The 140,386-nt window shown below is 43.0% G+C and overlaps 4 protein-coding genes and 1 non-coding gene across 13 annotated transcripts; 2 read left to right on the top strand and 3 right to left on the bottom strand.

Moving 5' to 3' along the window:
• Nucleotides 1-999: 999 nt before the first annotated feature.
• Nucleotides 1,000-21,284, bottom strand: WDR4 (WD repeat domain 4). 3 transcript variants are annotated; one of them, XM_005501723.3, is made up of 11 exons: nucleotides 21,193-21,284; nucleotides 19,212-19,274; nucleotides 18,402-18,548; nucleotides 16,667-16,823; nucleotides 15,982-16,094; nucleotides 15,576-15,636; nucleotides 14,148-14,246; nucleotides 7,359-7,423; nucleotides 5,020-5,203; nucleotides 4,090-4,159; nucleotides 1,000-1,535 (listed from the first exon to the last, which is right to left on the bottom strand). In XM_005501723.3, exons 1-11 carry the CDS (start codon nucleotides 21,267-21,269, stop codon nucleotides 1,357-1,359), a joined length of 1,215 nt encoding a protein of 404 aa, XP_005501780.2. In that variant the 5' UTR covers nucleotides 21,270-21,284; the 3' UTR covers nucleotides 1,000-1,356. The 3 variants fall into 3 exon arrangements, with proteins under 3 accessions (XP_005501780.2, XP_064925159.1, XP_064925171.1); XM_065069087.1 differs by lacking the exon at nucleotides 21,193-21,284 and adding an exon at nucleotides 19,899-20,100; XM_065069099.1 differs by lacking the exons at nucleotides 15,576-15,636; nucleotides 15,982-16,094; nucleotides 21,193-21,284 and adding an exon at nucleotides 19,899-20,100.
• On the top strand, nucleotides 21,222-30,267 carry NDUFV3 (NADH:ubiquinone oxidoreductase subunit V3). Of its 3 annotated transcripts, XM_065069065.1 has the most exons (4): nucleotides 21,222-21,350; nucleotides 21,636-21,732; nucleotides 25,101-26,057; nucleotides 30,002-30,267. In XM_065069065.1, the coding sequence occupies exons 1-4, from the start codon at nucleotides 21,303-21,305 to the stop codon at nucleotides 30,166-30,168; spliced, it is 1,269 nt and encodes a 422-aa protein (XP_064925137.1). In that variant the 5' UTR covers nucleotides 21,222-21,302; the 3' UTR covers nucleotides 30,169-30,267. The 3 variants fall into 3 exon arrangements, with proteins under 3 accessions (XP_064925137.1, XP_064925151.1, XP_064925141.1); XM_065069079.1 differs by lacking the exon at nucleotides 25,101-26,057; XM_065069069.1 differs by lacking the exons at nucleotides 21,222-21,350; nucleotides 21,636-21,732 and adding an exon at nucleotides 21,802-21,822.
• Nucleotides 30,268-47,531: 17,264 nt separating this feature from the next.
• PKNOX1 (PBX/knotted 1 homeobox 1) lies at nucleotides 47,532-94,040 on the top strand. Of its 5 annotated transcripts, none has more exons than XM_065069046.1 (12): nucleotides 47,532-47,683; nucleotides 59,517-59,600; nucleotides 64,262-64,364; nucleotides 67,022-67,149; nucleotides 67,908-68,079; nucleotides 79,314-79,484; nucleotides 80,922-81,021; nucleotides 82,079-82,176; nucleotides 84,567-84,695; nucleotides 85,711-85,787; nucleotides 87,002-87,174; nucleotides 88,141-94,040. In XM_065069046.1, the coding sequence occupies exons 3-12, from the start codon at nucleotides 64,314-64,316 to the stop codon at nucleotides 88,350-88,352; spliced, it is 1,311 nt and encodes a 436-aa protein (XP_064925118.1). In that variant the 5' UTR covers nucleotides 47,532-47,683; nucleotides 59,517-59,600; nucleotides 64,262-64,313; the 3' UTR covers nucleotides 88,353-94,040. The 5 variants fall into 5 exon arrangements, with proteins under 5 accessions (XP_064925118.1, XP_064925133.1, XP_064925125.1 ...); XM_065069053.1 differs by lacking the exon at nucleotides 47,532-47,683 and adding an exon at nucleotides 48,141-56,564; XM_021286497.2 differs by lacking the exon at nucleotides 47,532-47,683 and adding an exon at nucleotides 48,144-48,825.
• A 6,504-nt stretch (nucleotides 94,041-100,544) lies between these two features.
• LOC110358288 (uncharacterized) lies at nucleotides 100,545-104,137 on the bottom strand. Its single transcript, XR_010473743.1, has 2 exons — nucleotides 103,805-104,137; nucleotides 100,545-102,026 (listed from the first exon to the last, which is right to left on the bottom strand). It is a non-coding gene; the product is annotated as an uncharacterized LOC110358288 (transcript).
• A 3,814-nt stretch (nucleotides 104,138-107,951) lies between these two features.
• On the bottom strand, nucleotides 107,952-121,701 carry LOC102086099 (cystathionine beta-synthase). The gene is given in 12 exon segments (XM_021286500.2): nucleotides 107,952-108,269; nucleotides 110,815-110,899; nucleotides 111,647-111,755; nucleotides 112,308-112,442; nucleotides 113,699-113,770; nucleotides 114,616-114,721; nucleotides 116,345-116,429; nucleotides 117,472-117,597; nucleotides 118,689-118,780; nucleotides 120,063-120,132; nucleotides 121,431-121,586; nucleotides 121,588-121,701. Coding segments are annotated over 12 exon segments (1,230 nt in total). The 5' UTR covers nucleotides 121,687-121,701; the 3' UTR covers nucleotides 107,952-108,174.
• Between the last annotated feature and the right edge of the window lie 18,685 nt (nucleotides 121,702-140,386).

The raw sequence follows: 140,386 nt of genomic DNA on the forward strand, positions 1-140,386 counted from the left end.
CACTTCACGATTTTTGTCCAAAGAGACCTTTGCCTAGGCAGAAGTTTCTTTATGTAAATCACCAAAAGAAATCAGACCCTGGAGGTGATGGACTGGCCCTGTGCTAACACGTGCAGTGCTCTGTCCTTAAGGAGGCACTTCCAGACAAAAGGAATCTGAAAATCCATGTAACATCCTACAGCACAAGACTCATGGCCTCTGGGACACACAATAAGGACAAGACTGCAATTTTGAACAGACATAATCAACAAGTTCTGCTTCATTGCTGAATATCTGACATCCTCAAAACAAGCTACATCTCAATGTCTTACACCTTAGTGTAACCAAAACTTGAGTGCAAGCTTTAAGTGTCCAGATACTCCAGAGAGGACAGCTATAGAGAGAGACCGAGAGAGCTGTTCATGGTTCATAGGCTAATTCTGAATACTTTTGATGGATCGTACAGATTTCTATGCTCGGTTTTATGAAATACATTAAATTCATATAGACACAATGCTATCTGGTAGATGAATGCACGTCTTCTGCCTCATGACGAAGCAACAAGTGATCCCATAAGGCTCTTACTGACAACTTTTTAAAAAAGATCTATTTCTTGGCCAATTGCAACATGAAAGAATTATTGTTGAAATAAGCACAATGCACCCCAAGTTTTGCTCATAGGCCTCTCAAATCATTCTCACAGACACACAGAAGGATCTTCCAAGAACTCAAAATTGACTGACACATTTAACTTTTACTTTCCAGTGTATAAAAATCTATTTTGCACTTCTTCCTATAGAGATATGCCACGAGTAGGAAGCAATGGACTGGAAGCTAGGCAGGATCCCTACCATAGGAACTGAAGGTAAAGGCTAAAAACAGAGATGGTGAAGTCTCAGCTAAAACCTTTCATATACAGCAAGAATTTTGCTACATTCCCTTTCCCATAGCCAGGTGTACTCAGTTACATTAACTGACAGGCCTTTTGAAGAGTTAAAAACAAACCAAAAGAAACAAAAAAAAGAAATAACATCAACTTTAATCAGTACACTTCCACCTGAAGAACAAAGCCTGAACACAGTAGGCAAAAGAGAAAAACCTGTTTCAAGGGAAATACCATCTCCAATATTCATATATCATGCATTAGAGATTACTAGGACTGAACTGCTAACAGTTGTATGCTGCTAGAAGCGTCGGCATATTGTAAATACATTATCTGCTGCAAGCGGGATACTGTCCATATCAGGCTACCCAAAAAGTTGAACGTGAATAAAAGTTTAGACCACTCTTTTTCCACAGTTTATTTTATATTTAAAACCAGTCCGCAGTTGGATCAGTTCCTTTCAGCAAGGCAAAAGTTACAAGCTAACAACAGGGTCATAGCGATGGTTCTTCACACTTCATCTTTTTTGTTTGTCCATTCGAAGCACGCTGAAGTTCCTTCCTTTTCTTTTTCTGCTGTTGTAACTTTTCCTCTTGCTTCTCTAGGTAGGTGGCTGCCTTATCAAATGAAGCCTTGTAGAGACTGCTGTAGTGGCTCTCTGTGCCAACAAAACCTGCAATTGGGCAAAGCATTAACACAACACAAGATTTAATTCCCTCAGCGGTCTCACCAGCTACTTCCTGTACTGTAATTCTAGACAGTGGCATTTCAACTCATTTACTGTGGTCCTACCCACTTTATTAAATATCAGCATTTGTATTGTGTAAGCCTGATTTTTGTTCATAAGGATCTGTCCTGCATCTACACAGCCAAGCATAGCCTCCATTTTTAGGCTAAAAAATTCGCACCTGACATTGAATCAAAGAGAGCACACAGTTCTCTTCACATGTTGGACAGTTGCAGATTTCAAGGCTTCTCTTTTTAACGTGACTGCTGTTGTCCCTTACTTGTTAGACGTGCCATTGGGGGAGTTCCCCAAGACCTAAGCACTGCAAGGCATGTATGCTACCTAACCCTTCTTAGCCGACTTGTGTCCTAGAGTATTAACTTAAAAGGAGCACAAAGAAGTAGATTTCAAACAGTGATGTCCTACAGCGCATACACATTTCTAAATATTTCCCCTGATAGTTCTGTTACACCTTCTGCGAATTCAGCGTAATATTCATCACACCATCTCCAAGACTGTAAGCATAGACAAGTTCAACAGGGAACAAACTACTATCCAAAAAACTGCAATCAGATGGTTTCTGTAGAGAATACAGAACGAGACTAGCTGGCCAGGTTCTTGTTTCTAAAAATTGTTGAGAGTGGTACCTGACAAGCCAGTCACCTCTTTGTATTCCTACTTTTTACCACTTGCAAAAATTCTTGATCTCAAAGAGCAAATGCAAGGAAATCTGGTATTTGCTAGGGTTTAGTCCTGAAGCCAGTGTGCTATTCCACAATACTGTACATACAGTATCCCCTTGTTTCTTGGTAGACAAAAAAAGCAACTTACCCTTGCTGGTACTCTGCAAAGAGCACGCTTCCAGGGCCTTGCACTCACAAACCAACCAATTTATTTGGCCCTGGTGAAAAGTGTGTGCTGTCAGTTTGAGGATCCGTGCTACTCTCCACTTGATCAGTCTGCACTAAATCTGGTTCTGTCTTTTGCTGGGATCAATTATAACAAAATATCTAACTGTTCCAACATGTACTTTGAGGTTGACCTTCGCATCTTAAATGCTACAGAATCAGCGGTCGGTAGAAAGAAGTTTGTAAAAGGACAATATGCAGGCATTAAGACTGGGTTTAAACAATAAAACTATTACCTTTTTAAAAAGAAGTAACTACCTTCTCAAGCACTAATTATGCACTGGAATAAGTGCTCACCAAGTGAGCCTCCCCTTACTAATTAACAATAATAGACCCTGTCATCCAAGCAATCCTTCTTTCCCAGCTGCAGATGCAGCCGGCTACCACGTACCACAGTAATTTGCTAACACTGGCTAATTATGCTCAGAACCTCTTCCCCTGCCTGCTCTTTTTACTTCTTTGTTGCTCATTTTCACTCAGACCTCACACTTCTAATCATCTGCCAGGCTGTAACTATCAAGTTTGCAAAATCTATATGCAAACACTGTCTTTTCCAAAAGAGTACCTGCCTTCCTCTTAGACTCCAAAGACTGTGCCAACTTAATGACAACTTAGCAACTAACTTAATGACGACGACAACGACCAACTTAATAACAGCCACACCAAAACCACCCTATGCTAGATATCAAGGAGACTTTACGTTAGACTGCACATTCCTGCAACTCTTCCATCTTTAACATTATGATCACCAAGAACTGACCAAAAGGCCGGTGGGGACTGCAACAGCTTTTTTAGGTAAAGTTTGCAGTCTCCCAGCAATGTACAGGAGAGAAATTTCAATTAATTAACTCTCAATGCATGAAACATCCACTAGCACATGTCACAACCCTTCTCTACCCTGCAGCCACCACTGCTGTAACTTCAGCTTCTAAATGAATTTGGGTGATGTTTAAATACAAAATATGCTGGAAACATGGGGTGCTTCTGAACTAGTAAACCATGTATGCTTTTTCTGCCAGAGACTGGGGGTAGGGCAGAAATCAAGAACAAAATGAACCAACTCTGACACCAATCAATTTCATCTGTGATACCATCCAGAGTCACACCCTCCAGCCACAGCGAGCTCCACATCATCTGCCTTGCCAAGGTGGACCCGCATGGCCCATCTTTACAGCGAAGCTGCTCCTCCCATGGCTATTCTATACCTACTATCTTCACTGTACTTTTGATAAAGTGTCACACCCAGGTAAGAGACAAGATGACAAACAACACTATTCAATATCACAGCAGCAAGACAGGCTCCAGCAGATCTGTCATAGGGTGATATATATAAATATCCCTCTGATAAGGTGTCTATGTAAATCAGTTATAATGCTATAAATTCAGATTTAAATACCTACATTATTTTGTGATAACAGTAACACAATCACAATCTACATTAACTTCCATACCAGATGGAGCGATGGAACTGAGAAAACAGAAAGATTAAGTGACTTCAACAGCCAGCTAAACTGAACTCTAATCGTGCTTCTAAATCTTATACTTTAGCTGTAAAACCAGCATTTTCTGGGCCTTTAGGCCAAATTTCTCACCTTCAAACACTGTCCAGTTGTCTTGAAGATATTTTGACATCTTCTGTAATCCTTTGTCATCAGTTACTTCCTGGGAAAACAAGGAACACTGCATGATATTCTGGGAATAAACAAGCTCATGTTTCACAGCACGCTGAAAAATGCAGCATCTCTCAGACAACTACAGTGAAAGGAAAGTGTAAGCCCTCCATGATCTCTCTTAGGCTCCTTTTTTCCAGGGCAGCTACAGAAACCTGGCCTGAGATCATATGTTCTGCTGGGGAAGCCTTGCAGCTTGAGGGAACAGAAAATGGATTCCCACTTACTAATATGTGAGGAAAAGAAATATTAAAAGAACATGCAAGGGTCAAAGAACATCCTTGGAACTTTCACTTAAAACCATTTCACAACTATACCATAATTAGCTGGGGATTTACAAGGATAACAAGCGGATATTGTTTAATAGGCTGTTACAGAGAACTTGATAGCACATCCCTCAAACTTAACTCCCTGTTTGCTCCCAGAATGCCTTGTCCCCCAAAGGATCCCTCAGAGGCAGGCACAGGGAAGGCTGCGTAGAAAGCATTCCTGAGCAAACCACAAAGGGATTTTGTTGTTATGTGGGTTTTTAAAACAATCAAGTGTAGCACACAGAAAGCATGGGCAATGGTTTAAAAAGTACTGAGCGTAACAGCTGACAACTGCTCTGCTTCATCCTGCTATGCCAGATGTTAGCTTTACCAGAGAATAAATTGATATTCATAACAAGCTCTCAGCAGCTTTGCATTGATATGCAGGTGAGAAGTAGAATGAGATGTGTGTCAGTGAATTTTTCCCAAGACATAGAAAAGTGTGCCATTTCGCTTTCATGGAACGTAGTTTACTCCATTTTTGTTACAGCCTCAAGACAACACAAAACATTCATCCTGTTAACACAACAAAAGTATCTACCTTCCACTGTTCATCACATGGTCTGTACAATTGAAGAGGAGCTTCCTTATCTTCCTGCAAAATCCACAGATCTCCCGTTTCCTCAAATGCAATGTCCCAAACTTTGTGTTTTGAAGAGATTTGCTGTCTGTAAACTAGCTGCTGGGCAATGGCATCAAGCTGAAAGATGCAGACTGTGGAAATACTTTTGAGAGGAAAAACTTAATTACCATTATTACCAAATCCACCTACAGCCATCACTTGTACAGTGAACTACAACCACCCACTCTAGTTCCAAAAAGAGCCAAAGCAAAGTCATTAGGAATTGCAAAAAATATTCTAGCACTTCAAGTGCAGTTTGCTTACGTGATCTGAGACAGAAGCTGCAAATACCTAATACATCAAATGGCTTTTCAAGTGTTTTATCAAAGCAAAAAGCAGTCAGTGTTGCCTTTTCTCCAAAAGAAAAGTTAATAAAGGGAATTTAATAAAGATTACTAAGGATTTATATCAGGAGTGTTGCATCATGGCACACTGGCCTACAGGCCTTCACTTGAAGGAATAAATAGCTGAGCACCAGTCAAAATAAAACAGGAATTACATGCCAGGGAAGGGAGGAGGGAATGAGAAGGACAGGAAACCTTGAGACAACTGAAGAACAGGACTCTGGCACTGCACTCAGCTCCACCTCTCCCTCAGCACTCACTCCTCTAATGGCCACAGCCTCTACATGCAGAGCTTCCTAACTTCCCTTGGACAAGTCCCCAGTGTGCCAGGCAGGACATCTTGGCTCCTTCCCAAGCAGTCTACCAGCTCCACATGACGGCCCTGTTTAGAAAAACCGGGCTGTGAAGTGGGAAATAAAAGCCTGATATGGAACACAATGCAGCCCCTGGGCTAAGTGACACTGACACAGCCCTCATCTGACATGGCTTCCCCTTCCAGGACCAGTGTGGATGCCCATGCAAAAGGTGTGATGGGGAGCAGTTAAGGTTCCTCAGTCTGGTGAAGGGCAAGTCCACTGAGTGGACAGATTGACAATTTCATTGTATAGGCAGCTCTGGCAACCTCTCCCTTTCCTGTTGGCAAGCTCTTGTCAGGAAGAACAGCTCCTCTGGCAGGCTTAAGATTATACGGAAAGAGAGGGGAAAAGGGCTTGTCCATCCCTGCAAGACTTGTAAGGTTCCTCAGTGCTTAGGCCCTTCAGCTCCCAGGCACCCTCTCCTTAGGCAAACACATACATTTGAAGCCAAAAGTCAATGTAGCCTCTCCGCAGTTTTAAACAGAACCCATTTATGGGAGCAGAATACGGTAACAGAGGTTTGGCTGCTCCATCGTCACTGCACCCTGAACAAAATGGGGTCCAAAACACATGGGTCAGACACAGCAATTTAGGGAAACATCCTGAGCACTGTGCAGGGCTCTCATGCACCCTAGCCTCACATTTCCTCCCATGGGGTAGAGACATCACAAAGACTGCAAAATTTAACTAAGCCAGGTAACCCTTGCACTCACCTCTGCACTTAGACCAAGTACAACAAAGACTCAAAGTCTCCCTGTGAGGCCACAGGATTGCCTGGGATGCTCGGAGATCCACCCTACCAAGCAGAATTGTAGAACAGTTTGGGTTGGAAGGGACCTTCAAAGCTCATCTAGTCCAACCCCCTGCCATGAGCAGGGACATGATCTAGTAAACGGACTAGAGTTGGACCAAGGGTTGGACTCGATGATCTCTGAGGTCTCTTCCAACCCAGTCGATTCTGTGATTCTGTGATTCTGTGACATCTTCAACTAGATCAGGTTGCTCAGAGCCCCGTCCAGCCTGGCCTGGAATGTCTCCAGGATGGGGCATCTACCACCTCTCTGGGCAACCTGGGCCAGTGTTTCACAACCCGCATTGTAAAAAATTTCTTCCTCGTGTCTGGCCTGAATCTGCCCTCCTTTAGTTTAAAACCATTACCCCTTGTCTTCTCACAACAGGCCCTGCTAAAAAGTCTGTCCACATCAGTCTCATAGGCCCCTTTTAAGTACTGAAAAGCCAAGATAAGGTCTCCCTGGAACCTTCTTTTCTCCAGGCTGAACAACCCCAACTCTCTCAGCCTGTCCTCACAGCAGAGCTGTTCCAGCCCTCTGATCATCTTGGTGGCCCCCTCTGGCCACTCTCCAACAGGACCACATCTTTCTGTACTAAGGGCTCCAGAGCTGGACACAGGATGCCAGGTGGGGTCTCACCAGAGCAGGGCAGAGGGGCAGAATCAAGTACTGCAGGCTCAGGGAATGTTAGGTCAGCCAACAGCAAAAGATGTTCTTGCCTTTGCAGAAGCTGTGATGATTTTAGTCATTATTCCATTTATTCTTACCTATCACATAGAACGGCAACATAACCACCTTGACAGCAGTACGTTATTCTTGACACAGGGTATTTCTATTAGGAAAAGAAAAAGAAACATCCTTGTACATTAAGACCATTTATGGGCAGAAAATTCACATTCCATTTCATGTCCTAGCCTTTAAATTTTTGCAGATGTCTTAATTTACAGCAAGTTAAGCAACATAGCTACCTTTAAACTGCAGTCGAGTATATTTTTGTACCAGTGTTTGCTATTTTATGAAGTTTTCCACACTTCTCCAGTCACAGTCATCCAGAGATCAAATGAAAAGGTTTCAGTGTACTATTCTTAATAGACAAGCTGACAACAGGTGAAGGAGAAGAACACCACCTTCAAACATTCTCTCCTGCAATGTTAATGGCAAACATATCAACATTAAGCCTGCTCTGCCAGGATATCACACTAGCACCTTAGAGATTATAAACACAAGCCATTAGCTGCTATGTGTGTTAAAAAAACAAACAAAAAAAGAAGATAGTGAAGCATGGCTAACATCCTTGCTGCACTGTCTATTTTCAACCTGTGTCTGAGTGAAGTCACATAGCTTAACAGCAAATGTGTTCTGAAGAACACAGCAAGACTGCCTGAGGCCATTTTCCTCATTAAAAACAAAGCAAAACAAAAACACCCCACACCACACTCCTAATTTAGAAGATATATAGTTTTATCTGGAAGAGAATCAGAGAAATGCCTTTGCTGCACAAACCACGGTACTTGAAATATGTAACAACTGATTTGAGGCTCCTTGAGCGGGAAGTAAGAACTTGGGAGGAGCAGAGAAACCGCAAGAAGATGCCCCAGAGCACTTTTTCAAAAGTATCTGTTATATAATGCAAAAGACAAAACTGCAAAGGCAAAAGCCTGGTTCTCAAGTATATTTTATAAGTAGCGATAACACCAGCACCTTCCTAACAGAGAAGCAGTGAGTTATTCCCTACAGGGAAGGGAAAATACATCTTCTTGACACTCTGCTGGCCGAATTCAGATGCATCCTGAAGTCCTCTTTCCAGCCTTCAACTCTTTCCCTAACATGACACTGGTCACTAGACAGAACCTTTGGTTACCCAGGTTAAGCTGAATTTGGGAGTAACCACAAGATTTTTACCCTTTGAGCTACCTGCTGATGTATAGGTGTTGTCAGGGTGCTTGTTTTGGAATTTTGTAATCAATGTAGGAAAGCAAAACAAGCTGTACGGCTTCCAAACAATCAAGTCAGCAAGTTTAACACCAGAAGCTATTTTGCCAACAGTACATGATACAACTACTAAAAAATAAACCAACTGCGAGGAAGTTGATTAATGGTATAAATATAGCTGAAAACCAGGGTTACACAGTGCATCTCCAGCACATGAGGGAAAAAAAACCCATCGTGCGATACAGTCTCATGGGGGGGAAGCAAGAACAACGGCATGCACGTACCTCTCACTTACATACTGAATTGCCTGTTTGGACAGAAGAGGAGCACTTTATAGAAAACATTAACAAAAAGATGATATATTTCAGAGCTCTTGGGAGCAGATGGGACTAATGTTGCTACTCTGCACAAATACTAAGTTGTTACTCCACATTTAGCATCGGGACCCAGGACTGCTGTTGAACACGGACACAAAAAATACTTACAGTTCCAAATACCAAGTAGTATGAGTGTGCTGAATCAGAAAGGTTCTCTGTAGCTAATACGTCTAAATGTAGTTATTGCACTATGGAGCCATTTACACCACAGTGTTAGAATAGAACTGACAGCTCCTATTGTAAACCACCAGTGGGTTCTTTAGACATCTAAGGGAACAAGCCTATACATATACACACATATATATATATGTGTATATAAACAACTGCGATACTTATTTCTAATAACAAAGCTCTGCCTGTCTCATGACAAACATGCAGGGCAAGAACAGTGATGGGAAGTGCCCACCTACACAGCTGAGTGCTCTGTCAGAGAGACAAAGGGTTCTGTGAACTTGAACTATGCAGCAGCTCTCCCCAGCGCTCACTGCGGGGAGGGAGAAGGAGGCTTTTTTCATTTGAACCAAGTGTTATGCGCAGCTGGGCAGAGACAAGAAAATGCAACTTCTTTGCAAGCTCGTTCCTTTCCATGTGTGGGTAGGTGAATGCAAGCCAGGTGAGTGCAAGCCCCAGAGTAGTATCTTGTTCAAGGACAAGGCTATGAAATCAGTTAACTTAAAGAGCTACAAGAGCAGTCTGTAATAAACAGATGTTCACTTGATACTCTCTGAACTTATTCAGCATTTATATGACACTGTTATCAGCCTGCCAACGCCTTAAAATTAACTTTTGATGTCATCTGTGAGAAGAGGTGACCCTATAAAAAATTAATGTACTGGAGCACCGGGGTAGAGTTGTGCAATTCATGTTCTGGACTTTAAACAAGCTTCTTCTGTCAAGAGGATCGGATGAGGTGAAAGCTCCAAAGCAGGAAAAATATTTGTATAGCACTACAAAATTAGAGAATTACTCCCATTCTGGTGGGAAAACGAGCTGAGGATCTGCAACCAAACAGCTGAAACCAATCCTACACTGCTCAGAAACACTCCTACATCCCCCAAACAGACACATATTCGTCATCTGCCAAGCAAAATAAGGCCACATTTATGTGTGCACATGACCCACCATTACTGATGATTCCATTATCATTGTGCTTCAAGTTGCATTTCAAGCTTCAGCGCATTCACAGTGGTTATCAATGGTAAAAATGAAATAGAACACGAAAGAAAAAGCACTTATACCTCCACCTGATCTTTGGCTGCCAGAGTCACTTGCAGACAGTGCGCTAGTTACAACCTATAAAGCACTGACTCAAGAGACTGTTCTCTTAAATTCAGACTATAAATATCACACTAGATTGTGAAGATGATCTTTGATACACCTGCATACACAGCACAACTAAATATTACCGCCAGACACCATCTCTGGCATTTCTAGCACTACGATGCCAGCAAAACACACGTCTCCTTTCCCCTTTGATCCTGCTGGCCACCAAGACAGTAATTGTTCTGAAAAAAGTACATATTGACAGCTGTGTAGCAATACAGCACAAAGGTGGCAATGCACTGCATTAAGGTTTAATTCTGTCATTTATCTGTCTGTAATCACTAGGACACTGCCTGATCACTGTTCAAGTATGTGCAAGTTCTGGAAGAAACCAAGTCTTCTGTGCCCCTCAAGCATCGTGCAAATTTAGTGTCACTGAAGACAGATTTTAAAATGCCTGTAATGTGGGCAGAAAGCAGAATTGCACAGATTCAAGGAACGGGCCAGCTTGAGGTTTCCAAGATCACCACTAGGAGAAACACATGGCAGTGGACAGAAGTTCCTACTTGAAGCAACAAGTTTTTTTCCTCTAACATTTATTAGTTTATCCAGTGCTACATCCAAGGTTTATTATATAGTTTAAGATTATTTTTTAATAAACTTGTTTGTAAGCAATGGAGTTAGGATTCAGTGTGGAATCAAGCACTGTTAATTTACATGCAAGCTATCTTACTAAATGCTAAGCCGGTCTGAGCAACAAGTAGCATTTTTAATTTTAATAAGATTCCCCACTTCACAGCTGGTTGCTTACTAGTCTTTAATGATCCAATAAAGCCAGAAGGCAAAGTATTTTAAAATAAAACCATTCTTCCCTCCAAAATAAACGCCTTGCAACATTACTGCAGACATGGATTCGACGGCTATCAAACTATGTTGTTTCAACAAAACACTCTCATTTTCTGTTTTTGAACACAAAGATAAAACAGTTTCACTGTGAAAATCCCAGAGCCACTTATTTCCTGAAGGCTATATCTGCTGAAGTAATTCTGTAGGTTTGCCTCAATCTTAATTCTCCCTTCCTCACTCAAATCCTGCTGCCCCCAGACTGTAAGAGGATACCAACTAGATGGGCTTGTTGCCTAATATGATACATTTGGTTTTTCACTTGTGGAAAAAGAAAACAAAACAAAAACAAACCGCAACAAAAAAAAACAGTAATAGCTACTGCAAAGATTTTGAGCACTAAACTCAAGCTGAAATGAACCTTCTGAATGTGTATGAGAAGTCTCCGGCACAGGTGTTTTTTAAAGTACACATAAAAGTTCAGAAGGAGGTTAAATTGCCAATACAGATACTACCCTGAATTCCTGCTAACAGGAACTCTAGGACAAAACCAAGATGTCTAGTATCTCAGCTTTGAATGCTCTGATGCAAGTGGTTGCCTTCCTGGGCTTACGTACAGACAGAAAGTTGCATGTTATTACTCCAACACAAAGAACAACTTGCTGATGTCTTCTGTACAGAAAAAAACCTTGAGTTGTCACGTCTGTCCCTAGGAGCTTGGTCCTTCCATGGGTTGTGCTCCAGTTCAGTAGCTGGGAATCTCACTAACAAGATCAGGCCAGGCCTACACGGACAGCAAAGAATCTCAGAGATCCCCAGGAATGGCTCCTGACTGCACAACACACTTCAACTAACCAAAACCACAACAAAACACAACGGAGGAAAGACAGAACTTTTCAATTCAATTTCAGCCTGAATACAAATTCCGCAGTGGATTTGCCTCAAGAGCTGTGCACGGCTACAGGCTTCCCAGTCACCTAACACCTGGGAGACAGCTGTGGTCTTCAGAGAGAGATGAGTTTTTAGATATTCACACAAAAACCACACTCAGCATGGTGGGTGGTAAAATGGACAACTCCTTAATGACCCAACAGATTAGAAGCTCGCTAATCTGCACAGCAGGAACAAGAATGAGTGCTGTTTCACTGCTAACGGGTCATATGCCAATTCACTTGACAAGGAGAATAAAACCAGAGATCAAGTACCACCAGAACCACTGCTCACATCGGATCAGCATCCCAAATCGCAGTAGCACCCCAAACATGTACGTAAGACACCACTGATGTGGCTTCAAGTTCAGGAGAGCTCCTAGGGTATCCAGTTTTCACATACAACTCCTACATCTTAATTTTGGACACTGTCCAGCTTCAGAACAACCCAAAGTAACAAGCCCAGTGTTTTGACTCCCCAGGGCAGTACTGTTGCAGGTGATTGGTTACAGATCATAGAACTACAGAACACCAGGTTGGAAGGGACCATAAGGATCATCTGGTCCAACCTTTCTTGGCAAAAGCACAGTCTAGACAAGATGGCCCAGCATCCTGTCCAGCTGAATCTTAAAAGTATCCAATGTTGGGAATCCACAACTTCCCTGGGCAGATTATTCCAATGGCTGATTGTTTTAATCATAGAAAATTTCCCTCTTGTGTCCAACTGGAATTTCCCCAGGAACAACTTGTACCCATTAGCCCTCATATTTTCCATGTGACTCCTTGTAAACGGGGAGTCTTCTTTGTAGCCACCCTCTGAATACTGGAACACTAGCATCCTAGTCATTTGTGAAGTGCTTATTAGATAAGATTGTGACACACTGGCACATTGGAACATAACAAGAGGCTGAAAAGCCACTTGGTGCCCGCACATGGACACGCCTTGGAAAAGATCAGAACACTCTTGTGACATTGACAAATGTAAAGAAATAGCTTTAATATGACGTTTTCCACAAAACACTGAAGCAGCAGTAAAGACAAAAGTTTAGACTGGGAAGTTGCACATCAAACTGTCTCAACCTCATGCTCCAGGAAACAAAACTGAATGGAGACTTATCTAATAATAAGTCTGAACCTCAGCTTTGCTGGGAGGGAAAAGGCAGCAAGAATAAATCTGGGGTCCTTTGGGAACTTGTTGGGAAAGCTTCACTTGCAAAGATAAATCATTCGAGAATTCAAGGTCACAGAAATTAGCACAGTGAGCCTGAAACTTCCAGAGGGGCAACAGGGTAAACTCAATAACCTGAAATTCGGATTGTGCAGGAATGCTTTGTGGCTTTCCTATGCTACCTGAGCTGCTACAGCCAAAACAGAACACTGATGGCAATGAAGAGGAGGAAGTTATCCTGCTCTTCTCACCTCACACTTTATGAAATTAAAAGCTGTCAGGATCTGCAAGACAAGAGATGGCATCACCAGGAAGAAACACCAGAAGATGCAGACAGCTCGCTTAGCTTCTCTAAAAGCCTACGTGCCCTACGGCTGCCCAGCTTGTCACCCACCCTGCAGGGCTAGGGTTGGGTGCAGGAGCCTGTCTCCAAGCTCCCTCACAGGACCAATTCATACCAAGAATCTCCTAATACTGGCAAAGATTAAGATGTTAGAGAGCACAAGCAACAGCGCAGCATTAACTCTGAGGAACAGAGAATCAACCTTGTGGTGCTCCCTTCTCACCACATTACGGTACTCATGGCTACAGTCTGGGGCACAGGAGATCACCTGCATGTTACAAAGCTTCTTTTTGCTCAGATAAATTGCAACTTTAACACTTGAAATTTTAAGTTTTTTAAAAATGGGTAATTTTTTAGATCTTTCCAGTGTTATGAGATGTTTTCTGGCTAAAAGACAAAGGCACCTGCGTTTTTGGAAAAAATTCAAGTGAAGGCTTTGTCCAGCATGCTGAACTTCTATTCAGGAAGAATCACAAAGAGCTTCTTTTGGTCACTGGCACTTTCTAGAACTGCACACGGGAATGGATTCCACAGACTTTCTTCCCTTCCCAAAATCCCAAAGTATTGTAACAGTTCTCAGGTCTCACATAACTTCCAAACCTGCTGAGATAAGGGAAGCACCCCTAACAAAATGCAAACAACATGTTTTGGAGTCACAAAGGTCAGAGGGATAGCAAAAGCACTAACATATATTGATGTACCTGGTCAGTTTTGGTAGTCTCTGGCCCACAGATACTGCTCAGATGACAGCAGTGCACTTCTTCTCCACTTTTGTACTCCCAAAGCCTCAGAGTCGAGTCCTGGACAGATGGAAGCAGAAACAAGTGCTATTACTAACAGCACCTCAGGCAAAGAGAGACGACTCATGGCCGTCAGCTAAATCCAATTTCCCTGAGGAGCTTCTCGCAGAAGTTGCTAAATAGTCACTTAGTTGAGACCTCAAATTGCAGATAAAGCATTAACATATTTTTCTCCTCCATCCTAAATTATTAAATCATGCTAATTTTAATTCTCCTTTTGAAGTGGAAATTTGGTAGTTGGAGAAGTGCATTTCAAGTCTGTCTCAAACAGCAGAGTAATCCATGTGCTCAGCATTTTAATGGCAATTCTTTCAGGTTGCCTTTCTCCGCCCCCACTCTTGTTATCACCCAAATTGTCTTTTGATTTAGTAATCTCCCGGAGAGAAGCTAAACACCTCTCTGAAAAACAGAGTCATCAAAGAGCATTTGCTAAAAATTAAATACAGCCACACACAGCACTAATGCTAGAATTGCTTAAAGAGGAACAAGAGACAAGAGCCTTGGGGAAGCAAGAGCATCAGCTGAAACCAAATGCTAAGAATTACTACAATTTTCACATCTTCACAGAAAACATTATTTGTTTCCTATGCGGCTTTGGTAGTCCGGGAAACAAAGAATATTTTTTAGGCCTTTCTTTAGGCTGACTCCATCTAGTCACTCTGTACAGGTCTGGCAGAATCCCATTAACTTAAGAAAAGGTCTGGGGGGAGGGAAAGGAGGGAACACTCCTTCAGTCCTCATCTAAGCACTGAGCAGCATTGCACTGCAATCTCTATACAACATGCACTGGATGTATTATGAGGACATACAGACAAGGATGTAATTCATAACAAGTCTCACAGGGGAAAAGCAAGTGGGAAGGTGAATAAGGATCAGTTTTCTCATCTTAAAAGCTCTAAAAAAAAAAATCTGTGAACCTAAGGCTGTTAATTCTCAAGACACTCATTATTATGGCAGGCTGACGTAATATCCATTTGCTTCAAAGTTGTTTAAATAGTCCAATGATTAAAGTTTGTGCTCCAAAGCAAGAGTTAACGATGAAGAACACCTGAGGTCTTTGCAATTTCTCCATTCCAAAGATCTTAATAAGAAGCTAGTCTTGCTATAGACACAGTAAATGGCTTGTACTATCTAGCAATAGAATGGCTTAACACTGAACAGGAAGCTGAGAAACGGGGGAAAGAAGAGAGAGAGGGGGTATGTTGAAAACCATGAGAGTTTATTTGAAGTATCCCAAGGAATTTAGGGGAAACACATGGAAAAAAGTGGTTTTAAATCCTAAATTTTCAAGAAAAAGATATATTTTTTTAAAGAAATTGCAATACATACCCCAGAAGCTGACAACAGCAGATCAGGATAGTTGGGTACTACAAGTATTTTGCTCACAAACCTAATGGGAAAGTAGTGAAAAGTTAAACTCTCTTGCATGAGACTCTGGTCTTTCAACACACAAATAGAAAACACCGATTTCAAATAGAACCTTATAATGAACAAAGAGATTCTCCACATCAAGCTAATTACAAGGCTCTGAGCAACCTGATCTAGTTGAAAACGTCCCTGATCATTGCAGAGGGGTTGGACTAGATGGGCTTTAAATGTCCCTTCCAACCCAAAGTATTCTATGATTCTAACACAGACGTAGCTGTTGTTTAACGTGATTTGAGGAGATGATAATTTATCCAATGAGGCACAGTGAAGAACTGCACACAGTAACTTGTGCACACAACAAACTTACTCTTCGTGTCCCAGACAGTAGGATACAATACAATAAGGAGCCTTTGCCAAGCTGACTCTGATCTTCTCATCTCTGTCTGCAGTTAGGATATACCGGTCATCAGGACTCAGTGCCTGTTGGTAAAGGGAGCGTTTTAATGCCCAGTAGTTTAATGCTTGTTTTTATGCAATTCTCCCTAACCAGGGGAAAATAAGATGAGCAGTAACCTTTTTCTCCTGACTCTGAATGGCAGGTACAAACATTAAACCACACTTTTCCACCAACAATGGAAGCGTTTAAGTCTTTATGACAGCAACTTTCTCGCTAAGACAAGCAACACTGACTACTGAGTCCAGTGAAAGCCGCTGAGCTTCAACAGTACAGGCTGACTGCATCTTACAAAGAAAGAAACTTATCACATTGAAGAGCTCAACTGACATGACAGAGTGGATGAATTCCCGTATACATTCTATCACCAAGTCTTCTGTGACTGTAACATTAAGACTTTTTGAACACACACGCTCCCAGAATAGATAATCCTGTGGTAAGCTTGCTTCCTTACCAAACTCTGCGGACACAAACCCAATAAGAAGAATTTAAGACCACATACTCCATTTATATAAAAAAAGACCTCCCAAATCGGTGACAAGAGCAACAACGCAAGACTCAAACACAAGCAGGAACGTAGGTTTGCACACTAACTTACCACATCCAAGAGCAGAGACAAGTGACCCAGCTCAAGTTTTCCATCAGCTTGGGGTTCTGTTATTGAGTAAGAATAGAGATCACCAGACTTGTCTGCAACCAGAATCTTATCATCTGCAGCTGTAATAATCAAGGAAGTACATCTCCTGTTCACAGACCTGAAAGAAAAATGGCAGAGTCTGAACAGCTCTGGATGGCAGCTTCACTAAGTCTGGGTTCAGACCCAGTTAAACCAATGAAGAGAAAAGCTCTCAGATGCAACATTCTTGAAATGGCAGCAATGAGAATAATGTTAAGGGAAGGTATGAGGCTGAAATAGCACTTTTGAGACCTATTCAATGACTGAACTATGTAATAGCAAACACCTGGGGGCTGGGAGAAAAAAAAAGGAGAGACCTTTAAGGCTGCATTTTGCTTAGGTACTTTCTCAACTGAGCATCTTGCCTAGGTAAGAATATATTGTACTTCAAGTAAGAAGACAGAAATTCCAAGATGTTTTAGTGACTGTTTAAGGGAACACCATAACAATGGGAAAACGAACACAATGAAGGCTCAGGCAGCACAGTTTCAAAACAGGTTACCTTGGCAACACAAGAGTCTTGCTCCAAGTTCATTGTACTGATTTTGATCTTAAATACAAAGATTCAAAAGTTTCCCTTGTCTGAAATGAGCTGACTACAAAATCCAGCACCAAGTGAAACCTTTTATACAGCTTGCCACAAAACGCCAATGCAAGATATATAGCTCAACTTTGGCATTCTTTTTTTCATTCACTCTGCCTGTATTCCGAGTTTCATAATAGGAAGTAGTGATGTTCCCCCCAAAAAACAGCTGCGGTCCTGGTTAATCTTTTAGCAGAAAATTGAAATAACAAACAATTATCCAATGCCATATCAGGGGCAAGACACACAGGGCAGGGCAGCAGGGAAGACAGAATGCAGAATGAGCAGAATTTGCCATTTCTCATTTTGCTGGTGGTTACTTACTACAACATCACTTAAGCCACCAAAGGTCCATCATGTACCCTACACACATAGCCAAGCTGACAGAGATTCCTCTTCCTTTTGCAATCAGGGCCTCACATTTGTCTGAGAGCAACAGAAGCACAGATGTCACACACTCAGGTACTTCCTCAGAACTCCCTGATGGTCCCCTTTTTCATAGACAATTGTCACAAGCAGCAGCAGCAAACTTGTAACCGGAGGACCTCTGGTGGACAGCTACAGACTGTTTTCTCAAGAGGACTGTACGACACAAGGGAAACAGCTGGTAGTATCTCTACAGATATGCTTTTAAGAGAGTCCACAAACTCCCCCAAACATCACCTCCTCCAAATCAACAGAAATAGACAGTGCACTCACTAAACTGCTCAGTATCATTCTTAAAGGCCCAACCTTACATGTTCACTAAGAGTTGGATAAAGTTTTAGTTTTTAAAGATGCAAATGTTGTATTTTGGAATAAGAAACGAGATTACTCCTTTCCTTGGCCAATAATATAAACACCTGCATTCCCATTCTTGGTGTGGGGCACACCACGCACCACTTCTTGACAAATATCTTTGAATTCCCTTGAACACTAAGTTTGTTTGAGCAAGTAAAAGGTTAAATTAAAAAAAAAAAAAAAAAAGCAGCAGCCTAGTGATAACAAATAGCAACATCCCAAGTACTACTGTTTTATAACTCTAATCAGCCGTAACTCTAGAACAAAGTCACATGCACCATCCTGCTTCCTTACCTGACACTAACACATTCCCAGGAAGGCGTCGTACGGAACAGAATCAGACGTTTGCTGTCATCTGTCAAGGCAAAATAGTCTCCTGATGGGGACAGGGCAAAAGCTAGGATGTCATCACTTCCTTTATCTGTCTGTTTTCCATCCTGCCTAATAGAGAGAAGGAGAACAACAAAGTACAACACTGAACGTGTTATTTGTGCTTAAAATGTTGAGCCAACTTGAACATTAGTGCAAAGAAAAAGGAAAATAATGTAAGGTCTACACATGTATCAAAACCTGCTTAAAAAAAAAAAAAAAAAAAGCTAGGGTATGTGCTCGCAGATCTTGATACAAATTTAGAGGAAAACGGTTACATTTGCTCCAGGTAAAACAATACCCAGTGACCGAACTAAGAAAAAGACTTTTTCAGGTTTTGAAATCTCATGGCATACAGAATAGACCTGAAGGAGAAGTTATGTAAGTGGTTTGTGTTTAGTTTGCTTTTTTTTTCCTAACTGTCTTAGATGGACTAATAAAAAAATGCAACATTTTTCCGTAAATGTCTTGACTGAGAAGAGCCATACAGAATAATTGATTATGCTACGGATGTTTTTCTAAAATAGAAAAAGGCATACAGACTCCCCTCTGGGATGAAACAGAAACAAAAGAATACATACATATAAAGACATCAAGATTAGCAAAAGCAACCTGACCATCACTTGACCAAAGAGTCATCCCATGACTTTCTTTTATTATTTTCACTGCCACATAAGCTCAGGAGAAGATGCACCATCTAGGAAAAGAGCAGATCGCCTAAGCAGATTTTCTCACCCTTTATTTCCTAAGGTCTTCTTTTCCGCATTGATGCAATCGTACACGAAGAGACTATCATCACTGCAAGTATAAAAACAACACATTAAAGCCCCGGAACTAGAACAGCCATGAGCTTAACTATGAAGAGTGACAACTCTTTTGTAACATGCCATTGTTTTGCAGTTATTTGTGCAACAGACCCCCATCTCAAGGAACCACCAGTGCAAAATGGGCTCCCAAAGTGCTACAGATGTGGTAGAAGCTTAAAACCTTGAACTGTGAACACATTAAAAAATAATAAAAATCTGTTGACAAAGTAATGATGACATTTCACTTCTGTCAGAATTAACATATTTGTCACTGGCATTTACAATGCTGTTCACATACCAGCGATGTGCACTTCGTACTGCATAATCGTGCCACAAAACAGTTGAGGCTAAAAAGCTTTAAAGTGACATTCAGTAACGGGTAAACGCACACACGGAGCCGCTAAAGGCCTGCGCTGGGCCACGCAGAGCCCCCCCCGCCCCCGAAAGGCAGGCACGGGCAGAGCCTCCCGCAAGCCCCCACCACCGCCCCCGGCTGCCCGGCAGGAGGCCCAGGGGACCTGCGGTGACCTCCCACCCCGGTACAGCCCCCGGCAGCGGGGCGGCCTCTGCCGCTCGGATGTGCGGCGCCGCCAGCCGGGCCGCACCCCGCACTGACCCGAGCTCCCTGTACCGCGCCGCCAGGAACCGGCTGCCGCCGCCGGCGGCCATCAGCGCCCCACGGAGCGCCAGCGCCGGCCGGGGACCGGGGCTGCGGCCCCCGCTGCCCCCGCCACCCTCCATGCGTCAACGGCGCCACGTGCGCGCCACGACCGGCGCAGGGTATAGACGTCAGCTCCAGGAAACAATGACGTAGAGCCCGTAGCACGCCTGCGCAGCGGGCCTGGGGAGGCCGTGGGGGCGACCTGTCAGAGGGTCACTTTGGTTGGAAGAGATCCTGAAGGTCGTGAAGTCCAACCGTTAACAAACACCGGCACTAAAACATGTCCCTAAGAACCTCTTCTACGTGTCTTTTAAACACCTCCAGGGATGGTGACTCCACCACTTCCCTGGGCAGCCTGTTCCAATGCCTAACGAGCCTTCCCATGAAGAAATTTCTCCCTTATGAGGAAAGGCTGAGGGAACTGGGTCTCTTTAGCTTGGAGGAGACTGAGGGGTGACCTCATTAATGTTTACAGATATATAAAGGGTGAGTGTCACGAGAATGGAGACAGGCTCTTCTCAGTGACAACCAGTGATAGGACAAGGGGTAACGGGTACAAAATGGAACACAGGAGTTTCCACTTGAATGGGAGAGGAAACTTCTTCTCAGTGAGGGTGCCAGAGCACTGGAACAGGCTGCCCGGGGAGGTTGTGGAGTCTCCTACTCTGGAGACATTCAAAACCCGCCTGGACACATTCCTGTGTAGCCTCATCCAGGTGTTCCTGCTCTGGCAGGGGGATTGGACTGGATGATCTTTTGAGGACCCTTCTAATCTCTAACATTCTGTGATTCTGTAATGTCCGATCTAAACCTTCTCTGGTACAACGTGAGGCCATTTCCTCTTGTCCTACCACTTGTTACCTGGGAGAAGCGACCAACACCCTCCATGCTACAACCTACTCTCAGGTAGTTGTAGACAGCCACAAGGTCTCCCCTCAGCCTCCTTTTCTCCAGGCTAAACAGCCCCAGTTCCTTCAACCGCTCCTCATCAGACTTGTGCTCCAGACCCCTCACCAGCTTCATTGCCTCCTCTGAACTCTCTCCAGCACCTCAATGTCTCTCCTGTAGTGAGGGGCTCAAAACTGAACACAGAATTCTAGGTGCAGCCTCCCCAGTGCTCAGTACAGGGTGACGATCACTGCCCTTGTCCTGCTGGCCACACTATTCCTGACACAAGCCAGGATGCTGTTGGCCCCCTCGGCCACCTGGGCACACTGCTGGCTCACAGGAGTGCCCGAAACACACACACCTGCCCCGGCTTCCTGAAAGGGGCGGAGCCTTGCTGCTTAAGCCCCACCCACCGGGAGGTCCCGGAGCCGCCCCCATCTCCGCGCGGCACCGCCTCGGGCTCACGTCAAGATGGCGGCTTCCACGGTGCTCGGCTGCGGCCGGGCGGCCACCCGCAAGGTAAGGGGCTGGCAGGAGCTCCTCTGGGCCGCACGTTTCCCCCGCGCGGTTGCTCGGCTCCTCCCGAGGGCACCGGTCACCTCCTTTTCCCCCGGGCCCGTTGCGCAGGTGCCCGCCGCCTCGCCTTAGGCGAGGCGGCGGGCACCTGCGCAACGGGCCCGGGGGTGGAAGTGCGCATGCGTCTTGTGCTCCGTAGGGGGATGGGAGGCGGGCATGGATTCCCCTCGGGGTTCCCTGTGTCACTTGTCCCGTTCTGTTCACTTTTTATTACACGGTGCCTTGCAGGTGTTGCGGCTGGAGGCCCGGGGGCTGCGAGGGGCGGCTCCGTCGGCCGCGCTCTGCACCAGACCCGTGGGCTCCGGGGCGGCCCCGCCGGCAAAGAGTAAGACGTTTGTTTCGTCGTGGGGTGTAAATAAACGTTAACGGGTGTTTCAGACAGGACGGCCCCCTTTTCTGGTGCTCAGGCGTTAAGGTAGCTAAGCATCCTCCCCTACAGCCTCTGGAGGTTTCTGTGCCCTGTGGTGATGCCCAGACCGTAAACGTTTATCTGCCTGTTGGACTAGGGAGAGCCCATCTGCAGTTAAGGTCTCTCCCGTTGTCTTTAAGTAGGCAAGAAGACCTTATTCATGCTCAAGGCCACATCTCTGAACAGCTGGTATGCAAGCCAAGAAAGTGGAAGGTCATCATGTAGACAGAGATTTCTGTTCAAACCTACTGTGTAGTAAGAAAAAAAAAAAAAACTAAAATCTGGTAGGAATGGGTCTTTGTAGTTTATATTCGTAGGCCATGCTATAGGGTTGATGCTTCTTTCCTTTTTACCTTCACCTGAGTATTAGCTGGTGTGATGCTTGACCAGGCTTAAGGAGAGCTATCATTACATTTGTCTCAAGCAGCTTTGCAAGTTGCCTGAAATTTGATGTAAATTAATGTAGCAAGTTACTTTTTTAATGAGGTGCAAAATCTGGTTTTGAACTTCAGATGTTCCCCCTTACCTTTTGAAATGTTTGGATTATGAGGGTCAAAAAGCATCCCATTTTGTAGAAAGAAAGACTTGCAAGATCCAAATATCTACTCCACACAACAGTGTTGAGAAGCTACAAAAAAACTACCACAGCCCTGCTGTGTTAAATTTAGTTATAATGCTCTGTAGGTTTGCAAACAAGGTGGTACATGGACCTGGATTTAGATTGTGCAGTGCATCTGACATTTGGAAGTGTTTGAACCAATTCTGGCCCTGACCAAAGTCAAAACATGAATACAGGGGATATTTTGTGCAAAATGCTGTTTGTAAAAAGGGCCTTACTCGTTCACTGAGTAGGATTCCCATCCCAGATTAGAGATACAGATGCTTAAGCAGCAAAGCTCCATGGGACCATATGTAGGAGCGATCAGACTTGTTGACGGCTGTGGAAAAGATCACTGAAAGAGTAGTTCTGGCTTCTAATGTTAGCTTCTTAAATGCCAAGACAATTAAAAGCTTGTTGTTCCTTTAAGAAAGCCTTTTCTGCAAGCTTGATTGAACAACAAATCACTTTTAATTATTTTTTATGCATTATTTTAAGTGTGTTTGAGGTATACTTCAGCATCATTTTCTGGATTCATTGTCCTGCAGCTCTGATTTCAGAAGGTGTCTGGAGACTTATTAGGCCACCTCTTTCAGCCAGCTGCTTCCCCTGTAAATGGTTAAGGTTAGGTAAGATATATAGGATGCAGCTGTCTTTTTCAGATTTTAGCTGGAACAGGGTGTGCAAATTTTCTTTGCTTTGATAAAAAGGTCATTTTACCTATGAAGTCAATGATGGAGAATAGACATGTAATTTCTGCATGCTCCCTTTTGGAGCACAGACATGTTTTAAACATGTTCCAATAATGGTACTGATGTTACAAGCATCAGTAAGAATGCATCTGGCAATAATATTCTTGTTACTGATTTGGATGTGTTGTTTTTGGCAAAATGATGCAAATACAGATTAAGTGGTACAAAGTTTGAAGTACCGTAATTAAAGTGTTTGTACTACTTGTATTAGGCTTTATGATTAAAAGCTGAAACACATACCTTTTCATATATTCAAATATTACTGTTTAAAGTATTTTTCCAGTAACACCTACTGTAAATGGTCAAGTTGGATGTTACCTGCCTTCTTGGTTTCTTATGATGTCCTAGCATTAATACTTCTTCAACATGAGCTCAGCTTTCACTTGTCTGTAATCCCTTTGGTCATTCTTGTGTTAGTTTGACCTTCCTGTACACTTTTTCAAAGAACTTTTCAACCCTGAGTGAGGTTTCCTCACAGGTTAGTTTCTACAGGCTGCTGTTTGGCTGTGTCAGTCTGTGCAGGGAGTCAGGCTTCTTTCAAAGGTGGCTGCTCATCCTTCTGCTTCCCCCTGCTCTCCCTCCCCACGCTGCACCTTCTGGCAGAGAGAAGTATGTGTCAGAAATTGTTCAAAAGTATTATCTGTATACTGAACTGATATTTTTTTCATTTGTACTTATGTTAAAAATTCTGATTTTTTTTTTTCTTAAATAATTTGCTTTTTATGTATCTACCTCTTCTGTGATGTTTTCATTTGGACATCACTAAAGACTTACTTCTATTCATAACTAATTATAGTAACTCCTTGGATCATACAAAGTATTAGCATAAAATATTATCAAGGGGGAAAACTGCATCTAATTTATGTTCTTGTAAAGTAGATCTAGGATTCCAAACTGTGCAGATAAATCTGCACAGTAGAGTGGAAATGTGTTGAATTACACTGATGGTTGGAGGTAGTGCAACTCATAATGGAGTTGGCTTTGCTGTAGCAAATTTCAGTGGGAATGTATCATCTTAATGTGCTTCCAGTCCTCCTTGTCCTCCTGTTTTCTGTAACCACAACAGCATTCACTGTTGATCAGCTTCTTGAAGATATCATTGGCACAAGCATCCAAGGGGTATTTGGTGCTTTCTGAAACAACCTGAAGGTTGCGGCTTTCTCTTCGCTCCTTGCTGAAGAATTTAGCTTAATGAAAGTATCCATGGGGGGAGAAGAAATAAAGGCAGGCTAACATGAAGCATTAGGAGATCTTCTAACACTTTTTTTGCAAAGAGGTCTCAAACCAAAAATAGGAAGTGGAGACAGTGAAGACCGGAGGAGATAAGATAATGTTAAACTGTGTTAGACAGTTCAGTTGGTAGGTCACATGGGCACATACTTTTCATGTATGGCCTGAGGTATCTCTTACTCTGCTACTTTGTCTCTTAGGAGTCCTCCCTCTCTGCTGCTTTAGAGATAACTAATCCAAGAGGCTGGCTATTGCTATGTCTGTTTACTGTGTCTTCTGCTTCTCTGGCTTGTTCATAGACAAATATTATCTTTGTTGCAGTATATTTGAAGAGCTCAGCTAACAAGCTATCTTAATGTTCATCTGAGATAGGAAGATGTCTGTAAACCATTTTCAGTGTTGCAGAATTCAAGCGCAGAGAAAAACAACTTTTGCAAGGAGTCTGGCCATGCAAGGAGCAAAAGGCATTATCTCATGAGTTTCAGGATCGCAGCAGCAAAAACTGTTAAGTGCTAATTAGAACTGCAGTTTCTTAAAATGTCTTAAAACTTTCTGTTTCACAATGCCTGTATTTACTATAATAACTTCTTTCAGTTTGCTTTTTGTACCATGTTATCTCAGTAAGTTAGATTTTATGACTAAGATCACTAACTAACAGCAGTGTTGGATATAATGATGATAATCCTCTTTATGCCATTTCCTAGATGTAGTGGAACCACAGGGAAGCACCAAGCTGCTAGCCATCAAGGCACCAGCTGAATTTCCTAAAATGTTGTCCTCTAGCTCTCTCTTAGTATCTGCAAACAAAGGTGAAAGCATATCTAGTCCTAACCTCAAGGAAGCTTCAATACCTTCTGCTGAAGACATGAGGATGTTCATGTCAAGAAAAACTGTGGTTGCATTTCCTCAGCGAGTAGTTGTTTCTTCTGTCGAGGAGGAAAATCTCACTACAGCTGCAACAGAAGGAGGCCTGAGGAAAGAGTTAGTTGAGGAAGAAACTTCATCTTCTTCTAGCTCAGATTCTAGCTCAGATTCTGAGGAAGAAAATGATGATTCAGAAGTTGCCATTAAAACCAAAGTTGAGTTTCCTAGGCGAGATTCCATCTTTTCTGAAAACATAGCAGTAAAGGCATCTATGGTAGCAAAAGAGAACTTGTCCCAGAAATCCCACAAAGAATATGTAACTAAGAAGAAGCCGCGTAAAACGGAAACTGATGTGTCTCCTACCAAGCAGGTCACATTTTCTAAAACAGCAGTCAGCCATGAAATGTCAAAATCCGAAGCAAGAGACCCCAAAGTAAAATCGACACCAAAAAAGGCAAGTCAGCAGAAGCTGGTCTTAGAACCAGACATGGTTGAAAGCCAAGACCTGAGCAGTGTCGCTCATAAATCTGATTATTTGGATAAAACGTCCATTGGAACCCAAGTAGCAGCTATTCAGCTGAAAGCTTCATCAGTGATTCAGAAAGACAAAAAACAAAAACTTGTATCCAGAGGAGGAGAAAAAAAGGTGAAGAAGGCACAGGAATCAGGAGAAGTAACTGCTCATAAACTAGAAGAAGAGACTTCTTCAAGCACGATGTTGGTGATGGGCACAACAGCAAAGGAGGAGACCGTTCAGGAAGCAGGAGTCCAGACTGGAGAAAGAAGCACAATAGAGGGTACAACTTTAAATTGTTTGAACTGTATTGATTCATCTGGGCTAGGGTTTAACTTTTTTTAAAGGGTTTTGAAATCTTTTCTGTTCAAGATTCTCTGATGTTTATACTGAAGCTGACTGTGTAGCAGTCACTTTCTGGAACATAAATTCTTGTTCCTTACTTAATTTTTATAAGCGCTCGGTAACGCTCAGTTTCCAGTTATGCTGTGAAAGGAATCAGAAACAGGTATTGATTCTGAGATTGGTAGGCTGCGAGTCATGTTGAAATAGCACAGAGTTGATCTTATAACCCAGTTTTTATACTGAGTTGGGGAGGAAACAGTGATATGTTTTAGGAAAATCGCATTGTGCTTCGTATAATCATCTCTCTAGCTACACTTCCATATCTAATGTACTCTTATTTACTGCTAGTCCTGTTAACTTCCCTACTGATCTCATTCTGTATATTTCAGTAGCAAATGCCCCCCTGTCCTCATCTGTGGTAGCTTACCATTCTTGCCTTTCAACTTAGGCAGCATACCATCCTTAAGGCCCCACTTCTGGTTGCTGCTTTGAATTCAAGAACTTGCCTGTTTGGAAGTAAAAGCAGCATAATTGTAAAGCTGCTTGGATATCATCCTTCAGGCGATATCCTTGCAGGAAAGGCCCTGGGGGTCCAGGTGAACAGCAAGTTGAACATGAACCAGTAATGTGCCCCTGTGGCAAAGACCACCAGTGGTATCCTGGGCTACACTAGGAGTGTTGCGAGCAGGCTGAGGGAGATGTTCCTTCCCTGATGAGATGCATCTGGAGTGCTGTGTTCAGTTCTGGACTCCCCAGTACAAGAGAGACATGGAGCTACTGGAGAGGGTTGAGTAAAGGGCCACAAAGATGATGAAGGGACTGGAGTATCTTTCCTGTGAGGAGAGTCTAAGAGAGCTGGGACTTTTCAGTCCAGAGAAGAGAAGGCTTCGAGGAATATCAGTGTATGTAAATACCTGAAGGGAGAGTTCCAAAACAACAGAGATAAGACTCTTTCCAGTGGTACCCAGTGACAGAACAGGAGGCAGTGGGTACAAACTGAAGCGCAGATTTTTTCCTGAACATCGAGAAACACTTTACTGTGAGATTGATGGAGATTTGACACAGGTTGCCTGGAGAGGTGGTGGAGTCTCCAGCCATGGAAACACTCAGAAGCTGTGTGGACGCGATCGTGGGAAGCCTCCTGTAGTTGACACTGCTTGAGTATTTGGGGTTCAACCAGATGACCTCCAGAGGTGTCTTCTAACCTCAACCATTCTGTGATTCTGTGAAGTGTCTAAGCAGGTTGAGTGACACATAATTGCTTTTGTACATTGGTTTCCAGGATACAGTACTGCCTTCTGTTTTAAGGGGTTAGTTGGATCATAATTTGATCTGCTTTAGGAGTTGGTGGCTAAGGTTACCTTCTTACCTGACTGCAACTGAAATGCTAAAATGCAGCACTGTTTGTAAGTGACATTTTCATTTGCTTGTTCCTCCTTAACAGTCATCAGCAGAAGCTTGCTTTAGGAAAAAAAAAAAAAGGCTATCTGTATTTATTGATAGATGATGCTTTTCTCTCCGTTCACCCACAGTGGAGCTCTAGATGCCTAGGTATTATTTTTTTTCCACACTGAAGATCATAGGAAGACTCAAAAATTAGTTCAGTTAACTTCAAGTATGAGAGGGATGAGTTGGTCTTAAATTGTGCTGATTCAAGGTAATTTTATGATTATGACACACTGAAGGTCTACGAAGTAGCCTCCTCTACTCAGGATAAAGTTAAGCTCACGACACAAACTTTTCCTGCAGATCTGTATTGATGGGGCAATAATACAACTGTGCCTCAGACCCATCACCATCATAACCGCACCAGCAAACCCCTTGTGGGTAGGACCTGGCTTAGCTGAAAATGGCACTTCTGCTGTTGAGCTTCTCTGATTCTGGGAAGGTGGTTAAGGTTATGACAGCGGGAAAGCTGCTGTTGGGTGTGTACTAGAGGACTCTGCTGCAGTGGCTGTAAGGTGGGGTGGGGGTTAGTACAGGCAAGTTCACACCCTTTTACTGCTGGTATAATGTCTTTGTGTGCCGGGGGTAGCAGAGTCAAGCCTGGCTGCACCATGTTCAAGGGCATCACTGGTATGTCCAGGTGCATTTTGTTCTCTCTTTCTTTTGAGGCCTTGTTTGAGAGCAGCTACTGCTTTTCCATGTTTAATGTTCATAGTTAATGATACCTTCTGTAACCTGTATTTCTGTCTTGTTCCTGTGTTCTGTTGCTCATCTGCAAACTGCAGCAGGTGCACTGAAGATGTAAAAGCGATTTTTCCCATTACAAACCTGGATGTTAAGGTGATGTCATCTGCTTTGTGGAGAAGGCATGCTAAGCAGTCAGCAAAACCTGCAGACTATAACTGCTAAGTAAATAGCAAAATAGTAGCACAGTAACTCAGAAATATACCTCTGATTTATTTCGGAAGAACATCCTGTGAAATGCTTGTTCTTTAAGAGAGAAAGCATAGGTGAAGGCTGAAGTATGGGGAGGATGAACTTGGGGATAATTTTTTTTCCTTTGAGAAGCCAAGTACAGTGTATTTAGGCAGGAAAAATGAGATTCCATCTGCTTTTCTTCCTGAGCATCTGACTCTTAATTCAGAACAACTGTCTCTTGCAGGTTGAATGTACACTTGCCTACGCTTGCCTGTTCTTGGGGCTATTTGCAGCAAAGACCGCATCATCTGGCTTTCCTATCTGTAGTGTTATTTCCTGCACCCTGTCTCAGTGGGAACTGAGCAGTAGGCACAGGCATATTTCCTTTCATAGGCTGTGTGTCTTGTTTTGCTGAAACCATGGCTTAATGCATTGTGCTTTATAAGCAAGTCTTGCTAAACGTTATGGATACATGCTCTTGAACTGATAACATTACATTGCAGTAATTATGTCATAATAAGGGGAAATTCTGGTGTTCAGTTGCTTGAGTTCTTGTATTTTTATTGTAGGCGGTTGTATTACAAAAAGAAGCTTAATACAATCTAACCTAAACCACTACATACGCATTTATATGATAAAGCTTTTCACTAGATTATGCTTATATCTGTCTTATTATTAAAACTCTGGGTATATGATAATAAATTAATATTGGGAGTAAAGTTTTTATTTCTTGCAATTTCCCTGGTTGTAAAATCAGCCTGTAGCAGGAGCCTTTTATGTAAATGGTACTGCCTGAATTTGCATAATATTCTAAAAGTGTACGAATTAATGTTGGCTTTAATGTGGAGTAGGGAGTTCTGAATAATTTTATTAGGTTATTCTTTTAGTAAGAAGAGCTGATACAAAGTTTAGATTATATTTAGAAGAAAGGAAAATTACATCAAGGCTCTTGATATATTACTGTTGAGTATAACCACATTTGAAATTAAACTGTGGACAACTCAATAATTCCATCAGTTCTCCCCATGGAAAAAAAATATCAATTTGTAAAGTAGTTCTAATAGCTGTATATCATGGTCTGACAGGAAGATATATCATCTGTACTGCTTCTTTGCCTCCTGGCTTGCTAAGAATGTCACCTACTGTTCTGGCTGCAGTGGAAACCAAGGCAATTGTAAAAAAGACAGGAATATGTCTTCAAAATACAAATGAAATGTTCTGCCCTATCCACCCCCAGAATTAGGTGGTAGTTTGGATTTTAAAACCTGTGATACATTAGATGACTTGTACTGATTCCTGTTCCCCTACTGCATACTAATGTGCTGCTTTAGGACCAGACAAGGTACCAGCAGAACTTAGTAAACCTAACCTTGTATTATAGCTGCTTTTTTTTTTTTTAATTAATTAATGTTGGCTGGATGAGGGATCTAGCAGTATATGAAGGCTGACTCAGTAATTAAGAATATTGCCCTCTGGTGTGGCATCCTTATAGTCACTAGTTACTGTTTGTTTTCACAGAGACTCCAGCAGCTGCTGAGCCTGGTCCAGAAGAATTCGATAATTCTACCTACAAGAATCTTCAGCATCACGAATATAACACTTATACCTTTGCTGATTCTGTTGTGGGTCTTTCAAAATTCAGGCAGCCTCAGCCATCCTCTGGAAGACCATCACCAAGGCACTGAAAGAACCACATTTAAAAGAAATGCCCAAGCAGAAAGATAAATTGTTCTATTTTAGCAGTGTATTATAAATCAGATAATAAATAAATGCATGATAACTTATGTTTGTGCTTTTGAACACTTCTTATTCTTGGAGTCCCTTACTTCTTGACCTTTATGAAGGAGATGCAAAATAATCAGGATTGAGTTAAAATAGCTTTTCTGCTTCTCAGTATATATTATTTGGTGATAGTGTAAAAAAGTGTCTCCAAAATTTGAAACTGAGCATTCTTTCAGTACCATGTCAAAGAATATAATGGCCCTTGTGCATGTGCCTGTTCCATGTGTGGCATGATTTTAATAGGTATTGTTACCATTGTAATGCGGCAGACTGTTCTCCTTGCACACAAACATGTTCCCAGCTCTGAAGAGGTTACATATACTCTGGATTTGAAGTTAAAATCATTGGCTGGAAACAGCCTAAGAAGTATTTGTCTCCTGTGGAAAGAGTGTATGTTTTGTGTTAGTAGAGGAATGTAAGTTTATGTTAATGTGTTTGAAACATCTCAAAATCTCTGCTGTTGTAAAGGGAGAACATACAACTTTATTTAACTTTCTGTTGGGGGTTCTAGCATCCAGGTTCTGCAGTAATTGAAATAACTTTAAATGTAAGAGAATCTCAGTGGGCAGTTCCTAATGAACTATCATACATTGATTTAACTCTTGAGAAAGAACATATTTCTATGGGTAGAATCACTTGCATGTAATTTTTAAACATGATGAAAATAGCATTATGGTAAAATCAGCTCCTGGTACTAATTGTTCAGTGGGACTATGTTTCAGTTCCCACTTTTTTTTTTTTCCCTCCACAGTAAAAGTAAAGATTGCTGTCCAGCTTCAATCTTGCTCTTCAAAAAATGTGAGAAATGAGGCATTTCTCAATATATGTTATCAGCAGTCACAGTTGGTCTCAGTAAATTCTGTATTTCCATCCTATTAGTAACAGTCTTCTGCCCTCTGGGAAAACTGCCTTGATGATCACCAGCTGTTGTGGGTTTAGTTCCATTTTGGCTTTTTGTTCATTTTGGGGTTTTTGGAGTTAATTGGTCTTTGAGCAGTTGTACTTGCACTAGCTCCAGCATTTTCCATCACCTGTCTGTATTCTTTCAAGCAACAGAATATGCAAGATCAAAGGGAAAACAGAGCTGGCTTTAGGAGTCTATCTGGGTATTGGACGCAAATCCCTGGGTGCAATTAGCAGAACAGATATTTTATACTCTAACTTGGCAAAAATGTGGTAGGAAGGATCAAGAGGCCTACATCAATCTGCTGTGTAGAATTTTAAGTCAGAGACCTCTGGCAAGCAATTTTATTATCCTGTAAAAACTAAAAAGCATATTACTGACTCTAACTATGAAATTTAAAAATCAGCAAATGTATAAATCCACATGCTTAGGAATAAAAAGCAGAAAGTCACTTTGAGACACCAGTGGTACCACGTACACTGGACTTGTAAAAGGGAAATAAATTTGCTGTTAACATTAAAAACATGAAAGAATGAGGAAAAGGGTCTTCCTTTATTAAGAGCCCACTGGAGGGCCCCAGTAAAGCTGCTGCGTTTTGTTATTAACTGAGACTCCTTGTAGTAATCTGAACCCTGTAGCATAGGTCTGCATTGATGCTGAACTGTGTTTGTCACCATTTGTCTTGTGATTACGGAAGGAGGCTGCAAATTGTCACATAGAATCTAAACGGTAAAAGTTAGAGGTAGTCCATTATGTATGTTCTAAATCTGCCCACAGTAGCTGTGGCTGTTAGCTGTTTGGAGTTAAGACTTGTTAACGTAGTACCCATTTTATTTCTAAGGAGGGTTGGTGTTGTAAACACTGAGTTAATCAGGGAAGGAGGAGTGGGTTGAAACAAGCGTGTCTTGCTTTCAGTCTACTCCTACACTCTCCGTAGCTGCATTTCAAACGAAGGAGATCCTAATCTATGTTTGGGCTAGGTGTTTTGCTACCCTTGTTTCACTATTACAGCAAAAAATTAATGGTGAATGCTCTTCTTATCTGTATAATCCTGTCTCAGTGTCTTCCGGTGATCTTTGCACCTCTAAAATCAAGCTGGAAGTGAAATAACTTTGTAATTCTTCTGGTACGTATGGTATATGTCTCACATTTGCTCTGTGCAGTGAACCAGCCTGCTCCGGGAAGGGCGGATAATGCGAGGAAGGGCACCAAGACTTTTTCCCACTGTTTGGTTTTCCTGGACTTCAGTGAAAAAGTATTCATTTTTTTTTGTACTTGGCTATTATCAGATGTTATTGTGTTTGAGTCATATGCTAGCATTTAAATTTCAAGCAGGATGTGATACAATATGCTCAAATTTTGTAATGTTAGTATCTTTGTCTTGCTGTCCTAGGCACTCGTCAGATACACTCAGGGACCTTGTTTTAAAGAAGGTATTAACATAATTCCTGGAAAACCTCAAATGGGAAGGAAATTAAGTCTCAGCTTAGTTTTTGTGAAAACCAGCTCTTCAGAACCAGCACTTCAGAAGTGAGGTTTTCAATGTGTAAATAGGGTGTTATTGTGGGAGTGCATGAAAATCTGGAAAGTGGATTCACTAATTCTCATTAAAAAGATGAAGCAACTACTTTCAAAGGGAGTGGTTTTCAAACTTCAGGTCCTTTGTTTGTTTGTTTGTTTGTTTGTTTTTCTTGGTGTAGCAAACTGCTAATAAAATCACTTTTCATAATTTCCTTCCACTTAGATCCTTCAGAAGGGACTTACTAGCCCAGAATGTTCTGGACAGCAGTTGAAAACTCACTTATCCAAGGTCCAGCAGTAGTAATGCAAACAGAGTTTCTGGTGATCACATTAGTTATTACAATGTCAAGTTTTTTTTGGTCCTCCTGGTGCTTCCTCTGGCATCTAGTCATGACAAGCACTGCAATCTATACAGCTGTCTTCAAGATTTATTTTAAATTTGGGAAATGAGACTTTTAACTGGGTGAACTTACAGATCTTCCACAGTATATCCCCAACTTCCAACAATCAAAACACATTCAATGCATCTCACTTTGGTTTCTTGTAAACTCATAAGCCATAAAAATCTGCCCTTCATCTTTTCTCCCACCACAAGAGATGCCACCACCTAAGCTACTTGTACAATTATGCAGAGTCTGCTCTTAACATGATGAAAAAATTATAAGTTTTAAGACTGTCTTGAGGTGATGTGCTGTTTTTCCTTCAGCTGCTCGCAGTAATGAGAACATGAGGTGAGAACAGTCACCAGGCTGTCCAAGTCTGCTGAAGATCCATAGAAGAGTAGGACTTGTCAGCTTTATGCTGATCAGAATCCCACAGCTCATAATGTGCTTTGGTGAGATTTTGCGACTGTGGCATCTGGGAGGAAGAGCAGAAGAAGCTGGTGAGAGCAGCTGCTTGTCTGTTCGAAAGAGTTTTAATTCCTGGTGGATCCAATCGATGACTACTGTGCAGCGAGTGAGCAAGTAGAAAGCATGCTCACAGTATCCTGTAGCAGCATAACATTAAAATTATGCAAACTTGAGGTTGGAAGGGAAGTCCTGAGGTGATGAGTCTTCTGCTCTGTAGCAGATGCAATGAGATCAGGATCCTGGACCTTGTCCAGTTGAGTTTTGAGTATCTTCGAGGATGGAGATCCTACAGTCTTTCTGGTCACCTTCTCCAGCATTTGAACACCCTAATGATTTATAAAACAAACAACCCAGCTAGCAAAACCTTTACCTGTTAGATATCTAATTGGAATTTTTGGGTTTCTGACACTGATCCTTACTATGTGCCTCTGACAAGCTTGGCTTTGCCTTTTCTATACCCTAAAGAGGCAGTTGAAGGTAGTAATAAGGTCTCCTTTCTTTTCGTCTTCAGACCAGATAATCTCTTTTCCTTCAGGCTCATCTTGTGCAACACACTCCAGGACCATTTGCATCTTCAGTGGGTCCATGTGGGCACATCCTACTCTGCTCTGTAGCAACACATGTTGCTTAAGTGGTCCCTGACTGCCCTCCTCCCCATAGCGTATGCTTCAAGGTATAACATGCTAGAAGGGACTTAATTTGCCTGATATTTAGTGTGGGCTCTTGCATAGTGAATAGGAAGGGACCTGGGAGACTCCTGTTCCTCAAGATGCTACACGGTGACAGTAGTGCCGGGCAGGTTCAGGTCCCTATTGCATCCTGCTGCAAAACCAAAAAAAATCTTGACATCGTTCTTGGCCGAAGTACTTGCTATATCTGCCTATGATTTACAGCCATCCTATGCTATTCTGTATTATATGCTGTTGTTTGCATGGTGACTTATACAAAAGAGCCAACACAATAAGGGTAATATAGGCACTTTAGTACAGGTCCTTTGAACGTCTGAGTGATTGACTTTACAAGCATGGTGTTCTTGTATTGTGGCTTTGTTTGTTTATTTCTTTTCATTTTATCCTTTGAGGAAAACTCCTCTGAATTCTGGATGATTTTAATTAAACTTGTAGGACTCTAAAATATTCTGTCAAGTTTCCAGATGATCCTTATCCTCTCATGTGGTTCTATTTCATGGAAGTATAAATACTTATTTAACTTTTCTATGCTTTTGGTGCTTACATATTATCCTTAGTGTTCATCTCAGGATGATACCATGCCCAGTATCATCTGCATATATTTTTGAGCTCACTTTTTTTTTTGGCATATACACATCCAGTTACATTTGAAAATTCATGCCCACCTCTGAAAGTCTTATGAACTGTGGCAGCTTTGGGATAAAAAGGACTGTGTTCATTCATAGTTAGGGACATAAGTTTAAGCATGTGTATTTATGATACTAAAGTAACCCACAAACTTTAAGTCAGTGTATGGAGCCAGTAGGTCGGCTCTCAAACTTTATTTTGGTCTCTTCTGCACTCTCAACAAACTTTTAAATGCAAAATATATCAACAGGAACATGGTTCTGTAAATCTGTAGTATCATCAGAGAATACAGCCTATATGCATGTTAATTTCTAGTATTCACAGAACCCATGTCATGTGTCTTAGTTAAAATTAATGCCTAAAAGTCTTGGCAGTAGTCATCTTTGTTACTCCAGTCTGACATGTGGTTCAAATGGCAGTACTTCTTTCCAAATCTGAGTGTTTTATCAAGTCTGGATAGATAGTTCTTAATGCAGTTAATATCCAGTAATGTAAAAAATGAGCTAATTAAGATTACTTGTTATTTCTTTGTTGTTGTTGATTGAGCTTTTGATTCTTTTTCTGTTTCTATCTTACCTCTCCTCCTGGTTATGAGATGTTCTTGGTATCCCATTTGGCTGTTTTCACAGTGGAGATACACTCGGTTTCTAAAATCTGTGACAGCATCTGTCTAGCACTGGAGAAGGAACATGCGAGAGACACAACACACCTTGTGTTGTGTGCTAGTGTCTTGTATCAAAGAAATGGACAATAGTTACTTCTCCCTGGAGGCTTGGACGTGAAAGAACCCCCCCTTCATGCTTTCATTTCTCATTTTCATTCACTACTTTTTTATTAAAAAAAAAAAGCATCTCCTATGCTTAATTTGGTTTAAAATCGTGCCAGACTAGGTCATGGTAAATTGTATTGATGTTTCCCAAACTCTCCTGGGGTATCCCTACAAGTGAGCTATATTCTATTGTTTGAGGACTGGGAGAAATGTGAGGGGAGCTGGAAAGAAATTCAGAATATAGAAAACAAAGGGATAATGTAGGAACTGAGAGCAAGGATGTTCCCTATGACTCGGATGTTGGACTGGCTCTGGATCATTTGTGAGACCCCTGGCTGCCTGCGTAACCACTGGCAAGTTGTGTAATTTCTTGGGTTCTCATCCTCACTTTATAGATGAGGAGTTAATGGTCCCAACTTTCTCTATGTACGTCACATCTATTTAGCAAGCAATTCAGAATAAAAAATAGTGAAAAATGGGAAAGAGTTTAGAAACTCTGAGCTAGCTGAGGTTCTCCCAAGGGACTCAATGCTTATTAAAAGCATGACAAAAATACACTTCAGATAGTCTGCGCAGAAATGCCAGCAATTTTGAAATTGCATTCAGCAATGGCAAGGCTGTTGAGATACAAAAAAAGCTTTACAACTGTTCCAAATACTTACTAGTGGAAGACTGTTAACAGACGAGAAAAAATGGGGAGGTGTCCAAAACCAGCAATCCACCCTGGTGAGAAATCCAGCTGCTGGGAAGTGGAATGGTGCTGGAATTCATACCAGGTTGTTGTCTCTGGACACCAGTCAATGGACTCCATCTTTTATATCACCCTCCCATTAGCCATAAGGATTCAGTGTTTTTCAACTCCTTTTCTTGTGGCGGCTGGATATGGAAAAGGAGCTTTTTCTCTCAAGTCCTTGCTGAAGAACAATTTCAAATCTGTTGTCCAGGAGAGGAACATGGAAACTCTGCCCAGTTCTGCCTCCTGAAGGTCACCGTTTTCAGACAAAAATCAACCCGTCTACCCTTCCTCCAGCTACTTAGCTCCTGCTCTACCTTTGTTTACTGCTGGGCCATGAGCTGTTTGTCTTCATAGTCCTCTTTCTCTCTGAATAACTTTAGGATTTACCTCTAGAATCAGTGAGCGCCTTCTTCTGCACAATCTTGGGAAACCAGCATGTTTGAAAATGTCGAGAAAGACACGCCATTCCCTCCCTCCACCCCCGCAAATTTGAGATGACTATAAAAAAAGAAAACCAAAGAAAGAAATAATTGGGAGTTCTTTTCTTTGATGTTGGTTGTACTTTTATGATTGTGTTTTTTGAGATTTTCCACATAGCCTCGAGGAATGGGGAAGCTATTTTTTTGGACGTTAAGATTTCAGGTAACAACTACAAGATTCCAGCTGCTCGGGCCTCGGGCTTCGTGATCCTCACCGATTTATATGTGCTAACGTTAAGAGATTTGGCAGCACTTCAAGCAAGTGAGAGAAAACAACGTGTTTATTCCAAGCTTTGCTCCTGCCCTTTGACTCGAGAGCGGCTGTGCGACTGGCCTGGCTGCTCAGCCCCGCTCTGCCGGAGCATGGGAACAGCGGGAGCAGCAGCAAGGATGCAGCTGGCTGGCTGCTGACTTTGGAAGACATCATTGCGTCACGTCACGCTTGGTAAGTTATCTTTGCCATCACAAGAAGCAGGATTTCCCCCCCTCCTGTTATTTTTTCTTTTTTTTTTTTTAAAGCTGGAGGTAGGTGCTTCACAAATTGACCACGGGGATTCCGCCGTGTTGAGTAAAACATCCCATTCGTCAGTGGCAAGGTGGTTTTCAGCCCTAGAATGTGCTGGTTTTCTGACCCTTAAAAGAAAGACCTCTGCTGGACGCCTTTCGAATCCGCTTTAAATTAACTGTTTGTAACCTTAATAGAATTTTCATTTTCATTTTTAATATGTAGACTGTTTGAATGGAAATATTAAAGCCAGCGCAAGCAATAAAGATGGATTGCCAGTAAAATAAACAGTTTGGCCTCTGACTGCACAGAGGAAGCAGACCAAGTCAAGAAAACATTTCCTAAAAGTCACTTCTCTAACTGTAGGACTATTCTGATAGATGCTTCTTATTTGAAACCTACACTATTTCGTAGTTTACTAATCCACTGAGTGTGGAAGTGCTAGTTAATTGACATTTTGCTTCCAAAGCGATACTGATATGACGGGCACTAAGCTGATACATGAAATACAGATTAAAAGTGAATGGGAAGCAACAGAGATGTATTTCTGAAAATCTAAAAAGAGATTGCAAATTATAGATAATGAACAAACATGAAATAGTATTCACATGCGCATAGGGTTGCTAGTAAAATTCTGGCTGTGGGTGAATCACACAGAAAAATTATGATGGATTTTTGTCACGCCAGACTTTCGCCTTGTCTCTTTAAAACTCTTATGGTGAAACTCATAGGGAGGTATGTCTTGCCTAGTTCTCATTTACTGTTGTAAAAGTATACATATGTAAAATACTCATTGGTAGGGAATCACATATGGGACTCTACCCTTGAAGTCACTAAGCTGGTGAGTGTATTTTACACCTATTTACGTTGAGCGGGCTCAGCAACTTGCATGAGGAATATAATGTCCTGAAGGGCTGACTTCATAATTTGTGGCTGTGTATATATTTCCTTCATGAAACCACATTTATGTTTCTTTATTTTCATTATTATTTTAAAGGTTTTTAACTACTCACAACTCCCGTTTCTTTTTCCATAAGCCCTGCTACCCCATCTTCGGTATTCTGATTTTTTAGATTTCAAATCTGGGTTATGGTATTGAGGATCAGTTTGCCAGCTGGGGACATCTGGATGGGTTTGAGATCTGTGCATATCAGGATCAAATCTCTTAACTATCTGTTTTGAATCCATGTTTTCATTCTTCCTCTGCATTTATTTCTCTTTGTTTTGTACCCTATTTCTATGATTGTACACAGTCTTTTGCAATTATATAAAAATGGTTTCCTTATGCATGGTATGAACTTTTATAGCTTTACATTCACTTTCTTTCTTTTTTTCCATCATCCCATTTTGTGTTTAAATAGGTAGAATAGGTTAGGTAATATGTACACAGGGACTGCTCCACCATGGACTGGAGCTCTCAGTATCTCTGTTAACACATGCCATAGCCAAAGAAGTTTACAGCATGCAGAGGGAAAAGGTTATTGTTGGTGTAACTGAATAAGTATTAGGGTTAATATATAATGTATAGGTCTATGTAATGGATAGTTTTTATTCATCATAAAATGTTCAAATGACTTGCAGATGTATGACTGCTGCAGCTGTTGCAGACCTTGTAATGGCATTAGGCTCTGACTCAGAAAGGAGCTCGTTTGCCAAGAGATTCTGGCAGTGGCTACGGCTGTGATATTCCCATTGAAAAAGGTCTTGTCAGCAGTGGAGGTGGTGATACAAAACTGAACTGGAGTATGAGAAAGGGGCAAGGCTGGGTCTAGGTATGGCAGGGAAATGGGGGTTCTGAAAGCTTTCCTTTTTTCATGTTTAACTATATCAATAGCGTCCTATCACTACGTGATCTACCAGGAGAGCAGCTGGAATTTAGAGTCACCACAGATTCTGGCTACATGCAGCTTATGTTATACTAATTGGAGAAAAAACACGAAACACCAAACCTTTGATAATGTAAAATTCTGCTCCCAGCTTCTAGAAAGAAAAATCAAACTACAGTCCCTACAAGCAGATAGAACTGAATCTCACTGTGCAAATGCAGTCTGTCACAAAAACTGTGCAGCATGAGAGCTCAGCTACTTGCTGCCTATGGAGACTGTGCAGGCAGGGGATATGCATGCTTAGCAGCCAAAGGAATGCCATCACCCTATGGATGCATACAGTACTCTGAAACAGTACCAAGGAATTAAAAAAAAAAAATCCCCTGCACATTTTGTGATTGTTTTCCTAGGTCTGATTGAAGTAAAGAAAATAATGAAGATTGACATCTGAAATAGGCACATATTTTATATGTGGGATGTCATACCACAATAAACATGCTGGGTTTTATACAACTTTTTGATTCCTGTGTGACTGGAAATGAAGAAGCATGATCATTTTTAGAGCAGAATTGGAGAAGGCAGTGCAAAACAAAAGTACAGTTTTGACAAGGTTCAGTGGTAACAGAAAGTAGGACTGAGGGAAGCAAACCCTGGAGACAGCTGAACTGTAAATATCTGAAATGGTGAAGGATCATTTTAAGAGTCACCTCTCAACAAAGAGCAGATTTTGTCGCTGCCTTTTCTGATGCTTTAAACTATTTATGGAGTGTATGAGTTAGTTATGAAATGGACCGCTACGCTGACTCTTGCTTTCTATGAACAGTTACCAAGCCATAAGCATTATTGTTTCTGGCACTTTTTGAAAAGCCTCTGGTGATTCCAGTGTGTTCTCTCTGACCCTGTTCAATGCCATATTTATAAAAGTAAAGCTAGCAAAATATACTGATTATTAGAAAAGAGATGCAATCTATATGAACTTCATTTATCAGATTCAAGAAACAAAAATTCTAACTCTTACTGATGTGACTTATGCCTTACATGAGTAAAAGAGAAGGAGTTCTAATAGCTCCCTTCTCCGAGGCTCAAAATTCCATGGATAAGGGAAAAAAGCCAGCCAGAATGATTGTATTGGCTGGTGGTTGGGGCTGTGAGCTGGGACCTAGGTCTCCCGTCTCCCTGGTAAGTGTGCTGCTCACTAGACCATGGTTACTCTTTTAGTCTGGACACTTCTTAGTCAGCAGTCTGCTGGAGGACTTTACCAAGGTCCCATCAGTGTCAAGCAGTGTGTGACAGCAGTGAGCTGTTGGGCACACCACGCACTTCACCCTGCCTCGGGCTCTGCTTCAAATCCTTCCTAAGAGCACGATGTGAAGTATGGAGCTTTCCGATGGATGCAGGATGTGACTTGGTTTGGACATGGGGTGTGAGAGCAATCAGGGTATGGTATAGGGCAGATTTTATTTCTGGTCTGGTTCTGGATTAGATGTGCTTAAATAATCCTACAGAGCATTGTTCCATCATTGTCTGTGCTGGTCAATATATACTGTATGTGATAAGGAAGAACTTCAGTAATGGATGGGTGCAGTTCCTGTCCCAGGAAGCCCTATAGCAATAGTATGAGGCATGTGATCTGGAGATCTGTGGGATTTCATGAATCCTTTCTATGGGAGGAGGCTTAAGTGTCTCCCTAGAAATCTGCACCTACTCTGGGATATAAACAGGATGGTGCAAACCAAAAAGAGCTGGAAAGCCACTGCCTGGCAGCTTCCAGGTTAGATGGTCCACGGGGGAGGTGGGTCTGTATCCTCAGGCACTGCAGAGCTTTGGGAGCGTGCCTCTCGGAGTGTGCCAGTGTGGCACAATGCATCTCTGTGCTGCAGATCCCCAACCCAGGCCTGAATGGGCCAGTCTTTCTCAGAGGAAGGAGCAGACCTTGGCAGGGATACAAGCTTGGATCCCAGAAGCAGTATTGCCTTGTTAGCATAGCGTTCAGTCTCAGGCTAATTTGCCTTTCTTCTCAGCCCACCAGCTAACTGGGGCACAGCATGAGGTTGATATTACTTCTACTGCTTCCAGATCCAAAGCTATTTCATGCAGAGCCAGTATAGGGATCTCTGTACCTTATTGCTCTGCAAGCTGTTGACATTTCCTTTCTTTCCTACAATGTTTTCTCATCAATAAATCTTAGGAAAAAAATGGCCAGAATGTTTCCTGTATCTCCTCTAAACTATCAGCCCCAGGAGCTCCCAAGATACACCAGAGGAAGGCTGACCCAAGTTGTTTTCGTGTTTCTTACACTCTTTCACTAAGCACTTGCTACTGGCCGTTGTTGGACTCAAGGCAGTTTGACCCACAGGTACATGTGGAAGAAGAGACTGCCCTGCATTTAAGGACCAGGTGCCAGCTGTGTCCATCCAGGCTGTCATGTGTGCACGTGTTAGCCTTGTACTCAGATGACAAGAGCTCTCCAAGTTGAGGAAGAGCCTGAAATGGGAATGCTGCCCCAAACATCAACCATCAGCTGATCCCAAGCCTGGAACAGACGCCTGACTGCTCCAGAGGGGAAGGGCTTCAGCTAGGTGTGGTGGTAGGAATGTGTCACATCTCTAGTGAGAGGGTGGATGTGCACCTGGAGGATATGGTCTAAGCACTGCAGTGTGGACCATCAGAGATGGGCTTGTCTGCTTTCAGCCCAGGGGTAAGTGTGCATGGTAGTTTCCACAAATCCTGACTTGGCGGAGACGAGAAGGGGAATATTTGTGGAATGCTTCTGCCCTGAGCTTTTCCTATTTGCTTTTAGCTCAGTGCAGATGTTTGTGTGGAGCTCAGCTTTTCTTATGCTTTGTGCAAGGAGCTCAGGTGCCTGGCTAGACAGTTGCATTAGGCAGCAAAGCACCTAATCCTCACTGAAGGCCACCTAATCCCCTCAGCTTAATGGCCTTCTACTCCTTCAGATACTTCCTTCTTTATTTTTTCTCTACTTGCTCAGCAGTGGAATTCTTTCCTCTTCCACTTGCAAAGCAGTGTTGGAAGCAGGCTGGCTAGCTGGCCACTCTTGTTCCCTGTTACCAACACCTCCTGGTCTTCTAGGCTCCATAAACCCATAAAAGCAGCTGGAAGTAAATGAGTAATGGAGAGGAAAGACAGGTCTCTGTGGACTGAAGAAAGCGCTCTGTAGACCAGTGTTTGAGAACCTCTCATTAATGCCTCCTGGTTATTTTTTCTGCATTTCACTTCACCAAATCCAAATCCCGCTGAAGCCGGTGGGAATTGTTCCACTGACTTCTGTGAGAGTTGGATCTAGCCCCTGGTCTGGAACGTAAAACTAGTCTCACTGGTTTTCTTTTATTTCGGTTGGTTTCACTTTCTGCTTCTCAGCTCACGGAATGTGAATGCATTCATAGTCCTCCATGGTGGGATTCATACAAAATATTCTCTTTTTATGTTTCTTATAAAATAAAAATCAAGATGTGTATTAGCAATTCCACCTCTGTCCTTCAGACTATGGTTTTCTGTCCCTCTGCCCTGTTTTTTGCCCCCTTCCTTCCACAATGAGGTAAAGGAAAATGCCTTTTTAAGTATAACACATTTTTGAAGAAATTTTGCAGTCAAACAACAAGATACTCTCAACTTTTGGCGTCATTGAAGGCAGCCAGTTTGCCCTCAGAAGGTAATCTGTTTATAGTATCTCAAGTGGAAAAAAGATAAGTTGGATTGTGAAAGATGTTTGTTCCATCACCGTGGAACTCCTCGTGCAGTTCCCAGGGCAAGGCATCGCACGTGGGAAGGTGACACAGTGGATTTTTACATCACAGCTCAGTCTCAGCTGTACTTTTACGATAAGCTCTTTTTCCTAAAATAGCAGTTTGTTCAAATTAACATCTCTAATAGCAGAAAGCGAGCAATGTAGAGTGTGGTACTGCAGAACATACAGAAAGGAACATTATCTTATAGAGCTTTGGGGTTTTATCCTCCAGATTGCCTAAAATTCCTTCCAAATAACGTGTTAAGATATTGGTAATGCAGTGACTCAACCATATGTACAGATGGAGTGAGTAGTATGCAGCCAGTGATTCAGCTAATGTACAGCTCTGGAAATTAAAATTTGATTTAACAAGGCAAGAAACATTGAATAAGATATTTATAATTTTTTCCTTTTTTGAAGGAGGCTTTAAGTACATTGTTTTTTCTACTGAACAGGGAGGCTGGAAAAACATAGGACAATAATAGCTCATCAGAAGGATGGCATCTTGATCCTCCCACAGCAACTCCTTGCAGTAGTACTGCACTGCAGTGCCAGCTCTTGGTCTGAGCCCAAGTCCTGCTGTGGGACATGAGCCCTTAATTTCTCCAGGGGGAGTGTTCCCAGCTGAGTTACACAGATCTCCACAATCTAGTTCAAGCAAAGCTTGACATTTATTTAGACTGAGTTAACTCATTAATTTCAGCTTTAAAATCTTAAAAGCCATATCCACTATAAAATAAGTCACACGTTTTTCCCAGGCTCCTCTTATACCACATAAAGTTGTGGCTGCAGATGCGAATGTGCTGTGCCTGCAAACAAGGCGCACAGAGGCTGCATTTTGGAATGCTCTCCAAACAGCCAGGGGACATCTAAGTCATTGACGCGTCTTATTACATACTCTTTTTCCCTTGGAGTGATGAAAGAAACTGGTTTGCTGCAGAGGCCTCCTGTTGTTAAGAGATCAGGACTTAAAGACTCACCTGATTTTTATGGGAATCTGGGGAAACCCTGCTCTGTTTAGATTATTCCTGTCTTATTGCTACAATTTCAGCCTTTATGCAATAATTTATGAGTACAGATTATTGCCACCTGCATGGAAGCCCATCCCTTCACCTCTGTGTAAATGTTTCCTTTGAAAGCTTAATTATGAAAGAGTTGCTGAATACACATCAAGAGCAATGACATGAGAAGTCTGCTTTCCCTGGAGAGGTTAGATGCATATGAATGTTATATTATGCACACACTTGTAATATTTAGAACTTGGAAATTACTAAACCATGTCAAAGTAAGCCTACTTTGTCTAGCAACTGTATGTAGGATGCCTTTTTGCCCTCTAATACATTTATGCAATCCTATTATAATTAAATTGCAACTGAAAGCGTGTTTTGGATAATAGGTTTGGGAAAGTGCTTTTCTCATTTGGTACGACAGGATCTTCATAGCTTAGTATTTGCAAATATTTGCTCCAACTGTGAGGAATGTTCTTCTATATCCGGGACTGTTCTGAGTAACCGAGTAAGGTCCTGACCCTACAAACATATCTGTGCAGGCTTTAAGCAACAAGCTGTACTTAATGAGCATATTAAATATGTACAATGTGAAAAAGTAAGAGAAGTTTGAGGTACTGTGTATTCTGTTATATGCAGTTACCAGCCTAAATATTACAGAACCTCATTTTTACATACTTGTAACTTGGGATTACAAAATATTAAAATAGCATTTCATTTACCCTGCCACTTTTGCTTTTTTAGGAAAAAAAGCAGCTATGTCACCATTGCTTTAAGTGAGTACACCCATACCAGCGGAAGTATGTAGCATAAAACTACATCAGTTGTGTAATAATCCTTATGGAGAATTTCCTTATTATTGCTGTCTTCTGTCCTATGTCCTGTGTATAGGACTCTTGTCCTTTTGCAGAACTGATGAGGGACAACACAGTTTGTTCGGACAATTAGAAACAAAGAAAGAAAAGGGTACCTATCCTTCCCCCTCAGCCCTTTTTTTTTCTTTGCCTTTGTATCACTCAGCTTAGTTATAATGCTTCATTCTTTTCCCCTGCTGCTCTTCTCCTCCCAGCTCCTTCTATTTTCCAAATGTTGCAGGCTTCTTTCAAAAGAATTGTAATTTTTAGTGCTTTTCATAAATCTTCATCTCCAGCAGTCATTTCAGTTGTGATACTTTAAAAATTAAGCTTAGCTTTCAAGCCTATGAAGGCTGTATCAGAGAAATGAAGATAAAATGAAAAGCAGAGACGTCTTGACAGGGCTTGGGAACAGTGCACTCAGTGACTTTAGAGATGGGCAGCTGGAAGGCACAAGTTAGATCAAGGGTGATTTTTAGTTTACTTTCTTAGGGGAACCAGGTTTATATGTTCATGTTATGTAGGTACAGGTATATTTGGGCATATACCCATGTCGTTTAATAACATTTGAGCCTGGCAACTTACACCAGAGAGGACTGAAGCTGTAACTTTCATGAAACTAAGTTGTGGAGCAGGGAAGATGTATCATGTACTCCCTGCGTGATGGAAAGTCTGCAGCAGGATCTTTTACGCAACAGCATCCACTGACTAAAGAGAGACCTTGTGTACACCACAACTTTGGAAGAGATTTCAGTTAAAGTTTGCACCTTAGACCCTAAAGTTAAACCACGAGGAACAAGGCTTTCTTAATTCTGGTGCTTGGGGAGTCACAGGCTTTAAGATCACAGGAGTCAGAATATTTATTGATATCATGAGAAGCACAGGAGGTTTAGGAGGGTAAAGGATGGAGTAACCTTTATTACAAAGGAGACCAAGAGAATTGCTGGGGTGAGGGGAACAGAGCCGTTGAGAAATTCCTACATCCATCATGTGTGAGGGGGAAGCTGGGGAAGAGACAGTGGCAGGAGGGAAGGGGAAGGGGAACAGGAAGGGAGGAGGAGAAAGGAAAATTCAGGTTGATAAACACATTGGGCAAGAAGTCTAGAAACGTTTTGAAGATCACTGGGAGAAGAGATTAAATGGAAACCAAATTAGTTTGAATTTAATCTGTACTTTCTCAGAATCAGTGAACTCCTATCCAAAGAAGCACAGGCAAGTCAGAAGGAGAACAAAGGGTTTGCAAGGAGAATAAAATTTGAAGAAGAGGCAGGTCTGGGCATGGAAACCAGTTAATTTTAAGCACTGTTTAGGGAATGTGTCACTAATGAATGTGTCAGGAATAATGAGAGATGAAACTTGTGGTAGAAGAACCCAGCCTGGCCACAGGAACTCTATTAGAGCTGTTGTTACACAGTGCAAAAGCAAAAATAGAGAAGAGGCTTTTGTAAGATGAACTAAGACTTGCATTGTTAAAAAATCTTGTTTATATAAGTCATTCACGTTAACTTTGAGACCTGATTCACACATTGGAGCACTCTGGATTAGCACAATTCCTTTTCTTTCCCACTCCCTCTGCTAGGTGTACAAGTTCTTTCTCTGTTCACAAGCCAGACATCCACATAGGTCTGACTGTACACGGGAAAATGGCTCAAAAAAGGCTCCAGGAGGTCTAGCGAGAAGATGAAATGATGGTTTTGTTAGTGGACAAACAGTGGCAAGTGTGCACAGGGTGACCAGATTCCTGAAGACCAAGAGCAACCGTGCTGGCTGAGCAGGGTCTTGACACAGCAGTTATGAGGGGAGGACTGAAAGCAGATCTGGCTTCCAGGAACATTTAAGTAGCAGTTTCTATTGCCTGACTACTAGCCAGATCTTCTTCAAGTGGCTTGGCCCACAAGAGTGTTATAAAAAACAAACTAGGCGGCTTGCTACTGTGAAATCAACAGGAAGAGTGGCATGGACCTTGAAAAAAATGTAGAGAATTCCCAGTTTAACGGGGTACAGGATAATCAAGTAGATTCTCAGCTGCTGTTCTGGAGAGGGACTGCAAAACCTGAAACTAAACCTGCGTTGGTTTTGAGCTAAGCTTCCTGAGCTGAGATTTGCTCTGCATGTAGCAACTTTTCCCACCTTTGCCCTCAAAGAGAGAGGCAGAGGTTGCTAGGGTGATCTTTCAGATGTCTTAAGAATGAGGAGCAATGTGGAGATGACAGGTGACCCGAGTGACCCAGCTGAAAGGTGTACATTCCAACCCAGAGAATCTGCAAAGCAGAAAATACGAAAATATCCCAACAGCAAAACTGATAAGCCGCAAGACGCACATCTGTCAGAAAACACATTTCCCCCGATTCTCCTGCTCCTTAAGTAAGAACATTTTAAGGGAAATGGGGGATGTTTAACAGTGGCAGCTGTGGCGGCCCCAGGGAGAGTAGTGGGCCAGGACTGGTTGCCCCCACCTCATGGCTGCCGCCCTCTCCCGTCGTGGCGAAGCCACTTGGTATCTCCCTCCTCCTCCCCCCCCCGCCCCCCGAGGAGGTGGTTTCACCTCCCCCCTCCCCTCCGACCCGCGGGAGGGGCGTGGCCGGGCCCGCCCGGACTTCCCCGCCCCCTTCATCCATATTCATGAGCGCAAGCGGGGAGGTGACTGGGCAGGGAGGTGGCGGGCGGTCGCCCCGCCCCGCCGCCACAGCGGCGGGGCGGGGCGACCGCCCGCCACCTCCCTGCCCTGGCCCGTGCCCCGCCCCCTTCAGTGAATATTGATGAGGCGTGATGCGCGGCGTGGTGTCGTCTCGGGCGGCGCGGCCGGCGATTGGCCGGGTGCGTGTGTGCGCGGTGACGCGTGTCGCGGCGGTGCGGGTCCCGATTGCTGCAGCCGCTTGTCAGTGTGACGAAGATTGGCACCCAGGTAAGCGCTGTCACTCAAACCCGCTCCCAGCCAGCCAGCCAGCCATCCATCACGGCGCGCCCGCCGCCGCCGCCGCCGGCCGGGCCCAGGCGCACCACCAGACCGGGGGGGGTGGTTGGGGAAGGGAATTGGGGGGGCGAGCCCGGCAACGCGGCACAGCGGGAAGGGGGCACCCGCACTCCGCAACTGGCCCAGAGGGGGGTTAGGGGCGGTGGCGGGCAGGCGCGGGGAGGGGAGCGGGGGGAGGAGGGGGGGAGCGAGGAAAATTCTGGAACGGTCGCCGTGTAACCGTTGTCTCTTGTGGGCGCGCGCCAGCGGGGGCGCGCAGGCGCCGCGCGCGCGCGGGGAGGGGAGACCGGGCGAGAGGGAGCGCGGGCCGCTTGCTCGGCGCCGCGCGGAGGGGACGCGGGGCCGGGGGGAGGGGGGAGAAGGGCGGCGGGAGGTGGCGGGGGGGGGGAGGCGACGCGATACTTAAAGGGCCAGCGCCGTGTTGGCAGCCGTTCCTTAGAGGAGGGGGGGGTGGGCAGAGGCTTTCCGGGGTCCTCGCACCCGCCTCCTCTCGCTGCCGTGACAGGCGAGGCCTCGGCGACCCGGTCCAACCCAGCTTGGGGAGTCCTCGCCTATGGCGGGGATCAAACCAGCACGGCAGCTGCCTTCCCCTCCGCACCTGCCCCTGCCCGGCCGGGTGCGGCCCGGGGAGGGGGGCGGCCAAGGGGGCCGCCCGCGGCGGTTGGCCGCTGCAGGCGCGCGTAGCCCCCGTGCCGGCGCCGTGGGGTGCCGGCGGGGGTGGGGTGGTATTCCCCTGGCCCTGGTGCGGCTCCGGTGGCAATGCGGTCTCGGTAGAACCCGGCCCCGGGAGAGCGGGGGCTGGCGCGTCTTCGGCTGTGCTTCTCTCCCCCCGACGCCTCCCCTCTTATTCATAGAAAGCAGATTCTGTTCGTGGCTGGCACTTGGGGCAGTGTGCGCGGTTCTGGCGTGAGATGGTTTCTTCCTCTTCTTTTTTTTTTTGGTGTGACCTCATTGTCTCTTGTCTCGGTTACGAGTAGAGGCTTCTTGACACCTAGATGGAGGCTTCCTGAGTGTTTACACAGCCGCAATTAGGAGCTTGAAACTTGACGTTGCCCAGAGGCCCTGCTTATGATGTGTGTAAACAATAATAAATCAAGTGCTGGTTTTATCCTGAAATATTGCCTCAATTAGCCACATGTCCCGAGTCTCCGCGGAGTAGTCGTTAGCTTTCCCTCATTCCCACAACACCAGCTGTATGGCCCAGAGTTCATCAGTTGCAAATATAAGTAGTTAACACATCTATGTGATACTTCACTCTATAGATTATTGTGCTTTAAAACAAAAATCTTAAATATTGTCCGTTGTCCTAAATGGGAACGTATAATTTTAGAGGCATGGTCTCAGTACTAATATTTTTTTAATCTGCTGCTGCAGTTTGTGAGCCCTTTTTGTCAGTTTTGTCTAAGTAAAAGATTAGTATGGTTTTTAGAAGGAGAGGAGACTCTAGGTCTAGTACAATACGCTTATAAGCGGGTTTTTTTAATGCCATGCAGTGAATTTTATTTTATTTTTAATCACATGCAGTGAAGAGCTGTCCAAACAAGATTCTGTTTTGTCCTTGGCCCTATCTGGAATATGATGTGCGCATTCTATATAAACAGATCACAGAATTAGGGAGCAGGGACAATGTGTTCTTGTCTGTGGATGTTGGAAAATACTTGAGCGAGCATCCTATGGAGGCTAGCAGGAGGATGTAGATAATTTTCAGTGTATGCTAAATGTCTCATCTAATTGCTTTTTTAAAAAGCTAAAAAATTTTTAGTCTTTACAAAAATATGCACATACAGTTACTTCATAATACTACTCCTGATTTTATTCTGGAGCGTGCACTGCACAAAGTTTCACCAGTGTAGGTTGTTTGACTAGGGGAATTGTAACAATTACAGTTTAATAAATTTATGCACCTCGCTGTTCTCCGTACTGTGAATATGCTTACAGGTTGTTCCCTTTCCTTTGTGGCTTATAAACTGTTTACAGTCTGCTCATGCTATGGGATTATATCCCTTTAGTTATGTATGTGTAGTTAAAGTAATATAGGTTCTGCAGCTGGGTAAGTGCTGAAGTCTTGAGTCCTGGTTAGTCCCTGTTAGCTGCATGTACAAATTTAATGGATTATGCTGAACTGGGGAACAAATAGTTGTGATTGTAGCAGAAATCCATCTATGTATTTCCAGAGTTAGTCACTGCTAGAATATCAAGCAACAGCAAATGCATTTTGAGTGCATTTTCTGAATGGTTCTGTGAAATAAAATTGCAGAATTATCCTTTTCTTAGTCTGTGTGTAGCCATATATAATCATGACATTAAAGTCTGCAAAAACTCATCAGGAGAAATCCCTAAACATTTCACATGTGTTCAGTTTGAAGAAACAGTTTTATACTTCTTGGTATGTCATTGCTTTTAATCTGTCCAAAATAAGTAATTCAGCTGTTTTTTTAATGTATGTTCTATTTTTAGTTTATTAAGTGTATTGCGTATTTTCCCTGTTGACTGTTACTGCTTTACATATTTTCTTGTAATCTTATTATTAAAGTATCCACAAGAAAACTTCAGTGTAGGTTCCACTATGTTTTTTTAACATAAGTTTCAGCTCAGTGGTGAAAGGCATAGTGTCATTTACTTTATTTGCAGGGCAAAGATAGGCTTTTATTTTGTATTTGGAAATTTCACTTTGTCATATAAAAAGTTAATCTAATGTTAAGTAATTTACAGCCTTGACTTCTGCTTGATCTAGATACAATTTTAAAAATTGGGATTATCTTTTGAAGATTAAAAATAAAGTTTAAAACTAAGTCCTTGCAGTCTTCATAGAATCATAGAACAGTTTGGGTTGGAAGGGACCTTCAAAGCTCATCTAGTCCAACCCCCCTGCCATGAGCAGGAACATCTTCAACTAGATCAGGTTGCTCAGAGCCCCGACCAGCCTGGCCTGGAATGTCTCCAGGGATGGGGCATCTACCACCTCTCTGGGCAACCTGGGCCCGTGTTTCACCACCCTCATTGTAAAAAATTTCTTCTTCATGTCTAGCCTGAATCTCCCCTCCTTTAGTTTAAAATCATCATCCTTTGTCCTATTGCAACAGGCCCTGCTAAAAAGTCTGCCCCCATCTTTCTCATAGGCCCCTTTTAAGTACTGAAAGGCCACAATAAGGTCTTCCTGGATCCTTCCCTTCTCCAGGCTGAACAGCCGCCACTCAGCCTGTCCTCACAGCAGAGCTGTCCATGTTTTACCTGTACCTGATGCTCCAGAGCTGGAGGCAGGATTCCAGGCGGAGTCTCACCAGAGCAGAGCAGAGGGGCAGAATCACCTCCCTCAACCTGCTGGCCACCCTCCTTTTGATGAAGCCTAAGATATGATTTGCCTTCTGAGTTGCAAACACAAATTGCTGGATCATGTCTTCCATTAGTACAACTGAAAGGAGTTTAGAATAAATGAAATATACATGTTTATTCTAAATACTTCAGTCCTATAAAATGGATATGTCTTCTAGAAGCTGTACTTTTATTTTTCAGAATTTTGTTTTCAGCTGTGTTTTTCTCATACGTTCCCCGTACTGTGAATGCAGTGCTGTAAGACAATGATAATAATTCTGATTGCTACCGCAGCAAGTTTAGAGTTGTTTAGGAGCAATTCAGTTTCTTGGAAAAGAATAACTTCTGCTGGTATTAAGCCCTGTACTAATGGCCAAGGGTGAACCATCCTCAGGACCACTACTGTGATAGTGGTTTTGGTTGTTCTGATGGTTCTGTTAATGTCCTGAATGAAGCAAGATGTAGTCCAAATTGTATTTCAGAGTATTATGTAGTGGTCTGGGAGCCAAATGTTACCTCTGCAAAACTAACCCACTTGGGAAAGCTTACAATAAAGTAGATTAATATTTTTATTTTGCTCTAAATAAGACTAACTTATTTCGTGTGTCTGTGAAATTTAAAATTCTGCAAATGTTACTTTTCTCTTGCAGCGGGTTGCTCCAGTCTCACTTGTTAAAAAGAGTCTGTAGGCTTATAAATAATAAGTCTCGGGCAGGGGAGTATTTTACCACAGCTCAATGCTGTACAAAATGTAAACTTATTGCTCTTCTAAGCAAGAGGATTCCAAGAGCAAGGAAAAATGCTGCTGATAGAGTTTTTCCCATTGCTTACTTGCTGCCAGATGTTACCCAAGTATTTTACCCAGACCTTTGTAACTCTCCCCAAGGTAATTGAATGCTTAAGTATTCATGTTTGTTAGCAAGTTCTTCACTTTGTTCAATAAGATTGTTTCATGTCATAACTGTAGAACATGGATATCATCAAATGGAACTAGGAGTGGGGTAGAAAATCAAGTAATGACACCAAGAATCAGAAAATACCGATCTTTGGTGTAAATGGTGCACTGGCATGTTTTTATGAAGCTGGCAAAAGGCGCTAACTTGGTTACTCTGCCAGCAGCATGGAGATAACAAGTCATGCATGCTACTGAAGGACAAGAAGGAAGTCGGTGTTAGAAGTGGAAATAAACTTTGGGTCTGTTTGTCATCATATGCTTGCTTTTCATTCATATGGACATGCCTGTTTGTTTTTAATATAGCAACTAAGAGGAGACCTCATGGCAGCTACAGCTTCCTCACAAGGGGAGGAGGAGGAGCAGGCACTGATCTCTTCTCTTTAGTGACCAATGACAGAACCTGAGGGAATGTCAGGAAGATGTGCCAGGGGAGGTTTAGGTTGCACATGGGGAAAAGGTTCTTCCCCCAGAGGGTGATGGAGCACTGGAACAGGCTCCCCAGGGAGGTGTCACTGCCCCAAGCCTGACAGTGTTCAAGAAGAGACTGGACAAGCCCTCAGACACATGGTGTGAACTGTGGGGTTGTCCTGTGCAGGGACAGGAGTTGGACTCGTTGATCCTTGTGGGTCCCTTCCAACTCAGGACATTCTGATTCTAACTACTCCAGTCATTTTTTTTTTCCTACATGTGTGTATGAAAAATCTATTTTCTGTTAAGCAGGTCATTTAAGTACATAGACAGTCAAAAGGTGGTTTTTGAAAATGGGTACTAACTGACTGTGATGATCATGTATTGTGTCTTAGCCTGCCCTACCATGGGTCTGTAACTGTCATCTGCTGCAGATGACAGTAAATTCAAATGAAAGAGTAGAATATGATGGCTTACTGCTGGTGTACTGAAAGAGTGATCAATTTTTTTAGACCACCAAATTCCAGTTTATATTTTATGTGTGTCTTTTTGGAATTGGCTGTTTTTTTTTTCTTGAGGACAGAGGAAGCTAGGAAATATGTCTGTATTTCACATCCTGCTTTTTTCAAATTACATAGTGAACAAAACAAAGGGAAAAGGATATTATAATACTTATTACTGAAAAATGAAGTTCAAGTCTTTCATATTAAAAGGAAACAGAGGCAATTATAAACCAGAAATTGGAGCATTACACATGTGTAACACGCCTAGAGAATAGGAGAATGAAAATATGTGTGTTGTGTTGTATGCTTTATAACTAAAGGACTTGAACTTCTAGGTAAGCCTATGATCACTTAATTTATATGTTTTCTAGCCCATTTTTGTATGTTATAGGCTGTGATAATAGCCATGCCAAGAGTAAGGTTACCTGATTATTCTTTTTTTTTTTTTTTTTGAGATGTTGTTTTCACTAGCTTCTTTCTTAGTCATACTGAAAATTGCTGTGATGAGTATGTTTGAGCAGAGTTATTCTGGAAACTTTAAGCTAAAATATCTCAGATTTTTTAAATTACTTTAAGAGACAGTAAATATGTTAATTTAAAGCAGAGGGGAAATGGTTGTTTGGCTTAAGTGCCTATCAACACTTGAGTTCTGGAATTTGGCACTGCGGAGGAGAAAGGGGAAGAGAGTGTAAACATTCATACAGAGCATATGGCTGTTCCTTGAGAAACTTCAACGAATTTTAAGCTCTTGAAAAACTGGTTCATGCATGTTAGTTGGCAAATATTTATTGACTAAGTATCTGAATATTCTATGTAACACGAGTGTCTTCCTGTCTATTGGTCCTTGCATGTCACCTGACTGTGTAGTCATCATCTGGACCACGTAGTTCAGCATAATGTATCCCCACAGCAGTAGGTGATGGGTAGGTTTAGTCCTAAATAGTCTGTCTTTATTTGTGCTTCTCTCCCAACCCCAGAATACTTAGGCAGCAGTTGTACTCATGGAGGGATAAAGGCTGGTGTTTGGGGAGAGATGGGGAACAGAGGTTGAAGCTTGGTTGAAATGCAGTAGGCCCAGAAACCTAAGAAGGATGGTACTCGCAAAATTACGAATGGTCAGAAGTGGGGGGAACAAGAGAGGGCAAGAGGTGAGAAAGAGGACAAGCTGTACATTGGTGTGGCAGGAACAACAGGGAGAGGTAGTACTAGACTGTAAAGCAGAAAGAACATGGCTAGAAAAGTAAGGGGGCCTAAAGAGCTCTTCTCCAACAGTTGTCTAGAACACGGCACGTCTTCCTTGGAAAAGCTAATTGATAAAAGAAAGTAGCAATTCATTTTAGGGCCTAAACTTAGTAGCAAAACGATGTTCATGTTCCACCAAGTGACAGACTCAAAAGAGGGAAGATTCTACAAAAGTTACTGACCGGCATTGGATTTGACAGACGGTTGCAGGACCAGGATTTGTGTAACTTTAGTTTTTTCAGCTAGTCCAAGTTAATGCTTAGTTCATTGACAAGCTCATTATTTCTGAAACCATAAGGGACATAAAAATGAAATAATTGACAACAGAAGATCTTAATCTTGATGAAGTATTCAAATGCCAAAAATGTGTTGAGGGGATTTTCTTAGGTATTCAACATCTTAAGTCCATTTTAAATGCATTTATTAGTTAAATAAAACTCTTCTTCATCCTTTAACTGTACGTCAGTAGCATTAGGAATTAATTCTTTCATAGAAAGAATAATGAGAAGCCTTTATGTTTTTATAATAAAAATGTTGGAAAACTTACATATGCTTAATAAACTGCTTGTTAACATTGTAAAGAATTCAATAGCAATAAAGACATAGTGAGATTGCTGTTTTTTCTGTGTCTTCTTTATGAAACCGCAAAGTATAAACACAAAACAAGATTAATTTGAGTCATAGTTTATTGGGTGCTGATACAGATCATGATTAAAATAGGATTTCCTGTTGCTTTGGTTTAGTTTTCCTGAAAGGATATGATAAAATGTACATCTCCAGAAGCAAGAGATTCACTCCACATTTCTATGGATATTCTAAAAGCTTCAGTGGCAAAGGAATGGAATTGTGTCTAGTGCATATGCAAGCTTGTTTTTTATCCATGTGGGGAATGCTGGGGAAATGTGCAGGGTGGAGTTATCTTTCTTTTTTTAAATGATATTGTGTTTGAAAAAGTAATTAAATATCATTAAGTAGCAAAGTTGTACCAGAATCGGTTCCAGCTGTGGAACTGCTGGTACACGTCCTCTGGTATGTAAGGGGTTCTTGGTCTTTTTAATGCAGTCCTCTTACCACAACAGCAGCAAGGCAGATACTGTGCTGTCTTCTTGATTTTTGCGGTCTAAAACGTTATAATGGCAGCACATTGTGTAAATACTGAGAGGAAAAAAATACTTCTCTGTCTTGTGACAAGTAGATATGTGTGGGGATTAATTATTTGTGTGCTAGGATTCACAAGCAAAAAATGTAAAAAGTCAGTTTGCAATGTTAAGAATACAGAAGAAAACAAAACAACCCCAAAGAAGCCTTCATTTACTATGTGAATATTAGGGATGGATGAGGGAGTGATGGGAAATATTTTTTGCTCCCTCATACCCTAATCCCTTGCGAGTCTTGGAGCAATTAAAGAAGGGAGGTTTCTGTTCCCCTGGTTTTGTTTTCCTTTTACCAAAATTTCTCTTGAGTCGCCTTAATCTCTTACTATTACTTTATAGTGCTAATAAAGCAAGGTCAAATAACAGTGTGAAATTGGTAGGAGAAACTGAGATGCTGCAGGAAGTTTCTTGAATTTGAGGATCTTTTATTAGAAGAATGAGGTTTTCATTTTGCAGAAGGTAGGAGAGGATTTCCTTCTGCAATTCCAAGACCTAGTGGAGGAAGGATACCTAGCGTACTGATGTGACATTATTATTTTATTATTATATTGGATAGGGTTCCTCATCTTTCTTTTCCTTGTTGTTGAGAAGCTCTGTGGTAAATTGGGAAGTACATGAACACGAAGCATTGTTATGCTTCCCAAGAAATATGCTGCTGTAAACACAAAAGATGTATGCAGAATCAAGGAGCTGAAGTTCTTCAAAGGACCCAGATGCCCTTAATTCTGCTTTTGTTACTGTGCTTTGAGAAATTTCTATTGTCATATGCATTGTTAATATCCATTTTATGTTACTGCATATGCAATTTTAGCTTGTAAAGTGGCACATTTATTTATACTGTTTATTTTCATATTTTGTACCTGCAAATAGGAGAATTTCCAGAATTCCTTTAAAATACCAAAAGCAGAGTTTACACAAAGAGTGAATTGATAAAGGAATGCAAATCTGTTCATGGAATTGTTTGTTTGTCATGCTGTGTGACATTGTGTGGTGATGCTTGGAGCGTAGTTTGTGATATAAATACTTAGTATGGCTTGTTAAGTTCTGAAATGAGATTATATGAAAAGAGGATGCTATGAAAGATTAATGGGACAACAAACAGTACATCCAGTCTTGGAGAGGTCTTACTGAATAAAGTTAGTGTTACATAGTACATATGTTCAAAATCCTACAGGCAAAGAAAGGTTGATGAAGGCTGGCAGTGTAGCCTGTATTTCTCAAGAAGCTCAACTTTAGTAGTGAGTTTTAATTTATTTTTAATTTTCAGTTTCTTAAAGTATAATATGCTATCAGTTTTTTAATGTAATCTCATATTCATCAAGATTAATATATAAATAACTTTATTGCACTAACAAACAGTAAAGGGAAAAAAGTGACACAAAGTAAGATGTTCTGCTGCAGCTGAAAATGGGTTTTGTGGATTTTTAGGGCTTGTCTCCCAGGGAAATTGACAGCATAGCTGTTGGGTAATAACTGTTTAGCTGTATCTGCCTCGTGTTACTCCCTGAGGCTGGTATTATATTCCTGAACAGGAACATCATCTTTCTAAAAGTATAATGTTCTAAACGATTACTATACTTTGTAAGCACATAAGATAGAAGTGGAAGCTACCTTGGTGCTGAATGAGCATGTTCTCATTGAGCACAGTTTTAATAAACTTGTGTGCATCAACTTTACATTGGTTTGTTTGTCTTAATTTTACTGAATGCCTCTTTGTAGGCAGGTTGATGGAGATAAATAACCACTGCAGCAAAGGCAGAATGAATCCCTAATGGCATGTTGACATATGTACTCTACATTGCTTCATTATTATTACTTGAATCTGTAAATATATAAATGTATCTTGATCTTAATGTCTCCTAGTATTTGTATACGTGAATGTGTGCATGTCTTCGTTTCTTATGAGCTGACACGTAAGGTGAGAGAATGACCCAAAAAAAGGTTCTACACTTGAATGAACAAGATCATAAAAACCATAGTAGAAACTTCAGCTATGATATGCAAGTTGCCCTTGGTTTTGGTTTCATAGTTAAGTATCTTTATTATGATACCATGACTTTAAAGCTTGTTTGCAAGAGCAGTAAAAGGAAAAAAACAAATTTGTGATAGCAGTTCCAAGTTTAGGCTCCACAGTGCCCTGGTGTTGCCTCCATCCTTTATGAGGTGTATCTCCTCCTCCCTGTTCTTGCCCCCACTGAGATATATGAGAGGAGATAACATGCAAGCTCAATTCTCTCTTGTTTTCTTGTCTGATATGTTCTAGGGTAGACTCTAGTCTTAGTTGCTGTCAAGTGTCTCTTGAAAGAAGGCAATATGACTGCAATGTCCTCCGGCTCCTTCTCAGCCAAACCTTTTTCTCTGCAGCATACTTCACCTGGGCCTGCATTTCTTCAGTACCTCTTTCTTCCTGCCCTCAATATCTCATATGCTGTCTAGAAACTTGCCTATGTCCAGAGTTTCAGCTGAAGGCTTTGCAGGCAAGGACTGTTTCTTCATACATGAAATATTTTTGGCTGACTGCATCTGGCAGCTGTGGCGCAATCCGTTCTTTGCTGCTGGTGTTTCTGAATGAAGGGAGCAGGGTGGTTTTTTTCAGATTTGCAATAGTGAAGTAGTCCTTTATGTCTGAGCAGAGACAAGGAGTAGATAATCCAAATTTATCAGGCAGTGGCCTACATTCGGACAATGCTATAAATAGTGAGAAGTCCTCTATTTGAAAATAGCCCAGTAAGTTGAGGTGGGTGAAAATGAGCACCAAAATTATAGAAGATAAATAGTGTGCAAAGAAGAGAATCAGAGAGTACACTGTCTCCTCATAAGAGAATTAAGAATTTGCAAAAATGAGAGAAGCCCGTTATTTGGAAATACAGGTCTTTGGAAGTTTAAGAGAAAGTGGTGAGAACTTTTAATGTGTCATCTGCCCTTTCAGGCTTCAAGACCAGGTGTATCAGTTGGGATTGAGACTCTTTCTAGCTCAGTATTTAATCTCTAACCAATGACTGAAGCATATACTGCCTTCTAACTCCTCAGACTATCTTCCCTGCTCTTTTAGAACTAGGTTTCATGAACCAGAGATGGCATCTACGTTGAGTGGCTCTTAGCATTTTGTTTTTCTTTGAATGTCTCTGGAAAACATTTCTTCTCCACTATGCAAGGGTACGTTTTGGTTCTCAAGTCCAAACACCAACTTCATTTCACTTTCAAAAATGCTGGAGTTATTCTCAATCCAGTTCTTTCATAATTGGCAAAACTGGCAATGCAGGAGCTTTGTCTGTGTGGGAAATGGAGATAATCTGGTTCAAGATCTCAGCTGTGTGTTTTAGCTGTCATATCATTTTAGATGGTCTTTGTGCAACATCGGTGTCTGAAACTTCCTGTGAGATAGTTTTGCAGACTTTTTTTTATTACTTTTCAGCTGTTGTGTTTTCTAAATACATTTTCACAATCTTTGCTACTTTGCTTTCACAATCATTACTACTCTTTAAAAGTAGCTTTATTATATCAAACAGGTGCTATTAAATTAAATATAATTAAAGTAATTTTAAATGGTAACTTTTGGAAAGCTTTTTAAAATTGCTGAATAATTCTGCAGCAGAACCTGTCTTCACAGAACACATGATCCAAATAATGGCTCACACCCCTTTCTATAGTCTGTTAGTTTTTATCATGTATTGCATCATTTGATCATAGCCATCATTAGAATACATTCCTTGGTAAAATCAAAGCATTATTGTGGTGGAGATTTAAATTAAATAGTCTTTCACCTTTCTTGGTTTCATGCTTAATTTTTACAACACTAATTAGTTGTTCCTATTTGCATTTCATAGTTTTATTTTTGGGATGTGTCTTGTCTAGTCTATAGCAGACAGACACTGAGCTAGAGAGTAAAATATAAAGGTTAAACAGCAAGTGAGTTAGCAGTTCAAATGTAGCCTTCTGTTACAGTTGTCAGCAACAATAAATTGGAGAAAGAATGGAATAAGATGAGGGAAAGTTCAAATAGTGGGGGTGGTTAGAGATTTTTAAATATGCAAAAAAATGCAAAACATAAACAAAAAAAGATCAGTTTATTTGAACTTGGGGAGGGAACCACATAATAAACCAAAATATTTTCTTTAATCATGTTGTCTCAGAAAGCATGATCTATGTTGTTGTCTCCTCCTGAATAATATTTCTCTGTTGGTTTTTAGGTTTTTCTCCTCTGTGTTGTACATCAGTGGGATTAACTCTGCTGGAACAAGATAATGTCTCCTTCAACCCACTGAAGGAAAGGGGTGAGCAGCTTTCTCATGGCCAATATTTTATCTCCTTTAGAAAGCAGTGTGCCCTGGAAGCAAATATCATTATGTATTTTGACAAAAAGTGAAGCCAGTTCTAGATGCTTTTCATGTTTCAAATGGGCTTGCTGTATTGACTTTTGTTTCTTTTTAACTTTCTATGTGAATATGAGGATCTGTGTTGTAGAGCAAGTACCAGGACTAACATTATATAAGAACGAAGAAATAGCCATGCTGAATCTGCCAGTCATCCATTTCTCTCTGAAGGACTTCAAAGGAACGTGTACTGGGGAAAATTAGAAGGAACAATTACTTGTTAACAAGTCTGCTGGGTAGTTTCTTCCCAACCCTAAAACAGTTAGTGGTTGGTTTATACCCTGAAGCATAACTATTTATATCTCTTACAAACATCTGTTGTAGCTTGTATATGTTAAAAATGATATTACTGAAGTCCAGCGGCTTACTTACACCTTATGTTAGTGTTACTGGGTGGTCCCTTTGTTCTTAATTATGAAGGAGTAAGTAGAGCAAGTGAGGAGTGATGTATGTTGAGTGATCACTGTGTACATGTTTCAGCTGACCTTTAATCTCTTCTCTTAGGTACTCCTTAACTTGCATAAAGTCTCCACTTTTCTGATTATAATTACCCCTCTTAATTTAGCTTCCTTTCTACTCTACTTTTTACCTTCTTATTTTTATTAAAGGCTTGAATTTTTTTCCTTTTGCTTTGTTTTGCAGAACACAAGGCTTTTATGAATTCTGTTTTGACACAGATATCCATGGAGTTTCTGATTGCAGTTCATGCATCAGCTTCTAGTTTACACGACTGTAGACATTTTCTTGCTTTCTTCTCACACTTTGTTTTCAAAATAAATAGAATGAGAGTTAATTCTGTTCTGCATGAAGCAGACTGTCTGACTCTCTCAGCCTCGGGGTTTTTTTGTTATTTGTAACTCTTTGATATAACACAAAGGCACAGTTTTCCTTCTACTCTCGCTTTCTTTAACAAAGGATAATTGGCATGTTTAAAGCTAAGTTGTCCAGAAGTCTTGTGTTCCTAGGCCCACTTCAGATACCTTAGGCCATAGAGTATTAGGTGTAGCTGTGCTGGTTAAAGATGGCCCTGCTGCGAGTTGATAATTGCCACACATGAGCCAGAAATTACCACACTAATAGGTCAGCCAAGAGCAGGGGTTGTGCGAGTGCACAGCAATGTGCTTCAGATGGAGTCAGCTGGTTTCCATCATAGCCACCTTTAACAGTGAGCGGGTTGAACTGGCCTAGCTGACTTGATGCAAAAAGGATCAGAAATCCTTCGCGTGTTCTGTGAGCTCAGTGGTAGAACTGTGGAAGTAATTAGCTCTGGCAGGGTGGCAGTGATAAACATCTGGGAGTGATACCAGCTTCATCTAGCATCATTGTTTGCAGAATGAACATCTGCTTAGGCTGTTTATCTGCTAACTAGAACTGGATGCTGTATCCTCAATTAGGTTATAAAAGCTTAATGTGTAAATACCTTTTCAGTTATTTTTCTTAATGTTTAACATAGTTTGTCTCTTACCACTACTGGGTAATGAGAAGATGTTTCTCTTTAGTGAACCATAGTAATTCCTCAGTTAATTGCCTCAATTTAAGTGTGTGATTAGCTCAATTTGTTCTTCTTGCTTTGCAGTAGTTGTCTTCACTGAATCTCATCAGTTGCTATCTTGCCTAATAGCTTAATCTTCTACAGTAATTGTAAGTCAGAGGGGAAGCTCTTACGGGGAAATAAAGGATATACCCCTGTAGAGTTCTTTCCAACCATTCCCAAGGGAGAGAATAGGGCAAACGTCCTTCTTGATTAAGTAATCTATGGATGTAGCTCAAAGCTGTGCACCTCTTTCTTCCTTTGTGTGGCCTGAGGGATTTCCAGATGTGGAATGTCTATTCCTTATGGAAATTTGGAAGGAAGGGTTGGTCCAATTTGTCTTGATTCTCCAGAAATTCTTGCCATGTCCTATTGTCTTCACCAGTTTACATGTGTTATCTTTGTTGCTTCCCTCTCCGTGTTGTTCTTTGTGTCACTAATATGATCTCACATCCTTGCCTAACTCTTTCTTCCTCTTCTACGACTGTTTTGCCCCTTCTTATTTCCTCCTTTCTGACTGAAAAATTCACCTTTCTCCCACAGCCAAACAATTTTTTTAACAGCATTTTGTGAGGAACTTCTTCAGCTTCTAAAACAATCACTGAGTAGTGTTTACTCTTTGTTGATGTGCTCAACTGTTCTACTTTTATTTTGAGGATAGTCTGGTCTGTGCTTTGGATATCACAGTCAAAATTAGATATGTACATTTTGAGAAGGAAGAAAAGCAGCATTTTGTATGTGCCCTTTTTCACTCTATAAATACAGAAAGACACTAGTGCCCCAGTTGTAAGCTACCATTTTTGAAAGAAATGTTTAAATGGAAGGCAAATGCTTACTGGCTTAACGTTGTAGAATGCATCCCCTTAAAGTATTTCAAAACATATTTCACTTTGTTATTGTGGCAAATACTGATTTAACTTTAAATGATTCATAGCTATATCTATATATATATAAAAAAAAAATCTGAAGTACTTCTATCAGTGAGTACATTTATTTCATTCCCGCTGTTTGTTGTTTGGTTTTTTTTGGTGGAGAAATCAGTAATATTTTTGGAGTTTCAAAGAAAAAGATACTGATGTTCTGTAAAGACAGATCAACAAACTAGAACCAGAAAATACTTTCATTAAAGCTATTAGAAAAACTCTAAATGCAGTCTTTACTGTTTTTCTCTGTAAATTGTATTCTTAAAAACCCCATAATTTAGCATAGGAGTTCCCAAAATGTAGCATACCTTTTAGCTAATATTCCACAAGCTACTTAAGAAGATACATGCGTACTGTCTACAGATAGAAACTTGTTGAGCTCTGCAAGCACATGGCCTATTGCCAGAACCAAGATCTGCTCTATCTGCTCATATTTGGGGTTCCCAAGATGCTTTTGTGTGTGTAAAATGACAAAGACTCCCGAAGAGTAACAGCTCCATTTAAGCCTGAGTGAGTGAAAATTGATAACGTAGTTTATAAAGGAATTCATGCTTATGTCATCCCAGCGAACTTCTCTGGTCTTTAAAGCTGTTTAAAACAACAATAACAAAAAAAAGTAGTAACGCTTAGGAATTGCACTTTGAAAAGAATTTGATGCAAGCTAAGGCTTGAGTTTTGTCCTGAGAAGTTAGGTCTGTCTCTGTGCATGAAACTGTTAAGCAAACAAAGAAGGGACTTTTGAAATTTGTCCTGTGTTTCATAAATGAAACATGTACTTGAGACTATTATAATCTTTAGAGGAAAATATCCAGAAATGTAAACAGTGTTCTTCAAAATTATCATATGCTGTGGTAGTATGCAATGGTGAAGGAAAGGTTTAAAAATAGCTAGAAAAATTTGTAGTGATTTAACACACTACAATGAAAAAAAGTTTTGGTTTCAGATCTTAAACCGGAAAAAATTCTAAAACTTAGTTCTTTGATACTGACATAAGTGGAAGAGAGCAGAAAACTGAGAATTAATACCTGAATGTAATCTTTTTTCAAGACATGAGCTCTTTTTTAATTTCCAATTTTGTTACAATAGCTAAACATTAGGACTCCTATATGTCAAGGAAAATTGAGTTCTGTGGTGATATGTAATGGTAATAGCTTAATGAATTACATGATTTCAGTTGTAATGGCTGCTAATCCGACAAGAAAATGAAATGTAAATTAGTAATTTGATGGATAAGCTCCATTTGGCGGTGAAGCTATGCCTTTTTATTTTTAATTACTGGATGTCTAACTTTAAAAAAATGTTTAACTCATCTCGGGACCAAACTCCAGATAATGGTTAGAGGTAATAACTTACATAAATTTATTCATGTTATAAATCCTATCAAAATTAATCTTTCCCAAAGTATCAAATGTCTATGAAAATGAGACTTCTGAATTCCTAGATCACTTTTGAAACTATTATATAATCACAAAGATCCAGTTGTTTAAAAGCTGTTAGATACTGTTCCATTCTTTGTTGAGCTTTAAATGACTTGGATGGTAGTTTCCTGATGTCAGAAGCAATTTGAGACTTCAGTTTCTAAAAGTGATTTCAGGCCCTAACGTTAGAATACGAGATTCTTACTCATAAGTAAATAAGGTATTCCTTAACACTTTGTACATCTGGTTCATTGGTTGTAGACTATTATTATTTTGGTTACAGTAATGCTCAATGTGTTGTTAGCAGATTCAAAGCACAGAAACGTAAAACTTTGCTTGTTTCTAGATTTTATGTATTACCTTAGAATAAGTTAGTTAAGTAGTGGAAAAATAAATGCTAAAGTTTACTTGAAGTTTGTGAATGTAAAAGAACCTCAGCCTCTTACTAAAAATCTTACATTAAAATATAAAATGAGACAATTAATTGTTTGGTGATAAAACCCATTGCACTTTCCAACTTGGAGATTGTTTTTTGGTTTTTGTTTGTTGAGAAAATGCACGTAACTGTCATCATCAACTACTTGCTTATTTTTTTTAGGTGAAGGTGTGCGTAGATCTTTATCCTTTTTTAAACTTGTAGAGCTGGATTCCAAGTGGTCACTTTTGTAACTAACTCTTTTTTTTGCCTAGGAATATTTGTTCATACTTATGATGATGTGCCATAACTGATGTTTTATTAACCATGATGGCAACACAGACATTAAGTATAGACAACTATCAAGATGGACAACAGGTAGGTGTGGTTTTGTTTCTCTTTGACCTAAATACAGTTAGCAAGAGAAAAAACATAGTGAATTCTTCCTTAATGCCTGCTTTGGCATTAAGTATCTGTTCTTGTTTGTAACACAAGACCTTTAAAGTGATGAACTGTTGTTCTTTAATACTCAGATACTTATTAAAGGCTTAGCTAATCTTCACGTGATTTTGCTTAACTTCCGGAAAATGGTTAGATAAGTGGTTTTCTTCTGAATCACCTCTAGATGGTTTGTGTGCTGTAATATACCTGTTTTTAGGTAGGTCAAATGGGCCTGCTTAGTGTTTTGTGTATATGGCCTTATGTGTCTGCAGTTACAATAGCTATGTGGCGTTTACACAGTTGTAGACTTGCTGTTCTTGAGCAAGTGAAGGATAAATTTAGTTATCTAGAATTATATATTACTTTGACTATGCTTAAGTTGATGAATAGGCTGCAGGTTGAAAACTGGTAAAATACTTAAATTAATTTTAATGAGGTTATTGATTTAAATTGCTAATTAGAAAGCTGGCCAATGAGCTTCCAGTTTCTAATTTCTCTTAACAAACAGCTAGAATAGTGTGAAACATACTCAGATATGTTTGGTCATTATGTTTCTTTTTTGTACAACGGGCTGTATATTGCAACAGTTTGAATTGTTAAATTAAAATACTGTTAACTGGAGACAAGTCATGCCCTGGCCCGTACTCTGAAGACCCATTTTTACGTTACTGTGTGTCAGCCCTAAGCAGTAACTACTTCTGTCAGTACTTCTGTCAGCAGATGGCAACAGTGGTGAACAATCAGAATAAAAACGCAACTTTTTCCATCTTTTATAAAAATATCTTTATCTGGTTGCAATCTGGGATTATTGATTGTTGTTGTTTGCTTCTTCTATTGCAATTCTAATTTCTCTCTCTCTCTCTCCTACCTTACATCTTTTACTTTATTCCCTCAGCAAATGCATGCCATCCTGTGGCATGTCAGTGAAGTAATACATGTTTTTGTAAAGACCGGATTGGGAGAAAGCATTTTCATTCTATTTGTTTTGTATTTTAGGCTTTCAGTGACCAAGATAGACAGGTAATTTGGGTGCCTGCTGCTTTTGTAGTTTGGAAATGGCCCACAGAAAATAGCTCACAGTTTTAAGTGAGCTGTTTCCTCCTTGTAGCAAGATAAAGCCTTAACTGAACATGCTCTCTCCCTTCAAACTCTAGATGTGTGGTTCAACATTTATAATCACTTGTATGAGTCATCCCCTTTTATTTTTCTCCTCTTTCTTGTCATTAGCCAAGAAATGAGTCCATTAGTTGCATCTCTTTTTGGTAGCATTCTGGCTTTAAAATCATCTATTCTGGCTGAGGAAGGTTTTTGCAAAGCAGGCTGCTCTGTTGGGTGGGATACGCTGGCTTTTTCTCAGTTTCTGATTTTACTAGGAGATGGCTTGGCCTCAGCAAGTAATAAACCACAAACCTTTGGTTCTCCCACACTTCTTGTTGGGAACAGTATACATTCCTTCTACTTATATTGTGTGGAAACACATTACATTCTGTCAGTCAGGTTCTCTAAGAGTTTCTGTAGGCCAGTTCTCTTCTCTGAGTGATGTGATATGTATATCTCATGGAAAAAAGGGCATAGGATTTCATTCTGAGCACTTCCTTTCTATATGTGTCAGTTCTGGACACCTGGTGATATCTAGAAAAGTGTCTGTCCTCTAGTAGAGATTAAAGCTTGTTAGTTTTAACCTAGGGGAAAAAAGATTGCAGTATATCTTGTCATTGCAAAGATATTGCCAGTGCTCAAAGGGGAGAAAACCAAGGAGTTTGGGTTGGGAGGTGGGAACTTTCAGAGGTCAGATCCCTTTGAGACCTTTTACTCAGAAAGATATCTAGCTGGAGGTGATGGGAAAGCCACTTTCAGCGCCTTCAAGGCCCCTCAAAGGCATTGCAGGGCTCTAGTGCAATTTAGAAGGTGCTCGGTAGAAGCTGTGACACCGTTTTTCCAGTAGTGGCAGATTGTGTAGCTGTGTTAAATGGACTTGTAGAAGCAGTTACTGCTGTTTCCTTCTATAGCTTGATATTCCTAAAATAATTTGTTATTACAATATATACGTTTGAGTGGTAAAGGTCAGGGAATGGTGTGCTCCTGATAACTGAAAGATTGGAGAGACACAGAACATTTCAGTTCTTTGTAAGAAAATGTGCATTTTAGTGCACAAGAAAAGCTTCAGAATCTCTTTTCTTCAGTATCTTGATATAATGCACAGTAGGAAACAAGAAAGAAAACTTAGGAGTAGAAACTTTCCGTCTGTTACTTTCATCCTAAAGGCTTTTAATTGAGGTATCCCCATAGGTTTTTGGGAGAAAAAAAAAAATGCCTGTTTTTTGCTAGTCTATTCCAAAAATAGCCATATCAGAGATAAAGTGCTTTAACAACTTATTAATATCTGTCATTTGCATTTTAGAGCCGAGTGCCGAAACTTAACGTGATCTTTACCCATCAAAAAGTGTCAAGGACTGAAAGAGAGGTTTTGTTACTGCTATAACTTGTTGTGTAACTGCCAAGTCATACCAACCTTCTGGCTATTTTTTTTTTTAGAAAACAGTACACTTATTTTACGTCAAGCTCACAAATTTACTTAACTTTTTTTTCTACAGATGCAAGTAGTAACAGAGTTAAAAACTGAACAAGATCCCAACTGCTCTGAAACTGATGCAGAAGGGGTGAGTCCTGCCCCTGTAGAATCTCAGACTCCAATGGATGCAGATAAGCAGGCCATTTACAGGTATTAATGTTCTGTCTTTTGAAGGGTAAAGAATAGAGGATGTGTTGTGTTGGTTTGGGTTTTTTTAAATTAGTAATAAGTAGCTTGAAATCAGATTATATCTTGGCAAACTGTCTTAGTAGTTTGCGGGGAAAGAATGAGATCAAATTAGCTTTATTGGCAGTCTTCAGTCAAGAAAAAAAATCCCTTTATTGTGGGATTCTTCAATTTCAGCATAGTTTTAAAGGGTATTCTAAAGGTGGCTGTCTTTCAAGCACAAGCGAAATCTAGGAAGCTACTTAGACCATTGAACTATGGTTCACTATTTGTTATACTATAGTTTTTATCTTTAATGTGAGATTTTATTTTTATTGTAATTAAGTTGATCTTTACTCCCTGTGCTTTAGGGATAACAATCTGTCACTCAGTAATTAGCTCAAACTGGATTAAATGTTGATGTATAACACCACACTAATTTGAGATTTTATTTTGCCACTCAATTACAATGAATTAACTAATATGTCATAGCTTTTTAGCCTGTGATTGTTTATTTAAATATATGAAAAACAAACAAAACAACAACCAACAACAAAACAACACAAACACCTTTCATCATGTTTTGCTGTAGCCAGTGGTGTTACGTGTCCTCTCTTCCAAGACTTGGCTTTCTGTTTCTTACATGAGTGACTGTTACCTGAAATGAGCTCTAGATGTCTAACTTTTCAGTGGGGTACACATAAGTGAAAATACTTAATCGTGTATTTTAACTTTTATTCTAGGCATCCACTATTTCCCTTGTTAGCACTATTATTTGAAAAATGTGAACAATCCACACAAGGCTCAGAAGGCACAACTTCTGCTAGTTTTGATGTAGATATTGAAAATTTTGTAAGGAAGCAGGAGAAAGAAGGAAAACCCTTTTTCTGTGAAGATCCAGAAACTGATAATTTGGTAAGCATAAGCTGTTTCTTTCATTTCTGAAACAGTCATCACATTTGCGTCTTCTTCCTAATTTCTGATCTCAGCTGGTACTTATAGTTTCTCCTCACGCTTTTCTTCCTACAAGAGATTCTTCTTCATGTTAATGCTGATAAACACTTTTTAAAATAATTTCTTCTGACCCCCTTTTCCCCCCTCTTATCTATAAACTTATATCACATTTATTTCCCATCCTAAAATGTCTGAGATCAGTGTACTAGAGACGAACAGAAACATATGCTTGCCAAAGCCAGGTTGACTCTGCAAATCTATTGTACAGTGTCAAGACAAATACTTATCAAAAACATGTAATCGATGTAAGTCTTTCCAACTGTTTGTTTGATTGCTTTGGGGTTCTGGGGGGGGCGGGTTGGTTGGTTGGTTGGTTTTGGTGGATTGGTTTTTTTGTTTGTTTGTTTGTTTGTTTTTTTAATCAGGGTTCATCTAGTTAATATAGGAGAACTGTTACGAGATGAGCTTAGAAACTCTTATACAGTTTTTTTTCTTACATGTCATTGTCTCCTTTGCACATTCTGAAAGTCCTTCCTGTGATGAAGCTGTGATTTTCTCAGTCCCTTAGTCTCCTTGAATCCCATCTCTAGAGAACACCTCTCTTGGCATGCTAGTTTCTAAACTGTCTACCTGCCTTCAGCTCTTTAGAGGGTTTTGAAAACCCATTCCTTTAAGGGGACTGTGTAATAAAACGAGTCTTCGTTCTTGAGTCTAACTCATGGGAGAAAAGGCTCCTTAAAATATTTAAATGCAGAAACAAAACTAAATTGATGTGGGATTGTAAACAACAGAAATAGTAATGTTTTAAAGCTGGTATCTAGAAAGATTTATGTGGGCAAATAATATCCTATGTGGGAGGCTAAGGTAATGTACCTGGAGAAAACTCTTAAAACCAAGACTTAAACAATAAATCTGAGATGCTGTTTAGAATTGGCAGGAGTGTTGCAGTGAACAGCATGTCAGGAGGAGCACATATTGTTGCAAAAAAGGAGTCAATTTTCGCTTCTTTACAAGCAGCCTAAATAGTCATTTTGCATAACTGGATCTCTTTCTGAGCACTTTATGACCAGTTGTTGCTGTACTTAAGTTCTGAGAAGTCAATGTTTAAATAGTGTCATAGAAAATAAAGCTATGGGAGTATCTATGTATAATAAAACCAGTGTGATAGTAAAGAAGGCTGAAGACAGTATGTTCTAGAATGAGGCAAGGTTTTACAGCTCTAGCTAAGGAGATCTAAAAAGTTGCCTTCTCAGCTACTTGTTACATCCTTTTAACTGTAGGTTGCAGCGCCCAGGATTGAAATATCTTCATACATTGCATCAATTATATTAGTCTATGCAAATATAACGTCACCTTAGATTAAATCTTCTTCAAGGATGAATCAAGTTCACTTTGCCCTAATCCACCTGTAAGAGTGCTTGCAAAAACTTCTTGCACAGCTTTGGCTGAGGAGCTGTTTGTGTTACAGAAGCTTCTATTTTCAGTTAGGAAACTTTTTAAGGCCTGAGTAAGGTTTTTGTGTTAGAAGGTAATCCAAAACAATGCCCTTCAGAATGGTGGGAAAGCAGCTAAAGGAGTGTAAAGATTCTCAGTTTATAAATGCAGAATTGAAGAACAGTCATTGGGCACTTGGATCAAAGTTACAACTAGAAGAGAATTGAACCCATGAAATATCAATTTAACGTCTTAATCATTAGATTTTTGTGGGCGAATTTTGACACAGCTCATCTGATAAATATTTATTGATACGGACAGTTACTTAGTTTTCTAAGTACAAAGAAGCACTGACATACCTACTAAAACAGTTCCATGAATAAACGCTGTAGCAGAATCACTGTTGTAGCTGTAGAAGTTAAAATTAGAATATGAAAGAAGAAAACTAAAAGCAAGGGGAAATAAATGATAATTCTCTTTAGTTACTGCCCTAGTGTGAGCAGCAGGAGTGTGGGGTGGTTTGCCTTTTTGTTCTTTTTTTAATTTGAAATGTGAAAGGTGTCACAAACTTATGAAATACTTGTGGCACAAGATTATTGTCTTACATTTGTAAGCAGAAATAAGTACTTCAGAATAATTATGAGATGGTCTGTCTGCAAACAGTGTGACTGTTCTGCTAGGGTACAGAAATCCTTGGAGACTGAGGGCCACTGGTATCACTATTTTAGGTCTTTTATGAATCAGAGAGCACTTAGGCTAGTTTGGGGGGAAAAATAGTGGGTTTTTGAAGGAGAAATAATTAAATACTTTAAAGAGCCGTTAGTTTCTGAGGATGACTAAATGCTGGCTAAAAGCTGCAGTTCATCGCAGATGCTAATTTGCACATGTGCAACATCTTGTGATACCTTTGGTTGTTAAAAAATGAATTGCACGCAGAATTCCCCAAATAACCTACTGGTTTCAGGATATTGTGGTTTGGCCCAGGTATCTAGAAATCTGACTAGCAGAAATGCTTATGATTTTGGAAGTGCTTCTTTATCTCTTTCACTCCGTAATATGTTTGGCTTTTTGTTACTGCTCTCAGTCACACCTTCAGAGGGCTTCTAGCACATAAACTGTATATTTGAAGGTGCTAATAAAACTTTTCCATGGCTTTTTCTTTAAAGACTTTTTTGAATATATTTGCCTCCAGTACTTTACTCAAAAATGAGAGTTACTGCTGTTCTGCATGAAGCAGGTCTGCTGACTTGCTAAGCCTCGGGTTATTTGCTTCATTTATGACTCTGGATTCAACACAAATGTACTCTTTTCCCTTATCTCTGTAATCCAAATTTCTCTTCAGAAGCACATCTGAAATCTAGTAGTTGGAATGTAGTAGTTCTGGCTCAGTGGATGAGGAGAGAGCGAGGGATGTGGTTTATCTTAACTTTAGTAAGGCTTTTGACATTGTCTCCTATGTGAAATTGATAAAATATGGACTAGATAAATGAGCAGTAAGATGGACTGAAAACTGGGTGAACTGTGAAGTGCTGGGCTCAAAAGATGGTGGTCAGCAGCATGAAGTTCACTTGAGGACTAGTCATTAGCAATGTACTCCAGGGATTGATACTGGAACCAGCACTGTTTAACATTTTCATTAATGAGCTGAATGATGGGACAGAGTGAACCCTTGGCAGGTTTGCAGCTGTTGCAAAACTGGGAGGAGTGGCTGATGACCAGATGACTGTGCCACCGTTCAGAGATACTTTGTCACTTTTAGAGAAATGGGCAAACAGGAATCTCATTGAGTTCAACAAAGGGAAATGCGAAGTCCTGTATCTGGGGAGGAATAACCCCATGCACCAATACACCCTGGGGGCCAAACAGCAGTTCTGGTGGGCACCAAGCCAAAAAATGAGACAGCAATGTATCCTTGCGGCAAAGAAATTCAGCATACGTGGGCTGTGTTAGGAAGAGCATTGTCAGCAGGCCAAGGGACGTGATCCTTTCCCTCTTCTTGGCACTGATGAGACACACCTGGAGTGCTGCATGCAGTCCTGGGCTCCCCACTGCTGGACATAGACATACTGGAATGAGTCCAGCAAAGGACCACAAAGATGATTACGGGACAAGAGCATCTCTTATATGAGGAAAGATTCGGTGAGCTGGGACTGTTTAGTTTGTAGCAGTGAAGGTCTGGGAGGTGATATTATCAATATATCTAAATACCTAATGGGGGGATAAAGAAGACGGACTCGCTGACTCTTCTCAGTGGTGCCCAGTGAAAGAGCAAGAAGATGTAAGCTGAAACACAGGACGTTCCATTAAAACATAAGGAAAAAAAAATTACTGTAAGGGTGATTGAATACTGGAGGAGGTTGCCCAGAGAGGTTGTGGAGTCTCCATCTTTGGAGACAGTCAAAACCCAGCTGGACATGGCCTCAAGCAATCTGCTCTAGTTGACCTGGCTTTGAGCAGGGGCATTGGATTAAACAATCTCCAGAGGTCCCTTCCAACCTCAACTATTGTGTCGTTTCTGTGAGCTGATCAGTTTCCAAAGATCCTGCATGACTTGACCTACTTCACATGCTTTTGGTTGTACACAAGCGTTCTCTCACAGATCTAGTTTACTTTGGTTGTAGATGAATCTGCTGTGTTCAAATAGTCCTTCCTGCCGATTGACCTGTTTGTGATTTTAGCAGTGTCTTGTTTTATGTAGTATTCACCTTTATTGGTGGGCTGCACAAATCCAGCTGATCTGGCTTGAGATGGATGATGAAGGATTTATGTCTTATATTTCATGGCTGCTGAGGTCAGTACTATCTTAAACTAGAATCACATTGCAAAATCAAAACTCTTTTGGCATTGAACTCCTGTTCTGTAGTCGTATTGTTGGCCATGACTTTCTGTTACTACATACCAAATGAAATCTGAGTGTGACTTGTCCTCTGCCTGTCCTGAAGATGGGGGACTCTGAACAGCTGACATTCTAACAGGCTGTTCAGTTTGTCCGGGGTAGTGAGCAGAAGTTTCTGCCAAGTTGTGAACTAGCCAGTACAGTTTTCAGTTTCTTCTTCAGCCTGGAATATTGGTGATTGCACAGAGAAGGCTGGAGCTGGGCAGAGTTTTCTGCCTTGTGTCACATTAATATGTACATTTTCATATAGAATGAAAATCTTTTTGGTAGAGACAGATTCCAACATTGTGCATTATGTCTTCTGTTCTCGCTGGTCCTCCCTTTTTAACTCCAATGTTAAATCAACCATTTACTTGGAAGAAGGAGCTGCTTAAGACTGCTAATGAGTAGGAGCCAGAAGGGTGGAGCTGTTAGGCCAGACAACTACTTGCTTTCCACCTATGCTCTTATCTGACCCCAGCAGAGTCAGACAAACAAGGTGTAAATGCTTGCTCAATAGCAATCATTTAACTTGGAGCCACAGCTAAACTGAGGTGAATTCAACATCATGGTACTATAAACAGCCAAATTCAGGTCCTGTCCAAAAAGAGTCACAAGCCTTCCTACTGTAAGGAAATTGGCCACAAATTCAACTGTTGCAGATTTTTCCTTCTTTTGGAAGCAGCATTTAGAACACAACTACACTGCTCAGTTTTTGTGACGGACTTAAACTAAATAGCCCAAAACAGTAGAATATAATTTCAGGCTCCATACTGCCTGTGGGCTAATTGTCTAATAATAGAAATTGTGAAGGGTCACAGATACTGATTGTAAGGCAACTTGGGATCCTGACAATGTTTCACATTGTGCACTCACTTGAAATGCCTTGAATATTCCAAAGGATAAGTTTGGTTTTCATCCAGAGGATCACAGTATGTTGATCTGGACGGCAAAGGCATCAGATCAGTTTGAACAGGAAGGAAGATCATTAAGAGAGACGTAAGGTTGAGTAACTCTTGGTAAACTATGGTCTGGATTACCATGTTACTTTGGTATTATGGTTCCCATTCTAAATTATTTAGTGGTTTCCTGCAGTAGGAGTATAAAGGATACTGGGAAATACAGGTAGCATCCAACTGAAATTTAATTTTAAGAACATCCATATATTGCTAAGCCTGGCCTGTAAACCAAGTTTTAATAGAGGAATTCTGTTCTTTCTAGTAAACGACTCCAAAAGCGTCAGTTGTGATCTCGACTTGACATGGCAAAGGGATATGGTCAAAACAGAAATAGTGTTACTGGGCCTTTCACTTTTGCAGTGTCTTTCCCAAGTCTGACTTCGTCAGATACACTGTCAAAATAGGATGAAATGGATGAGGACATTTCTACAAATATTAATGTCTTCTAGATCGGGTCAGAACTTTGATATTAGGCTTCAGCATATTTAGAAGAGCAAGAATTTCTCAGAAGATATTCTAATAATTTGGAAAGAGTTGGAAATCTTGTGCAAGGTTGTTTTTTCTTTTTCTTAAATGATGTTTTAAGGAACTCTGTGAAATTACCTGGATTAAGCATATTTTTAATTTGATTTATTCGTATGTTCTTATTTTTCTATATGTGCACTCATGTAATAAGGTCAGCAATGGTTTGTATTCAAAACCTGCAGCACTAAAGAAAAAAGTCCTACAAAATTGTGTTATGGCTTCCCTAAAGCCTGAAGTTTTATCTGAGTGGTGTATAAGATGCTTCTTTTCCTTCCAAGGAAGAGTGTATTGCAGGAAAATGCAAAGTTCCATTCTAAAATCTGTCGAAAGAAAACTGAGCTAACTTCAGTGCTAGCTCCTGGACAGATTTGATCTGCTTGCCCTGAGATGTAGGAAGTCTTGACATTCTAGGTATGGCTTTACACTTAACATAGATTAATCTTCAGATCAGAAGTAGTTGTCTTTGGAGTGGAACTCCTGATATATACACAAAGAAAGTGGCTTTTCTGTGTTAGTTACATTTGCTCTTCAAGAACTATTGGCCACCAGCAGAACTTTTGAAACTTTTACCTTCCAACTTCATTGGCTCTGACCACACAGGTTAGACTATTCAGAGAGGTAAAAGAGAGAGGTACAAGTTTATGATTTTTGCGGTAAATATTTAGCTCTTATAGATACACATGGCACAGCGTATTATTTGAGCCAGAATTATCCTTTATCTTGGGATGTCTTCTACAAGTTTTTTCTGATTTTCAATAATTTTTTTCTCTTCTCTGATTCTTGGTCATGCTGTCCATGTCTCCACTGATCTTCTCTGAACTTGATGTAAGTGCTGATTAGGTGCAAGAAGAGCTGCAGACCTCTCAATTTCAAATCCTAGTCCTTTTGGAAAAGAGGTGGAAGCTAAAGGTTGTGCTCCTGTTTCACTTAGTAGACTGGCAGTGTGCTTTCTTTCCCAGAGGTTTAACTTCCTCTTTATCTTTTTGGGTTATACACATTTGTGCAAAGTGTTGCATCCACCTCAGTTGTTCTATCGAGCACCAGTACCAGAAGAGATGTGTTCACTGATAAGAACCAGATCTTGGTGGTCTGTATTGCTAGCCAGATGTTCCCAAGTGCATGTGCTTCTTTCTGGAAGCGTGCTCAGCTGCATACCTGTAACGTAGAGTATCATCTGTTGGAACTCCTTACCCTTTGCCCCTTTGACACCTCTGTCTCATTTTCACAGCTAAAACAGATCTTGTAATGAAACAATGAACCAACTTCTCTTTGTTCTCCATTAGTATCATTAGGATTTACAGGGCCAGGTTCCTCCATGTCTAAGAAGTTGTTCAGCATGAGTGTTTGCAGGTAATTTTTAGAGCTTTCACACATTATGTGTGAAGACATTCAGTACTTAACACTTCTTTGCTTACTGTTAACCTAGCCACTGCAGAAACATCATGTTCCCCAGGATGGTTCCTACCTCTCACATAGCTTCTGTTCAGAGTAAATTCTTCCTATATATGGGTGGCTTTTTAAAATTTCCCCACATTCATAGGACTGTACAATGATTCAGGTTTGATTACAAGCTCCAGAGGTCTGCAGTCCAGCCTCTTGCACAAAGTAGGCTCAGCTGTGAAGTCAGAACAGGTTACTTACGGCTTTATCAAGTCTAGAAACAATACAAAACGTGTACTCTCATTTTGTATTTGAACAGGACACTGCCTTTTTTGAAGACCCCCGAGTTTTTTGTTTCATTTGGGGTAAGGATTTTTGGTTCAGTACCCTCCTCTCAAAGACTATCCTATAGAATTTTTAGTTTTATCAGGAAAAGTGGTGGTGAAGTCATTTGGATATTATTGTCTGAAGAAGCCATGCTTTTGCATTTCTGAAAAGTGTTCTTGCTATTGGAATGTACAGAACAGTCCAATAAACGTGTAGTCATACTTTTCCTAGCTATGTCTGGTAGCTGGGGACTCAAAGTATGGGAGAGAGCTTGTCAGATCAAAGCAAATGAAAACACGATACCCCCTCTCCAAGAGTTAGTGTTCTTCTTCTGAAGATCTAAATCACCTCAGAAGGATTTGCTCAGGGAGGCAGGTGAGCTGTGAATGTACATATTTGTAACTTTTTTTTTGCAAATGACAAGGTAATTTGAGTAAGAAGTTTACTCATCAGTCTGTGGAGATTCTCTTGTAAATTTTGTCTACATATGTATTTGCTATATGCATATGTGCCCTGAAATCTGTAAAAAATTGTGGGTGTATGTTTTAGGTGAACAAAGATGAACTGGGGATTATTACTAAGATAGTGTGTTCTGTGCCCTTTGTACCATGTACTTGAGGCACTGAAAAGACAGCATGCAGGCACAAGCTGAAGCAGTTTTAGGGCTAAAGGTGTCTTCAAATTTAATGTATATTTGTATGTGAATATGCTCTGGATAGCAGTTTTAGCAAGGACTAGAAGTTTTTCAGTAGTCTTTTTCTCTCTGCTTAATAGTTTACCATTATCTCTGTTTACAACAGTTTCAGTAATATGCATATATCTCATGGTTACTTCTGTCTTTGTGCATATCTCTGAAATGATGCTCCAGGTTTATTTCTACAGCTGAAAAGACTGAATCAATTGGGTTATAAAAATTCATTGCTCCATGGTATATCCTACTCAGTAGCAATAAATAACAAAAACATGGTGGTTGTAGATTTTTAAGGTGTGCCTGTTAAGAACATAGGAACGAAATATTACTGCTGCTGTGATCTGTCTGGTATAATTTCTTTGTATTACTTTTGTTCAATATGAGTGATTTTGTCAGGAGTCCTTGATTCCCACCCCCCCCAGTTTCCAGGAAAAAGTTAACTTCTGCCAACAAATTTAAGTTTGGTCCACCCATGCTGCAAGAGGGCAAGAGCCAAATGGCCACTATTAGTGTAGTTGTAAATGAGTAAATAAGTCCTGGTGACAGGCATGGCATATTTACAAAGTTTTGTTTGCCTTCCTAACAACAGTAGTGCAGCTTCCTCCAAGAACAGTGTGACCGTGTGTGGCTCTGCAGAAACCTGGGAAGTGTTATTCGTTCTTGATTTATAGTTAACTTTGACTTTAATTCAATTTTCACTTCAAGTATCAACCATAAATTTGAAACTAAATTTATGCTGAAGAAAGGATTTTTATTTTTCCTCCAAACAAATGCGGATCATTAAATAATATAAATGAGTAACGGTTTAATTAAAAAAAAAAAAACACTCTCCTGACTGAGCAAAACTAATACTAGTACGGTCAAATATTATGTGTCCAAAGCCATATTTTTGTTAGCTCAGTTTTAGTTGAATGTTTCAGGCATTCACTAATATATGTGCTCTGTGTTGGTCTGCCACACATGAAGAACGTTACAGTTTAAACTTTTTGTCTCTGAAACTGTTTGGCTATCACAATATTACAGAGCAATCGGTAATAATTCTGAAAGGAGCAAAATATCTTTAAACATAGATGACCTTTGGTTTTAGTTAAAATTTAGTTAAATTTGCAGAGTTTAACTTGGTTGTGTTTAAAGGTACTTAAATGCAGTTTAAACAGCAAACACTGCTCAGGGCTGGTTTAGAAGATTGCTGGTTTATATACCTCAGCGTTGGGCCATTGCACTTATTATTTCAAAGGCTTTTGGTGGTCATAAGAGTTACCAGATTTTAATTTGAATCAACTGCCTCAAGTCTACAGCCCAGATTTTTCTGCAGCTGTGCTTTTAAAAATCTATGTGTGTTTTGTTTTGGTTTTGTTTTTATCCCTGAGAAGGAATCAGATTTCCTTTTTTTGTTATCACTTCACTTTTTTCCTCATTTATTTGAACATGCAGTTGTTTGCAGTGGGTGTCATACAGCTGGAATACCTTCTACTGAAAAATCAGGGAAAAGATCTGTCACAATGAAAACTAAAGTCATGGTGTGGAGGAGAGCACAGCCGTGAGTTTGGCTGCCTTCATCTCCTTCAGGTGCTTTGAACAAAGGCAACTTCAGCTCCCAGTTGGCTTCTTTAGTTAGAAGTACTGAGTGGATTACTTAGTAAGCTATCATTTCTGGTCATTGGATTCAGTCCTCTGGCCAGGTACATAACCCTTCATGTAGGACAGATTTTCCCAAATCATGTTAAAATCAAGCTTTGAACTATGTTTCAAAATTATAATCTGTTTTGTTTCATAAAACTGAAGGATGTTTTTCTCGGAGATCTAGTGTAACAAGTAAATGTTGGCACACTGTATGAAAAATAAAGTAATTACTTTGCCAGTGTGTTATGTACATATTTGAATGTCCTGGATTTCCTACTGCTTCATGAAAATTTAGACCATCTGGATTTGTTTTTAGCTTTTGATCTTCTGCCATGACCCTTACAATCATCTAAGCTATTTTTATACACCATGTAATACCATTAGCTATCCAAGCTTACGAGTCATTTTCTCGTAGTAACCATGATAAGTACTCTTATCACGTACATATCTCCTGTACTTCAATTTTTGTTTAAACATGGGTTTGTTATTGGGTTTAGTGCTTTGTATTTCACGGTTTATATTTCAGAAATGGTCTTTTCATCTGAAAGTTCTTATAAGATTGTACCCCCGCGTTGTTAATCTTTGACATACATTGCAAAGGAACTTCAAAGCTCTAGGGCTGAAGGACTGTTTGATTATTTTAAGATTTGTTGAACAATGTGACAAACTTTGGGACCTCTTTATTCTAATTTTATAGAAAAATAAAAGCTATTGTGTTTTTGTTGTAGGCAAGATGGCAGGCAATTTCCTAGGCCTTTCACCCCCCCTAGGAATCTGTGTGACAAATTCATGCTAAGTCACAGAAGGGTCTTCTCAGTGCATCTCACATTCATCTGTACACTTTCAGTTTTCTTGGATCAGGGTGTAATGTGGAACTGAACCTGATATTTCTAATATGTAGCTCAACAAGACCAAGCCTGTTCCAACCGTGCTTTCCAAATACTATGTGTGGGTGAGATAACTTTCCTTCACTTCCAGTCTTGTGTGATGGAAGACCCAGAGCTGTGTGATGTTGATAAAGATCACATGGCTGTGCAGGTTCATTCTTTGCTCCATGTACACCTTAACTACAATCTGTCTTCCTGATGTGTCACATGTGACAAGAGACAAAGATCCTATTATTGCGGTGTTTAGTTTCCCCTGTATGGTAGTTTATATATGCAGTGGAAGGATACAGGTTTTGTATGTAAACACGTTCATTTCACATTTCAGGAGCATAATGGTCAAAGCTAGAGAACTCTAGTCAACACTTAGCAATTAGTAACTCTGCTTTGATGGGATGGCTTTTGTTACTGGTAGTGTTTGCTTAAATCTCACATTAAATATGTTTTAAATTAACAGTTATTTTGTTTCTAATTTTTTTTCCCAATTCTTTCTCTAGATGGTAAAAGCAATCCAAGTTCTACGAATCCATCTTCTTGAGCTAGAAAAGGTTAATGAACTCTGCAAAGATTTCTGTAGTCGTTATATTGCCTGCCTGAAGACAAAAATGAATAGTGAAACTCTCTTAAGTGGAGAACCTGGAAGTCCTTATTCACCTGTGCAATCTCAGGTATGTTTCAAATACAGCTAAGTATATTCTTGCTTACATTTCCTTAGGAAATTATAATTACACTTCTATTGCTGTTAGTTTGCAAACAGTTTCTGTAGTTTGTTTTACTTTCTCAGAATTGTTTATGAAGAGTAGAACAAGCTGTACTTTTTAGTGCACACCGATATGCCACTGCCAATGGAAAAAAATTGTTGAATTGTGGCAGAACTTAGAGTCACTTGACATGTCTGTCATCCTTTTATGATTTTCCCTCAGTTGAGCAAATTGATATATTCAGTATAGCCTGGAATTGCTGTTTTGTTGGAAGGAGGCTAGGAAACAGAATAAACAAAGGAGAAGGAAAAAAACCCCTTGTTGTTAAGAAGGTCTCCTTAGTCTAGTCTGCTTCATTAAAATATTGAGGTGGCTGATATTTTTTACACACAATCTGTATTCCGGAAGAAAGAGACGGTGTCTGATGTATTATAGTTGCAATTTTGAGATATGTGTCATTGCCTGTCACCTGGGGTAATTGTGTGGTTATGACCAGTACCCCTTCCTATATATGTGAATCTCAGTTTATATATTGTTGACATTACCTAAATGCAATAACGAGTTCCATTTTTTGGTATTAAATTGACGACAGTTAATTATAGAGTTAGTACGTTATGGTTGATGCTGGTGCGGTTAGATGCTGGAAAGTGAGCCTTGCCATCCATGTGCCTACTAGATATCGAGTCTTTGGGGAGGGCCGTTCTCTGACTTAGTGATGTGTTTGATGCTGTGTATTCTGAAAAGCCTCATTGACTTTTAAACTTTACTGTCTGGACTCTTTACTTAGGTATTGATGTCTGGAAGTGTGTAAAGAGGGTCTAAAATTAGACAAAAGCAACTTTTAAAAGGTTATCTGTACATCTGTTACAGTCTTCTGTAGAGACAGGAGGGGACTGAGTTTTCATATGAAGGAATGTCTTAAGAGTCTGCATGGTCAGGGTTGAGTAAGAACTATCCTGAGCAGAATAAAAGATATTGGGCATCTTGAATACTTAATACTTTATTTTGAAATTAAAGGAATTAAGGTAATAACTAAAAGCTTTGATGCTTGTAATAAGAATATCAAGGGTCCATTTCATCTGTCCTTTTTCCCTTGTGCCTTTGGAAACTCTTTTTCTTAGTATTTATATACCCAGAATAATTTCTCTGCTAAAATTTCTCAGGATAGTTTTATGTCTTTTCTAACAGTTGCTTTCATGTGGTTTCAAAGCTAATGGTTGGTGATAATGAGAAAGTTAATGTAGGTAATGATGAACCTCTAATGAAGTCTCTTTCTATTTGAAGTTAATTCTGTGATTAAACTCCAAATGTATTTTTAGAGCCAAAATTACACAAGCATGCTTTATCTCCTTAAAAAAAAAATAAATTAAAAAATGCAAGAAACTAATTGTTTTATTTTCCTAGCAAATTCCAAGTGCCATTGCAGGCACACTCAGTCCCCAAGGGATTATGGTGCCAGCATCAGCATTGCAGCAGGGAAATGTAACTATGGCAACAGTAGCAGGTATGACACAATAAAGAAGAACTTGCACCTTGCTCTTCATTTTGATTTCTTTTATAGTTGTTACAAAATATACACAAATACTTTAAAAAATGTGTTTTAACTGTAATACCTGAGAAGTTGTTATAATACAGTCAACTGCCTCGCTCATCTCCGAATGTCCATTTAATTTATATGTGTACCAGGTATGCATATGTGGCTGAAATATGTATAATATAAGAGATCTTTCTGTGCAATACTACTTTTGTTAAAAGACATTTCAGATACAGATACTGGGGTGGTTTACATTTATTTTTTTTTCCTTCAAAAAAGGAATAGCATTTGGGAAAATCATGCGCTACCTAAATTATCGCCCTTGTTTGCTGTCTCCTGCTCTATGGAGTTTGGAACCACACCTACAAGTCTGTGAAATCCTTGATATCCAAGTTGTTCTACTATTGTATGGAGACAACAGTTGAACTGAAATGTTTTATCTTGCCTTTAAGCAAGGTTTTGAAACAAACAGGAAAAAAAACCCTTGACTACAAATGCAACAAAGCAATGTAGTCTACTCCTACAGCAGGAGATCCTTCAGAGAGGTTATTCTGACACACAAGATGTGCTTGGTGGCTTTGGTGCGCAAGACCCCCTTGTGCATTCACCAAGATTCTGTCACCTTAGTTGATGTGAACATCTGGGTGTCACCCATCTGACTGCCATAACCACTTGACACACACAGGTGTGGTTTTGGTGTTGTGACCCTTGTTGGCCGAAGAGTTAGCTCAGTTAAAAAAAAAGCAATGAACCATTTTGTAGCCTGATAGTAGTGATGTTTTCCTTTGAAAATACATTTAGAATTCCCTTAAAATACAGGGAAACATAATAAAATTTCATACATATTTTTGTGGATGGAAAAAAATGCAGGGTAGTAAATAGCATCTCTTACATGCTTACTAGAAAAGAATAGTTGCTATATTATCAAAACTGTTGTATTGTCTGCGCTGCTGATTGTGTGTTTAAAGAGAATACTCTCCAAAGGGTTTTTACTTACCTATAATCTTTGTTGCTCTTCTGTTTTAAGGGGGGACAGTGTATCAGCCTGTCACTGTGGTCACTCCACAAGGTCAAGTGGTGACACAAGCACTGTCACCTGGGACTATTCGAATCCAGAACTCTCAGGTTTGTTTCATGGGCTTCACAGAATAATATCCTGGTTGAAGTAAATCTCACTGGTTTGAAGAGCTTTGGTTTAAATTTGATGCACTGTCAATAATGAGTTCTGTGTACACACACATACTAACTAATGTAAAATGAATGCAAGCACTGCTATAGGAGTTACAAGTTGTATAACATGGCATAAGGTCCTAGACAGATCTCCGTTGCCACAACAGGTCATTATAGTTCCTACCTGTGAAGTATCTTTTTTTATTGATGGCAGAAAAGTATAGGTACATGGATTAAAAAAAAAAAAAATATATATATATATATGTTACATTACCTTCCCTCCTCCCCAAACCCGACAAACAAAAAACCTCCAAACAAACAAAAAAACCCCTCTGAATTAAATGGACACTTTTTCAATTATTTTAAACTTTTCTAATTGTTGAACTAGTTTGGTGGCTAGATAGATTTACTATATTGCATTTTGGTGCCACACTGCTGTTGTCAGAAATTTGACTTTTTATCATGATGGCAACCGCTAGTACTGTGAAACTTAGGTATTTCAGAATTTATGTATGTTGAGAAGCATTTTGCAATAAAACCTTCAAAATACTCAGTTGTGAGCGATTATGGGAGATCCTCACATTGATCTCATTGTATCATACCCTAAAAGCTAACCACTCTTTTTTGGGGAGTCTCTTGAGAGTAGATCTGAAAATCTGAAAAACTCAAAGAAACAACTTTAAGGAATAGGAAACCTGAAAACTAGACCATCTTCAGTTATGGAAAACCTTGCTAGCTTTCTCTTGGAGCTGGAAATGGTAAATCAAATCTTGCAGGAATCTGGAATCAATTAAAAATGTGAATGAGGGGGTACCATCTCCACAGCATGAAATGTGTTGGTACTCACTGTCTTCTTCCTTCTTACGACCTTTCAACCAAAAAAGTATGCTTAGAGTGTTCTTACCTTCTTTTATTGCCAGTGGCATGCATGCACTTGCCTATATATATAGATATATGCATTTCTGTCCTCAGATACCTTTCAGAAAGAAATGTGTGTGTAAAATTACTCTCCTACACTGAAGTGTTTTGGAAGAAAAATACTTTTTGTATGTCTAATGAAAAATATAAAATACTGAGTAGAAAATAATGCCTGTAGCCTATAAACAAAAAGAAAAAGGATTTGACCTTCTATATATATGTATCTGTGGCTACTCTTGGTGTGAGTAGGAATCTCCAAACCCACCTGCGCATAGGTTTGGACCTTGTATTCCTTGTCACCCATAGGAAATCTTTTTCCGAATTCCTCTTTTTTCAGTGTTTCAGAATGCCATGGAGGTAAGGAAGAAATACTGGGGGAGAGCTGTTTAAAGTTACTTATAAAGCCTTCATATACAAGCAGATAATTTAGAATGTAAAACATTGTTTTGGAAATGTGTATGCTCCAGATACGTATTTGTTGTGATAGAGTAAACCTCATTTAAAACTTGATTCATACGGCACATAGACATAATGACTGGCTTGAAAAAATTGCTCTGTCTTGTCTGAAAAACCTGATTTAGAATGATTTCAATTATAATTGTCTGAAATGTAATCTCATATGCAATTTATATGCTTTGTCGTCTTATCTCTGCATAAGCATTTAAGAACATATTCTCTAATGTTCAAATAACTGATGTGCAAATTATTTGATGTATCCATAGGAAGAGAAAAAGAAATCAGAAGGGAGAAAGAGATACAAACCTTTAGGAAAATAGTAAGAGTATTGTAAAGTGAATTAAGTGTTCTACCATATATATCTTCTTGCTCTTTGAGGTTTTTTATTTATTTAGCAGGACCTTTAGCATTTTTGTTTGCAGTTCTGGCATAATAATTAATTTTACTTTAAGTCCTTCATTTGAGTCTTAGGTCAGTACTATTTTACAGCTTTCATAGTTTATGTTTGCACACAGTGAGTGTATTCAGCGTTGTGTTTTTCAATTGCTCTTCACATGTGCAAATGGCTGTATATATAGACAAGGCAATCAGATCCCTAGCGTAGTGTAGCTTAATACAAAGGATTGTTAATCTGACATGCACTACACAGGTGGATTTTATTCTAAATTATAGTAAATCAGCATTTGGCTGTTGTCACAAGATCACATACACAGCCTGATAACTCCTACATGAAATGTGAAAACTATAGATATCTGATACAGCATTTTCCCTGGATAAAGACATTTTAGAATCTTATTGTAGGAGAGCTGCTATTTTAAGTCTTCCCTAGAAAATAAAGTAGCTTTTTATAATCAGCATGCCTCAAGCCTAATTTCTTTTCATTCCTTCTATAAATGACTATTCATACATTGATACAGAGTACTGCTATTACTATGTTAACTGCCTTATTTCTTCTAAAATTACATGTGCAGCTTCAGTTGCAATTAAACCAAGATCTAGGCATCTTGCATCAAGATGATGGCTCATCAAAAAATAAAAGAGGAGTTCTTCCCAAGCACGCTACAAATGTGATGAGATCTTGGCTATTTCAGCACATAGGGGTAAGGACTGGACACGATCAGTAGTCACAGGATTTTATGTAACTCTTTTATGTGGTCTCTTATGATTTTGCCTCATAAAGAAGGTGAATTTATTCTGTTGTTATTTGTGTAATCTCAGTTCAGTCTTCCCTGAAGTCATTTGGAGTAACTCCACAGTCTAATGTCAGTTTTATTATGATTTTAGTAAGTAGGTTACATTTGTACCTCATGATCTCAATAAACATTGTTAAAAGGGATCTTTCTTCATTTCGTTGTGTTGAGAACGTAATGCTCTCTACACCCGGCTTCATGGCAGAAGGGAGAATAGTTCCATCGGCGTTTTCTGGGTGGTTTTTTTTTAGAAGAGAATTTCAGATTTTATGGCCTTACCTCCTTTCCAACAATCCTTCTAATGTCTGCCAAGTGTGTTACTGTCTACTTGTGCTTTTGACAGAATGTCTTTCCTCTAGCGTAAATGCTTATCCTGAAAGGATAAATGGGTCTCAAGGTATACCACAATGTTTAGTTGATTGATATTTTGTGTTTTACAACTGTTTTACAACAGACAAATGATACAGGGAAACTGTGTGTACGCTTCTTGCGTTACCTATACTCTCTTTGTCCGTTTACTTCAGAGTAGCTTGATTTAACTAGAAAATGCTTGCAGTATTCTCATATGACATTGCCTTTAGGCAGCATAACTAATCAGATCTTATGACATGCTGTGTTGTCTGGGGATCATACTGTTTAGTGAAGATTGTCATCCATGAGAAGCTTTTTCTTCTGAATTATGTATCAGCAGTTTAATGGTATTATATAAATGTTCAAGGATAAAATCAGTTTCATGTAGTAAAGCACTCTTTGTTAAATTATTTTAATCTATAAAAGTTTGTGATGTTTCAAAAGTTTGGTTTTTAACGCATCAGATGGTCTTAATCTAGCAGCTTTAATCAGTTGTAATAAAGGAGTCTTTATTTTTGATGAGGAGATGAAACAAGTTTATGCCTTTTCTGTTTGTTTTTTTCGTCTTCTTTAGCATCCGTATCCAACAGAGGATGAGAAGAAACAGATTGCAGCACAAACAAATCTGACACTACTCCAGGTTAACAACTGGTAAGAGCAAAGACTCTTACTTTATGTCTGTTGTTGTCTGCACATACTTACAAGATACAGAAAGTTAAGAGTATAACTTGGACATCTGTAGTTGAACTTACTGTTCTACATGTGTTACCAAATACATATAAAAAAAATAATTATGCACTGATATACAAGCATATTATTTTTATAGTAAGCTATAATAATACTTGTGACATTGAAATTATATAAGGGCTCCAGAAAACTTTGCAACGTTAAGGAGTTACATTCTGTTCTATTGCTGAAAGAGATGGAGGTACTCTCATGTCTCTTCTGCAAGTAGAGGAATCGAAGTTTAAAGGCACTTGGTGACCTGAAACTCTGAAAAGCATTCCCCTGATAATCATGGTTGCAAATGTTTAAGAAGTTGCTGTCAACAGATGTTCATTCTGCTCTTGTATTGAAGGATCCCATCCTCTGAGCAGTGATGTCTGAACAGAGAGTGTCAGTACCTCACTTACTGTAGTTCATGGTTCAACATGTTTTACCGGATCTTATCTTCACTAGAGGTTTAAGATAATATACGTGCCCTGGGAGAAGAGAGAAGCGAGGGTGCTGACATGCATCCTATTCTGCTTGTGGCATTGGTTCCTCAAATAATTGAAGCTAAGTCCAACAGGGATCCTCCTCAGGTTTCAAAGATGATGCTGGCTGCATGGCTGCAGAGGGTTCCAGTGGAGAAATGCTCAAGGGTAGTGGCAGTAGACTGGTTCCAGAAGTGGGACAGTGTAACTCTGCTTGTGTGACACAATAGTAATGGAGCTCTCTGCTACTGGGATCTGACTCATGTCTCTGCAAAGCATTGCATTACACCATGTGGACCTGCCAGCTGCACCCTACTTCCTTCCATTGCAGGTAGAGCTGGGTCCTGGGGCTGTTTTTGTCGGATTTAGCAAAAGATGCTCTTCTCCGTAACAGCACCTTGCCACAGCTAGCTACATTGAAATTGTTTCAGTTAACTGCTGGTAGCCAAGCGAGATGTGTTTTAAGTGTTTTCTTGTTCACTAGCAGAAAGGGAAAGGGCATCAATTAGCATGCTCAAGTAAACAAGTGAAAATCAAGGAAAGGAAAGGAATTGGGAAAGATCTGAAAACAGTGTGTGCTGTTGTCTCCTGAATCAGGAACCAGACCTTGGAAAGTCAGGAAGCCTGTACATCCAGCTGGTTTTAACTAGTTCTTGCCTTTGTGTTTAGGTTTATCAATGCTAGAAGGCGAATTCTTCAGCCAATGCTGGATTCCAGTTGTTCTGAAACCCCCAAAACAAAGAAGAAAACAGCTCAGAACCGACCGGTTCAGAGGTTCTGGCCTGACTCTATTGCCTCAGGAGTTGCTCAGCAGCAATCTAATGAGCTCACGATGTCAGATGGTAAGGAGAACTGGCTAAACCACAGATAATAAAGTTAATTCCTCTGTAACGGGGAAATTAAGGGTTTGAAGCCTTTGAGGGGAGGGGAGCTTCTTGATACTTCAGTATAAATGTGTTTCTAATCTGGAAAAACATAACAGTTCTTCCCTCTTTACATTTTTTCTGCGTTTTGGGGAGTTATTTTATTGGAATTTATGTTGAGAGACTGTTCTATTGGTTTAAAAGTTATGAAACAACAGAACAAAGTTAGATGTGCAACGAAGTGTTTTAGTATGTGGATGCACATCAGTAGCATTCTGTTGGATTAGCAGAACTGGACTGCAAATTCAGTTTCTTGACTCCATCCTGTGCACATACCTTTCACTATTGCTGGAGGGACTGAGCATCTGCAATTCTGTATATGCCTCATGTGTTTCAAGTTGAACACTGAGAAGCAAATAGATGTAATAGAGCCTCCAAAGACTTTGTTTGAAGTAACTTCCTTAATATCAGATGAAACAAACAGACTCACTTTAAGATAAATAACTGCTTTAGTCTAGGGCCATCCTTTCTTTCCTGCCAGCTGCTGCTTTATTCCTTTGCAGTTTGTAGCAACTTTTCCCTCAGCCTCCACTGCATCTGACAACAGCTTTATCCTTTTAAGTCACCTTGAATCTCTGTGAATACTCACATTTTTCTGCACTGAATTAAGCTGGAATACATTGCAGAAATAGTTTTGTGATGGCTTGACTAAAGAATTGCTATAGTGGGTGTCAATAACACAGCTAAGTTTAAGATTCCTGGCCAACTTAGTTCTGCCATTTCCTGATACTTGAGTGTTTGACAACCTATGTAGCTTTTATTTTCATTTAGTTCCTTAGGTTTTCTTCCTGTCGTTTATAAACAAACTCTGTTATTTACAAATATGTGTTACTTAAAATTAGAAACCAAGCAAGATGCTAAAGGACTACGATTGTGCTTCTCCAGGTGCTGTTGTAACAATTACAGCTCCGGTCAACATGAATGTAGACAGTCTCCAGTCCTTGTCATCTGATGGTGCTACTTTGGCTGTTCAGCAAGTTATGATGGCAGGGCAAAGTGAGGATGAGTCTGTAGACAGCGGTGAAGATGACGGAGGAGATCTCTCAACAACAAATATCAGCGGGCTGGTCTTGGATAACAGCGATTCTCTGCAGTAGGAAGCAAGAGAGTGTGACAAAATGTTTAGGAAAAAGAATGGACTGACTGACTGACTTTTTATAGTTTGCACAGCAAACATTTTACACAAGTTTTATTTCTAATATGTTTTATATGTAGATATAGAAGGGTGCACTTTTTGTATTTCATAGTAAGCTTAAAGAGTGTTTTTGCAGGTGCAGCAACTTCTTTCAAATGTGTTATTTCTTTTCCTTTTCTTATTTCAGAAAAGTATATCTAGTAATATAAAGAACCACGTAAGCACCCCTTTGTTCTATGAATTGGAAGTGCTGCAGTTTCTAAAGAATTATGCAGTTTTCAATTAGTGCTGTTATTTAACACAGCTCTTGATGGGCAGGTGATGTAAATTTAAAGCATGTGACACTAGTGTGTGGAACTTGATCATTAAGTTAGATGCATATATTTGAAAGATGCTTCTGCACCTTAAAAACTGCTAGTCTGAGGTGGACAGCAACACACATAAAAGGAAAATGTTGATGTGTGATTCAGTAGCGAATGTATGGCAATTTAAATAAGTTTAGTTTCTCTCATAGTCCATGAGCCTGTTTATCATTTGCTATAAAAACTCCTATTTTTACCTTGCCGGGGTTATTGGATAAAAAATATTTTTATAAATTCTCTAGGAATTGGGATGACAACTGTATTAAGCAGGAAGGAAAAAAAAAGGAATTTCCAGAGGGGAAAAATAAATATTTAGTATTCCTATTTGGAAGGTCTGAAAACTGACAAAATTTAATAAACAAGCCTACACTAGCATTCTATGATTCTCAGCTATCCCACAGTAATATACTATATTTGATAATAGCATAAGAAGGGCCCACTGTTTGATGGGGTTTTGATATTGTCAAACATTGATTTATATTATGTGTAAACTAATATTCAAATTACATTAACTCTGTATCTAGACTTGTATCTGAAGATATTTGCTAAATGAGTATTCAGGTAAGTAAATTCAAGTACCCACAACTTTTCCAGTTATTAGAGAAATGTAACAGTTTCTAGTTTGTACAACTGAATCTGAGAAATGAGAAGTTGCCTACTCTACAGTCATGAATTCTGCTATCACTCTGCTATTTTATTGCATTTGAAATATTTTCCCCTAATACAAAAAGAAATCTAACTTACGGATTTATATAAAATTTCTTCAAATCTGAAGGTTACTACTAGAATATACAGCAGGCTTTATTAGAGTAGAAAATCCTTGTGTGTCATTTAAAAACTAAGAGCTAGTGATGAAAATGTGCTTTTTTTGTGGTAACAGTTAATTTCTTTTTTCCTAAAGTTTGGAGTCTGTGTCTGTCTGTCCATGAACACTTACTTTTGGAAGTTTGTATTTCCCGCTGTTAAGTACAAATAACAGACTCCAAGATTCTCGAGGTTTGATCAACATCCTCTTCTCCCCCTGTCCATTTGTCACAGTGTCGGGTCAGATCAAAGCCAGAACTTCGTCCTCATTTAGACCGTATCTAGTCATGTTTCTAACGTGACAAGGATAAAGGTGTTAGCTTTTAGAATCCTTAGACATTGTATTTGAACAAAGCCCTTTGACAGATGCAAGTATTTAATTGACTACTTCATTTCTGCTTCGCAAAACACTCAGGCATGTGCTTAGGTCGTGTGGATTTCAGTAAGATTAACACATGTACTTTTTGACATGCTTAAATGGTTGCACACTGGTCTTTAAAGATTGTCTTCCAAGGCAAGTATAAGGTGGTGTGAAGAGAAACTTCAGGAAGAAATCTCAGTAGCATTGGCATACATACATGGAGAATAATACTAGTTTTCAATTACTAGTAGCCATTTTGAAAAATTGGTGTTGCATTTTACTCAACACGGGCAATGTTTCTGCTGTGGCTTTCGCTTACTCTTGGCTGAGGATCTTGCTGTTGAGTTGCAATACTCTAATGATCCCTTCTGCTGGAGTGGTAATTTCTAAAGGATTTGTTTCCTTCTAACTTTTCTGCTTTGCCACTAATGTGTCACGTTTGTTAAAGAGCACAGTAAATGAATAATGAAAGATTTGATTAGTAAGGCCTTGACGTGGTGTAACTATATCAAAGGCTATTGTCAAATCCAGTTAGACCCAAAAACTTTTAAGACATATATCATGTATAAGTCATGCTCCTTTGGAAACATTCAACCTACTGCTCCTACAAAGGATACCTGAGATGACTAGAACAGAGACAGAGTCTGTCTTTTTATTTGTAGTTGTTTTCAATTTAACGCCATAAATGTTTTGTCACCCCCACAGTTTCTGTTACATAGCAGGTTATATTTGTCATTTTGTTTGGGGTTTTTATTCAGCTACCCTTACTCATACTTAATCCTTGTACCTCTAGCGCTTAGGCAGATGGATACTCTACTTCTGAGTGTGTACAGGCCTATGGACAAATACGGGCTTTTCCAAATCAGCCTTTGCTGGAGGAACAGGCTGTTTCTCACCATCTCCTTTCCCTCCCTGACCAGGTGTTGCTGCCTCAGATCTACCAGCAGAGCTTTCCCCAGCCCCCTTGCAGGTAGCCAGGGAAGCAGCTCAGCCGGCAGAGCTGTTGGGGTAGGTAGCAAGGAGCCGGCAGTGAAGGGAAGGGTAAATCAAAATAGGCAAAACTTCTATGGTTTGAAGATAATGTGGAAATGGCCATTTTCCCACACTTCAAAAACCAGGAGAACTGAGATCTTAAAAAGAGGGTATTAAAACCCTGTAATATCTATACAGCTGGCTGGAAGGGGGTTCCTTCAGGAACATGTAGTTTATGTGCCACTTGGAACTCAGTTGGAAACAACCAGGCGTCAGGGTTTGCAAGCTTCTGAAAGTTTATTTTTCAGAAAGAAACCGTTATCTGGTTAGCTTTTTTATTCCCTGTACCTTATATGCACCAGAAGTTTTATTCTTCTGAAATATTTGTGACCTTGTCTTCAGCTCGTTTATCAATACTTGGAAAATGAAGCTGACAGAATCTACTGTGAAGAGGGGAATGGTGGAATAGTTTTACTGTCGAATTAGAAACATAAAAACATAGGGACATGAATTCCTAAAACTGAAAAGGCTTTACCAATGTAATCAAAGCTATTGCTTAATATATGGAACTCAAACTGTCTTTTAATTCAGTGAGAATTCTGTAGTGGGTATGAACTGCACAGAAGTGCTTGTTCTTCTTACCTTTGGGGTTTTTTTTGTGCTTTGTTTTTGTTTTTTGTTTTTTTTTTTGTTTGGTTGGTTTGTTTGTTTTTAAAAAAGAAATAATGTTCTTCCTATTTTGCTGTATAAGAAAGATTTCTGGTTTAAGCAAAACACGACTGTTCAGGAAAGGTACATGTTTACTTTTGTTTAAAAACTCTTTACAGGGGACCTAACTTTAAACCCGTGTGTAATTCAATCCTACTGGGAATTGAAGTCATATTCATATACAATAGAACTAATTTGTTTTTAAAATCAGCGTAATTCTTCTGCAGTTATGATTATTGAAACTTCTAATATTTTTTTCAACATAATCTAGCTCATTAACCCCAAGCAGGGTTCTCAGTCCAATTTTTCCAAAATTTCTATAACGGGCAAGGCAATTTCCTGTTGTTTTTTTACTAAAATGCAATGTTTCTAAAGTTAAATCAATTCCAAATTGATCAGGATATGTTTTTAAATAACTGTTCTAAAGAAATAGTCATATTGGAGAACATTTAGAGCCAACAGGCTCTGGCTCTGCAGAGTTTCCTTGGTCTGGATATTGGGTCAAAGTGGAGTCCTGCTGACCGCCTGGCAGCTCCGTAAGGCTGCGTGTCAGGCTGCGTTTACCTGCAAGAGAATTGGTTCCTTCTTCTGGTCCCTGATCACTGTTAGGAACATTTTGCAGAGCCCTGCACCTTTACCTTGCCTGCATACCTAGATTTTCTTCTGGTGGAAAACCAGGCTATGGTTGAATGGCTTAGAAAGGCAGGAATTCTTGTTCTGGTGAGCACCACGTATCATTTTGATGTTCAAAACGTGGCCAGAACGCAGACCTACACTGAGGAACTGGAGTTCCCGGTTCTTGTGCTTTAAAATTAGCATCAGGTTTATGGATAGTCTAGCGGAGTAAGGGCCACAAAGACTTAGTGCATGAACAACATCTATTTGTTTCTCTAATCACATGGAAAAACAAGGTAGTTCAGCTTCTTGATTGTATGAACTTGACAACCCAAAGGAAGATACAAAGCCTTTCCAAGGGATGGTACGTTCATAAAACCATTAGACTTGTGGCACTTAAACATACAAACAGACAACACACCAAAGCACCCTGGTAGTTTGAAAAACTGGAAGACATGCATTTAATGGTAATGAAAATTGATTTAAGATTTATTTTCTGATGCTGAGTTGTCTTGGGAGAAAAAAATGAATAAGCATTTGTCTATGCAAGACATAAATGTCAAAAATGTGTGAATTACCCATTTTTAGGTGCTGTATTGTTATTATCTGATTCCTGTTACATTGATTAGTATTTTGAACCTTACAGCCTTATATTCAGCTTAGTTTTTAGAGTTGAATAGGTAAAATGTAGTTTTGAAGTCCTGTTGGAAATGTAACTAACATTCATTCCTTCATGAAAATCTTGCATGTTAAACAAGGAAATGTTTCCGTTCCCTAATCATATATTGAAACTCTCACCACCTCCTAAAACCAGAGCATATCCGTGAAAATGCTGATTTAATTGTAGTGTGCAAATGATCAAATCATCAGCTTCGTGCTGAATACACTTTGCTCTTTACTGTTCATTGTAGCTGAATAGTAAAAGCACATTGGTTTTGCCGAACTCGGTGTGGGTTCCTCCCCCATCCCACCCCTGACCTTGGCTTGCTAAGCTCCTTCAGATTGGTTTGGGGCTGTTTAATTTTTAAGTCCTGAAGTAACTTGATCATCCAGTGTAAAGTGTAGTGAAATTGGCACTAATGTGCTTTTAAGTGGTTGCCCAGATCATGTTATTTGTTCATTCCTGTCACCTGGAAATAGAAAAATCTGTTCCTCTTCTGTGACTTCAGCTCTCTAGGACCTGCTGAGTGGTCGCAGGTGTTTTTTGCCAGAGAAAGGCAAGGTGAGAGAAAGCAGTGGAATGCCTTACCAGCCTTGGAGACTGACAGAAATCGCCCATAAATGTTTCCATTAATTAGCAACGTTTGACTATACAGTTGACAATCTTTAAAATGTGAACCCTGTAACTTTTTTTTTCCTTGATTGTTAAGGGATTTTGAAGGAACTGATCTATCAAGGGATAAACTTAAAAATGAGAGTATGCTTCATGGATGATTTATTTTTACACTACTGTTCTCTGTGAACTGAAAAAGCACATTTTTAAAGCAAAGCATTTGCATTACTTTAACATTAAAAGTATTGTTTGGCTGAAAGAAAAATTTGTTTTCAAGATGTCATGAGCACAGTTTCAAATGAGTTAAGCAGTTCTTGGCCAGGAACAATCTTTGGCCTTTTTATTTGTTTGGGTTTTCTTATTTATGCAAATGAAGAAAAATGTTTACTAGTTCTTACCCGTATGGGGATTTTTATTACGCTTTTGTAATGCAGGAGCAGCTTCGATAAAAGCATTAGCAGGCAAATAGTCCACAATGTGTATGACTTTGGGGTTCTTTTTGTTGTTGTTTCAAAATTGTTAATTAAAATGGCATGGACATCAAACTTTCAATAATGGTTCCAAGCATATATGGTAGCAACTTATTTGAAAAGACTTCCCCTTGTGCCAATCCCATGTGTTAACTTGTTTAGCCAGATAGACAGTAGTGCATTTCTAAGATTTCCATGTTCGGCCAGATCAGAAACCTTCAGGAAGTGAGCAGCCTTTTTATTACAAGATAGCGATTCCTCTCTAGCGAGAAACTCTAACTTGTTTCATCCAGCGTGCATGAGTCTTACTCAGCAAAGATGAAGCCGGACACGGGTGCTCTGAAGATACAACGCACTTCTGCTCAGCACTGAAGCATTATTTATTCCTACTCCTGCTTCCTCGGGATCTGGCATGGTGACATCCAGGTGGGATCCCCAAAAAGTCCATCCCTGAGCCCCACACCCCCACCTGGAGGAGCTGTGTGAGACCCCACTGGCTGGAGCTGGTACAGCCTCCCGGTGCCGTGCTGAAGTTCAACAGCTTTTTACTTCCTCCAGAGCATGTCCTCAGGGAGTCTGAATCATATTTTGTTTTTAAAGAGTTAATCTGTGATTAAGTGAGCAGTATGTGTTCTAGACACAGGAGTATTCGATTGTTTCTTTGTGCAACATTAAATGAGTGCCTGAGAATAACTCCTGGTGATAACGTTGGAAATAGTCCGGTGCTGCCAAGGAGAAAAGTTTTCCTTAATTTGAAGAGAATAAAAAAACCAACCAAAAATAAAAACTGTAAAGCAGATTGTTTCACCTGAGGTATGTCCAGTATAGTGTATTCCTAGACTTCTGTTTTGAAGTTCCCCTGAATGATAAATCCCCTTCTTCAAGAAGTTACAGGAATTGGAAGCATAGTCCTAAGTAAAAACCAAGCCTATTTGCTTCTGTGGAGCACCTGTTTACAAAACAGTAATCCTTTGGTATGCAACTTCGGGCTGTTTCTAAATAACCTTCTTTGTAGAAAACCAGAGATGAAACAAAGGGAAATAAACTCTATATGCAGTGTAAAATGAGGATTCTGCAAAAAAATCACAGATAAGGCTGGAACACATACTACGTACTGTATTATGTATTTTAAATCTGTATTTAAATTCATGGCAGTTCAGAGTGTGCAAGGTATACAGGATTAAGGCTGTGGTATAAAATATATATACATATACATACACAAACCACCATTTACGCACTGTGACCTTCACAGGTCAGGTTTGGTTTGTCCCCCTGATGCAACTAAGATGTGATCTGGAGTTTATGGAGTAACCAGGGAAAATCTCCTATGGATATTTATCATCTCTGGTCTTCGCACTTTTGTGTCACAGCTGGTACAGAAGAAGATCAGGCCCATGGACCCACTCCTGGCTGTTCTTCACAGCATGCTTTTTTTAACATTGGTCACTGAATCCTAGATATTGACTGAAGCATATACTAAATGTGAACTGTAATAAAATTTAATTTAGAGGCAGTTTTTAAGATCCAAGCATTTTAAAACTTAGGTTTTTAGTAGTTGTGACAAATATGCAGATCATACTTAAGAAATTAGTGATTCACTTATGGCATTTTTGCTGTGCCTGCTCCCCTGCAGCCTTTCACTATGACCTACAAAATGTAAAGACTCTCCTGAACGTCTACACATCTATCAAATTATATTTGCTATGTATTTCTGCATAGCTCAGTTTATCACCTTGTTTGGTCTTTAAGATTTAGACCACTTACTTTCAGCAGAGGGTAGCACACAGAAAAGACAAGGAGAGTTAATTATATGTGCAAATACATAAGCAAAATCAATCACTGCACAGGTGCTGGTTTTTCTAAGATATGTAGGAGTATATGTGGCTCCATGGGTGACATCCAAATTAAGGCCAGGAAGGAAAAAGAGAAAGAGTATTTCTGCTACTGATGTCTTACTGTATTGTTATATTGGAACAAGAGCGTGATTTTATACATATATATATGTATATATATATACACACACAAAAGGACTACATTGCACAGCTGATTCTGACTAACTTTCTTAATTTAGTACTATGGCTGGATTGAGATCTGAAAGCTCTTGAAAAAATTCAAGGAGCATCGTCAAATGAAACACAGAATTGCAAAACTCCAGAGATTTTGAGGAACTGGGTTGGCATTTGTTAGGTAATACCTGTGCTGCATTTTCAGCTTTTCAAACGCTGGGGAAACTCACTTGTAAATGCAATGACACTTTAAGCAGCTACAGAAATAATCATTTTCCTCCAAGATCTTTCATAGAACAATTTTTTGTTTCCCTTCCTTTCCCTTCTTTGAAAGCTGGTAACAATCCCTGATTATATAGACTACAATCTTTCTGTCTCTTGAGCTTTTCAACTCTGAGTATTTGCTGAAGAGTGACTCTGCAGATGACTCCAAGACTCAAAGCCAGCTCTGCTGGAAAAAGCCCAACAGCTTTACAGAGCTGACTTGTGGATGCTGCCGTGAATGCGGCATTGGAATGATAACTAAAAATAAGCCGTTCCTTAGCATAGATGCACAACGTTAAAAATAAATCACTTTAGCCCTAAAACAATTTGTAAGTTATTTTCCCACATGAATGTGTGCCATTTTTGTCACATAGATGCGCTTTTTATGCTTGTGTTGCCCCAGTAAAAGGTCTTAGGCATAGAAATATGCATATTTTAGTACTCTGCAGCACAAAATATGCACTTGTTAGGGAAACATGGAAAAAAAATCCCTCCCTACAAAATAATGCAAATCCTTAAAGAAATTACACTTAATAAATGGTCAGAAAAACCCATTTCAGTTTCGAATTTCAGACATAAAATATACACTGCATCAAGTGTGCATATATTGAGTTTGCCCTGAAAATCGTTACCAGCAAATCTCTCTTCTCATGCAGCCCCTTGCTCGCTGTTCTGTAATTTTGATTAAGATAACGCGAGTGTCGGCTCCTCTGCTCTCCCCAGAGGCTTCTGTTTTAAATGCCAGATCTGCATTTTTGGTCGCCCCTGCCCACCCACACGGAGGAAGGAAAGGCTGTTACTCTATAACACAGAGAACATCTGATCATTGGGACTTCTCTTAATAGCAAGCAATATTGTTTGCAGTTTCTTTTCTAAAATACCTCCATGATTTTTCACTGTGATGTTGATCCAAAGGGATATGAGTTGATGTTGCATTTAAAAAAACAAAAAACAACTCTGTTTCAGCTCAATGTCCTGGTGTAGGTCAACTTTTAATTCATACTGTTTTTATGTTGACCCAATCACATTTGTGTGTGTGAGTTTAGTTCTTGTCCTTGTGCTGCTTTCACGTTAGTATGTTGCATCATTACCCCACCAGCAGACATGTCAGGGCAACCCTACGCACTTAAAATTTCCTATAAGGAACAGATTCAAAAAATGGTGTCAAATTTTACCTCTGTCCCTGCCCCAAATTTAAAATAAAATTAATTTATAGGGGAATGAAGTCAGCCCATTACCAACACTGGGTGGGTTCACTTTAGTTAAATTGGGGGATCCTCTAGGAAACTTCTGTCACATTTGTCTCATCCTGATCAGAAATCACAAGTTCATAACCTGCTTCAGGATCACAATTTCTGATCATTTAAGAGCAGAATCGCTAGACAAAATGTCAGGCAGCTGTCCCCCTAAAGCTGGGCTTTACAGACACAGGCTGGCAATGGGAGCAGCAGGGATGCTGGAGCTGTTTGGTGAACCCCCCAGAAGGAATTCCCTTCTTCTGGCAGGGTGTCAGGGAAGGTAGAAGGACTTGGGTGAACACTCCGACTTCCTGGCGCTGGGTAGAGTTGTGCTGAAAGGACACCTCCTAATAGGCTTTCGTTAATTTTTTACCCTGCTATTTTACAGCCTCACGAGGCAGGAACCGAGAGGACGTGTTAAAAGGACAAATACCCAAAACATGGTTGTATTTAAATCAATGATTAAATTATTAATACAATGAAGAAAGGGCCCATCAGTTCCACAAATAACTAGGCAGCAGGAATGATCTTTCACAAAACTACGGGACAGCAAAAAGCACAAACAACCCCACCCATCTTGATTATACTACATGCAAAATGAGTTCTCTTTAGGACCTGCAAATTTCAGCTTTTGCTTCAATTTTCAGGGCTGTTTTAGGGACGCACAAGAGTTTGTATGCTGCTTTGCACTTAAGAAACATGTATGGCTCCTTCCTTGCAAATGTGCCTGGCTGTGATGCAAAGTTACAGCGACCATGCGAACAAGTAGCCACAAAACTACGTCGATGTCCAGGCCATGGGGAAAATCTGAGCTGCAAAAATATAAAAAACAATACCAGCAATACTGTCCAAAATGTAGACAAGCACACGGGTGATTAATATTGGAGAATCCAGGATAACACCCATTCAAATAAAGCATGCTAAAAACCAAGACATTAAACTTAAGTGAATAAATTCTAACAACTGGATGGTGCATTGTTTTGAACAGTTTGTTTCGTTTTGTTTTTCTTGCTATGCTGGTACAGCTGTCCATAGAAAAAAGTAACATACTGTGGCTATTTATTTAAACGTCGTGAAATGTGGACAGAGATCCCATGAGACTTGTAGGCAGAAGCCAGAGATGCAAGCTTGTCCTCCAACCAGAGGTGGTGGAAGAGCAAAGAAACTGTTCACCACCTCTGACGGGTGGCTTGCAAAGGAGCTGGTGGGGACGTTTGGACACAGATGTTTGAAAAACAACTCCTTGTTGTTCCCACGCTGACCCTGTATAAAGAGTATTCACACAAACCCAGTATTGTTCAGGGCTTACAGTCTGTCGGTCATTCTCTCCTGTTCAGAGGTTATCAGTCATACAAGGAGGGGGAAGCCGCTTGACAGATAAGGTGGGTGACAAAGAATAAAGAGCCTCAGCAGACCACCACCCCCCCAGGCGACCAGGAGTCTGCACAAGTCACTCGTGACTCCCCCCCAACAATCACTTGCAAACCCAATCACTGCACTTGCAAATCCATCCTGATTTTCTTAAGTGCTTGGAAAATACAAATAAGAGATAAACCCAGGGACTAAAACACCCGCCCCTTGCAAGCTTGTATAGAACAGGAAATCATTCAGCTATCTGTAAATACCTGGATGACATTTAATTAAAACCTGTAATGGGAGGAATTTCTAGTGCTGTGGGCTTCCGCAGCAGCACGGGATGTCTGGTGTCTGGTCTGTGAGGTGACAGTGAGCTTTAACCTTACTAAAGTATTTTTTCATCCACGTGGAGAAGAGCGGTGGGGGAAGAGTCACTGGGAACAGGGAGTGACGTGCACGAGTCCAGGGGCTCCTCTTGTGCCAGAGCTGGGGAGCTCTGACAGGCAGCTGGACCGGGAGCACACAGGGGCACAAGCACCCTCGCTGCTCGGGGATGGCGATTTCTGACCCCCACTCCACAGCTCAGCTGCAATAAAATCTGTGGTGGAAGAGATGTTGCTGCACATTCAATGCCTGCTTAGATCTGCAGTCACCACTACCTTCTCTAATAACCTTGTTGTCGCAAGCGATGAGTTTCTCAACTCTGAACTGCAAAGCAAGTGCTGCAGAAACTGCTGGGTGCCCGAAAATGACTTGACTTGGTGCCTCCTGTGGTTTTCCACACTGAGCAGGAGCACATGGTGACTTCTGGGGGGCTGTGCCACGCCTGGGTTTGCAGTGAGCACTTTTCCTCACCCAGATCAACCCTCAGGTTCACTGTGATTTTCTGTAAATCACACAAGCAGAAGGTGAAACTGCCAAGCGCTTTGGTTCTGCACGGGGGATGATGGCCACTAGAGTTCTCCTGCCAGCAGGGATGGGACAGGGAGCTTGAGAAGTGCAGAGAAGGAACCTGGTGGTGTGGGGGGGACATTTTGTTTTCCCCATTAAAGGCGTCCTCCTCCTCCTTTCCTGCTCCCTTGCTGCCCCGTCCCCGCAGCAGCCAGTCAGGGCCAAGGCAAGGCGTAGCCTGACTGCCCCAGCTCCACACCAAACACGTCCACTTATGTCCCCAGCACATCCCCTTTAGGTGCTATTAAACTGCCTAGTGCAAGGCCCCAAACCAGTAAGGCCCAGTTAGTCCCTGAGAGCCCACTACAGCCTCAGGAAATGTCCATACCGGGGATCCCAGCCCACAGTGAGCCCAAGGCTGTCGGTGGGGCGGCCATGCGGAGATGAACAGTGCGGCCACATGGGTGCCCTTATTCCCCAAGCCCAGCTTTGAGCTGCAGTGGCTTTCCAGATATGCTGAGTTGCCAGGTCTCTGGCCAAGGCTCACCAAAGCCCAGGGCAGGGTCAGCCCCTGATAGCCCAAATTGACAAGACACCCTTGTTTCATCTTGAAAAGCAAATTTGCCTCTTTCTTCCAACTTTTCTCTAACCTGTCACCTGAATCTCATCCGCTCAGTCTTCTTTTGCAGCCAACCAGCATCAGACAGAGCACTAGAGAGGAATATGCAAAGGAGCCAGGGGCACGTTTAATGTTTCCAGGTATACCTGGGGCCAAGGGAACTGAGGAGAGGCTCATCTGGCCCAAGTAACACCAGCTAACACACGAGAAAAGTATATGTGTGCTTGTCAGTAAAGTTTTCAAAAGTTTATTGGTAAAATTGATTTTATGCAATGCCTTGAAGGATCACAATTAACACTTGTTAACTTCTCAGCCTGATGAAGCTGTGTTTTTTATTACAGTCTTCCTGTACATATATATGTGTATGTATTTATATATGCCCAAGCATTCAGAAGATACAGTTCTGCCATTTGCTGTATCTCCAGCAGCAGTAAGAGGAGGGCGTCAGTGGGGAGGACACAGTTAGTGACACACAATTTGGGGTATTCCTGCTGAACTGGGACAGACAATGGGGCAGCCCTGGATAACTGCTTCATCGAGGTGGCTGTGAGGGATCGACCCTGGACTGCCAACATCTTTTATGCGGGTCTTCAAGGCTTTGCTCAGGAGGAGGGAGGCATGAGAGGGGTTTGCCTCCTCCTAAGAACACAGCCATGTGTTAACACACGTACTCCCCCAAGCTCAAAAAAGCCTGGAGATGGGGATGTCGGTCGGCTTTCTGATTTTGGTCCCACCACTTTGAATTTGATGGAATTACAGGAAGCGAAAACCTGGATCCTAGGAGGAAGTTTATCCAACAAGTTGACTTAAGGCTGTGCTGTCTATACACTATATAAACATAAACACATAGAAAAGCACAAATCATCTTACAAATAAATAAATAACTGTGTTTGTTCCAGTTAGGTGCTAGCAACAAACAATCTAAGCTCTCATAGCCCACACCATAGAACAAACTTTACAACGGAGAAAGCTCACCCCCTATAGACACTTTGCCCTGGCATATAAATGACATACAATGCAGCACCTCTCCAGTGCTCTGTGGCATGGCCATGTTCATTGCCGGGTCCTCTGGGACAGTGTGAAGCATTTAACACTTTTCAGTAAGGATGCCCCAAGGTGCAGAAAGCCTTCTGCTGCCAGCAGGGCTCCCCTGTCCCCCTGCCCTCAGCCGGCAGAGGGGACAGGTTCACTCCTGGCTCTCTCTGCCGCTGCACTGCAGCTGGCCCCCCTCAGGGGGACAGGTGCAAATCTGGGTGCCCCGGGTGGTGACAGTGCCAGCAGGCACCGCCATCTCCTCCTCATCATAGCAGACGCAGCGGGGGCAGCCGTCGGCCACAGGGCTGCCCACAGCCTGGCAGGTGGGGGGTACAGGGGAGCACTGAGGGGCACAGCTGATGTCCCCACTGGGGCCACAGGTGCAGAGCTTGCGGGCAAAGTCGATGTAGAAGGAGCGGCCGGCGGGAACGCGGCCGCTGGTGAAGCCTTGAATCTCACAGTCGCTCTCCAGGTAGGGGGGACAGGTGCAGGGTGGGGGGCAAGGAGGACAGCAGCCCCCAGCAGCTGCAGTGGTCGGCCCCTCCAGGTCCTTCTCAGGGCATGGGGTGCAGGCGCTGGGGTCGCACGTGGGTGTCGGGGCAGCGCTGCAGAGCAGGAGGCAGGCGAGCGACAGACGAAACACACCACCGAGAGCCATGCTTCTGGGGAGAGAAAGTGGAGATACGTGCAGGCGTCGTGCCAGGAGTGGGTGCGCTGAGCCCCCAAGGTCTGAACCCCCCAGGTTTAAAGCAAGCAAGACGCAGCTGCCTCTACCCAGTGTGCCCATTAGCCATAGCTTTAATCATCAGCAGCTTGCTGGAACCGGGGTGGTTCACCTTAAAACACAAAGTCCCGTGCCCAGAAGTTCATCCTGGCTCAACCAAGGACTCCTCCACCCATCAGCTTTTCAAGCCACTGCAATGTGGGGTAGCAAAGTGCCACCTTATGGCATGCACCAAGCATTGGCACAGCTGCCCCAGCCAGAGGGTGACACTTGCCTCCATATTGATGGTGATAATTTACATTTAAGTGACTGGTTGTTCCTGGGAGGCATTCAGGCTTGGACACATGAAGAGGTCAAAGAAGCACTTTGGGTAGCTCATCCTGGTGCCACTGCTGCAATCAGGACCCTGCTTCCCCAGGGAGGGGGTCTGGGTGTCAGCTCCCTCACACTGTGCCGCCTGCCACCTGGCAGCTCCCTGCCTGCCTTCTCCAGCCACCTCCCTCCCTCCTTCCCTCACAGAGTCACCCAGTCCTTGTTTCAACTCATGAAGCCTCCACTTCATCAGGGAGATGTTTCAGATGTCAAGCAATCATGTCTGACTCTGCTTTTTGCCTTTGACAGTTTTTTGACCAGTCTATTTTCAACCAGAGCGCCGATCCCCTCCCCGTGCCTGCTCCCTCCTCCTGGACTTGCACCTCCTAGGATGCACAGCACTGCCTGGCAACTCATGCTGTCTCCCTTCTTTATTTTAATGCTGAGGATTTATTATTTTTTTTGGACTTGCAGCTTTTCAGGACACTGCATTTATTTAAGTGCGGCTTTCAGATCCCTCCCCCCTACCTGAGTGACCTAATGTCCTGCTGTATTAAATATGTTTGCTTCCCTCCCGCACTAGGTCCTTCCAGGCTGACTCCCTTCTCCAGCTGCCCAAATACCACCTTTGATTACAATTATAATTTCCTTTGTGATGTGTATTTGATGCCACAAATTTCCTACTTCTGCAGACATGCAACCACTTGCAAAAACAAAAAAAATAATCTAAATTGCATAACTATGGAAAAAATTTGAAAGCATGAACTCTTGTCCAACTTCAACTCGAAAAAAAAGAGAGATCACAGACTTTAAAGTCTTCCTGTTTTTAGAGCAAACTCTTGCTTGTTTAACTTATTGGTAACTGTCCTTCATCCTTGCTATAAGTTACTGTCTGGCCCTTCATTTCATTCACACATTTTAAACTACCAGTTACTTTATCATTGTTGCCAGAAGAGCGATCGCTGTACCAAGCAGCACAGACCCCAGACCGGCTCCCCATGGAAGGGCTGCTGCTCGGCAGGGATCAGCCTTCCCCGGCGCCATGCCTCAGGCTGCTCCCGCCCGGCTTCAGCCACCCGGTTCCCCTGGGCTTCACTCATGCACAGAGCAGGACACCACTCTCAGATACCATTAAGTCAAAGGCTTTGCACACCCTGCAGTTTCAATTACCTCTGAAAACTCCCACCCCATCTAGCAATGAAATCTGGCTTCTGCAACACAGCGGATTTCCAGCAAAACCACAGCATTGAATTTATCATTGAGCAGCTGCAGGGGCAACAGCCTCCTGCTCCAGCCAGGCCACTTTTCCTGGTGAAAATGTTCATCCTCCCCCTAAGTTTTGGAACACCAGGCTGAGGCTGGCCAAGGTGCTCCCCTCCCAACCATGGCCACGGTGCTGGTTACCTGCAGGGTGTCCGGGCCAGGCGGGACAGGTGCTGGAGTGCGCTGCAGGACCCTGAGCGACGCCTCTGGTCTTGGCCCTGTAGCCTGCCCGGGACCTCTATTTATGTGCCACTGGCGGTGGCTCCATGATGAAACACTGCTGGGGGAGGAGGAGAGGCCTCCGTAACACAAAAGGTGGCTGGGCAGGGCCAGCAAGATGCTTATCTTGCTTGTGATGTTAGTTTAGTCTGACTGCAGACTAATCCGGAGTCTCCCAGCCCTCCGCAGGTCGTCCGCAGGTCTGTCCTCTCTCCCCACCTCTTTCTTTGCCGACTGCAGCCAGGCTTTCTGAAGCGTCAGCATTCCCCTGTGTTCCGCACGCTACCAGAGGCACGGATGCTGGTGTCTAGAGGTAAAGCAAAACGCTTTAAAAGCTTGAGACAACACTGGTGGAGGGCAGCCAGCTACAGGGTGATGCACCCCCACAATGGTCCTCCACAGGCACCTGAGATGGGCATGGATCTTCTTGGGCCACCCGTTTTATCTCTGTCTCTACACACCTCAAGCCCTGCACAGCTGATTTCCTCTGGATAAAGCTGTGGGAAGCCAAGACCATTCATCCAGTAGAGGAGGTTTGCATGGTTTTCATGTGTGGGCATGACCCACATGCCCTGACTGGCCAGGCAGCCCAAGCTACCCTGGGGCCATTTGTTCCTTGTGATGTTGCCCAGAGAGGTGGTAGATGCCCCATCCCTGGAAACATTCAAGGCCAGGTTGGATGGGGCTCTGAGCAATCTGATCTCCCACCTCTCTGGGCAACCTGTGCCAGTATTTCACCAGTCTCACTGTAGAAAGTTTCTTCCTCAAATCTAGACTGAATCTATCCTCCTATAGTTTAAAACCTTTGCGCCTTGTCTTATAGTGACAGGCCCTGTTAAAAAGTCTGTCCCCATCTTTCTTATAGGCCCTTTTTGAGTACTGAAAGGCCACAATAAGGTCTCCCCGGAGCCTTCTCTTCTCCAGGCTGAACAGCCCCAACTCAGCCTGTCCTCACAGCAGAGCTGTTCCAGCCATATGATCATATTGTGGCCTCCTCTGGCCCCTCTGCAACAGTCTTTGTGTACTGAGGGCTCCAGAGCTGGACACAGTTCTCCAGGTGGGGTCTCACCAGAGCAGAGCAGAGGGGCAGAATGTGAGGCTGGCTCCAGCCCAGGTGGAGCAATCCTGAAACGCCTGGAGCTTGTGCCCAAATGTATTAATTCCCACAACTCACAGTTAACATACAGAAGCTGTTGTAAATATTCTTGGTTACTATTCAGCAGTCACCTCACCTTCGCTGAAGTGGAGCTCTCTGTCCCATAGCCTGCCCACAGCTGGCAGCCGCTGCCCCATGGCACTGCTGCTGCTGCTGCTGGGAGCACTGGGGTTCGGGCTAAACCACAGGGGACGTGAGGACTGCAAAGAGGTCCAGGGTGGCAGAAGTCTGGGCCATTGTTCCATGTCATTAGTTTGTCCTCTGGGTCTTCAGCTGGCTGTTGTTTCAAAACTGCCTCATTTTGCAGGCCCAGGTGAGCACACAGCCCCACACTCTGTGTGCTCAATGTGCCAGGCAGCAGCTGGCTCTGCAAGCAAATGTCCAGTTCAAACGCGTCAAATATTTTATTTGTTTCTGTTCAAACTCACAGTAATTGTACGTCTTTTACGTAAACAGGCAACTTCTGAGAGGACAGCCCATTAGCATGGATTGTCCCCCAGAGCCTTGGTACTGCTAGACCAAAAGGAGAGCTGTCATAAGCCCTTGTTTGCACACACATGTATGCAGCAGCAGCCTGGAGCTCTCATTCCTGCTGCAAAGCTCTCGGGTGGAACCCAGGGACCCTAGAGATTCCCTGAACCCTCAGGAGAGACCTGCCCAGCATACAGGGACTTGTTTCCATGTGCACTTAGAGGGGTTTGTTTTGGGACAGTGTGTCAGCAGTCTCCAGGCACAGACAGGTCACTCCCTTGAAGGGGCCGGTGTCTCTGGAGCAGCCCAAGGAGTGGTCTCACACCTGCCCTCCGAACCCATGAGCTGCTTTTGGGTCAAGAACCGTTCCATTGGGGTACTTGCAGAAGCGGTGGGGGAGCTGGGGCTTGGAGGGGAGGGTCCCAATCCCCAATGAAGAGGAGGCCCCTGCAAAGAGAGGTGTGTCCCTTGCTGTGGGGTGGAGGCAGATCTCCCCTTTTCTTACAGCCAGGTCTGCCACAGAGGAGAGCATGGATATTAGGAAAAAATCCTTCATGGAAAGGGTTGTCAGGCAGTGGGACAGGCTTCCCAGGTAGGTGGTTGAGTCACCATCCCTGGAGGTGTTTAAAAGACACACAGATGAGATTCAGGCACATGGTTTAATAACAGTGTTAACATTGGACTCGGTGATCTTAAAGGTCTTTTCCAATCAAAATTATTCTGTATTACAGTTAGTGGCACCAGGAAGGGTCTGGCATGTCCCAGGCTTCAAAGTGGTCCAGATTCAGACTTAGTTCTGGGCTTCATGGCATTACGGGGCACTTAAAGACTTATTCATGTGAGTTTGGAATACGTTCATGGACAAATACCCTTCAGCTTGCATCAGAGTTGCTAAAATAAATACAATACAATGAGGTCAAACTAATCAGTCTCTACTTTTTCTGGACAAATACGGTTATTACTTAAGTGAAAACTCACAGAAGATCTGCTATAGTTTGTGTCACTCAGGAAACAGAAGACGATCGAGACACTCTTCCTAAATATAAGTACTTCAGGATTCTATTATTTAATAGAAGTCTGAAACAAACTAGATTAGATTGAAAGTATGGACTAGGCACTTAGCAGCAACCCAAGATCAGAATTGTTTGTTGTCCCTTAGGGCAGTTCCTGAGACATATGGAAAGACTGCAAACTTCTTAGTGTCTTTTGAGAGCAATGCCTCCAAACCAGGTTTCATTGGTGCTTAGTTTGGTATCACAGCCCTCCTTTCGTATTTGCTTTCATTCGTGTTTTTTTTCACCCGTGGCAAATGGCTCTTCTGATCTTCATTATCAGTTCTTGGAACACAACACTCAGACAGCAACCTTAAGATCAGCCTCTCCTTTGCCTCTGCCCCTTGATAACGAGCTCTCAGGATGCATGTTCATGAGATAAGTGTTACAGGACACAGGGCTGCAGCCGTATCCCCTTTCTCAGATACTGTAGCATGAGAATGAGTCATCTTGAATGGGCTCTGTTCACTGCCATGTCCTGTGGGACAGTGCCCGAGACAGCTGGTGCCACCAGCTCCCCCAGATGTGAGAAAAGAGCTTTCCAAAGGCCAGCTGCTGCTACAGGAGTGACCATTCCCTACCCGCCCAGCACCTCATCCCCCCTGCCTGTCACAGCCCTTGACTGTCCCTTCTCATCCCTCCTGTCCAGTTCCTCACCTTTCGCATACTGAGGTGCCACATCCCACTGGTTCCCCACTCCTCATCACTCCTCTGGGGCCCTCCATGGCCAACAGAACTGTGGGGGAGAGGAGAAGGAGGGTCTCCCAGGCACAGAGGGTACTGCAGGCACCCCTCCTCATGGGGGTTGGAGAGGGGCAGGAGAGTTCAGCCATGATGTGGCTTGCCCCAGCCCTGGTTCTCTGGTGGTGGAGATGGGGTCCAGCCCCAGTGGGACCAGGGTGATTCGCAGCAGCTGCAACACAATGCAGTGCATCGGTACCTACTGCTGGAAAACGCACCAAAATCCCCCACCTGCTAAAATCTGGGTGATAACAACCATAGAATCATGGAGTGGTTTGGGTTGGAAGGGACCTTCAAAGCTCATCTAGTCCAACGCCCCTGCCACGAGCAGGAACATCTTCAACTAGATCAGGTTGCTCAGAGGCCCGTCCAGCCTGGCCTGGAATGTCTCCAGGGATGGGGCATCTGACACGTCTCTGGGCAACCTGGGCCAGTGTTTCACCACCCTCATGGTGAAAAATTTCTTCCCCATGTCTGGCCTGAATCTCCCCTCCTTCAGTTTAAAATGATTCCCCTTGTCCTATTGCAACAGGCCCTGCTAAATAGTCTGTCCCCATCTTTCTTATAAGTCCCTTTTAGGTAAGGTTCAATCATCCCTTTCCCATCCCCACCCTCCCCCTGTGTTACCTCTCCTGCACTGGGACGTTCCATGTAACAACACACGGCAATTTCTTTAGTTATCTTCTCTTTAGTGACATTCTGGGTGGCATTTAGCAGACAAATAGTTACTACATTACAATTTTCACCTAGTCATTTTGAGAAACAATCAGCTGCGTGAGACCAGCAAGCACCCTCAGCCGGGTGTCTCGGGCTTGGGGCGGCATGCCTGGCCCTGCCAGAGGAGCAGAGTGGGGTGCAGCCAACATGCTCTGCTACTTCTCGTTTCGGCTGATGAAGGTGAGGAGGTCCATCGCTGTGACCACACCAAACACCATCTGCTTCGTGAAGGAACTGCCATTTCCATTGACTGTGAGCACAGAAAATACCAGTTTAGTGAAATAAAAACAAATAAAAAACAACCACCAAGCAACCAAAAACAAACAAAAAACCCAAAACCAAACCAAAACCAAAATGAAACAAAAAGCCACATCAAAACAAGCAAAGAAGCACCCTCCTCACCCCCAGCTTTGCAGAGGCTGCTATTCATTTATTAAAATAAAACATTAATGGATACAGCAGCTGTCTCTGCTCTGCCTCAACAGAAATGACTGATGCAGCCTCAGCCTGGGATCACGTCAGGGAGGTTTTCGCTGCAAATAATGAACTCTTTACCAGAGCAGGAAACTTAATTTCCCAGTTGTTATTACTAAACTTCTGTTCCAGTCCTGTTTCTATCACCACAAAACTTTTCAAGTCAAGCTAATGACACTCCTTAAGAGCAGCAGGGACACACTTTCGTCTCTGTTCTCATAATGTCTTACACTTCCATTAATAAAACAGCACTGCAGCAATTGCTTTAACTATCTGATAAATGTTTTCTTAAATAAAAACTAAACTAGCCACCAGAGTCCAAACACAAGATAAAATGCATGCTCTGAAGGCCTGGGAAGAAAGTAATAAATAAAGGGTTAACCATGACAGCATTAAAACAGCAGCTCTGGAAAAGAAAACAGGTGTTGTTTGAAAACCAGAACAAGAGGCACTGCATACAGCTGGCCAGTATTTTTTGGTGGGTATCATTTAATTTGCAGATACCACTTAATTTATATAACAAATGTGATACAAATTAGATTTCTGTTATTATATGTCAGCATAGCTGAGAGAGGAAATTCTGCCTAGCATTATTTTTGGTGGGAGAATTTGAAATGCGCACCAAAGGCAGTTTTGAATCACTGACTTTCGTTTGCAACATTTTGTGGGAACATGGCTGGACTTGCAAGCCAGCATTAGAATCGATGGGGCTACGCGGCCGCTGACCACGGAGGTACAAGCAGAGGGGCTGGGATGTTTGCGCACAGTCGGTTTCGAGGTCCTAAGTTCAGCAAACACCCCTTTGCTGGGAGTCGATACAGTGCAGTATCACATGCTGAGCACCACAGGAATGCTTTGCATGTTCAATGTGTGTGTAATCCCATAAAATCACACCCTTTGGCTCTAATTTAGAAGACCTAAACATGGGTCATCTGACTGCTTTTTGATGTTGCTAACACTTTAAACAACGCAACTCCCTCGAGATAAGGCCAAATTTGTACTTGTAGAAGTTTTACGTTATAATTGTACTGGAAAGTTGCGTTAGGTCAGATTTGCAGAACAGCATCTGTCACCACACCTGTTTCGGTCAGAGGAGCAATAAGGTGTGACCCCTGCTGCTATGGATGTGTCAGCAACCTAATGTGGTCCTACAGCACATGACTCTAGTGAGTCAATTTGCTTCACCAAGGAGGGGGTGGCTGTACAGTGTTTTGAGAATAAACCAAAGTTCCTGGTACAGCTGCTTTATAGGACTAGTCTAATGGTGCTTCTGAATTGTCAGAGCACCCCTATGCCCAGCTGTGATCCAGGTATGGCTTATACACAGATGTCCCAGGCCACACACGAGTGTGTACTGTGGCTCCTGACTCAAGTGCCCCACCACAGGGCTTGCCCACAGTCCCACACAGTTATCTTCAGCTTTCTTGACTCACTCTGGACCTCCAGGGTAGGTATCTGATAGCACCCAGCATGCAAGGCCCCTTAGCATATCAGTTTACCAACACCCCCTGGGGCACACAGGCATGAGGACATCTCTTGGCTGCATCTCCAAGGGTAGCAAGAACAGTGGTGCTGAGAGAAGATGGCACAGCCTCTGGTCATGGACAGCATGAGGTCTTTAAGCAGTAGGATGCAGGCTGTGTAGTTTTTGCCTTTACACCTACATGTCTGAATTCCATCTAAGATTTATCTAATGTACCAGAGAGCTCTTTTCGACCTTGCCATTGGGATACTGAATCTGTGGAGATCCCTCATGTCTCCCATGTTTCCTCTCTTGCCCACAACCAGCAAGGTCAAAAGACTAAACAAATACTAGAGTCCGGAACCTACATCTGTACAGTAAAGGCACTGTGCTCCAAGCTGCTGCCTGAAGTCCACTGCAGCTGTCAGAGGAGGGGACTAAATGAGATCAAATAATAAATACCTTTGCAACCTCAAAAGTGGGTTTCCATGGAAAGCTGTGAGATGAGAAGAGGGTATGGGAGCTGTTGGGTGCTTCAGCATCACCCCTGCATGGGGGGACAATGTAGGTCCCATGGCCAGGATCTGGGAAGTGCTCCTGCAGGACACACATCCCGCAGTGTGCTGGTCCCAGGCTCCTGTGGTTAAGATTGCACCCTCTCAACCCTATCGTGTCAGGAAAGTAAATGGGCAAATAATTGGCAGTTCCAGGGCTTTGCAGAGCCACAGGGCAGAAATCCTTCCTGCAGAGGCTCAGGGGCTGCACATGTGGAGGAGCTGCGCAAGCTCAGCTTGAGAATTTCCCTCTGCCCTCTCAAACATTTGTACAAAGCCTGTACAGTGCTTCTGCAGATACCTACACTGGATTTGCTCATATACAACAATAGCAAAATGGTCATTTTCCAGGATGCAGGAAAGCTTCCCAAGGTTGTCCTCCAGGCCAATCTAAAAAGGACAAAAAAAGCCATTCTACATTTCACTTCACATTGAAAGGACAGCGTCAGGGATCCTGACTCCTGTCTCTGTCTGTAGCCCTGAATTCGCAGGATGGCAGCCAGCTGGACGAGGATCAGACACACCTCACCCACCCACACTGTTCTGGAGAGATGGGAGGGGATGCAGGCAACCTGCAAACCTGCCTTTGCTGTAGCTGAATTACAGCACTGTTTTCTCCCAGCCCAAAGGGCCTCCATGGACCAGCATGGGGTAATGGCTCCCACTCTCCAAAAATACCATCCATTTACCTCACTCCGTCTCTGGATGGCTGATGGCCATCTGACCAGGCATCACTCCCCTGCACACCCACAGGACCTGCCCTGTGTCCCATCAGAGCCCAGGCCTCTTGCCCCAGCCGTGCCGAGCCCTGGGAATGTCTGGGCTGTGCTTTCCGAGGGGGACGATCCCTGGCTGGATGAAATCCTCTGGCAATGTCAGAAAGGGGGTGGACATTCACACGCTTTGCCCCTGATGTGAAAGCTTCCACGTCTGAACCCCACAGGCCTGGCAGCATTTTTGCAGGTGCCCGTCCTTACTCCCATCTCCATGACATCCCCATTGCCTTCCCCATCTCTCTCTACCTTCACCTTTCTGTCTTTTCTCCTAGCTCCTCTCACACCTCAGGGTCATGGTGCAACACTTCCCCCTTCTCTGTCCCCAAAAAGCAGTTGACACCAGTTACAGCCTTAGTGGTACCTTTGAGAACTGGTCATAGATGACCTTCGTAACAGGGTCTGAGAACTGTGCGTTTCCACTCAGCACCGAGGTGAGGGTGTTGCTCAGGGTCACCATTCCCAAAATAAGTCTGCAAGGGAACAGGGAGTTTTCCAAAAGGTCAGACCTGAGGTAAGGCACACATTTAATGTAGGGGCTGAACTGCTCCCCTTGAAGTCAGTGACTAAATTGCTGCTGCCATCAGATTTTTGCTCATCTGAGCAGGACAAGATCCTTGTCCTCACCAAGCTGTTGGTTTAACAGCAGTTATAGTCTTCTATTGCAGTCCAAGACCCAGCAGCTGCAAAAAGTAAATCCTGTGGGCTCTCCAGTTGCTTATCTGAGTGGGTTTCCCACCCAGCCCTTACCTCTCCTCTGGCCTCCCCTTGCTTGTGCACTGAATCAACATCTGCTGAATCCAGTAGGTACTGGATTTGGTATTGACCTTAACTAGCTCACTTATAGGGAGCTTTCTTGATGAATCTTCACAAGGAGGCAGATGATAATATTTTAAAAATACGCATCACAAAATCCAACACAAGAGCCCCGTCACTGGATAAGTAAATGCAGCTTTCTCTTTAGCTTCATCATGGCTGTTCTTCCCGTGGGAATGGCCATCTCAGTAATGAGTAAAAATAGTTACCCTGATTCAGCAACAACAGGAGCTTGGTCATATTCCTTCTCCTGAAGGATCTCAATTGCCTTTTGACAGCTGACTTCTGGGAGCAGAATGAGAGGGGCTGAGAGATTCAGTTTCTGCACCTTGATGTTCCACCACCTGTTGGAAGACAAATGGCAGTACCAAGCTGTTACCCTCTGCTGCGCAGCTGTGAGCCTTGCTCAGGGAGGCAAGGCCAGTAGAGGTGAGACCACCCACGCAGAGATATTCTGTCTGCCTGCAAAGCTCACCCCACTCCTGTCCCCAAAAGGAGTAACACTACAATTCCACCATGACCAGGTTTTGTTGAAGCCAAGCTTTTCCCACACCCAGTGTTCGTACAACTTCAGAGTCAGAGGCACGTCTAAGGCGAGCAGTCAGCAAGTTGCTGAGCTGTCCTGAATCCAAGGAAGCTACTGAGGCCTTCACTTCAAACTCATGAGTGGAGGAGGCCTGTCAGTTTCATTTCTTTAGTTTGCATCCTTGGTCCTCAAAATGCAGCATTTGCAGCTTCTCCAGGAGAGAGCCTGGCAGAGATGTTCATGTGACTTATGAGGGACAAGCCATGCTTCTTTGCTGGGGACCACAAGCAGCTCCCAACTCAGCTCAGACATTTGTCTTTGCAGAAAAGGCCAGGCAATGATAGAGGCCGGAAGGGCCAATAGCAATTCTAACTAGGCATGAGAGGCCTTGGAAATGTACTAAGTTTTTAAGAAATATTTTTCAATAATCTTTGGTTATAGTAACCCAAAGGAGCAGGTGACATCAATAAGGCCTGCTCTTTAATGTGGGACTAGATGCTTTCTAAACAACTAGCTTTTGCCCAGCCACATATCAACTGGCACCAGCAGTTTGTCTGTGATTCCATGACTTGAGGGGACTCTTTCCCCATGGTGTGCTGAGTTGGTAGTCTTTTCTGTCCCACAGCTCTGGAAAATGAAAATGAACGGTTCCCTGCCTGAAAAGACCTCGAGAGCCATTTGAAAGAGTGCTTGCTACAAGAGGGACCCATCTCCCCTCTGGCCCGATGTTCCTTTGAACATCAGTTGTAAAGAGAGAAGGTTTTGAATGGGGCTAGATGTCTACCACAGCTGTTCTGCTCAGCAGGGTTTAGGTGGCCTGGACAATGATTGCCACATGGGAGTAGTTCAGCAACTTCAGGACAGAAGTGGCTCCTTTACAGACTTTGACTGGAGAACTCGGATATCTGACTACTCAAAAGAAGGGAGCTGACATTACAGCCTCCCCAGAGGCATCGGGACTTCAGTGAATTTTTTCTAAATACTAAAAGATTACATTTTCCTTTGAAGCTAATAATTTACAGACTCAAAAAGCTGATTCCCTTATCACAGCTTATACCAAAGAAGTTGTCTTACCAAGGCTTGTGCTCCTGGACCTCATTTAGGAAACCGTTTTTTGTCATCCACTTATCATTCAAAAATTTGGACCTAGAAATCACCAACAAAGAGCAAGTCTGAGCCTTCCAGAGGAAGTCGTGCTTTGTTTCATGCACTAGACTGCAACACTGCCCTGGGGCTCCCAAGATTTTTGCAGCTGGCTGCTCTTAGCGCCTTTTAAGGTCAACAGGAGCTGTAGGTGCTCAGTAACTCTTAGAAGCACGTCAGCTATTTATCTTCCTAACTTTAGGCATGCAAGTTCAAAAACTGTAGCTTGACTGATTCCTGCTCCGTGCAGTAAGTCAGTGACAAGAGGAAATAAAACCGAAGTCTCCCAACACCCAGTTCCTGGTGCTTGCCATGGGGTAGTATGCTATTTCTCCCTGTTGTGCATTTTATTGTGGGTTGGTTTGTTTGTTTGTTTGTTTCCTGTGAGCTGCTCCGGGGAGACTCCCAGCTCTGGGCTCACTCCAAGTCCCATGCTATCAGAGCTAGAATCATAGAATCATAGAATAGTTTGGGTTAGAAGGGACCTTCAGAGCTCATCTAGTCCAACCCCCTCCCATAAGCAGGGACATCTTCAACTAGATCAGGTTGCTCAGAGCCCCGTCCAGCCTGGCCTGGAATGTCTCCAGGGATGGGGCATCTACCACCTCTCTGGGCAACCTGGGCCAGTGTTTCACCACCCTCAGTGTAAAAAATTTCTTCCTCATGTCCAGCCTGAATTATTGGGGTGGTTCTCCAGCAGCTCACACCACCTGGGCTCAGCAGTGCTAAGCTCATGTCACTGAGGGGCCCCACGGCCCCAGCCCAGGCCATATGCAGAAAGTGTGGGAGGCAGCTGTGGGAGCTCCCACCCCAACGCTGGAAAGCAGGGGAGGAAGCCAGAAACTCACATGTAGTTCCTAACAGAGTCGGGCAGGATGACGACGCAGCGCTGACCTTCCTTCAGGTCCTTGGCAGCCCGCACAGCGACGGACATGGCACTACCCGAGCTGCCGCCTGGATGGGTACCGAGAAGAGAGAGATAAGAGCTGAGGCTGCCCAGGGAGCAGGGTCACAGTCCCAGTGTGAGGGGCACGGCACTGCCCCAGCTAATAGCGCGGTGGCACCCAGGCAAAGCAGTAGCAGAGGTGGCACCTTGTACAGCAGGGCAGCTCAAGATGCTAGGAGTGGGAGGACAATCGGCCCCACAGCCTTGTAGGGTTTAGGGTTGGGAAGAGGCAAGGGGCAGAAGGGATGTGTTCATATGGTGGCTCTTGGCCATGGGCTTTTGAGGCAGCATAAGAGTCACCTTAGGAACTTCACAAACCACTTCTTTGTGATGATTCTGTGGGCAGTCCAAGGGCTGAAAGATTCAATATGGGGACATTCATACCACTGCTGCCCATGCCATAACCTTCATTTGGGTGAGGAGAAGACCATGCCAAATCTAGAGCTTCTTCCTGACATATTTGGCAATCAAAAATTGGCTTTAAATGCATTGTAAAGACTGAAAAAACCATAAACATTACATTCATGCTTGGAATACCAGGCCAACGTGATGAGAAGACTTAAACGCTCTCTGTGTCTGTGTGCACGCATGTGGTTTGCAGCACGTAGGGAAAGCAGGTCCCTGCTTTACGGAGGCAATTCTTCCACTGGTAGTTTGAGTACTGGAAGTCAAACACATTCCACTGTGTACCAATTACACACTGCATTCAAGGCAGCACGTATTTTACAGCAGGCTAATTAGCACTGGCTCACATTTTTCAAACAAATAAGGAACAGCCCTGAAAAATGCAGTTCAGAGAACATGAAGCTATTCACAAATTATAGTTAAGTTCAGCAAGTGGTTTCTGTTGAAACACAACGACTCTGTGCCTGCTAGGTTAAATCAACATTCATGTGTTTCATTACCAATGGCCTGAAGTTTTTCAAAACTCCCTGGATGTGAGCAGGCAGGACTTTTATCAGCTGTAACTACAAGCCTGCAAATTGTCTGGTCCTGGAAGCAAATATATAGCTACCTGCTCAGTGGCAGGAAAAGTTGGAAAAAGGCTGATGCTGTGTTGAGGCTCTTAGGGTACAGGCAGGGTCTCTCTGAGGGCACCTGTTCATTTTGGAAAGCCAGTGGGATCACTTACAGCTTGTTGGCACAGGAAGAAATACTCAGTAAGAACATCTTACACTTTCTTTATTTTCAAACTTTCCTGGTCCAAACCTGGCACCTCTAGTGTGGAAACTGTTCAATGACAGAGCGCAGCCTTACAGAGCTGTTAGTGGAGCGACAGATTTAGCCCACCTGTCCTGCCCCAAGTCCCATTAATCCTCTCTTCAGCGTGGGTAACACTACACCACACTGAGATGGGCCTGAAGATCCAGTTTCATGTGCAACCGTGCTTCAGTAAGAGAAGAGTTATTGCTTCTATAATTATTGCGGCCCATGAGTCAGATCCCAGACCACGGACACACTGCCACACGTCTGAAGTCTACAGCAACCTAGTTCAGGGCCCAGCCACTCAGTCCTTTTAACCTACAGCAGATACAAAATGCAGACAGCACCTACCCCAAAGCTGTTTGGTCTCAAAAGGATGGTGTTCGTAAAGTTTGTTAAGAGAATCAATAGTTGTCATTGATGCTTACCACACAATAATCCCTCATCTCTGATCAGCCTGCGAGACATGAGGAACGAGTCTCTGTCGTTGCATTTATACCACTGATCAACCACCTGAAGAGAAAGCAAGAAGGTTGGGTCTTGGCAGTGTTATTTCAGGCTGTGCCGACCCTCTGAGGCATGCCATGGTGTTGACACCTACAACATCTGGCAGCTTTGAGTTGCTTTTGACACTTGTTGAAAGCAAGTGCATTTGTCAAGGCGTCCTTGGTTCAGAGGGTGTGACATTGCTTGCAGGCACCCCTGCCAGCCTTTCCAGCCAGCATCCTTTCCTTGGAGAGCTGGGAACGTCTGACAGGCCCAGAGTTAGGATGCAGAAGAGGGAGTGGTGTGCATGATATCCTGGGCTAGGCTACACTAATGGTCCAGATTTTACCAGGCAAAATCAGATCCAACTACAAAAAGAGTATTGGGTCATTACATGTCACAGCTCTAAAGCCATGCACCAATAGCAGAGATGTTGTTTACACAACATCAGAAAACAGAAAGAATCTGGCGTCTGTGGTTGTGGGGGACCTTTCTAAGAATGAGGCCAAGGAAGCACAGGCAGCTTGAGTCAGGGCTTTAAATCCCTGTGCCTGGTGGCAACTGATAGAATGAGAAGAAACTTGACAAGAAGCCATACAACATTCATGATCTGTTGTCTTACATGGCTTAGATCTTGTCTTCCAGCCCATAAATGGTGAAGGATTTCTGCTGTGTGCATGTGGTGCTTACAACAGCAAAGGCTCAGGAAGAACTAACGTGATGAAGAGCAGCCTCAGACTGACCTCTTCTATGTGATCATAACACAAGAGGCACGCTCTGAACATCAGTGAGGCTGAGCTGAAGTGGCTGATACAGTGGCATATTCCTCGTTTGCCACTGTGATTGGCCTTTCCTCGTAGGTCAGTTGTAGTCAGATTTACTCAGAGAGATGCTTTAGGGCTGAGGCCTCAGTTCGCACACAACATCTTGTTCTGCACTGGGAAGGCACACAAGTAGCCTTAGGGATGAGCCACGGCCAGGTGCCAGAGCTGGCTACCTCTGGACTTAGGATCAGCTTGGATGCAAAGCCAGAGATCAAATGGGGGCCTCTTATCACACAGCCACTTACTGATCTGTCAAGGACAGTAGGGATAAAGTCATGCCCAATGCCCTCCACCTCGATGTTTGTCGTGTTCGTCCTGTTCAACTCACTGGGCAGAGCAACGATGGAGCCATCAGGATCTACACCAATGATCTTCGAGGGAAGGAAGAGGACATAAGAGGAATTCAGAAACTGTCAGCCACAGAGCTCAAAGGAAGACATTACTCATGCCCTTAACCACAATGTTTTCCTTCCCATTATATTCATATTCCTATCCACTGGCAGCATGGAGATCTTCCAGGACAGAAGGGTCTTGTTCCCCATTGGCTTTTTAAGAACATCCTAGGTAGAGTTCAGCTGCTGCAGAAGTGACTGGCAGCTTAAAATATTATCACTCTCAAGGTGTTTCTTTTAACCCCTTTGGCAGAGCCTGCTGCTTCCAAAGCTCAACTCTTAGGATAGTGTGAGTGCTCTTTAATCTGCCCCAGTGCAAAACCAGCCAGCTAGCCCAGACCTGGGGAAACCCATGGCCACAAACATCCATTCTGCATATAGGTGTGCTGGCTGACAGTGGCACCTCCCTGGCTGCTTGTAGCTCAGTGTATGGGCTGAGGTTGCCTCCCTCAGCATTCGGCTTGCGAAGGGATGGTGACACTGCTCCACATGCAGCTTCAAGCAGTCAGTGAGGTTATCTCCTGACCAGGCTCCCCTGTGGCTGGGTCTACACCACGTCAATTTGCTTCTAGTGGACCAGGAATTGTGCACAAGCCTCCCGTCTGCCTTGAAGCACAGATTCTGCAGAATGAGCACCTGTGACTGATGTCAACCAGACAGCACAGAGTCTTTTGCAGCGGCAGATGAGAAGCACGTGCACAGTCTGTGCCTCTCACAGAGGTGCCAGAGCAGGAACTTTCAGCAGCCAGGTTAGCCATGAGCAGAAGCAGTAATGCTGTCAGCTGGGCCAGCCGCTTCTGCAGGGGACATCTGACTGTCCTGCAAAGGGCAGGGTGAGATTAGGGCTGTGGAGCCTGTGACTTCTAATGTACTCAGGTGGATCTAAGTCAAGCTGCGTACAACATCAAATTGCTTCCAACAAAAACCAGGCTCGCTGCGAAAAAAACAAATAAGTGGAGACAACAAGTGCCAGTTCAGGTGAGCCATGGGGTTAGGCTTGATCAAAAGCACAGGTAGGAAAACCCAAGTGGGGCAGGACTCCCAGCGCGTAGCCCTGCCTCCCAGCTTACCTTGCACTCCGGGCACTTCTCCTTCAGCTTCCTGGCAACACCAGTGATGGTGCCTCCTGTGCCAGACCCCATCACCACCATGTGGACCTTGCCTGTCGGTTAGGGAAGAGAGAGGCGTGCAGGGACTCAGCATGGCCTCCAGCACAGTTTCCCCTTTATTCAGGGCCCCGCGCAGAGACAGACCCTGTGCCCTGCACCTGCTACAACCCTGTGTAGTTGTAAGTCATGCTGGCGGCCAAAGTGTGGTCCTGCTGAGAAGCTTAGATAAGCTTGCAGGATCTGAGCACAGCTAATATTGCCTCAGCACAGGGAGCTGAAGGTGACATCCAGATCTCCCACTGGTGTCCATGATTCCTGCATCTTTGGCATCTAGTGGCTTAAGCGGGAGGGAGGATCAGCACTTTCAAACCAAACCACGATGAAGCAAAGCATGCACATGAGTAGCAGCACATGTCAATGACAGGCACAAGTTTTCAGCTAGCGTTAGCATCCACAGCGGAGAGATGGCAGAGCTCTGCCGTGGCACCTGTGTCAGTTAGATATAGCACCACTGGCATCAGTCATATTATCTTGAATTAGGACTGGTAGGAGCAGAATCAGAGTCAGGCCTTGAGAGAAACGTTGGGAAAGTTTGAGAGAGCTTGAGAGAGCTACATTGGGAAAAAGAAACTTGCAATTTACTGCTGGCAACCAGTAGGAACAAATCCAAGTATTGTAGTGGAGGGAAGGCTGGGGCTTTCTTGTTTCTGTTGCTACTCAGCTGCTTTACTGTTACAATAACTTCTCTCCAGCTACAGCCCTGGAGTCCTGTTTACATTTCGCAGTCCTCCCAGTGCTGTCAATAAATTTCACTTCTATCTGCACAGACATGGACTGGGGTAGTCCTTTAAACTCCCCTAGCTGCCACATCAGATATCATTAGTCTGTGAAGTTTCAGTCTATTTTGATTTGCAAATGAGTGTGCTAGATCAGATGCAGCCTGTCATGCTCTGATGGACTTATATTCCTCAGTGAGGCCTCTTGGGCCATTTTGTGTTCTCAGCTAACAGGTCACAGAGATGTTGTAGCCTCTGAGAAATGAGTTCTTCTTCCTTGGGTGCAGCCTGAATTTGTTAAGCCTCTGGTCTCCTCCTTAGGCCTTTGAAATGGGAGGCTGTAGCAGGGAAGTCTTGCAGGCTCAGGTGGATCTGGAGTGGATTATGTGAAGCTGCCACAGTCTGCGTATCAGTATTATCAAGGGTGCCTTCAACTACAGAGAACCTTTTGGCCATTTCTAGACATTTAGAACAATAAATTATGTAAACCAAGTCTCTCAGAGAGGGCTATAGCCCTCTGCACATCCTCAGCACATAGAAACAGCAGCGCAGACAGTACCTTCACACTGCTCCAGGATCTCCTCAGCTGTGGTGTCGTAATGAGCCAGGGGGTTGCTTGGATTTCGGTACTGTTTATTACAACAGAGAACAGCATGAGTTACTGTCTGAAGCACAGGTCAGATACCAAACTAGCAATAGCTCCTGATGAGCTTTACCCAAAGCATGCAAACGCTCCCCTCCCTCCCCCTCCTTGGCAAGAGGTAGACTGCAACCTGGCCAGGCCAGGTCACAAGTATTCTTCCCGGTTGTCACTTTGGGACAGGTTTCTAAGGATTTGTCCACATTGGAAGACTAAGTGTGCCCCAAACCACTCACTCTTTGGCAGTCGGTGACTACTAGTTAGGGAGTGGTGGGGCTGTCCCATATGCCACATTGCCAGGCTTTGTGAGATCTGGTGGTTTTGTTAAAGTGCTAGCTGCTGGAAGCAAGAGAGCTCCTGAGTATTTTATCTGTTGCTTAGGTAGAAGCATTTTTAGCTTTTTCTGTTGCCCTGAAAAAATTGAAAACACAGTCCCACGATACTCCTAAAAGCTCAGGAAAAGAAAAAATCCCTCCTAAAAAAAACATTAGAAAACTTCTTTCAAGTATCATTTATATATATATATATATATATATATATACACGCACAATTTTGAGAACTGTTTTGTCATTTAGGGACATTTGTGGCTGGCAGTGCAGCAAGTTAGGTGGCTGGGAACTGTGGGCCAGAGTAGTTGCCCTGTGTGTACCGAGGGATTTACTACAGGTGGGACACAAGTACAGCACTGAAATGTGTGGGCCCCATGTTCATACCCATAGAGGAGGCTGCTTCTGAAAAACATATTCAGATATTGAGCTCCCTTTTTCTTTAAAGGAGTGGACTTCCCTGACTTTTCTGCACTGTGGGGGCTCCCTACTCATTATAGGGATGCTCCTGCAGCAGGGTCAGACGGGAGGGAGAAGGGCCCTCCTGTACAGTCCCAGTGCTGCAGGAGCTGCTGGTGTGAATCACTGGTGCTTGCCCTCTAGAGCATGAGGCTCATTTTTTAAGCAGAACAGAGACTGCTAGCCAGGCATAAAAAGTAGGGTTTTTTTTTATGTCAAAGTTAAATCTGAAGCAGTTTGAGGAGCCTTTGAAGTGTGCAAGAAAACCCAGCCTTGCCCACATCCAGGCTTTGGCAGCAGTATTACAAGTTTGGAAGTGTCCTTTATTGTGTTTCTGTCACACCGTACTTTACAGAGGAGTGATTCAATTTCAAATACCATAAAACACTGATGAAATCTGCCTCTGTTGCTGGTTCAAATCAAGCTCCCAAACACAAGCACACTTGGAGCACACACTATAAACTGTGTTTCGAAAGAGAGTCAGGGAAGGAATGGTTTTTACCTGGTCCAGGATGTGAGAGTTTGGGATTTCACTTTTCAACTTCCAGGCAACACGAATGTTAGACTCTGGGGCATCAAAGCGCGCACATGGGGTCCTCACAATCTGAACACCCAGAGCCTTCAGAATATCGATCTTTGGGAGGGAAGAGAGTAGATGTTAATGCAAGTGATCCCACATACCACTGGTAATCTGAACCTGCAGACTCATGGCAGCCTCAGATGCCAGAAGAGCTTTGCACATGGGAGACATTTAGCATTTGGAGACACAATGTCCGATTCTCAGTTATACTATCTCTGACATCCTCCTGGCACCCAGGAACTTCTGCCTGAAACTGGCACAGGTATTCAAGCCTGGCCTTGTGCTCTGTCCTACTTGGGGGCGGGAGGGGGGCACAGCAGAGGTAGGTAACACTGTGGTGCTCCTTGGTGCCTGGGGAAAGGGGCAGAGGGAACCAGGTAAGGGAGCAGCATCTCCTGGGTGGTGTGGTCTGAGCCCCTGCATGCAAAGAGGTCTTAAAGCTGTCTTTGCCCCAGCTGTCTTTGTCCCTTCTCTTCCCTCACAAAGAATGGGGAAAGAGCAACTACAAATCAGCCCAAGGGTATTAATTCACAGAGATATGTGGCTGTCGGGGGAAGAGGTGATCAAAAGCGAAGGGTGGGTGAGTGTCAGGGCACCTGGAGGTGAAGCCTATGGCAGCTGGAGGTGGCACCTGATCCAGACTGAGTTTAAGTGAGATTTAGGTTGAAATGAGGGTAGTGACTTGAAGAAGGGCTCAGCTTTTAGCCAAGTCAGGGTCCGGGTCTGCCTTCACTGGCATGCATTCAGCTGAGCAGTTGCCAGACTTTCGGCTCCCTGATGCAAACGTTTCTGCCATCTCCAGGGCAGCAGTTTCACCTGATCATCAGCTCTCATGCAAATAATTTAACTGCCATGCAAGAAAGCAGGCTCAGATAACCATAAGTGTCTCCAGGTTAAAGGAAACTGTAGAGACACAGAGAGACCAAGTGACACATCAGACATCAGAGGGGGAGTTAGCAGGACTGGCAGCCGAGTCCCAGCGCCCTGCCTCCCTCTCCTCTGCTCCATCCAGCCCTTGCCCTTGCAGACAGCAAATATTGCTGTATTTCTCTGCCGCCACACACCATGTTTAGCGAATGTGTGACCCCAGCTGCACTGCTGACACTAGATGATCAGCCAGGCCATCACAGCATGTTTTTTTTTTTCCATCTAGATGAAATCTTAATAACTACAAAGCTATGTCAGTGTGTGCACCAAGGCCTGTTACCCTTTAAAAGAGAGGGCATTCTATCTCTAGAAAGGGAGAGGCAGAGAGAGACAGGGAAGGAGATATTCCCCAGCTGCGGGGTAATACCATACAGAGCTCTGACCTTTTCCATGCTGATTTTCTCCGGCAAGACAGTGATGCAGCGGTAACCTTTCACTGCAGCCACCAGTGCCAGCCCGATTCCTGGTTGGTGGGGAGGAAAGGGAATCGGTCGACAACAGCATTTGACAAAGCTGACTGATGTATATTGCTTCCTATAGTACTCTTTCCAATGGTGAGCATAACCTATAAATGTTCATGAACGACCCACAGGTGAGGGCATCCTCTGTGAGCCTCTTGGCATGTGCCAGGAGTGCCAGGGAGAACAGAAGGATGCGCTATCAGACGAGCTGAGCTGTAGCATCCCTCTTGCTTGCAAGAGTCTATTAGCATGACACAGAGCAAACAGCAAGGCTGGGCACCACTTTCCTTCCCTCACCGAGTCTCAGGTCTCCTCCTTTGTTTTCCGAAACGCAAGAGAGAGATTTTGCCTTCACGAGTGCCTTCCCCTCCCCCTCAAATGCTCTCAGTTGGGAGGGGACTCATGGAGCTGCACATGTCACCCTGTGGGCAACGGGGACCTCTGCTCCAGTTTCACTGGGGGTGATGGATGGAGCCAGCTGCTCCCCAGCCAGAGGGGGAAGGCAAGGTAGGAGCAGTGTGTTTCTGCAAGAGGGCACTGGGGGTTGCTGCAGGGAGCATGGTGACCCCCTGGAGAGCGGGAAGGCAAGGTAGGAGCAGTGTGTTCCTGCAAGAGGGCACTGGGGGTTGCTGCAGGGAGCATGGTGACCCCCCGGAGAGAAGAAAGGTAGTGCAGTCCCCCAGGGGAACAGTACCAGGGTCACACAGGTCCCCTCAGCCCCATGTCTGGGGAAAGAACAGCTGGCTCTGGGGTGCCTGTAGCAAACAGGCAGGTACAGAGCAAAATTCCTGGATATGAGGCCCATTTTCCATGGCTAGTGAGGGGGAGGCGGGGAGCACAGTGAGAGACATAGCCTCAGCTCTGTCTCGACAGCCTCCACCTTACCTTCTCTCAGGAAAGCACACTGTGCACACACACGTCCCTGACATGGTGGGGACACTGTTGCATGGACCAGCAAGGAGTTAAGGAAACTTGCACCAATGGTCCTGTGCAGGCTGCAAAAGAAAGGGGACACCCCTCTGTTGTGCCCCCTCGTCTTGTACCCCACCATAATCTAGTGCCTGAACATGATGACAGTGACCAGGAAAAAAACCAGATTATTTATCTTCCAGTCTGTCAGGGAAGCCCTCTCTGGAAACATCTGAATATCCAAGAGCTTCCCAGCCTGAAAACGCCTGGGGTTGCCCCAGCTTCTCCAGCTCCCGAGGCTGTTTACCTTGCTGCAAGGTAACCTGGCACAGGCACAGGACTTTCACAGGCCCTCAGGAATGTCAGCCGTGAGGCATCTCAGCACCCCGGGCCGCCTGCAGCCACCGGGAGGGGAGCCAAGGGGAGGATGGAGCCAGAGCCATGGAGCCTCAAGCTGACCTTGTAATTGGCAGTGCAAGAGCTCCTGAGATCCCTAGCCCTCCAGCAGCGCATCAGAGATACCATCCTGCCCGGTACCCCGGTGAAGGGAGCATCCCTGCCCTTCCCACCTGTGTTTCCTGAAGTGGCTTCAATCAGTGTGTCTCCCGGTTTTATAATCCCAGCTCTCTCTGCATCTTCCACCATCCTCAGGCTGATGCGGTCCTTCACACTGCCCCCCGCATTGAAGTACTCACATTTTGCCACTGGAAATGAAAGGTGAGGCTCTGTCATTGACCAGCTGCAGTTGGGAACATCAGCTCCCTGCTCCCCCAGCTCTCACTGTGGTCTTTGAGGACATCCATTCCTCCCCTGTGGGAGGGTCTTTTGCTGGAGGGAAGCACATCCACTGTCTGCTTACAGAGTGCCACAGCTTGTCATGGGATTACCCACAAGTGTACCTGCCCATAGTCCATCTTTCCCCCATGTTTCGTCTACTTGAAGCACCCTGAAGGCAGCGGGCAGGCCTGTTAAGTCCAAGTTGGGTTTAAAATCAACAGGACGTACAGTGGTTACTAGGGGGAAGGTCCCACACCAGTACGATGTACCTTGCTGCCATGCCTTGAGGACTTTTCTCTGAGCAAGGCACTGTCAGAGTTGACAGCAAAGTCTTATGGTCTTTCCTGGGCCATAATGGTTATCAACAGGTATCTAAAAAGGCACCCTTCTGTAGGGATGATCTGTAGTCCTGAATGTGGTGCCGTAAAGAAAAACAAACAATAGAAAGGGCACTTTCAAGTGTCAGCCAAAATTATGCTTTCTTAGCTGAGCTACCAAGATCCAAGTAACAGAGACTTTTCAAGGCTCGCTCAAACTGTTCCTAATCAGGCCCCCCCACAGCTAGTGCTTGGGGGAGGACTCTTCATACCAAGGTTTTGATGAGCATATACATCTTAACTGATGATACGAAGCTCTGTTTTAGGAACAACAGGGAGAAATGGGTACTGTGGGGGTGTCACTCACTTCATCCCAGCAGAGACAGCTACTTCAGGCTGACAATCAACTCGATGATACCTGAGCAGCCAGAGCAATGGGGAAGAAAATCTTGTGCTCATCATTACATTCTACAATGCAAAACTACCAGCTACTCAGAGATCCCTGGTGGCAGAAAGATTACAAGGTTATTGTGTCCAACCACAACTGCTTCCTTGACACAGAACTGCTGCCGGCATTCCTGTGTTTGCTTGGTAAGAGAGGCTCTGTCCTGACCTGCAGCTCAGAGAGCACCGTGCAGCTGCTCTGCCTGTCCTGCTCTCCTTTCCCTCCTGCACCAGGGGAGGGAGACATCATCCCAGCAAAGTCTCCCTGGCTTCCTCACTGCTGTTTGCACCAAGTCCTCTCACTCCTGTTAGGTGCTTTCCACAGCAAGACGTTCTCCAAGGAATAGACTCCTTCAGAGGGGGACCAGACATTGCAGTCCTGCCCTCCCACCTCTGCCACCTCTGCTCCACGGTCCCCTACCATTCCCTGAGGCCTCATTCTGCAAAGCAAGAGGTGGTGCAACATGGAGGCTGCAGGGTTAGCGGCCTGAGGATCCCAGATCCTGAGAAGGGATCTGATCAGAGGGCACAACATGTTTTCTGTGGCTGTTTGGCCGGGGGGGGCTGGCTGCCAGGTGGAATCCCTGCTGCCACACAGGATCGCAAGGTCCTGCTGTGCCCTTCTACTGGGTGTGAGCGCTCACCACGTCTCCTTCCTACACAACTACATGACACTCATCAGTCTTACTGCCTGAATCTTACTGTCCTTCTGCCCAATTTGGCTGACATTAATTAAATAGGGTTAAAAGTTAGAATCCTAGAATCGTTTTGGTTGGGAGAAGCCCTCAAGATGATTGAGTACAGCTGTTAACCTAACTCTGGCACTAAACCATGTCCCTAAGCACCACATCTGTAAGTCTTTTAAACACGTCCAGGGATGGTGACTCCACCACTTCCCTGGGCAGCCTGTTCCAATGCTTGATAACCCTTTCAGGGAAGAAATTTTTCCACATATCCAGTCTAAATCTCCCCTGGTACAACTTGAGGCCTTTTCCTCTTGTCCTATCATTTGCTACTCAGGAGAAGAGACCAACACCCTCCATGCTACAACTTTCTTTTAGGTAGTTGTAGACAGCGAGAAGCTCTCCCCTCAGCCTCCTTTTTTCCATGCTGGACAGTCCCAGTTCCCTCAGCTGCTCCTCATCAGACTTGTGCTCCAGGCTCCTCACCAGCTTCATTGTCCTTTTCTGAACTCTTTTCAGCACCTCAATGTCTTTCCTGTAGTGAGGGGTCCAAAACTGAACACAGGATTCAAGGTGTGGCCTCACCAGCACTGAGTACTGGAGGACAACCCAAGTTGTCCAAGCAAAGGAGAATGAAAAGCCCATATATGCAGAGACAGCCTAATCACATCATCCTTATTTCCATAGGGGAGCAGGCTAAAAACAACCTTTACTTGAGACAGCACCGGCACTACACTAACATCCCCTCAGGGGGTTTGGGTTCTGCAGGAAAACCTGTCCCTGCAGCCAGCACCTTGGCCTGGCTTTTAGCACCAGGACCTACTACCTGTGTGGCTGATAAACCCAGCTCTCTGCAGCTCCTTCTGCCTGGGCAGGCTGTGGGAAGGGTCCCACTGTGCCCCTCGCCCTGTCCCAGCCACCATGTTTTGGGAAGGCTCAGCCAGTCTCTCCTGTGCACACCATGTGCTACGAGGGGTGCTGCAGCATCCCTGCCCCTTGCCCTGTTGTCATCCACTCATTCCCAAATTCAGCCCAGCTCCGCTCTGAGCTTGTGCTGCACTTATCTAGGGGTAGAGGTGCCTCCACTACCATTAGCTTCCTGCTCATTGCAGCTTGAAAGCACCCTGTTTCTTCTGATGAATTACTTGTAGTGTAACCCAATAAGCATACCCAACATGTGCTGCATCTGGCCCTCCCCATCTCTGCTTGGTCTCCACAGAGCCTCTTCTGAAGCCCCCCTCCAACACCGCCCCTCACCCTCACCTCGTGGCATGGAAAAAACTGGTGGAAAGGGGACACTCACAGAGTTCACACTTGAGCCCATAGGACTTCCCAATCTTGTTGACTCGGACCATTGGGGTGCAGCCAATTTTCTTCAGGATGTTGGGCAGGATCTTTGTTTCTTCTGGCCTGAAATAATGCAGGAAAAAAAAAAAGTCAAAGCAACTGGTATGCAACATGAACCGAGGTAAAATCTGAGTGAGGTTTCAGCAACTTTAGCAAGGCCGCTGAGATACACCTCCAAGAGATACAACTCCAAGAGAAAAGGTCGTCATCAACAATTAATGGCAACAGGAGTTAATTATAGTTTTCTATCGCTCTAACAATGTTATTAAATCTTTTGCATAAAAAATAAACTAAGTAATTTTCAGTGCTGTTCTGAAATGTCTTGTTCTGCAAGACCCTCAGCCAGGCTTATAACTACTGAGGTGAGAAGAGCTGAGAAGCCTTGGGATTTTATGTAGTGGGTGAGAAAGCCAGAAGGCCCTGCATGGTACATTGGTCTTCCTCTTTCCTCCATCCTACCCAGCACCACCTCTGCATTTCATATTTTCAGCTCTCCTTGCGCCAACTATTGTTTGTCTGGCCAGGACTCCCAGACTTGCAAGGATGGCTCCAAGCCATCAGAAAGGCCCAGGCCACAGGGGACTCTGGAGGGTTTTTTGCAAATAATTAAACTGAGCTCTTGGATCAGTGCAATCCACCCTCCTGGTCCCAGGCAGACTCTAGCAGAAGCCAAGAACCACGTCACAGCAATTGCGACCAGAATGGAAAAGACTTGTTTGCCCAACATGCAACCAAATGCATCTTGCCACGCAGTCAGGAAAATTGTGTCCTTGAACTATTAAAAAGACATAGGGAAAAGATTGGTGAAGGCTGAGTTTATTGGGGCCACAAACATAACGACCCTGGTTGAGCGCCAGCATGTCTCTCTGAGTGGGGTGACAAAGACCCACTCCCTCACTGCTCAGCTCTCCTTTGCACAGCTCTCGCCTACTATCATCCTTTGAACCTTGAACCCAAGTGATCCTTGTCTGCTATCACAGCCAGGCAGATGGCTGTCTGCTCACAGAAAGTCCATACGGAACAGGGATGACATGCTGATTCATTTAAAGACACACACACACGCACACACCTCCCTCCAGGTTTTGCAAGCGTGATATAAACACTTCTTGTTTTGCAGGAGTACAGGGTTAGTAGTTTTTTACTACTAGACGGAGGCAGCCTCCTTCCATCTCAAGCCAAGAAATTATGGAGTATTACACATACAGTGTTGCTTCTGTCTCCATGGGAAGTGTCACTGCGCACACACTGCAACCTCTATTGAATACTGGTAAATGTAAGGCAATAACTCAATAAATGAGGGAAAGGGAAGGGGAAAGGGAAAGCAACCTGTGCTGCCTTGCATGCCAAGGGGAGCCATGCGGGGAAGGAGAGGGTGGGAACCAGAAACAGGACTGCTTTTTTGCATTGCCACCAGCCATAGCGACTATCCCCCTATAAAAATAGGCCTGGCAAACTAAGTGATTCTTGTTGATGTTATAGTGTGTCAGAACTGGCTCAAGGACTATGAGAACCAATCCACCTCTGTATCTTTGGGAAGACTGAAATAATTAATGTTCTTAATTAAAATAGCATCTTGTCTTCTCGCCAGCCCCCATCCTCTGTTTCTACCCCAAAACTCCTGGCTGGGTGTGGAAGGGACCTGGCACCTTCCCCGCCTTGCTGCCCATGATGCTAAATTGCTAAAACCCAAGAACGTTATCCTGCTCAGCATGGTGACTGACCAAAACAAAATAAAACCCCCAAACTGAAAAGAGATGATCCTCCCCTCAGATACTAGCTGCAGGGATCACAGTGGGTGAGTGCCTGGGTGCAGGTTTGCTGGATCAGCTCTGAGGCTGTGGAGCCCACTTGTCCTTCATGGGCCAGACCCATGGGCTGTTTGAGGCCTCGCACATGGTGATGGCTGCGATCTGGCTGTGTCCTGCCTGGTTTGTCGTATGAAGCCCCCACAGCCAGCTCCCAACTGGCAGGTGTCCACCAGGAGCAGTGCCGCACCTCCCACAGGCTCCAGTTCCTCACATGCTGGAGCTGAATTCGTGTTTTACATCTTTGGCACAGCAGGGACATGTCTGCAGTTCTCCTGACATTTATAGGACAGCCTTATCTTTAATAGCTTGTCTGGGCCTGGTTCATCGGGCCATTAAAGCACCTCTCATCCAGTCTAGACTGGGCACTTTGGCAGACTTACCTTGCCCTGGGAGGAAACCTGCTACTGTGAGGAAAAAACTGCTCGTAGCAAACACTTCACCTTGAACTGCGCTCTTGAGTCATTTACACACAGTGGGCAACCTCTGCGTGGGCCATTTTCTGCTTATTTAAAAGTCCAGGCCCTGGTAATCCATTTTCATGAAGGTCTCTTAGCCATCACTGAGGATTGCTAGTACTTAGAAATCTTCTTACACACAGCCTTGGACTGTTTGAATGAACAAGGGAAGCTGAGCTGCATGGCTGGTGACTGCATGGCTGCTACTGACTGTGCTGTACAACTGGATGGGTGCAAGAGCTTTGGGGTGTACACATGCATTACACTACAGCTGGGAGAGCCATTACTGCAGATCCTCCAATGCTCAGCAGCTGGGAGTGCCTCCACTTCTGCTGTATGGCACCAGATCCACAGAGTCCACTTTGCAGAAGTGTACAAGTCCCTGGTTAAAATCCACCTCTACAATATGTTCATCTTGACTCTAAAATGAGATGCCCCAGACTAGCAGACGCTTTCCTATATGTGCTGGAAAACACAGAGCTGAGTCTCGAGTCAGCCACATCTTTCTGCAGGATTAAAGGGAGTGAGAAAGTTCTTTCTGGACAAGAGGTACTAGGTGGGTTTTGCCTTCTGGAAAATAAACGATTACTAATGCAACACATTGTCAAGCTACTGACTTCTGGTCATGACCAGCCTGGTGTAACAGTTGCACTTCACCTTCAGAAAAAGACACTGAGCTGTCTGCACTCTTAAAAAACAGCATGAAAGAATTACTTACAAGGGTACACAGGAGTGTGGAGACTTGGCGGCAGGCATTGCAGCTGTCCATGTGCACTTACTGGGCAAGCTGGGAAGAGTCCACGTGCTGTCAGCTTTGCTTTCCTGACTGCCCACACATCCACCGTTCATGAGCGGACACACCTTGGTTGTCTCCTGTGTTGTGGAAATAGAGACCTACAGTCACCCAGGAGGAAAAGAGGGCAGGCAGGCCACTGGGCAATAATTTTTTAAAGCAAGAAATTACATTTGGGTGTGAAGACTGTGGCCAGGCTTCATGGGGGCATCCCTGCTATGCCATTTCAAAAACCCAATTCTACAGATGCATAAAGTCGCTCTTTTGGAGTGACATACTAGATCATATACATGTTAAACCATATTCTGGCCACCATCTCCTGTAAATCTTCCCTTGCTCTCATGTATATTGAAGCATCCCCTCCACTAAAAAAATTGGTGCTATGTATCTAATTATTTGGTCAAGACCAGTATTTTTCAGTGTAGCAGTGAAGAAACTGCAGATAAGTCTACCCAGCAATAACCAAGAATACTTGTACAGTGGTAGTGGGCTCTCTACTCTGGCATCTGAGTGTTTTAAGAGTGAAAAAAAGATAACCAATAGAAATAAAACATCAGGGAAGGGCAACACAGGTGCTCAGGGTTACAGCGTAAAACTGCTTAAATAGCAGAGGATTAATCAAACTGGAAATGAGAACAGGCTGTAAATCCTGGAAGATCTGGAGAAGGTGACTGAGAAACACTTTTTTGTTTCACAGCATCAAATAATAAGGCAAAATCAAATTATCAGGAACAACTATAGGAGCAGAGCAGCTGAAAGTAGAACAAGAAAAGAGCTAAACAAGTTTGCAAAGGTCTGGTTCATTAGTGGCTTTTAAAGACAGTGGCCCTAATGGTACCTGCACTGTGTGAACATGGTAATTTGCTGTGCTCATTTCTCTGTGTTGCTGATGCAGATATAGAGAAAAGAAGGAATCTGGTTTTATAGTTTATTCTCAGCATCTGCTACTGACCAATAGTAGAAACACGGGTTACATGTAGCTTTGGTGTGACCCACTCTGCAATCCATCAGCCACCCTTTGTGCTAAGGAAACCAGCTGCATGGAGAAAAGACACAGGATTTTGGTACTTGGAAGTTTCTTTTCTGGCTTGTTCACAAAATGAATTTGCCTTGATTCAGCTTCTGTTGAATAAAGGGATCTTACAGCTCAGTAGGATCATGGTTGGAGACTTGTGTCTCAGTTGGATTGATGACGAAAGTTGATGTTAACCTGCTTGTTGCAGTAAAGCCTGCCCTATCTTCCTACACTACTGTGGTGGTACATTTTGCAATTAGAGCAAGTGTAATGCCCTCATTAGCTGTATCGTAGCAGAAATTCTCAAGGGCATGATATTGGACCTGCCTTCCATATTTTGCTTCAGATTGAGAGCAAAAATGTAATTTGGGGAATTTGGTGGAACCAACCCAGACCTCCAATGACAGAAAGAAGAAATACCCTATTTCCAAATGCCGAGGACTGCCTGCAGAAGGACCAGACCTGCCGTCTGAAGGTGAATGGATGCAGGAAATCCACAGTAACTACTGCCTGTCCTCCAGGAAGATAATTCAGGCTGCTGACAGGAGGACGCTGGAGCCAACACGAGCAGCATAGATAGCGGAAGACAAGAGGTGTGTGGAGTATCATCTTCATCCCAGGCCATAAAGCCACTGCTCTGCCCCTCCTGGACAGCCGGTCTGCCTGCAGTGCCTGCAAAGCCCAGCTGACTCACAAAGGCCGGGCAAGCAGCCAATACGCTGTTATGGCTGAGTCCTGATTATCTAATCAATTTGTGGCTTGACATGTGAGCCCAAGGCCAGCCTTAATTACCATTTCTGCCATACTCCTGCTGTCTTGTTTGCTTCACCGAATTGGCAGGAGGTTCTTTGCAGCAGCTCGGCAGGGCTGAGGTTCGTGCTGTGTTCTTCTGGTGTTTTCCCCGCTGGATGGGAGGATGGGGCTATGGGTTGCTCCCTGTGTGCTGGGCTGTCCCTGAAACACAGAAATATACCTCACTGTTATTTCAGCCATAGCAGAGGGCTGAAATGGCTTGTGGGGTGAGGCTGAGCTTTCTTCTCAGCCAGAGGTGTTAGGGCATCTTGAAGATGGAGGTCAGCAACCCAGCAAGCCTGGCCTCACAACTGAAGCTTGGAGAAGGGCAGTAGGCAGAGGACACCGGGCCACCTCCACACCAAGTGATGAGCCACCTTTCCTCCTCCAGAGACACCAGTTCCAACCTCTCAAAGCAGCGAGAGATTGCAGAGCAATCATGCTAAAACAATCTGGACCCCGCAGCCAGTCTGACAAAATCTCTCCCACCGAACTTTGCCTCCCAGTACTCCTCCCCATCACTGCCAAACCTGTTGCTTTTTGGGAGGGATTAAAGGCAAGAAAAAAAATGTTCATTTTCTCACAAGCCAAGATTTGTGTTGGCCTTGAGTGTATGTCCCCAGGCAAATCCTTATTTACCTAATGAATTAACTGGGAAGGAGCAAAAGTCACTTGTGTGTAAAGAAGAGATAAGTCACAGCATATCAGAGGTAGTTAACACGCTTTCACAACTGAGGTCAGTAGTTACCAACTAAAATATTAGCAAACGAGATTTTACAAGTTTTGGGAATTTTTTTGTTGTTTTGTTTTGTTTTTTTTTGTTGTTGTGTTTTTTTTTTTTTTTTGTGATGCCCATCTCTACCATTTTGTGGTGGGGTGGAAAGAGAGGAGAGGCAGGAGGCTGAAATTATTAGGGCTGCTTTTGTGGGTCTTTTCCCTCTTTGCTACTATGCGGCTACCTACCCTGATGGGTGCCGGCCCCCGGGAAGGCCAGCATCGGCTGTGGGACCCCACACAAGCACCCTCTCCCCTCCAGCCCTGGCTGTGTGGATGCACCACATGTTTCTCCATGGGCATCTGCAGGAGTGACATCAAGCTGTGAGGATGGCTGGAGAGGGCCCGGTGCCACCAGCCCCCCTCTAGGCAGGAGTTTGCACCCCCACTTCAGGGCAACAACCCCAGAGCCACTTCACATTTCAGCTGAGCCAACGCCATGTGTCCAGATGTGGGGACAGCATCCTGCCAAGCCCCGGATCATAGAATCATAGAATAGTTTGGGTCAGAAAGGACCTTCGAGGCTCATCTAGTCCAACCCCCCTTTAATGAGCAGGGACATCTTCAACTAGATCAGGTTGCTCAGAGCCCCGTCCAGCCTGGTCTGGAATGTGGGCAACCTCCCCGGAGACTCAGGAGCACTCAGTGCCCCTCGGGTACCAGTCTGGGAACGGCAGCATCTGAGTATCTACCCCACCACTGCCAAGAAGGGCCACAGTCCCCAGTATCACCCCTGCCAGGAGCAGCCAAGCCAGCCCTAAAGCCAACTGTTGGAGGCAGCATGCTGTGCTGCTGCATGGTGAAAAGACCACTACTGGCTTTCCACCTTCTAAAATAAAGTTGCATTCTACTCATTGTGTTCAGTTCCCTTAACATCTGATATCAGAAAATGGCAACAGTGGGGGTTTTCTTTTGTTTGCTCATCCAGAGTGGGTAAAGACACATTTTCTAGAGGCCCAGAGAACAAAGAAACAATACTTGCCCCTTGACTAGGTTAATGCCTACATTCCTCTCTGCTGGAGCATTTCTCAGGTATTTCCTCAAAGGCTGGTTAATTCCTGGTACAGTGCTGCAGGTCTGTGCAGATGTCAGTGTCCAGACATCTGGACCCATCTCTGCAGAGCTGTGCCATAGGTTTGGATTCATATTTAAATAATGTCAAAAAACCCTGGGGTTCTGAAGGTAACCTTAAACACTGGCTGAAGTGTAGGAACCCCAACAATACCTATGCAAGATGACCAACAACCTGAAATGGTACCAAAGGATGAGAAGAATCTGACCTTCCCATCTTTTGGAGGCCTTGACCCGACACCAGCGAGGCGCCCCCCTGCTGATGGGTCAGCAGTCAAACCCCGTGACAATGCAGGCTGTGTGGAAAGTACAGGTAGAAAGGGGCATGGCACCACTGTGGACAGTCTGACTGCAGCCAAGGATGGCTGAGAGAAGCAATGTGCAGTGCAAACATCTCCTCATGCTGCCTCCCAGTGCAGTTTCAAGTCACCTTAAAACACAAAGCAAAGACATGTCCTCTCTTGGTTACTGAAGATCTTACTGTTGTCCCAATACTGCTCCTAATCCCTGCCTGAGGCTTCAGCTATCATCTGCTCAGCCATCAAATACGTCTGGCCTGTTGTAGGTGTCCTGTACTGGCCCCGTTACTCTCTTCTAAATAGAGAAGAATCTTGAGATAGTACAAGATGGGACAAAGGATAAATGGAAATATCCACTGGAGCTGGGATGCAAGCCAAGAAACGAGATGTGATAACACACAATTCTGCAGCTGCTGCCGCTTACCGCAAACACATGACAAAAAGCACAGGCTAATGTTTATAGAGTATTTTGCTGATAGGTGATTGCAATTATTAGGTTATCAGGCTGCACTGATAACTTCAAAAGGATAAAATCAAGACACTTATTAAGTAGACTGAAGGAAAATAAGATGAACTCAGCAAGGTCAAGAAAGTTACCTATGAGCTTGCCCCATTCAAAGTAAAATGCTATTTTCTTGCTTTATTGTAAAGAAATGGTATTGCTGTCACTGAGCAAGACAAATGCAACACCGATTTAACAGAAACATGGAGTGACCCAGGCTGGAAGGGGCCTAAGGATGCCCCTAGTCCAGCCACCTGCTCAAAGCTGGGTCAGTGATAAGTTCAGACCAGGTTGTTCAGGGCTTTGTCCTCTTGGTCCTGAAAACCTCCAAGGATGGAGACTGCACAAGCTCTCCAGGCAACCTGCTCCACCACCCAACCGACCTTGCATGTAAAGCCAGGCCCTCCCCAGTTTTCAGATTTATTCAGATCTTGCTGAAAGCACAGACACTCCCCGGATCAGAGTCAACCTTTGAACAGGCTGAGAAGCAGCAGCTACCAGATTCCTCCTCTTTTTAAGCATCTCCGAGACAACAAAGTTACCTGGTTAGCAGGCACGGCTCCCATGCAGTCTGCCCAATAGAAAAAAGCTGTGTGTTTGGTGACAGATAAGCCATACTTACCACCTTCAGCGTATCAGCGGAGTGCCTTTGCCGTGCTCCAGCCCAGGGCTTATACGTGCCGGGTGGCTGGGGACACCAATGAGCAGCGGTGAGCGCTCTGCGCAGGGACGCTGATTGGGTCCTGCCCCACACCTTATTATGCCCAGCACCTGATTGCTCTCTGAGCATAAATGATTGGGATATAAATATATATATATATATAAAGTGATTTAGTGTCCGTTTTAATTCACATTTATCTTCGGAAGTGCTCTTCACCCATCCCCCAGCAATTTTGTGATGGTTTTAGAATGGGGCTTCTGAGCTGATTTTGTGTTTCATACTGAACCTGCTGCTTCCACCCGTCTCGTCTGTGTCAGCATGTGCTTTGCTGAATCAGGCATAAGCAGTGACAGAATGGCATATTACACTAGGTGCTGTCTGATATGGACTCTCTGTGTTTTCTGGGAACACAGGGTTGGTCTCCACTCTGCCTCCAGCCCTAAACCTCTCTTTTCTTAAGCTCCTCATGCTACTGCTTTACTAGTAAATCAGTTGAGCACAGCGATCAGCTTGTGCACTGCGGTGATTCCCAAACGCCAGCAGGGCAATTAGGAAAATATCTGAATGCAGATTTTCTGGAAGAGGAAGAGTCCATGGGAATTTCAGTCCCTTCTTTTTCCACTCCTTCCCAGCCACCGGGCCCAGGCTGGGGCCATGCTCCCCCAAAACACAGTTATGAAGGAAACTTCACCACTACTCAGATGATCAGGCGAACATAAGGCTTATTGGAATGCTTATTTTGGAATTAAACCTTTCAAAGACACAACTGTTGTAGGTATTAGCACAGGAATGCAATTACCTTTGGTCTTTTTGCAATAAATGAACTCTCTGGAAAACATTGCCAGAGGTAATCCATTGTCAAAAAATCTTGTGGGCTATCTGATGTGACACAGAGCATGCGGGTCTCTCATAAAGAGGCCGCAAATAACCCTAACCCCAGCAAGAATTGTGCTTTCTGGGTATTGCAGTTACAGGATAACCCAGCCACCCCTTCCTGGCTACCTCCTGAAGCAGCGCCTGCTCCAGGTGAAGACACAGTGAAAAATAAGACCAAACGGCAAGAAATTGAGATCTTTTCACCTTAAAATGAAACAGAGATATGGATGGATAGGCATCTGGAGAGGCAGGAGATCATTTTGAAATAAAACACTTGGTTTAATGAATTTTATGTTCGTGAATCATTTTCTTCAGAAAATATTTCAATGCCAAGTTTGGGGACTTTGAAAAAAATTTCCCCATGCCCTCTCTCCTTCCCGCCCCCCCTCTTTTTTTTTTTCTTTTGAGCAAAGTAAAAGCTGTGAGCTAAATTTGGTCAAAATGTTCAAGAAACTTGCCCACAACCACCATCCCCAGAGCTGCTATGCACTCAGACTCTGTTCAGCACCATGAGCTGTACCAGCACGCCACAGCCAGTTTTGCCCCCGGTAGGTGAGGACAGTGGGTGTTCTGACATGGATTTTCCTGCTTTGCCTGTGCCTGGGTTAAGAGCTGAGGAGGATCTGGTCTGCAGGGGGTGGTTGGGGTGTGCACTGGCACCCTTGTCACGCTTCCACTCCACACAGACACACCAGGCACTTCGCAGCCCATGCACATAATAAAAACGTGGCCCGTGAGTACCCAACCTAACCTTGCCATTCTGCAGCATTTGCGTTTAAGCGCTACTCAGTGGAAAAAGCACAGGAGAGCACATGGTACAGCTCACACCACCCTGCCCTTTATCTGAACTCTTACCTTGAAGCTTTTGCCCTGCAGGATCCCGCTGACTTGACGGCAGCATCCTTGGCTTGGAAGCAGCAGCCGGAGAGAACCAGCCAGCGGGCCATAAAAGGAGAGAGAGGCACAGGGGGTAATGAAGGTGACTGCGAGCACTGGGATGGCTCCTGGCTCTCAGAAGAAAGTGTGACAGGAGAGATCATGCCCATGCACAGAGAGAGGGCTTCTGCTTTTAAAGCATCATTGAAAAGACTCTTTGCAGAAGTAATTTCACAGTACCCATCTTGGCAGGGTCGGAATGGATACAGCACTCAGATTTTACTTCTGGGTGCTTGGAAGGAGAGATCTTTCATGACCACAGATCCACCCCCCTGTTGATTTTTTTCTCCCGGAGGAGACAATCTCGTTTTAAAATGTTCCTGATTCTGCCGTACCAAGCAGGAAGAAATCCACGTTTTCCCCTCCCATGTAATTTAATAATTGAAATAGCTTCATCAAAGCACTTGAAGCTCCGTGGTAGGGCTTGATAGGCTGCCAGGAGAAGCGGGGTCAGTAATGTTTTGGGAAGGCCCAGCAGAGAATTCAGTGCAGAAGGCTTTCCTTGGCTCTTGGCTTATCTTTGGCCATCAGAGAAAAGGATCGAAAATGCTACTGGTCAAGCTGAATGGGACTGTGAGTTGGAATACTGATCATAACACCTGCTGAATTACATGGGTAAACTGGGAAAAAAAGGAGGATGTTACTTGCTGTTAAATGTATTTTTCACCTGTTCAACACACTCAATGTAAAATCCTTATTTTAGTGCAGAGCTATTCCAGCTGAAACAGGACATGTGCCATCTGTCCAAAATATGGATTTTATTAAGCCCTCCTCCCTGTAGTTTAAGTTTTACCAAAAACAGTTAAAAATTGCCTGTGGCTAGATCCCACTGATGCTTCTGAGCAGTGCTGCCTCCCCTCGGCGGGGATCTGTATGATGGAGTGATGTACTCAGTGTGAGGTGCATGAGCCCAAGCCTGTCACAGTCCAAGGCAGAAATGGGGTGGAAAATTTCCTTGTTTGTAACTGCATTCAAGAAGCCATTCACACCCACGCATTTCAGGAGAGGTCAGCATTTGCTTGTACAACTCACACAGGTTTTCAGGGCATCTGATGTGCCTCCTTTGGTGGTCTATCTATTGCTGGTGGCTGTAGGGAGAGCAATGCTCCTAAGACAGGTGGGGTAAGAGCAGACCTGCTAGCTTTTCTTAGGAGGACACTGGAAGGAACCCAAGGCAGGAGCAGTTCCGAACACACTGGGTTTCCCACCCTTCACAGGTCAGAGCTGCTGTGCTTGCTCCATGGGTCTGGTAAGTACATTCCTGTATCTTGATGGCGCCAAAAGGCAGCGGACTCACTGCAAGTCAGCACATTCCCTTCACTCCAGCTTCCTCATGGACATGAAGCATCTGTTACACACCACGCTACACAGGGAATACAGGGCCGTGCAGGCCACTTGCCCTGTTTGGGCACATAAATCCAGCTGGTTACCACTAGAAGAGGCAGCAATTTTTCAAAGCCTGAGAGCTGGCAAGTGTGAAAGAAGAAAGTATGTTTGTTTGAAGAAGCTACGGCATATTTTTGGCCATTGATTGAGTGGTGCAAGCTGCAGTGTAAACAGCGCTTGCTTTTTTTCCCGAATACGGGTAGATTTTTCCTTAAAACTAAGGCAGGGCTGCACAGGTGGTGGCAGCTGGGCTGGATGCTCTTCTTACTGCCACACCATGGGTCAGGTCCTGCAGGCCTTTCCCTCACTCACTGTCCTGCAGCACTACAGCCACCAAGTGGCTCTCGGCATGGCTGGACATAGCTATAACAGGTGGCTCTCCTCCATCGTTCCCTCCCCTGGCCTTGAGTTAGGCAGGGGGCTGGTCCTGCTTTGCAGGAGCTCCTGTTTGATGCAGCAGGGGTGCCCAGCTGAGCAGCCCTTGCCCCCAGTCCTCCTTCCCACCCTCCTTCCAGCCACCCAGATCATGTGTTGCCACGTCCACTAAGGACACCTAGAAAAACAAACCAGAAACCCGATTTCACTGATGAGGTAATGTGGTGTGGGGCCAGGGGAGGGCGGGGAGGCAGAAAGCTGCATTTCAGCTGGATGTGGTTTGCAGTGCAGCTGACCATTCAGAGCTGGGGCAGCTTTGAAGCCAAGCCCTGGAAGGCAGGATGGCAGCGTGGGTGGCTGTGTGCAAGGTTGGGCAGGGGCATGGCTGCAGCACAACTTAGACAGGAACTAAGGGAGAAGGTCCAAGCTCTGTGGAACCCACCCACACATGGAGCATTCGCACTGTATGCGTTTAACCCTGTGGTGAGTGGAGCCAGCACCCTGGTGAAGGCTGGACTCCTTGTGCCCGGGCAGGGGCCGTGCCTGTGCACGTGTGTGCAGCCACCTCCCTCTGCTCCTGATACACCCGTACAGATAAAAAACGCCTGCAGGAATATTCCATGAGCAAAGCTCAAACACGTCTGCCTTTACCCAGCAGTAGCAAAAGGTAGTGGTGATTCCATCAGCAACACAAGTATGAGTTGGTGTTCTTTTTTATTTTCCCAAATGGAATTTATTGCTTTTGTAAGGTACCTTTCTGGACTGAAGTCCTCCGTTTATCTCCAGAGCCAGTACAGTAGATTGTACCCAGTAATTTTCCTTGCATCTGTGACCTGTGAGGAGGGGCACCTCTGCAGCCAGAGCCCGTTCAGTTCCAGCAGTGCCATTAGGCAGCGCCTCAGCCCTCAGGAAACACCTTGCCTTCTCCTGCAATTACGAGGTGTACACTGTCCCCTTCATGCAATGTTTGAACCTGGGCACTGCTGCTAACAGGATGCCCTTGGGTCACACCAAGGAGCCCTGGATCTTTCTCTCAATAGCTGCACTGGCCAAAGCCACCCCTGATCTACCTTGCTGCAGTATCTTTTTTAAGTGGTTCAGCTTCCTGTTTGTGACCACAACCACAGGCAGAGAAGCAGCAGAGGGCAGGGGCCAGGCCAGGTATGGCTTCAGCCTGCTGGCAGGTGGAACTTGATCCTCCTGCTCTCTGTGCCTGGTTAGCCTTTGGCCTTTCTGCTGAAACGCTTTTTCCTTGCTCGGGTGAGCATAG

Source organism: Columba livia, chromosome 1 (genome assembly GCF_036013475.1).
Source record: "Columba livia isolate bColLiv1 breed racing homer chromosome 1, bColLiv1.pat.W.v2, whole genome shotgun sequence".
In the NCBI taxonomy this organism is placed as follows: Eukaryota; Metazoa; Chordata; class Aves; order Columbiformes; family Columbidae; genus Columba; species Columba livia.

What these genes read in the sequence shown, in the direction of transcription:
- PKNOX1 (XM_065069046.1), top strand. Translation starts at nt 64,314, where the DNA reads ATGATGGCAACACAGACATTAAGTATAGACAACTATCAAGATGGACAA. An exon ending in AACTATGGCAACAGTAGCAG is followed by an intron (nt 81,022 to 82,078) that starts GTATGACACAAT and finishes TTCTGTTTTAAG; the next exon opens with GGGGGACAGTGTATCAGCCT. An exon ending in GGCTATTTCAGCACATAGGG is followed by an intron (nt 84,696 to 85,710) that starts GTAAGGACTGGA and finishes CGTCTTCTTTAG; the next exon opens with CATCCGTATCCAACAGAGGA.
- WDR4 (XM_065069087.1), bottom strand. Translation starts at nt 20,023, where the DNA reads ATGGAGGGTGGCGGGGGCAGCGGGGGCCGCAGCCCCGGTCCCCGGCCG. An exon ending in TGTCTCTGCTCTTGGATGTG is followed by an intron (nt 16,095 to 16,666) that starts GTAAGTTAGTGT and finishes CTTTACCAACAG; the next exon opens with GCACTGAGTCCTGATGACCG. An exon ending in TGCTGTTGTCAGCTTCTGGG is followed by an intron (nt 14,247 to 15,575) that starts GTATGTATTGCA and finishes CCATCTGTCCAG; the next exon opens with GACTCGACTCTGAGGCTTTG.
- NDUFV3 (XM_065069065.1), top strand. Translation starts at nt 21,303, where the DNA reads ATGGCGGCTTCCACGGTGCTCGGCTGCGGCCGGGCGGCCACCCGCAAG. An exon ending in GGCGGCCCCGCCGGCAAAGA is followed by an intron (nt 21,733 to 25,100) that starts GTAAGACGTTTG and finishes GCCATTTCCTAG; the next exon opens with ATGTAGTGGAACCACAGGGA. An exon ending in AGAAAGAAGCACAATAGAGG is followed by an intron (nt 26,058 to 30,001) that starts GTACAACTTTAA and finishes TTGTTTTCACAG; the next exon opens with AGACTCCAGCAGCTGCTGAG.